We start from the raw sequence: 129,671 nt of genomic DNA on the forward strand, positions 1-129,671 counted from the left end.
CGGCTCGACTTGTTTCTTCCTTTGTATGTTGCGCCGTACCAGTTCTAGAATGTATATACAGTATAATTATTGTACAGGAGGCTAATCTTGAGTTAAGTGATTCGGTATTTTTCCGCTATGTTTTTCTTTCTGCTTCTTTTCTCTTTTATGTTTGGTGGTATTGTTCTGTGCCTACATTCCTTTGCCTCTACTGTTTATTTCTTATGATTTGGATTAGCCGGGCCTTCGGTGGCCTGTTTTTCGGACATCTCATTGTTTAATCAATAACAACGAGAACGACCACGAAGACAACAACGACGTCATCATCAACAACAACAACAACAACAACAACAACAACAGCCTGATTGTTTTTATTTATATTTGCAAGCACGGCAAGGTAGGCAACGTCAGAGCCGGTTATCCCAAAATTCCAAATTCGTTAGTGAGTGAGTGAAAACTTTATTCTAAATGTCCGGCGATTTGGGCGGGGTGGGGCCATAAGCACCCAAGCCTAGGTGACGGCCTCGAGTCTTTGGACACGGGCGGCTTCCTCGGCGTGCAGGACGGCCCAAAGATGATCAGTGAGGTCGAGGCTGAGCAGGGGCCGCTGTTACGCAAGAAAAAATAGAAAAATAAAAGAGAGAAAGGAATTAAAAAAAAAAAAACCCCGACACACGCGAACACGAGCACATAAAGGTTGTCTCATCTACGGACATCAGCAGGGATGATGTCCGTATGTTCTGACGCAACCCCCCCCCCCTTAAAATTTGTTTGTGCAGCCGCCAGCGTGCGGCACGTGACAGATTCATAAATGCAGTCTTCCCAGTTGTTACTGCTCATTGCTCTGGAAAGAAAATAAAGGTTTAATGATTATTGCAGAAGAGAACACGCCGGCACGTAAGAAAACTAATCATTATCATAATAATTAGCAATCACTATATCAAAATCAGATCGCCCCCACGAAAAAAAAAACTGTCTTCGCGCCTGTGCATAAGCGCCGAAAGCGCTCATTACCTACACATTCCAGTAAACAGTACACAGTCCACAGTACACAGCCCAGTAACTTCACGATGATCGTTCATTACGCAAGGGTGAAGGGGTCCACACAGGTATCATCATATACACATAAAGACAAGCACCACCGCAATATCAGCTCCCTAAAAAAGAACCATAATGTACGAGACAAAACAGTAATGTCACTTACAGGCTGTGCCCGGTGTGATGTCAGTTATTAACTTATTCATCCAGTCATAATGCGCGTTACGTTCCTTTTCTCTTTTCAATGTTGGCATGCCTAGCGAAACATAGTCCGGTGGTTGTTCTCGTCCGTTACAAAATTACACGCATCAAATGCAATGGCTTGACATTAACAAAGACAGAAGGAAGAGCGCATGTAACAGAGATAAGTTCCAAGGTCTAAAATTACAGACTTGATATCACTTTTATGGGGTCAAGTGACAAGTTATCCTTCCAGATGTTACGTATAGGCGAGGCAATCTAATGAGTTCGCACGATCGTTATCAAAAGCGCAAAGTACGCTAATCGTATTCTCTCTCAAGGTCTATGAGCGAATTGAGCAAGCGGTATAACGGTGATATGGGCCGCGTAGAGGACGGTGTGCCAAGATTAGCAGCGTACGCACGATGCGTCATAAGACTGTCTCTTATCACTGTATCTCGACTTATGTCAAGCTTCCCTGGAAGGGGACGTCAGTTTCTTGCTCGGAGGGATGCAATAGGTTTCACTCAGCTCGTAACACTAGCCCGCCAGAGCAACGACGTAAAATAGCCGGGCAATACTAATTTAGAAGCGATAATTGCTGGGCTAGTTGGTTCACGTTTTACACGTAAAAGGAACCTGCGAAAACCAAGACGTAGGACTAGAAGGAGGCACACACACAGAGAGGCCTGTTTTTTTTTTTTGTTTTTAAAGCACCACTTTTCCTGCGCAAGCGCACATCCAAAAAAAAAGAAACCAATCAAACAAGTGGAAGATGTCGATCAAATCCTGGCGAGAACCACCACTTTTTCTCTGTGATAAGCACAGATAGGTCACTTGTGCGAATCCGCTCGTTCTTTTCGATATGAAACGCTTCAAGCAACTCGCGCACGTGATTGGGCTTTCCTTGGCGACTGTGTGTGTGTGCCTGTTCCTGGTCACGCGTCTTGATTTACGCTGGTTCTTTTTTTTCGCTTAAGGCAACACTAAGGAGTTCAAGGTCACCCGTGTTTCCACTTCCCAATATTAATAATCGGCAACAAGTTACACTCCTGTAACACATGAAGGCGAAATCCTGCTGCACACGTGGTAATGGATTAAGTTATCCAATGGACGGGTCAGCCTTCTTGCAGGACATAACGAGCTGCAGTGTAAAGTCAACGTATTGCGCTGTAGCTCGACCTCCTCAACAGCACGTGCAAGCACCTAATGCACTATCTAAAGGTTCTGTCTTTCTTTCTTTCTTTATTTATTTATTTATTTATTTATTTATTTTAGGCCGTGGAGACATTGGGCTTTTCCACTGCGAGGACTGTTGCTTCATCTCAGGGTCATATCCATGCACCCTACTTTCGTCCCTACGCTCTTGAAAAGTTCGGACCCTTTGGGGCTCATTCTGTTCCACAACAATACTCGTCATCTGTCTTGCACGCATTTCCTTTCTTTAATGCTGCGAGCCCGGTACTTAGAAGTCACGAACGGCACGTGCGTTATCAGCGTGAAATGGCATTCTCAGAAGGAAAGTAGCGAACGCTGAGTTCAAGAAAGCAAACGCAAGCAAGGCAGATCACTATTATCGTTGTGGGATGTTTGGATCGCACCGCTGGTACGATCGGTTGTTGGGAACTCGGCGCTGACGCCCGTGGTTGTACCTGGGTCGCAAGCCCCAAGGGTAGCGTTGGCCTGGCGGCCTGGGGTACAACTGGAAGCATCCGAAGGTCCCGGCAAAGCATGAGTCGACTGGTAACAACAAAACAACTTGTTTATTTTAACATCGCAAAGAGTTGGCGGTCAGGTTGACCGAAGTAGAGAGACGGGAGAGCACTTTACTCAACAGAAGAAATCGGAGCCCTTCTTTTGGCGTCCGGGGGCAGCTGTTTTTATACTCTCGCAGTTGAGGGCAAGAAGGAACCCCTCAATAGACGAGCACGTGAATGTACAATGGGCTAATGGTGACGCACACTGTCGTAGCGCTGCCGGTCGGGCACAATGACTGGAATGAGAGGGTGATCCCTGCTGTCGCACCGCCTGGTTCGGGCACAATGACTGGAATGAGAGGGTGACCCCTGCTTTCGCATCGCCCGGTTTGGGCACAATGGCACATACACTCACACACGCACATGAAGACACGTGGCATCGGAACATGCCTGGAAACGCCTGGAAACACCTGGCGGGGAGCGTTGCGGCGACGACGATCGGGCCAAAATGTCTGCCGCCCCGCCGCAGTCGCGCCGGCAAAACCGCGTGTCGCAGGCGAAACGCAACAGGGACAAGGTAAGGCCCAAAGGGTGTACACTTTTTGAAGAGTGCAGTGGTTCTCCCCGTCGTAAAAAGGGGGTCATTCGTCAGGTTTCGTTCCCGCTTATATCGCTCTCTTACCGAAATTAGGAAACTAGCTTAAAGGCTGCTATTTTGTCGCGATCGCTGAATCGGAGCTCAAGCCACAAAAGAATGCTCGACTCGAACAGAAGAGAGACTTCCAGCACATATTCGCAAATTGGCAGGAACACTGGGAGCGCGGTACTGCTGCGCAAGGGGACTATTTCGAAGACGAGATTTTTCGAATGCGCGTTAAATAAATTACTTCCTTCAAAACAGAGCCAGTCTCGAAACTTTCTGATACCATCTCGCATATACCAGGGACCAACATGCGCCAGCTTTCTCCGCCTGACTGCGTCCATTGAATGTGTGACAAAAACCTTAACGAATCCGTCCGTCCGTTACGATGTGCCGGATATAGGGTACTTTACCGCGTGCGCCTGAAGTCACGAAATACTTTTTTTCCCATTAGATTCTTCACAATGTGTCGATATTGTGGCAGGGATAGTGTCCAGCCGGTTGAAATAGGGCCGCAATCCAGATAGTACATGGTTGGTGTCCCCCACCATTATATGCCCTCCACTTAGCGCCGTCCTTGCCGAAGTCCAAACGGGAAGCTGCGCGGCCTCCACGGGCGGGTGCAGATGGAAAGCCTCAGATTTTCTGATGCAACGTTCGCGTAGCTGGAAACGAGTAGCAGGACGTGCAGACGCTTTGTCGTGGCTCGGAAGATGACACAGGACATGCAGTGCGGCGCTTCCTGCCGGCGCACGTTATCGGGGACGCCGTTTATCTGCGAAGAAAAGAAGCGCTGCGCACCGCCGCTGGCGTGTGCAAAGCGAACACCTCTGGCTCACGTGGAATGCGATAACGGAAGCGAGATTGCCCAAGTCGTCGGAAACGGAACCGGGGTCGGATTCGCATCGCGGAAACCCCTCGGCCCGATAAACTGCGCAGCAGTTCGAGGCGTTTTCCTCTGGCTGCTGCAGCATGCGAGCGTCCGGAGCGGAGACTGCGTCACGCAGCACGCATGCGCACTCGTATTGGTCGCACTTCGTGTGAAGTCCCTCGTTTAGCAGGGCGACTTCTGGTAAGGCTCGGACATTGCGCTCATTTATTTTCAGTGCGTTTGAAGGTTGTGAAGTCCTGGCGAACGAAGAACCCTGAAACACTCAAATCTGCTCGCGCCAGAGGCTGTAGGACCTTTTTACGGAGACCATATTATACTGCGCAAGCGGTATGGTCTCAGTATGGATGGGTTCGTTTGAGAAAATTTATGACCGAATGGTTTTTGCGCATTCTATGAAGAACTTAAACTATGTTTTTTTTTATTTCTCTGATTCCTTTTTTATATATACATTTATCCTTGCCTATATTTTTTTTTATTTAAGGTAACTTATTTTTCGCTTATTTATTTGTGTCGACGCTTTCGAGTGCCCGATCTATTTATTTATCTATTTATTTATTTAAAGACAGCTTACAGGCCTCTAGAGGCATTGTGTAAGGTAGAAAGTGCACTAAGGATTATAACATACAGTAATTAGAATACTTATGTGAATACATATACAAAGAATACAGGGTATGAAATGCGCTAATATGCAGTAGTGTAGTAATATAATATGTACGAGGAACAAACCGAATACTTTTGAACGCGACCGGTCGTTCAACAAATTTTCGCGGGGGAAAATATAATCAATAGAATTACAGAGCGAGCTTACCTTATTAGCATAAGCACAGATTAGGAGGTTTTGTTACTAAAGGACGTCTATACTCTCCCGAGAAATTAATCATTTTACGTATCATGTTTCATTCGAGGGATACAGAGGTGACAGGTTTCAACAGAACGCTACATTCGCATTCTTCTACACGAATGGTTTCGTTTCTTGTTTTTTTTTTTTAATTAGCACGAGCTGAGCAAGTTATTCTGACCGTATCAGGCGGAAATAACATTTGTAAGCTTTTCTTTATTAAAGGCACTCGAACAGGCAGACTCCCAGAAGTACGTCTACATAGTCCAGTTGGGCCAATGCTCTCACAACCTTTTTTGTGTTAGTCTCGCAAGCAGGACGGTGAAACGTCGTCCCACGCACTACGGGACGGCGATTCTGGCGGCGGCTCCAGTCGCGTGGTGCGGCACGCGCAGCGAGCGTCGACGCCGGACGTTGCTCAAGGTCGCGCCGCTATGTCGCGTGGATTGCGCCGCGCGTCGCTCAGGCAGCGCGCGGGTCGCCGCAGACGTCAGCTTCTCGGAATGTTCCCGCGCTTGTCGCACCGGTCGGCGAGGGATACGCTCGATCTCTGTGCACTCTTCCCCTTCTCCACGCTGATCATTGTGCGGGGGGAGGGGGGGGAGAGCGCAGAGGAGAGGAGGAAGTGAAACGGACTTCCTTTGTCTTTGTGCGCAGCCCTGACAGTTACACTTGCAATGCGTCGCCGTTACACCGCAAAACCTGCGGTAGCGGGCGTAATTTGTGCCTCTATTGAACGAATGTTCTCTTCTTTCTTTCTTTTTATTTTTGGCATGCGTGGTTGTTTGGTGTACCTCATCAGTCTGTGGCGTCTGTCGCAATCGACTTCACCATCATCATCATCGACTTTATCATCGTGTTTGTTCTGTCTGTGGAGGAAGAAGTCCCCGGAAAATCAATTTTTTCGACAGCGTGAACTCGGGGCTTGACCGCTGGTTCGCGACCGATGAGCCACTGTGTTGACGTGGCCAATGTTGTCACGATCACCGTCGTTCGCCTTGCTGGAACCGATGTCACTACCTGGGCGATTATCACCGTTTTCATTTTAGTGGCCCACTCAATTTCTTTCCTTGCGTAGCTTGAACGTTTAGTTAAGAGTGCAAAGGCTTTGGCCCCTCCAATGTTTACTTCCCCCCCCCCCCCTTGACCCATCGATGAACAAGGTGATGAGCCGACGGAAAAGAAGTAATGCGGCGCAGATGGTTGCGTCGACGAAGGAGGGGTTCATTGAAGCTGGAAACTGGATGCTTAAATATGACTTACGGTGCTCTCCTAATATTGTCCGATCCCGGGCGTAGAGTGTGTTGCTGCCGCTACATGAGTGGTCGTGACGCGGTCAAGATGGTCGTCGTGTAGGCATTCCCTCCCTAGATTCCGTGTTAGCTAAAGAAAGTTCTCTAAAATTTGTCATTCAAAACGTTACAGCAACGATGCTCCTAATACTCAATTAGGTGACGCGGATATGCTTTCTTTCAAGCTTTCACTCCGGTCCAAACGTACATGAGACTGATATCTTTGGTATCCTCTCGCTTTTGTTTATTGGAGTAACAGGGAATAGGAAAACCCGAGCACAGATGAATGCTAGAAAAACAAAGCTCTCGCACATTCATGTAGCAGTGAAAAAACTACACAAAGGCAAAAAAAGAAGAAAGGGCAAGAACAGCACCACTTACGGTAGACGGAGAAAGAAAGAAGGCAGTGAGCATGAGTGTGTGCTATGTTTTGCGTTACCAAGGGAAAAGAGAAGGCACCGTCCCGCACGACACCAATGCCAACGTATCTGGCAATAAATATCACGAAAGAGAAATACCTCTAGCATATCTCGTGTTACAAAGGGAAGAAAAGATGAGGAACGACTGGAATTACAGGGACCGTGCCGTTCAGCGTCATTCCGTTTAAAGATGATGCCAAGCTTAGCTGTATATAATTTCGAAGTAGAAGCCTTCAAGAAAGGGCTCGGAACGTTTTCATTCGTTTACGAACGAAGCTTAGCTGGATAAGTTGATCTTCTAACCGCGAGACGGCACAAACAAGCATAGGCCACGCCGGAGTCGAAACTCATAGGAACAACGGTGCTGCAGCGCACTTCGGCTCACAACTAAATGCACAGTGGGAAGCAGGTGCTTATGGCGCAATGTCACGCTAACAACCACTTGGCAACGTCATTCTTTCCTTGCGCTTGTCAGCGAACGCTCAAGCGGTTCCGAAACACAGCTTGCCGAGCGCCCAGGCATGTTCTTTGGGAGTACGAAGGCGTCACAACTTCAGTCGAACGCCCTCAATTGGTGATTGCGCATATCTCCGTGTAACAGACCCGCCTTTGGAGGTTTACGCTGGAACAGCGGAGGAAGAAAAAGGATAAAGGTGATCCCGCGATGGAAGAAAAGTGCTAGCGGCACTTATCCAAACTGTGTTGTAAAGTGCGATTATTATTCTGTTCATCGCCGGACGTTTCACAGATCGCGTCCCTCCGTGTTTGACGTGACCTCTGCACTGCGCCTTACTTGCGTGTACCGGATCTCCCGTTCTGACTCGCTTCACTATATGGGATACAAGGTGAAGTAAAACAAAAATAAAGGCGCAAAGACGAGAACGCTACGCGGGCTCCCTTCAAACAGTGCCGCTACACATGTCAGACAGGCCGGGCGACTACACACAGTCCCCCGCTACCGAGGCTGGCTGCAGACAAAAGACCCGCGGTGCAGCTTACACCCCCACATTTGAAAAACACGGGCATCAATGTTTAATGCCAGAGCGCGAGACAGACACCGATCTTTTCGGTGGGCGGGCGGCCCCCGAGCTGACCGCTGGTACTGGACCGATAGATGCCGGCCCGTCGAGCGTTATTCATGCCTGCATCTCCCTCCACGAGCTCACTCACTCGCCCGCACACTCGATGGCTGGCCGCTGCATGCACAGACTAGCGCCGCGGTTTTCCGTTGCTGAGTAAGACTCGGGGGCACAAGCCGCTCTTTTTAAGCGGCCGCGCCAGCCTCTTTAGTCGTAATGAGGGGTCTTTTGTGCGCCCCTAATGGCCCTAAGTACCTCCGAATGCCGCGAGGTGGCGCTCGATACGATTTGCACGCGTGCGCGCCCCGCGCAACTTGCGGAAAGGCTTTTGTAATGACCCGTTGCGGTGGGGCCTTTCTCTTTTTCGCTCGAAATCCGGGACTGGCAAAAAGACCATGAATCAAAGTCAAACCGCGTCGCTTGTTCGGCTTTCGGGCTCGGCGCAGGACTTGTCGATGCGGCATGCGTTGTTCTGCATTGGCAGTCATGCTATACTGGAACTCCACTCCGCATAGTGGAAAAGGCGAGCACGCCGCCTATTGTATATTAGAAGAATAAGCATGTTGTGATTATGGCTGGGCGATGGCGTTTTAGTTGCGGGATGTGCATGTCGACAACAAACAATAACTTTGATAGCAAGGTATTGCGTAGCAAGGTAGCAAGGAATAACCTCTGCATCGCGAGCGCGCATTCAGCATTAAACCAATTAGTATCAGTGCGCATTCGTGCGTCTATCCATGTCTGACCAATGCAGTGCATCGGCCAGTTCCACCTTTTACTACCCGCTTACGAGAAAAATGGGCTTTCCCTCGGTTCTTATGCTATCTTACCTTTCAGTTCTAACAATCGTAGACGTTACAGAACGCCTACAATTTCAGATGAGACAATTGCAGACTATGATTACAGGTGAGACAGAAAATGTTAGAACGACAGGGGTCATAATGGGGTTATAAAAAGCTTGTTTTGTAGCAAGGCATCAATATTTAACATGTACTTAATCAGGGACACGGAAACCGTAGAACAAATGTTGATATTGCCCGATGCACACAAGTTCTTGACACAGCCCGCAATGATGCATTCCCGTGTTTCTCAGATTATTGGGCGTCTATTTAACCTCCTGCGATGGAAAACTCTAGACATGTGATCAAGCATTAAACCAGGCTACAATCACCCTTCTTAACTGTTTCGTCTTCTGTTCTGAGCGCTGGCTTTCGCAGCTAATGGGACTAGTCTGGCCTCCAAGTAAGGAAGGGGGAAAAACAAGGGTTTCTGATTTTGTCTCGTTTCACCCACGTGTCTTCGGACAAGGAGGGTCTGCATGCTCCTTGTACAAACGATCGTTCTTCTCAGTAGCAACAACAGTCGTCATTCAACCTGAGCAACGCGAATGGCATGCGCTCTGCAAGCCACGGAGCTATACTGTAACACTTGTGACATTGCTCGGTCGGTAAGGGGGCCAGTGCGATAAACAGCGGCTCACCGTTCGTTCTCATTGTAACGCAAGTGCCTCTGCATTGGGCACGTGGATAAAGAAAGAAAAAGAAAGAACGGAAAATATTAAGTGAGCGGAAACTGGCGGAAACGCCAGGCACGCTGCCTCTTGACGAGAGCAAATGACCCTCGAGATATAGGAACCGTTTTGTGAGGCGATTCCCCTATGAATAACGATAGCCCGTATATTCGCGGCTGTGAGGTTTAAGCGTGCGGGCCAGAATGCACCGATAGGTTCGGAGGGCTGCGCAATTGACCCGACCGCGGACGAGCGCTTAGGGAGTAAAGAAAACGAGAATAAATAAAAAAAAAAAAATGCGTGCGCGACGTGTATCCGAGACCTGTGGCGGACAGGTGAAACACGCGTGTGCCGGTATTTACAACGAGGGCTGTAATTTGTTACCTCTGGAGAAAGCGGTTGCGCAGTGTACGCGAATACCGGACGCTTCGAGCCGCGGACGAACGGACGGTGGAGACCGAGGCACCGTCTCGTGCTACACGACGTCTATACCGTGTTTTCTCCTTTACTCCCGTGTCGCTAAGCGTCGTTCTCTATTTTTTCTTTTTTCGAAGTACCCGACAAATGCTTTACGCAATCTATGGAGGACTACTATACAGTACGCGACGCAGTAGGACAGCGGAGAATGCGCGTTTGGCAATTAATGACGATGGCTATAGGTGTCGATACCATGTCTAGGGAAAATGAAATCTGAAAGCGGAAATTTATATCTGGGGCGCTGATTTGTAGCAGTTATTTCGCTTGATTCTCGTGCTTCTTTTCTTTCTTTTCTTTTATAAAATCATGCGACGCGCTTAGTTGCCGATATACCAGTGATAACAGACGCAACAGCGTTTCAGCCAAGGAGGAAGAGAAAATAATACAGGTGTAAAGAGAAAGTAGTCTTTACGAAATATCGGATCAGATCACAGAAGCCGAAACATTGTGCTTGGCCTAAACTTCTGCATATTAATGCGCTTGATTTAAGCTTGCCCTGTAGGCATGCAGTGGAATGCGCATTAACGATTGCTTTCGTACATATTTAATATCACACAGCCTATCGCTGGCCTTGACAATCATGTTCGATGATTCCTTGATAACCGTTCCCAATTTCTTGTATTTCGTGCGTGCTCTAACGATTCTTCTCGCTCCACACGGGCTTATGATGTCACTATTACATTGAGGTAGTGGAACGCGGACGCCTATTGACAAAACAATGGGTCCAGATAAGTCGAGCCATTCGCTCTGTCAATAGCGACATCGTACGGGTGGAGAGAGAGAGAGAGAGAGAAAGCAAGGACAGGAAAGGCAGAGAGGTCAACCAGAGGAGCATCCGGTTTGCTACCCTACACTAGGGTGGGGGAAAGGGGAATAGAAAGAGGAAAAAGGACACTGACTGAAGCGCGGAGCATGCGACGCTTAACACGTTCGTGCTTTCGCCTTTCCTCGTTTGACCACTATAGCTACTTGGTTCCCTGCGAATAGTTGCATGATGCTGCAGATCCAAGTGCTCTGAGCGCCTAGCGGTACCTTGGTTGTCTATTCTCGTTGGCAAACACGAACGATCTCTGCCCGAGCAGACTTTATAAAAAGTGCGTTAAACCGAACAGTCTAACACTGCCGCAGATGCCTGTATCTCGCGTTTCTATTCACTTATAGATGTGTGTGAGGCATTCATTAATTTGCGTATTCATAGTATCAACCTTTTCAAGGACTGCCACGTGCATGTCCTTCACGGTTAGCAGCAAGGGGCAGGGTTATATCTGCGATATCGGGTGCAAAGCTTCGAAACAATCAGCTTTGTCCTCTTCATTTCACTCCTGGGCGCAAGCAGAAGCGCAACACTAAGCTAGATGACTGCAATATACCCTAGCCACAAACGACACAACGTAGGCGTTAGCTCAGTCAAAAATGTAAGACAGGAAAACTTGGGAAGTTGAACATAAGACAAGCGCAGATGCGCGTTTTGTAAAATCTAGCGACTGTTGGTTGCGAATTCTTTATTTATGCTGTTCATTTTTTCATAAAAATTGGCAAAAATCACAAATCTTCTGACACGAAACTATCACGTTTAGAACTCTGTAATTAAGCAACGTAAAACGATATGACAATTCTGTGAACTGCACCTAACAGTACATCTAAAGCGGACAAAATTTATATATTATACATGGCTCTCAAATAAACCATTAATATGTGAGTAGAACTTTTGCAAAACCCTTGTAAACAATGTAACAAATTCAGATAAGATATAAATTGACATACCAAATTTGTCCGCTTTGGATGCTCTAGTGGAGGCAGTTGACAGAACTGGGATATCTATTCTTGGTGTGGAGCTACGGATTTGTAAACTTCGTGCTTCTATCTTTTTTTTTCAAACCTACCAATTTTAGAAAATTCACTTAAAAGTTCAGGCCTAAAGTCAAATGTTGCTTCCAGCAGTCATTGCAACTTAACTTTCTCTCTCAAATGCAGCAAATTTCGTTAAAATCAGCCTAGTGATTATATCAGGAAAGCGTTACTGCGTGTTAAATGTATTTGAATAGGCGGCATCCAACACAAACAGCACGTATTATCGACTTCACAGGAAAAAAAGGCTTGATGTGACACGTTAGATAGACCTCTAATGACAAATAAGTTTATTTCTGAAGCTTCCCTCTCGAAACCGAGTTGTAATCGGTTCCGAAATCCTAATTTGGTGTTCCCCTTATCGGTGGATCGCATTGTACGTTGACAAAGTCACTGCCTATTTCTGTCACATCGGAAACTCGAGTAAATACCGTGCGTGATGTCGATACCTGCGCCTGCATGTCGATACATATTAGAGCACATTTAGAACAAAGGGTGCGCTCTCTTTGTCCTCAGAACAGTTAGTACCTTTGCGGGTATCTATACCTTTGCGATAATCTATATTTGCGGGAATGTTGAAGAGTTCTCGACCTGCCCTGCGAAGCGTACGCTTACTCTGCTTGAGCATATAGGTGGCGCGAACGTACTATTTAGGAATGGTTGATGGACTCCGTTGGGGAGTAGAACTGTTGGAAAGGGGAGTTAAATGTGGCACGAGCAGAGCCCTTCCGCCTAAGTTACTCCCGGAGAGGAGCTGGTCCCACAAAACGGGCAGTCAGAACTCCTTTCGTTCTTGGACTGTCTCTTCTTGGACGAAGAGAAAGACGATTGAGCATTTATTTTTGCTCCTGACATATACGCGTCATTCCTAATTAAAGAAAAAAAATTCCCGTTTATGCCGTTAGGAGGGAACATGCAGTTTGTTTCTTGATCCAGCACAAAGAAGCACCGGTTTACCGAATAGTTATCACAAGCGCAAGTTTGCATAAAACTTTGTAATCAGACCGCGCCTTTTTGATTTCCTGGTTTCTTATGACTCGATATATTTACATACTAAAGAGCCTGTAGAATTTTGTCGCAAAATTTGTATAGCGGATAGAACTGCTAACGTGTATTGCACATGACACGGAAAATTGTCATTCACCCGACTATAGCACGAAGCTACAAAGGAAACGCGCGCATTTACTCTGTCGCTTCGTAACAGTCGGATGGATCAATATTCCACTTTCACGAACCTTCCTCCACCTTACGGGCTTCCACAGAACTTGTTTGTCATATTCAGGTGTGTATATCACAGTGTCCGGGTTCCTTAACTCGAGTTCGCGCAACCTGGGAAAGGCCGCTTCTTCAAACACATCTTTTTTTTTTAATTGCGCTTCTTGGAAACCAACTTTGGCTCGTCCAGTGGGCCGTGGAAGCCGCCAGAGCTCAAGGGCTCATGGCCGACTCCTATAGGCGGGGATGTTCGCCCAATCCCCGAATAACTCGCCGGACCTTTGATGATGATGATGATGGCCTCATGTTATGGCTCATACCCACACTGGGGGATTGGCCAAGAATTGGCCGGACCTTTGAATAAAGTTCTTCTTCTTCTTCTTCTTCTTCTTCTTCTTCTTCTTGCGCTTCCAATGTAGCAAGACGCGAAACGTACGCGTGCTGCTGTTTTTCGCTCGTTAATCACGCAAATCGAGTATAAACGTTTTCACAGGGTTTTCGCCCCATAGGAACGGCCATGCAGTCGTCTCACAAGTCCTGCCATAACACAAGCAGGCGGCGCGTGCACGCGGAGTTGTGCCAGTGGAAGCTACAGCGACCTTGCGGGTTATATGGCGACAAACACGGGTGAGTTGTGGCTGGTGCGGCAGCTTGCGTTTCCGATCGGTAATCAGCCCCATCTCCGCGAAGTAGTTTGTCATACGCGCCTCATTGACAGCTCTGCTGAAGATCGTCAGGCGCGGGCAGCACTCTCTCGGCACGCTTCATCACGCAGTGTATTATGTGTTTTTCGTGTATTGCGAGCGAGCCGGATCGTGGCGTCTTATCCAGGTGCGCGAAATTGTGCGCTTGTCGCTGAGGCTGTTTGTATCTGGTGCAGCTGCAGAAAGAGGCGTTCCTGTTTGTTTGTTTGTTTGTTTGTTTGTTTGTTTGTTTGTCTGGATGCCATGCTGCATGATTTTGTATGTACTGGAAACAAATAGTCGTACTACTGACGGCCTCTGTTTAAAGTTCAGTAAAATAAGTTAGATTGTCATTTTGATGGCGTACTGCGCATCTGGAATGCCTTAAAAACCACGGCACTTCTACAGAATCATTTATTAATAGATTCGTCATCTTTCTTTCCTTCTTTCTTTCTTTCTTTCTTTCTTTCTTTCTTTCTTTCTTTCTTTCTTTGTCATCATATTCCAAAGCTACGTCGGAGTGTGATGCTTGTCTAGCCCGAATTAGGAAAATGGTGTTACTATATATATTTAACAATATGTCACAATACTACCATTACTAATTATCATGAAGGCCGATGCAAGACTATTATTTATATAATTACAATATGTGTAAACAAATATAATAACTTATAATCACATGCCGAAGATTCGATTAGACAACTTTCATCCCTCTTCCTTCTCAGCATTACCGCTTAGCCGCTCGTGTCTGTTGTATGTAAACAACAATTGGTCTTGACCAAAAGTAAAATTCACGGGTTCTCTTATGCTATCTCTAGAACGACTTGAAGGCGAAAGCCCAAGTGCCGATGCATTAAAGACGGACACATGACGTACAAAACACCTTGAATTCGCTTAGTCATGCCTCTTATTTCGCTTACTCATCCTCTTAATTTGCTTAGTCATCCCTCTTAATTCCAATGGTCGGGGGTTCGACTCCCACCAAAGGTCGTAGGTTTGAGTGACTTAACTCTATTTTAATTACCTACGCCTTCATTAACACCAAAGATGGTGGGTTAGATTACACAAATCGTCGTAGTTCGACCCCCCCCCCCAAAGGTCGAGGGTTCGTAGCCTTAATTAACACCAAAGGTAGAGGGTTCGTAGCCTTTTTGTACCTTTCGGGTCGTCGACGCGTTTTCGCTCAAGGTCGACTGACTAATGAGACGTAAACGGCTTTCCGCTTAATAATTATTCGAGCTAAAATATTAATTAGTGTACTTGACATATTTCATTACAGCAAATTTCAAAGCTTAACAGGGGCCTTGAAAATGCAGCACTTATCGCGGTGGAGTAAACATGGCTCCACGTAGTAACGCGTGCTCAGTGTAACCATTCTGAGTAATCATCAAAAGTACTGTGAAACCAGAATCAAAACGCGACGCTACATTGTGACAAGACGAACGTCTTAAGATTGGCTGCAATGACACGACCGCCGGCAGAGTTCCAAGAAAAGCAACTTTCATTAACTCCCGCTGCTCGAAAGCAGGTGTGGCAACAGTTACACTTTGTGTCCCACAACCTAACATTCGAAGTGCGCAACGTGCGATCGCCGCACGTGGACACGGCGTTGCGCACACACCCGTGCGAGTACAGAAACGGACGCGTGGCGGCGACGTACATACGGCGCGGCAGCGTTGCGAATAGAGACGCCGCCGCCGCAAGCGGGTTGCAAGCGTCGCGCCGCCGTCCATCCGTCTTCATCGGATGGGCGAATCTGAAATGCAGATGAGGCGTACACGCGAGGCCATCCTCGATTCGGGACATTCTCGACAGCTCGGCCTCCTTCTCTCTCTTTTTCTCCGCAGGGCCACATTGTCCCAAAGAAAGCCCAAGGTGCGGGACTGCCCCCCCCCCCCCCAGTCCCCCCACTCCTCCGCCACAACTATATAGCAAGCGCGACGCAATGCGAGCCGGCGTTGTCTCGCTGTGCCGATGCGACCGCGTGCTGCGCTGTCGCTGCGACGTGCTTGTCCATTGGCGCGAGGCCAGCGGATTCACAGCTGCGGGAACGACTATACGTATATGTACCACACGGACGGTTCACTAGGCGGCAACGAGGCTGCCGGTAAAACCACCAAGACGAGAACGAAAAGTAAATTGCATCGTGTCTCACTCATTCAGTGTAGCATCACGCAGGAAATAAACGCGAACGACGAGAAACAAAGTACACAATCTCTTACGCTTGATCGTGCGAAATTGCAATGGTTGACGTGTATTTTTAGTTTTACACGCGAGACGCTTGCTTTCTACCAGTACTCGCTGCCACTCATATGCAAATGCTCCATTGAAGATTGACGTACGTTGCGTGTGCGTCATGTAATACCGATGTGCTACTCGCTTGACGTGCCAATTCACGCACTGTAGAGGCTCGCTGCATTGTAAGGAAAAAGGAGTTCTGCTGCTCCTGATGTTGCTCTCGTATAGCTTGTACCGTTAATTCGTTTTGGGATAAAGAAAGAGATAAATGATGGTGTAGAGGGAGACCAGGAATGCCTGTCGCACTGCCGACCCGATGCGCTCGGAATGGAGATTGTAGGTGAAGAAAGCATATATATGAAGAAAGTAGAAAGATGACTATGCGCATGCGTTCTCAGCAAAATTATATGGATTCGCGGGACTTAAAAGTCCTACACGTTACAGGAAATGCGGTTAACACCCACTCTCTCAGGTTTTTCCTTACAAGTGCCTCCGCGGCCAAGGTCCTGAGATCTTCTGCAAATTGTCTACTGCCCAAGAGACTTAAAGAAGCACAGAGAGAGGTGTACGTGATCCTCGCAGGAAAGAACGGTGTTCACCAGTAACGCGAGCACCAAACTATAGAATCGCACGGCGGCCTCCATTGGTGTTGTATCTATATATGTATAGGGCTATAACGACGCTGCCCGAAAGCATGTTGGTCGTTCATGCGGGTTCGCTTACACGAAGATAAGAAAGTGCACGAAACTATTTGCACATTACCTGCTTACGATGATAGGCAAAATAGAGGTCGTTTGAAGTCTCGGTTTATCGTCATTTTCACCGTGGTGGGCAGCGTTTTCGTCTTCGACGGCCGCCTACAGCAACGTGTTACTATATATGAATAGTCGTGAATAAACCATTCGCGTTCCGCGCCATGCATGACTCGTTCGGTGCTTACTCCCCATAAACGTCGCCGAACCAAAGAAAAGCGCGCGCCATACACTGAGGACAGAAATGTGTCACAACGCCACGAAACAACCCATAGTTGTCGTATACGCGTTTTCACGCGAGACGAAAAAAGAAAAGAAAACGTGACGACTGGCAGTGAGTAAGTTCTTTCACGTCGCCCGCGATCCATCCTCGGGTCGTCGTCATCGTCGTGAAAAAAATAACATTAAGAAAAGTGCGCGAGTATCGCGGTATGCTCGAGCGTAAAAAATCTTGTTGTGGCAGCAAGTAAGTGTAATGCCGAATACCGTACTTCCCCGCGAGGAAGTGATCCATCAGGCGGGGAAGTCGGCGGCGCGTCACCAAAAAACCTGTCGCGCGCACCACGGCGACAGTCCCGCGCCGCGGCGCATGCGTCTTCAACGCGGGCGATTGAAGCCCGCAGCGCGTCGTGCCGGTACAGGCCGCGGCCAAGACGCGACAGCCGCTCGCCGTCGCCGCATAAGTGGCGGCGGCGGCGGCGGCGGCTTCGTTTGCCGAGATGTGTGTGTACACTGCGTACGCGACGCGGTTGTTGCGGATGCCGAGGCGATCCGACTTACACGCGTTTTTCAGGAGAGCTTCCTTTGTACTCGGCGCCGCCCCTCCGCGAACGGTTCCAGGGCCCGCGCGTCGTACGCAGACACGAGGCGGTGGCTTCAGCCGGGGGCACATCTCCCATTGTGAGGGACGCGGCCGCTGTCAGGGCGCGTGATCGAACGGATTTAATGCGAGCCGATCTCGGATTGCTCTTCCGGTTCTTCCGCGGCGTCTCTGTCAGCCGCGTCGTCCCCGCCGCCTTCAGCCATCTATAGCGGCGCGCGTTGCGTTGCTATTCATTGGCCGACCCGTCTTTATGCAGAACTCAATGTTGCCAGACGGCCTTCGCGTTTGTTCACTCGGCCTGCGACAAAATAATAATAATCGCAACAAAAAGGAGGAGGGCAGAGAAACATTGCTTATAGAAACGCTTATAGAAACAGTGCTTTATCGCGCGCAGTGAGGGGCCGGACGGGGCTGGCGAGCTGTTCGAGCTCCCTGCAAGGCCCACACGGGTATACTGCTAATTGGAAGCTGATCGATCGGTTAATCGGCTTTGCTGAGGCGTACCTTCCTCTTTCACGGGAAGGTGCCTTTCGACGCCCAAACGTTGCACCGCGGCGAGGTCCCATCGCTCACTGGATGCGGGCCATTGGAGACGGTCCGAGCGCGTCTTCGAATACGGTATAAGACGGGGGGCACCCTCTCCGACACGCTGGTGCGGACGGATCGCTCACCCAGGCGTACCGCGTTCCCCACCGACCTACTCGCCGCCACTTCCCCTTGCTTTTATCATCGGCTGGCTCAATGTATCCTTGCAGCCTATTGCGTCTTCGCTGTCAGCGCTTTACAGATTTCGGTCGCGTAAGTGCACCCGGCGACGACCGCGACATGTGATACTGGTGCTGACGTGGGATTGGGGTCACCCAACTTTCGGACACACCGTTCAGCAACATGCACGTCGTAGACTTCTCCATCTTGTTACTTCCTCTCCGCTTTTCTTCTGTATCACTGCTTCTGCTGTGTTATTCGTCTTTATATAATTTTTTATTGATTTGCATGGTTGCGAGCAGTCTTCCTCACTCAAAATAAAAAGGGGGGATCAATAAAAAAAGAAAGAAAGTGTATACTGTGTATAATATCCAGAAACTGTGTATAATATCCAGAGAACAATGGAAGTTTATGCAGGTGTTAGGTGGATAAGCGGTAGCAGAGAGTGCCGGAAACGTTTCTTTGAAGTGACGAAATTGTGAAGATGCAGCGCACGCATTGGAATCTATTTGCCGCGAAGCCTTCGTGAAACGGGTAATAGAACGGTATAGATTTGTCCATTTCAGTCCGGCGTCTTTGGCGTAAAGGAAACTGGCCCGCGCGTATGAGCTCACACACACACACACACACACACACACACACACACACACACACACACACACACACACACACACACACACACACACACACACACACACGCACACGCACACGCGCACGCGCACGCGCACGCGCACGCACGCACGCACGCACAGTGGCACTGGCTAACACTCCTAGGGCTAGATCTAGTGAAACATAAATACCCAAGTTAGTGGACGAATTTGACGAATTGATAGCCGTCGCCGCAGCACCATTGGTAGTGCAACGCACGCGTATAATGCGGAAGTGGTGGGTTCGGCTCCCAACGGCGACAAGTTATCTTTTCGTCCACTTTGATTTCCCTTTTCACCATTGTTTTCTACATTCCAATTTAAAGCACAGTTCATTCCCCGATCATTTCCTTGACTTCTAGAGAAAGAGAGAGAAGGAAAGGCAGGGAGGTTAGCCAGACTGTGTCCAGTTTGCTACCCTACACGTGGGAAGGGGAATGGGGAGTGAAAGAGATAGAGAGAAAGCTTAGGTGTAGGATGTCTATAGTCGGGCACTCAAGTCTGTTGCCTTCAGGTAGTGAAAAAGCGCTGGAACTGCTTTCTGGGCTAATGAACTGTGAGGCCAGGCTCATAAGATCTTCGCTTCCGTAAATGGCCTGTCATCCAGTCTATTCAAGGCACACTGGAGAGTCTCACGTTGATTATCGAAGCGAGAACAGTGGCGCAGAAGATGAGTGACCGTCTCTTCACACTTGCACTTAGCGCGCATAGGTGAATCCGCCATTGCAATACGATAGCTGTAGGAGTTGGTGAATGCTACTCCTACCCACAGCCGACATTCGCAGTGTTGCGTGACGTCGTGAAAGGTTCGCTGGTAATTTAAGTTACAGTGATGGATCGAGGCTGTGTAAACGACACGAGTTCTGTGGTGTATGCCAGCAACTTAACGTGATGGTACGAACGAGACTGCGAAGCTCTCTTGCAGCGTCGACTCTCGATAAAGGTATAAGGAGTGTCGGTGCGCCAGCCTGGGCACGTCGGGCAGCGTCATCGGCGAGGTGATTACCAACGACGCCACAATGTCCCGGCAGCCACTGAAATATGACATCATGTCCTCGTTTAGAAGCGCAATGGTAGGTTTCGTTGTCCTTGGCTTCATTGTCTGTCGGCCTTATGGGGTTATGATTGTGGCGACGGTGTCGCATGAACAACAAAATCGAGCCCATCCGTCAGTTCCCCTTCTCCTATCGTTTATATATGTATACAAGAGTCGGCATGCGCAGAAAATGAAAAGGGTAAGAGGAAAGAAGAGGCGCCCTTACAGCAAGTATTTTGTACTAAGCACGTAGTACGCGTGTGAATGAGTGAGTGAGTGAGTGAGTGAGTGAGTGAGTGAGTGAGTGAGTGAGTGAGTGAGTGAGTGAGTGAGTGAGTGAGTGAGTGAGTGAGTGAGTGAGTGAGTGAGTGAGTGAGTGAGTGAGTGAGTGAGTGAGTGAGTGAGTGAGTGAGTGAGTGAGTGAGTGAGTGAGTGAGTGAGTGAGTGAGTGAGTGAGTGAGTGAGTGAGTGAGTGAAAAATCTTCATTGGAGGTCCGACGAGGAGAGAGGCGCATCAGGCTAGTCCCATGCACCTCGGGACTGGCAGATATCTAGCCCGCTGGCCCGGTCGTGGGCACGCCGGACAGCCAGGATATGCTTGTCTAGAGCGAGGCTACGCAGAAGCGAGTCCCACTCCTTCTTGCTGAACTTGGCGTATCTCGACCCGCACTCCCAGAGCATGTGTGCTGGAGTGGTGGTCTGCCCGCAGGAAGGGCAGGCGTCGTCGTGGAATACGTCGGGGTAAACTTCGTGTAGAACGGATATGTGGCGGTCTGTAATAGTCAAAGAGGAACAGCTTGCGCCCTATTCAGCTTGGGGTGAGGGTGTGGAAAGACCCTTCTAGACATATAGAAGAATTTCGTAACCTCGTTGTGAGTAGCGAGAATTTCGCTGTGGCCGTAGGGGGGAGACGAGTCGGCGTTCCTTAGAGAGGAAGCGCGGTCGGTGAGGTCGAGCGCAGCATCGTGGGCAGACTCACTGAGGTTTGGGGAAGCACCTTTTGACCAACCCTACGTGAGTGGGAAACCAGTGAATCGAATGGTGCTTGGGAGCATACGGACTCGAGACGCTAAGAAGACGAGCAGCTTGCTTGGCAATGCAGCCCTTCTGAAAAGACCTAATAGTCGTTTTGGAATCGCTATAGATCTCGGAGCGACGACCCGAAGTCGCCGAGCAAGCCGCCAATCCCCTCGCCCTACTAGTCACGTGTAAAAAAGCGCACATTACTACAACAATCTGTTGATATACGTGGCTTCCCTAGGTGTCAGTGTGATGGGAGGGGAACTAGCGCGTAAACTGCCCAGTTTTCTGACTAAACCAGCTTCTATGATATCGCCCGTGAACTGCAAGCTGCGTCTCGCCGAAACTTCAGCACGTTCAAAGAGAGGCGTGCAGCCGCAATCACGACAGTGGGTGCGTTATTAATCTGGTAGCCACGGCTTGTACAGGGGAATCTGGTGGTGAACCACGGCCGTGGCGCATGGCGCAGGGCGCCTTCTGTGTTTAATAGAGCAAAGGCTCCGATGCGATGTGGGCGCATTCACAAGTTTACAGAGTTTTGACAGCTTTTCCGGAGCTGATAAAACCGCAGTGACGCCCGCATGCACGCTGCCGGATGGGAAACATCAGGAACATGCGGGAGCACTGCAGACCGGCGCCTTTCATCAGGCTGGTGACTGAGCGGGCTCATCACGTTTGGTGCGCTTGAGAAGCTGTTCTGCCATGACCTAAATTATGGCCTATGGGTATTCAGCGTCAGAGAGGCGACCAAGCTGTGCTGCATAACTGCATCGCATCGCATGCGGGCGTGATTTCTTGAGGCTATTAATAAGGCATAAATTTATAATATCCCCCTTGACAAGCTTCGAGCGTGCCGAGTTAAAGGGCAAGCAGGGTTTCCTACTCCTCGGTTCGAAGAACCAGCGCACATGTTCGCTCGAAAGGCACAGCCTGAGATCCAGAAAACGTGAAGAATTATTGATGGGATGCTCGTGCGCCAGCTTAAGAGGCTGCAGCTCTTTCTTAGATGCCACTAAAAAAAGCAGAAATAGCGGGCTCGAAAGCGGGATGAGTACAACCAATAAACACTAAGAAGTCGTTCACAAACTCACACACTGACAACAGAGACACGTCCAGGTGACCTTGAATATTGCGGTCGTGACGATACATAAATACCACTTAGTACCGGCGCCAGGCATGAACCTACACAAACTCCATTCCTTTGACTATAAGTTCACTCATTCCACGAGGTAAACGTTGCTTTTAAACAGGCCAACAATTCAAGGAAACCGCCGACGGACACTCCTACAGCATTCTGAACGGCAACTGATCCAAAACTGTCTCTCCGCACACACTTCCTCAGTGTGCGTCCATGGTGTACACAGAGTGGGCGCGGAGACACTTGTTGGTGGCGAAAGAACCCTTCTCCTTCCTGACGTTCTTGCGAGAAAGCTCGAAAATGCATGCCAACAGGCATTCTTTTTTTTTTTTCACTTGTCCGCTGGCATTCATTCTTTTTGCCGCAGGCGACCGTGCACCCAAGCAGCCACTCACAACGCAGCCCGCCTTTTCCCGGCGTCTCGTGAGGCAGGACGTTTGATTAGGCGCGACCCTGCAGCTCACGCGCGTGGCCACTGGCGGTTACGGTCGGCGGGGTCTCGGCACGCAGTCAACCCCAAGGGGCAGCTGTTGCGGCCGTCGGCAGTCACGCCTTTCGCCCCTGGGAGGCGGGACCGACCCGGTAATGACCCGATTTGTGACGTGCACGCTGCGTGGGCAGCGGGCCGCCGATGTCACCGACGCCGCGGGTGCCTCGATTTAATTGAGTTGTCAGGGTGAGCGCCGGTGCGCGATGCCGTCTGTTGCGGGCCTCGGAATCGAAAGCGAATCACGGCTAAATAAAATACGTAGAGAGGGAGAGAGAGAGAGAGAGAGAGAGAGGGGGGTCAGAGCATCTGAGCGGCGTGCTCAGCGGACGTGAAGCGCGTGATCTTTCGAACCGTCGCGGCCTGACGGCGCGCGTCGCGCTGTTCGATCGCGTCACGAGACACAAAAACACGTAAGCTCCAACATGGTCGCTGTCACGTTTGCGGCGCCGCGCAACTCGTTCCTCGCCACGGGGCTTCCCTCCTTGTCCGCTTGTGACTTCACCGCTGCCTATGGACCGAGCGGTACGCGGACGGACCGCGTTCCTGCGCTTGCGACTGGAAAGGCAGTCGCACTGTCCGTGTGGGACGCGTGACGCTGAGCGTGATCGGTAGAGCCAGCGTGGAACGTCCCGGTCGCGACTCCTGTTACACAGGCCGTGGTTGATTTGGCAAAGACTTCGACCTTCAGGCCGCTGAGCCCGACTTGTCGGTTGGAGATCACCGGGTGGTCGAAATACATTGGGGGCCTCATTCTCTGCAGACCATCACATAACGCGTCACGTGTTTTTCCGAGAACGAGCACTCACAGCGCGATATCATGATGTGAGATGTCCTGCTGCGAGGACATGTAAACACAAGCTCGAGGTACACAAGCAAACCGGCCTCTTCTACTTTGTTTGTGTGCAACAGTTACAAGAGAAAATAGAATTCCAATGAATGAATGAATGAATGAATGAATGAATGAATGAATGAATCAATCAATCAATCAATCAATCAATCAATCAATCAATCAATCAATCAATCAATCAATCAATCAATCACATTTCTCGGATTTTTACAATACTAACGGTCGAGTAAACATTCGGAAACTTGCCATCTGTAGAATCAATAAATCAATCAATTGATCGATCAGCCAATTGATCAATACGTCGCCATTGTTCTATCCCTGATTGCTGCCCTGTGACAGTTCGTTCCCTGCTTGCCAAGCTGTGCAGACAGAGGCGTTCAACCAATTCCATGGCCCGCAATTACCACTTTTGTGACTGCACTAACTTCTGCGTGTTGTTTCCGAAGAGCCATCCGCTCCCGTGCTTCTAGGTCCGCACAATAAGCGGATAATCACTCCGGCTTACTCACCAATATTTTCAGGGTCATATAGACTCACTCATGTCTCTAGATGCTCACTCGCATCGGCAGTCGCTCATGCATCGTGCCCCTCCTCATTCGTGTCCATATTCGCTTTCATTCACGCTTATCGGCACCCACAAAATCTCCTATCTACCCACTTCCAGTCACTCTCGCCGGCACTCACGTTCCTTCTCCCGTCCACTCAAACTCACTCTCATTGATTTTCGTTGATACTCGCGTTTACCTCCAGTTCCTCTTTATACGACCACTCATAATCATCGACCCTCATTCCTGTTCGCATACCCACGCCCAGTCACATCTTTCAATATGCATTCCATTCTCGTCTGTGAAATCAGAGTGGAACAAGTCTGTGTCAGTGTACTCGTGAGTTAGCACGCCGATCTATGGGCCGAGGTTCCCGCCTCCCGTGCTGGAGGCTCTATTCTCCTTCGGCGACTGCGCATGGCTCTGCGCAGCTCGAGGCGTCCCCTCTTGGCTCGAATAGCGCGCCCTTGTTAACACGAGCATCGGCGTAGCGGATAATTGCTCCAATGGAAGAAGGAACGCCCATGCTCGGCCTGCATTTCTTAGATCGTGATAGCTGTTCACTGCATACATATACATTTGAGTCCCTTACTTTGCTTGTATTTACGTCTTCACCGCATATTGTGCTGTGATGCAGCGAAGACGCAGTGCAGCTATACGTTGGGGACGTGCAGCTATCAGCGAAGCGTCGCGAGCTTTAGGAATAGCCTGTAGGGTCGGAGGCACACGTGCTGATTGTTGCGAACTTACAATCCTAGGTCACAACTGCTGTTGGAAGTCATACGATAGTGTTGCGAGACTTATCCCAAAAGGTGTATAGAAGATGGCTAAAATGGTCAGAAGTAGAAATGAGGAATTGAAGCTGTCCAGATGATACCTCAGATCCTTCCTTGGTTATACTTTCCATCTGCCTCTACCTGCGATTTCATTGGAGGCCAACAATTTCGGAATCTGGATGACATGCGTTTTGCTATCCGTTGCAGTTGGCGGCCAATGTCGCTCTCTCTCAAATACATATCTCTTGTCTGTAGCGCTACAAAGCTGCACAGTTCTCTATCTCAAGGCGTCACGAAAAGCTTAGCCAAGTGAAAGCATATCAAGTGCTCAACGTATCAGGAGAATCGCCGTGCTTATTACAACGCAGCTAGTTTCCTAATAATATGTTTCCAAACTATCGAATTCAGCTACTCGTTGCTAAAGCATATGCTTATGCATACTTTCGGCATCTTGATGGGTCAAAAGAGGCTGGGTCTTGCTGGAAGATACCTAAACCGGTCTTCCTCGCCACGTACGTATAGCTGCAGCTGGCAGCGGCTACGTGAAAAAGAGCGTGCAACCTCTCCGCAGCAACACTGAGATCCGTTTTCCTATGACGAGAGCTGGCGTCACTGGACGACATGCGCACCATCGAGCGCTCGCGTGTAGTGTGATGAAGCAATACTTGGAGGAGGAGCTCGCGAGACGCCGCGGTATGTCTGGTTGTCTCTCAGAGCTGCAGATTGGGAACGCGCCGTTGAAGAAAAAAAAAGGGGGGGGGGAATGAATAAAAAGAAATCAAAATCGCCATTCGCGTTGCTGGCAGCATTGGACGCCGGCGGGGGTCTTGCACGTGGGCGTGCGGACCGAGGAACGATCACTGCCAGCCGTCCATTGTGCCAGCGGACTCGAAAGCGAAGCGTATGGTTCGAGCGTACGCGAGAATGAAATGTCAAGGTGAGGCTCGACCTGAAGCGAAAGAAATGAAAACGTAAGTTAAATAGTTGCCTGTCGCTGTGTTGGGTTGAGGAGAAACTGGGAAGCTGATGGTTGGGTTCGCTGGCAGATCAGATGCAGCGGCGTCTCAAGACGGGGGCGCATTTCTTAATTTTCGGCTGCCTGGGATGTAATGACCGCCCTCCGAACGGCTACGAAGTCGAGAAGGAGCTGCGGTGCGGGCGTTGAGACTTGCCGTACACGACCGCGCAAGAAGGGTTGTTGTTTATTAGGGGCGCCAAGCGTTGATGCACCTGGAAAGATTGAGTTAGTGCTTGGCCCAGAATAACAAGAAATAAAAGGTGAAGCGCGGATATGTGTAGAAGTATTTTGCACGAGATAACAGCTCAGTAGTGGATCGACTGGAACCAGTTGGTATGGTATGACTGTATAGTGTATCGTTGCGCTTCAAAGGTGACGCACACACGAACATTAACACGAAAAAAATAAGAAGAGAGACGAACGAGAGCCTTGCGGTAGGGCTCGTGTTCATTTCTTTTTTTATCCTTCCGTCAGTATGGTATGCTAACTTTGCATCGTCACGATACACCGTACAGACAACCGCAAGCATTATGCTTCGACGAGGAAAAAACAAGTTCGTTATTTTTATTTTTAGTATCTCAAAATTGCCATAAATATATATGTTCGCATGAAATTCTGCTGAACACTTATCAGCAGTTATCACTTATAGACCAATTTTCTCTTATGGGTGCACGGTGTGATGAAGCGATAGGTGTAGTATGTGCTTGTACACGCGCCCCTACGTGTATGCGTGAGTGCGCGCTTGCGTGCGTGCGTGTCACTTATGACACTCAAGACGGTTGCAGCTGAAGACTTCGAACAAAAGTCCCATTATTAGCCTCTTCTTGGGAACAAGAAGGCTGTAGGGTCGAGTGCACGTGCTCGTGAATTAAAAAGAACTTCTCCTTGGGCAAGTTGAATGCTTAGGATTGCTGCGCATTCTTGTTTTTGGGCGTGGTTTAGTACTGGCGGAAAGGACACATAGAGACAGTGAAGCGCCATTCACTGTCTCTCCTCGATTCTTTTTCCACTTACCAAACTACGCGCCAAAACAACAATATACAGCAAGATGATGACTACTTTGCTTTCTTAGGGGAACGGCTTGCACTTAGTAATTATGAAAAAGATTGTTAGGCTTCAACAAAAGAGAAACAAACGACCGGTGTGACCGCTTATCATGTAAGTAGTTCTTAAGCGATTTTGCTGTCACGAGACGGGCAACATGACTGTTTCGCAGGCTTTTCGGGGAACTAAAGCTTACCTCAGGGTTAATATCATACCTACGTTTTTTTCTTCTTCTGTCCTTGCAAGCGTACTATATATATTGTTTATGTACGCTATCCGCCCCTGTAATATCCCTTAAGAGCTGACAGTATGAATAAATGAAATGAATGAAATGAAAACATGGATCCGGGACCTCAAAGAGGTGCAACGTTAATGCTAAGGCATTTCTGTCGTATTTACCGCTAAATCACCACAGAATTTTTTATCTGGCACTAATGGTTCCTATATCGCTTGCGCACGGGGCATGTCGATGGTTGGCGTATGTCGTTGGCGAAGAGAAGACGAAAAAAATGTATCCGGGTATACGGTCAAGCGCTTGTGTTGGAATTTGCAATTCTTGCAGGCAAGCTTCGCTGGTGTCAAGTTCTTCTCCCCGGTAAAAAAAAAAAAAACAAATTTGGAGAAGTTTGTGCAAACTTCAGAAGGTATACACAGCGTAGAGAACAAACAGCTGCGATTACTGCAGAAATTTTTTCGCCTCTATGCCTGATACTGGTGGGCCACTCGAGTTACGTAATGGGTGCCAATAGAAGGGAAGCGCAGTGGAGGACGGCGGAAAATTAGGTGGGGTGATGAAATCGGGAAATTGGAAGGCTCGAGTTGGAATCATCTAGCACAAAATAGGGGTAATTGGAGATCGCTGGATATACAAGTCTTCGTCTTGTATATAGTGAACGAAGGCTGCTGATGCCACTGATGATGATGATGATGATGATGTCATTACATTATAAAAACAAAATTTCGAGCAAGTCGTCATCATCATCATCATTCAACGAGTTTTCGCTAAAAATCGTGACCTGGTGACTTTATAAAATATATCACAGTTTCACCATAAGGGCATAGCAACGAATGCGATAGCAATATGCTAGAACATTACACGTAGTGTAAGACTCGTACCTGTTGTGGCAATATGAATTGAAGTAAACGCAAGCTGACCAAGTAAAACGAGCTGTTAGGTTAGATGTCCCCTGTCTGAATCCTGCCATCGGAACATTTTATGTATGTTAATTAAAGCCAACGTCTATCTTAGTGACCTTGTGATGGGCTGTTAAGCACGAGGTCGCGGGATCAAACCCAGGCCACGGCGACTGCATTTCGATGGGAGCGAAATACGAAAACATCCGTGTATTTAGATTAAGGTGCACGTTAATAGAGCCCTGGATGGTCCAAATATTTCCGCAGTCCCTCAATACGACGTGGCTCGTAATCAGATGGTTGTTTTGGCACGTATAACCCCATCATTTTTTTTTTTGGTTTGATAGCGACATTACCATCGCTTTTCCGTATTGGGTGCCTATGTTTCAAACTTCTTTCCTGGGCTGGTGCCGGAGGTAGTGCACAGCCGCGCCAATAAAGTTACATAATTTTCAAGTTTGAGCTGTGTTGTTGTTTCGAACTTTTAATGTTTAAGTCTGAGAAGATTTAAGATAAAAGGCATGGCTGGCGCTGTTTTGTTTCATGACATTTGTTTGTGGGCTGCCATTCTCAAAATTCTGAGGAATCATTTTGTAAAGAATGTAAGGCCTGGTACGAGCGACTTTAGAAATAGAACGGTGTGACAATATAATCCGCATATACCGCATGTCATAAAGGATGGCATGGCGTATAGCAGTGTACATAGATATGTACGGAACGTCACGGCGACACCGACGGCGGCGACGACGGCAAAAATTCACTTGGAGTGTCCATACAGTTCCTGTCGCAATAACAAAAATTGTCAGCAGCTTAACACGGTTGTACATGTTCTGATGAACTTGAACGCTGCCATGTATTTCTGGCAGTTAGTAGACTTGAGTAGTTCCAAGCTTGAGATCGCAAGCCATGCACAGCGACAACAGACCAATGGGCGCGCGGGAGCTTAGTTTAAGACATTGCGATGCATGTCCCTGTTTCTGCTCACTGCAGCAATACTGCAAAAGTACTCGGGATATGCGGAGCAAGACAGAGATTGGTTATTCAGGCACCCTCCACACACTATGACTCGCCCGAATCTCAAATGAGTCCAAAGCAGTTAGCGAGACCCTGGGGATTTGCTATAAGCGATGAAGGGTTCTCTTACGCTTCTGAAGATCGTGCCGGCCTACAATTCACAATGCCACTTAACAGTGCACGCGCAGAAATGTGCTCCCGCTGTCGATGAATATTTCTATTACTATTATAATTCTGCCGCTCACCTTGCATGCCGTTCGAAAATCTTGCATCTCATTTTGCGTTGCTGTCACAGGCAGCTGTCACTTGTAAGCTCTGTGGTTCCGTAATGTAGTGACTTGGGCTTCTTGGTAAGACATCGTGAGGCTTATAGCGCGTGAAAAGACAAGGACAAAAGCAAGACGTGACACTCACAGGCGCTATGTGTGTGTGTGTAGCGTCTGTGTGTGTCCGGTCTTCCTTTTGTCCTTGTCTTTTCGCGCACTATAAGCCTCACAATGTCTGTGGTTCCAGTGTTGCTAAACAAGATGTTTTTAATAGTTGACCGAATTTATGACATAGAGCAAAATTGAAGGAAAGGGCAAGTGCTTGTTATTGGAGAAGTACGCTAACCTAGCCTGTTCTAGTATTTCTGTTTATTGTTTTCACAATCACTCTCCGAAGGAACCATTCCAGTCGACTGGAAAGTGGGGAAGGTCGTTCCCGTGCAATACTGATTCACCTCTTAATTATCAGCCCATTTCATTAACAAGTATTCCCTGCAAAATCATGGAACTCGTCACTTACTCCCAAATCATGCAATTCTTAGATTCCAATAACTTCTTCCATCCGTCACAGCATGGTTTTCGTAAGGGTTTTTCGTGCGAGACTCAACTAGCCATTTTTCTTCATGACATTCACGCCAACCTTGATATTAATCCACAAACTGACGCCATCTTCTTAGACTTCGCTAAGGCGTTCGATAAAGTACCTCACCAACACTGGCTTCTTAAACTTTCCCAGTTGCACCTACATCCAAACATCATCGCGTGGATTAACGAATTCTTCACGCATCGCTCTCAGTCTGTCTTCATTAATAACCAATCCTCCAACCCACTCCCAGTCACCTCCGGCGTCCCGCAGGGTTCCGTCCTCGGTCCCTTGTTATTCCTCATTTACATTAACGACTTACCCCAGCCCGTATCTTGTCATATCCGCTTGTTCGCTGATGATTGCGTTATTTGTCGTTCGGTAACTAACCCTTCTGACCAAGAATCCCTTCAGGCAAACCTAAACCACGTGCTAAACTGGTTTTAGCAGTGGATGATGATACTCAACCCTAACAAATGTAAGTACATGTCTTTTCACCGCCGTCGCAGCCCTTTTGTTTTTGAATATACCGTTTCTAACTCCCGTGTTGACCTCGTCCAGTCTTACAAATACTTAGATATCACCATTTCTGATGACTTATCTTGGCAACTGCACGTAGCTAACCTAATATCATCAGCTAATAAAACATTAAGTTTCTTAAAACGTCACCTGCGGGAAGCCCCTCAACACGTCAGACTTCAAGCATACATCTCACTTACCAGAACTAAACTGGAACACGCATCGCCCATCTGGAACCCTCATCAAGCATAATTAACAAACGCCATCGAAGCTGTACAAAACCGGGCTACCAGATTTATTCACTCTTTATACTCATACGATGTTAGCATATCATCTCTGAAATTGCAATAAGGTTTGTGTTATCTTTCTGCTCGCCGTCGCATTGCCAGTCTTATTTTGTATCACCAGTTCTTTTATTCGCCCCTAAGACAAGAACCATACATCTGCACACCCCCACCACGCAGATCCCATCGCATCGGTAACCCTCTTCAAGTTTTGCGTCCACGAGCCCGTACTACTACCTTCATGAACTCATCTTTTCACGAACGGCAACTGACTGGAAGGGCCTTCCCCACCATATCGCTGCCATAACCTGTCCATCCACATTTTCGACTTCTGTAAACGCCTGCATCTTATAAACCCCACCTCTTATGTTACACCCCAAAAGGGGTGTAACATAAGGGGTGGGGTTTACAAGGGGTGGGTTTACAAGGGTGGGTTTATAAGGGGTGGGTTAATATATATATATATATATATATATATATATATATATATATATATATATATATATATATATATATATATATATATATATATATATATATATATATATATATATATTTACCGTAAGGCAGAGAGGTTGGCCATGCTGATCTGAACTGAGGAAGGGGGATGTGGAAGAAAAGGAGTGATAACTCCTGAAAACTAGCCCAACAAGGACTACTCGGGTGTTAAGTGTTGATGACGAGAGGAGCAGGAAGTGCATATGCACAAGTTTACTACGTTTGTCTTGGGTCCTTAGCCTGACGCAAACTGCGCAGGCTTGATTATAAGAACAGCTCTGGCAGCTTTATTAGAGAGGTAATTTTATAGCAAACTGTTGAAACATGTGGTACAGAGTGATTTAATAGCCAACTTAAGCATACGTAATTTTGCGGCGTTCGTACTCCTAAATAGGAATGTTTTATCAGTAGTGTAGCTACCACCACGTTCGTACTTCCAGAACTTGTCAGTCAACTGCAAGTACGCATCTGCGCCCTTCTGAGTTCGAGCCAATGACTACCAATAAACGCGAAAGTCCCGTAATATCGTTGATGCGTTCGACCAACCAAATATCATATCGGGAGTAAACCCGAACACAAAGGTGGGGCGGGTGCACTCGAGAAAAGATCGCATTTAGAAATTGTGCCTGTTGCTAAACGTTAACTTTTTTTATTGGTTGGCTAAAAAATGTAATTATGTGGTTTTACGTGCCAAAACCACGATCTGATTATGAGGCACGCCGTGGTGGGTGACTCTGGATTAATTTTGGGCACCCGGGGTTCTCTAACTTGCACCTAAATCTAAGCACACTGGTGCTCTTTGCATTTCGCCCCCATCGAAATACGGCCGCTGTACCCGGGACTTGATCCCGCGATCTCGTGCTTAGCAGCGCAACACCATGCAAAGCCACTAAGGAACCACGGAGGGTATTGTTTCGTTGGGTTCAACGACATGGGGTAACACTCCGGCTATGAGACACACAGTGGGGAAGGACTTGGGAGTAATTTTGATCATCCGGCGTTTTTCTTGACATCCGCCCGAATCTAAGTACACGAGCGGTATTGCATTCCCATAACATCGGAATGCGGCCGGCCATCGAACCCACGACCTCATTCCTCAGCAGCAGAACGCCAAAGCCACCGAAACATTGCGGTGGAATCGTTTTTTCAATGAGTGAGCCTTAGAAGTGCCAATGTGGCAAAAAGTTAGTGTCCAAGAGAAAAGACGAGGAATGCGGGAGATGGCAATTCAAGACGATGAGCAAAACGTGAACAAGGTGAATGCAGGAGCCAACGTTTCGACAAATGGACTTGTCTTTTTCAAGGCGACATATGCTTTGAAATACATATGCCATACACACTCAGAAAAAGTGAGTGTGTATGGTATATATATATATATATATATATATATATATATATATATATATATATATATATATATATATATATATATATATATATATATATATATATATATATGGACTTCGCTCCTCGAAGCAGGACGTGTGTCGAGTACGCTCCTTAACAGCACTTTGCAATGGTGTGAACGCTGATTAAATCATGCAACCGAGACCTCAGAAAGGTTCGCACCTAAGGGGCATTTCTGTCATGTTTACCGCTAAATCAACACAAGTTTGTTTTCTTGCTCTGTGGTTTTCCTATTTCGTTGCTACTTTTACCGCACAAGAATTAGAACAGCAAAACAAACAAACAAAAAAGGCAGGAAGAATCATAACGACTACCAAGATGTTTGAAAAAAAGAATGGCACTTTTGGTTTATTTCACTCGCAGGGTAAAGCCATATTTTACAGCACTCGCGACAATATGCGCCTCGAGAGGCGAACAAATATTCGAACATGACACTTGTCGCCAAGAGCGGAGCTAGTTTGGCCAACGCAGTGGTGCCCACATTTTTCTTCGTGGTCGCGCATCACTGCCTTCGCTGACCGTCCCAGCCTTGTGCGCAATGGTCTCTGCTCTAATCTGCGAACCTATGTACAGTATAAGACGTATGGCACAAAAGAACAAATTGAGCATCAGGAGCAAATGCGAAGACCTTCCGACCACCGGTCGCCTTGAGCATTTTCGGGGAAACGGTCCGCGCCGCTTCCCAGCATGCCACGGGCGTGGACGGCGAGTCCAGGAACGACGTGCTCAGCGGAACAGACCAGTTGCGGAGTTCTCGTCGTTTACTCCTCTTTTAAGCGCATTTAACGAGAGATGAGAATTAAATTACAATGATAAAAGAACATTCAGGCACGATGGTGGATAACAGGAAAGTATAGCGTTAGTAATTTGCGTCACCGCATGACAAGTTTCGCAGGTCACTTCATAGGTCTACTGCGTGCTCCTTACTTCATGCCGAGCGCGGGGTGAGAAAGGCCACGGCTAAACGGGTACGTTTTTTTTTTTTTTGGTCTTTTTGTAAGGCAGCTTGTACCACGTTTAAAAAGGCACCAGTTTCGATAAAGGTTGAAAATGTATTCCCTGGCTCTATGTCTTTTTTTTTGTTCACAGCCGTAAAGACCACGCCAAATAGAATGAAGATTTCGCACTTGTCGACGAATACAAAGAAGAAAGGGTAGAGGGTAGATTTTGACGTCTCCATAGCATTACACAGGCAAAATTAAGGGCTGGCATTTCTTTGTTTCCTTCGCTAGCTTGGTTTCATTGCCCGAACACTCAGGTGCACATTGTACCTAGTTTCACGTCAGACCTGCTACATTGTTAATCGAATTCGAAGCTGTCGACGCTAAGTGGTCTACCTTGCTTGCATGTACGTGTGTGCCTTTATTTGTTCATTTACTCATGTTGATTCTTTGTATTCATTAGGCAACTGAATGCTCTCTAAAATTCGGCGACAAAAGTCGCTAACGCTTCCAATACCGGCAGATAAATCAGTCTCGATTGGTGGAAAGGGAGGACGACTGTTACCATGCTATGGAGACGTACGTCACAGGTAAAAACATGACTCTTCTTTCGATGACATTCGATTATCTTCGGTGACAGATGCAGACAAAAAAAAACTTTTTTTTTTTCGCACATTGCAATGTCAAGCAGAGAATAAATTAATATCAGGCTGGCAAACAACATTGCCCCTGTATGGCACGAATAAAAAAAATTCATAAATAGATCACTTGTTTGTAAAAGCGGGTAAGAGAGCCGCGGCTGTAAATTCATAGGAGTCAAAACATGCAACATTTACGGACACTTGCTCAACATCACCATCTATAGAATTATAGAAAAACACGCTATCAGGCACGCTCGGAACATTTTGGGGCCGTTCTTGTTTACTTTATTCCAATGTATTTCCTTCAGGCGAACTAGAAATTCGCCATCGTTAATGAACTCCTCAGATCTTGGTCCACTTTCTGCGAAAATTTTAGTGGAGGCTCATCACCAAAGCTGCAAGGATTCTGCACGCCAGAGATATTACAGATTCTCACAAGCAGTGTCTGAAGCTTGCTTCTTAATCTTCTTCCTTGAACATGTAATTAGCCTCGAACGACCATACGCACGCGAATGAGAAGAAAAAAAAAAAGGGGGGGGGGATGTGATTCGTATCGAACGCATTAAGCTACTTATTTCAACAACAAAAAAACCAACAATAAAGAGCAACATAGATTAAAAGGACGCGAAACACTGATTACAACCACGAAGGGGGTTTGGGGGTGGGGTAGGTTTAACGCACGTCCGTCATCTCGCGTGGTACAAACGCAACGCTGCGCTCTTCTCGAAACGCAACTCGCGCGGTGCGACGAAACAACCGACGTAATGGCACTTGATGAATTCTCAGGAAAGGCTGACGCCCAGGGCGCGGTGGGGGGTGGGGGGGGGGGCAACCACGGCAGGAACAACTTTTCTCCAACTGACGAGCTTCATACTGCGTTTCGTACATAGCAAGCAACGCTACGGCGCCTAGAGAGAGAGACTTCTTTTTCCATCCGCGACCAAAAAAAAAAAAAAAAGAAGAATAGTGCGTTGAGTAAGAAATAGAGATTAAAAAAGTTAAAAGCTAAGTCATACTTTTGCGGATCAAAATATGACGTATTTAATACATAATATGCCTCGGAGATCCGAACTGATTTAGAGCAAAATGAGCGGAGCGGCAGGATTGTGCGACCAGCAGCCAATCTTTCGAGCTCGCGACCGCAACATAGTACGCCACATATATTTTGAGGGGGGGGGGAGAATTCCGGGGTTCTAGGAGTCGAAACCGCGAATCGGTTGTTTGAGGCACGGCGTAGGGGGTGGAACACTGCGGATTGATTTTGATCACCTCGGGCTTTTTTAACGCTCCCTCGATACACGGTGCACGAGCGTTGAGCCATTCCGCCAGCAGGGAAATGCGGCCGTCAATCAATGCCGGGATTGAACCCGCGAACTGGAAATCTCAACAGCGCAACGCCATAGCCACTGGGTGACATGTACTGGAAGCGCGAAAGCGCACGAATAATACGCACTTTGACTTAAACTCTCCTCTGCAAGTTGTGGTCGTAATACTGTGTGAAGTGTTCTTTTTTGTCGTTTTTTTCTTCTTTTACGCCCCGTAAGAAGGAAGCACATCAAAGACAACTTCACTGCGAAATGCGCGGAGTAAGACTTCGATAACAGTTGCACAGCGTTGCTTGCTATGTACATAATGGAGTACAGTTGCTATTTTTCTTTGTCCGTTCCGCGAGGCGGCACAATCACCACCACCACCAGTGTCGTCCGAGAGGCAGGCGCTCGACCACATCCAAGCAAACGCAAAGTGTTCTGGTGTATCGAACGCAGCACTGATTGTCAACAGGTCCATCAGGAAAGGCACGTGTCAAGGGTTCACAAAAGTGCTCGTGGCGGCTTTGGCGCGCGACGCTGAACGTGAGGCTTCGCAAGAAGGCGCCGGGCACGCCGGACCAAACCGCCCGTCCGGGCGGCGTAGCACAGTTTCACTTGTTTTTCTGGCGGCTATGCAGTCGACACCAAGTTCTTGGGGGTGCGCGCGCGCACCGAGGTCATTTGACCCAGTTCAATTTCACTTGGCCTTGGGCTGGTGCCTCTTCATGTGCAGCGCCAAGTGGTCAGATCGGGCGAAGGTGCGCTCGCAGATGCGGCACTTGAACGGCTTGCAGCCCGTGTGCTTCCGGTAGTGGCGAGTCAGCTCGTCGGAGCGCGCGAAGCGCCAGTCGCAGCCGTGCCAGTGGCAGTGGTAGGGCTTCTCTCCTGCAATCGAGAAAGAACGACGAAAAAAAAGAGAGCGACACTTTTAGCTTTGTCCCGAGATGACCAAGTCAGGCTATCTATATACCCAAGTCAGTTCCCCCCCCCCCCTAAACTCTGGTGGGACCTCCTGTTGTAATATTTCCTAAACATGTAGTTCCAACATGAATTTTGAATTAAACTCGAAACTCGCGGACACCTTTCTGTGGCGATAAAGTGGCAAGTCGCCCCCCAGTAAGAGCGCTCCTGAAAAAAAAAGAAAGTCCCACATTTTCACCCACATTAGTATAAGGCTGTGAATAGAAAGCAGTAACGTCTTATTCGTAACAGCAAAATACAGAGGGGGGGGGGGGAGGATGCTCGCTGAGTGTTACATTTCGCTTTCTGCTTCTATATTGAGCGTACAGGATACGCGCTGGTTGAGTATCCATTACGGGAAACCAAAACTGTTGTCAAACGCTGAGGAATCCTTGGCGCAGCGACGCGTGCAGAAGCTCCGAACCTCCTTGCTTTCCCTTCGTTGCCGCAGAGAGTTGTCCGTTAGTACATAGTAGGTTTTGAATGACGGACGCGTTTGAACGTGAGTTGGACAGAAAGAAAGCTGTCTCTGGCATTGGATTTATTTATTACGACTTCGCAAAACTGTTAGCTCCATTTGCGCAACGTTAAATCGTTATCTGAGCGAAGGAATGGTGCAATATGGTAGTGAATTTTTTTTATATCTGTTAAATGGCTCGCAATATGAAGTGCACAGCACTCACTGGCGTACAAAAGAACGGCGCAGTGAAAGATAAAAAATATGGCACTTTCCGCATAGTCTGCGGTAGAGAATAGAAGAAAACAGCCTCAGGGTGTAGACGGTAACGCCACTGTTGAAGAACGAATGAGAAATAAGGGCGTTGCCATTAACGGGTTCGAGTTAATTGTTGATACGTGCTACACAAACACACGTATGCACACACTTGTAACGACGCCAAAATAACGAACGTATGCCCTACCAAGTAGTACATAGACTAGAATTTAAGAATTAGGAAAAGAAGCTAAAGAACAACAAAAAGAAAAAACGCGACTGAAGCTCGGTAGCTCATTGATTACACGTACTCCGTTCGGCCAGTTTGCTGGTTACGTCGTTCGGAACTTGCTGAACGTGTTGTGATCTCACACAATCTTGATTCGATCGATGAGCGTCCTTCTGCGACGCTGAAGCAAGCAAGCAAAACACAGATATGGCTTCTATAGCCTAAAAATTGTTGTCATTACTTAGAAAAGTCGCGACGCGCATTTCCAGCAGTGCCGGTGACTGAACAATACTGTATTGGACAGAAAAAAAAAACTGTTCTTTAGCGCACACGTAACACTACGTTCGTTCGCAGACAGATGTTACCGCCTCTGAACCAACTTCGGAGCAGACGAAGTTATTTCATTTCAAATGGAAAGTGTACGCCCGCATTGTCAATATTGATACTATTTTCAATAGAGAGAAAGAGGGCTGCCTGTACAAGGAGAAGCAGTTTTCGGCCGTTCGCGAAGCAGATGCCGCAGAGTAAGATGCGGCGAGATTTGAGACTCCGAACGAGGGATCGTGCATGGTCGAGCGAGCGGCTGGCCACCTGTCCGTACATTACAAGCCCGCGTTGCAGCCGGCTAATGCAGCGCTATCTCGCGCGCATTTCCTACAACTACGAAAGGACGAGGCGTATACCTTCCATTCTGAGCGCGCCTCAGGCCCGAGATTTCACTGGTCCATTCAATCGCTACCGTCTCGCACTTTCTACCTTTTTCCTCTCGCATTCCCTCCCATAGAACGAGGCGCATCGTATATCTTACTCCTGTGTCAACCGCAAAGTGATCCGGACGAAAAGTGCGCGCCTCTTTCACGCAGCGCGTATAAGAAAATAAAGCGAGAAGAGAACCTGGAGGTTTCTTTCAAAGAACGGACGGACGGACGAACGGACTCGCGCGATACCCTCGAAAGTTGGCGACGCAACCTCAGGAGGCACTGGACCCGACGACATCCACGCACAATAGAACCCTAATGGAATAATGTGGTTTCTATCGGGCATACATGCGGTGCGCTTAGGTCTGTATCTATCTCTACGTCACTCCCCCCCACCACGCGCACTTTCCTACGCCTCTCCCCGTTTTACGCCCGATTGGAGACTTTCTCTGGCGTGACGACTCGCCTCCGCGCGATTCCTTGGTGCTCGTGCGTTTTTTTTTCTTTAATTTGTGTCCGCGATTTCTCCCCGTTCCTTCTTTGATGCTGCTCCCTCAATGAACACCCAATCGCTATTTCCCTTCCCGATCTTTGTCGGCGAGATTGGGAGAAATAACAAGTTCCTCCCTCTTTCCTTTCTTCGAGTGCGACGCCGGCCGAGAGAAAGAGCCTGGCGAAGGCGTGCGCGAATTGCGCGTAACCGCGCGTAAAGCGAGGAAGAATTACGGCGCACGGACGGCAGAAAATCGAAAGGGAAGTGCACTCCCCCTTAGAACCGCTCATGGGGAACTCCCACGGCGTTCCCCGCCGACGCTGCCACAGCGTAACCGTCAAGGTCGCAGCATCTTTACGGTCTCCGGTCGCCTTTCTTACGTAAGCTAAGCTCCCCAAAAGAAAGAAGAAACCGAGAAATAGAAACGGCCCGGTCTCCCTTCTTAGATCGGTGGCTCGCAGCAGAGGCAGGAGGTCCACGCCAGTCAAATCCATCCGGTCATTACCAGCTTACCCAGAGGAACAGGAGAGAGCAGCGCTTTTCTCGAAGCACGAATTGAGGAAACGGTTAGTCACGCTGAGTCGAAGATTTTCACGAAGTCGATACGGTTGTAGCCGATGCACAGTTTCCTTTCTCATCCTCCCCGTTTTTTTCCCCTTTTGTCTTTTGCTTTCTCTTATATTAATGCTAGCTCACATTATCCGGGACAACTTCTTTATCGAGACTCACTAGTTTTCGAAAGGAAGAGTCCTCTAATTCCTATCCGCACCGGATGGTGCATGACGGATTACTGCTCCCGTGAGAAAGCGGGACTCGCAAGAAGACAAGAGAAGAGCTCATCTAAGTATCTTAGCGAACAGGACTTTCCGCAAGTGGTGCTAACAGTTAATGGCTATACGTTCGGCCAGCCCCACAAATAATACCGCAAACAAGGCTTGGGAGCGGGCTATAGCTGATAATGCATAATGAGTGTAGAGTCGAAGCGCGAAAGGAAGACCGGAAATACCAGGACCTGTCCCGGTGCGTCGTATCTCCTCTTTCTTTCGTGATTTGATTCTTCACACTATGAAAGATCTCCAACGAACTCGTCAAGATACTTTGAGCGCCGCGACGCAAGGCACTGCATGGTGTTAAGACTCATTGTTAAGAACATTGCCCGAAGTACGTCTGCGACTCACGAAAGTTGCCTGCTTTCTTTTTTTTTTTTTTTGGAAGCCAGGGGAGAGGCTTTTAACATAACATTGTGACTGCAAAATATGTCGCCCAAACTTGCCACTCCAGCCAAGCCACGGAGTAGTGGTGCTGAAAACGCGGAGGAAGCGTTTATTCTTGTCCATTGCATTTTGCGGAGTGTTAGCTATAGCTCACGCCGGGTCACCGGCTTAAGTAACAAGAGAGTAAGACTGCCTGCTTGGGCAAAGCACGCGTAATGCTTTGCTATAAGCGTGGCCGAAGGAAGCGTCAGAGAAAGAACGATAAAAGAAACTCCAAACGGGCGCCCTGCTGGAGATTAGGGCCACTTTCCGGCTGACCGGCCCGTGGTACGTCAACTCGGCGCGGATGATCATAAGCCGTAAGATTGTGAAATGGGGCGGCACACAGGAACAACAAGCTCCTCTCTCGCGCCTGCCACTGTGGCCGAGTTGGCCATTGGAGCCCACTGCACGCGCAATCTGGTCGTCTCAAAAGCAGCGAGAGAAAGAAGATGGACGCGATGACTTCCGGAGCGCCATCAATGGGGGCAACGTTTACGGCTGCCGGTCAAGGCGATCCGCCACTGGTATACACAGAGGGGTCGGCCAGCCATGGCTCGACTGTCCGCGCCGGGGATCGATCAACGAGAACAACGACCGCTGGACAAAAGGATCTCTTTAGGCCATTGTGAAGGATTTCATGGCGCCGTTTTGGCTGCCGGGGTATTACGTTACATATTACGCCTGTGAGCAGGCGGCTTAAATAAATATAGAGCAGAACCGGCTAGCCAGAGTCACGACGAGGAGGGCGAGCGGGGACGCAAAAAGCACCAGTATATACCACCGCGACGCTACTTTATAACTTCCGTCTTTCTTCAAGCGGGCCGGACGTCTAGATTAGCTCACGAAAGTGCTGAGCGTCACTTATATCTACCGTTATTGGTGTACTCACGTATGCCAATAATTGCGGGTCAGAATAGAAGTCCCGGTGAATACAGACTTGGCGGGGTTAGTACATACAATGGCGCCATGTTTTGAACACTTCTGTGGAATTCGCCGTGGCGTAATAAACTGCACTGATAACAAGAAAAAAGCAAAAGTTGCAGTGTATTCCTTACTCGATCAATGGGGCCAGATAATGCTGGTGCCATACTCTTGCATACAGTAAAATAAAGGAGCGCAAAAAAAAAGGACAGGGACAAGACTGAACAACACAAGCGCTTTTGTTCAGCCTTGTCCGTCTCCTTTATTACGCTCGTTTAATTTTACCATATGCCATGAACCAACTAGCTCAGCAGCAAGCTTTGGTACTCTCTTAAGTACACGACCCAACCAACGGCATGTATAGTGTTGGTTCGGTGTACCGGGACCAAGCTGCTGCAACCCCAACCCATGTGGCAGGAAAGGGCGCTTACCAGTGTGTATCCTTTGATGGGCCTTTAGGTGGGAGCTTTTGGTGTACACCTTGGAGCAACCTTAAAGGGGGCAAAAAGAGAAAGGAGAGAAGCAACAAAGTAAAATTAGTGAACCGTCTTTCAGTATGCAACCTCCTACGTGTCTCATTTTCTCCGCCGAAACGGCAGGCACTCTAACTTTCGCGACCGGTGCAAGCAAACACACAAAGTCACGTCCAAGAACATTGGCCCTTTCGTACATAAAACAAAATCAACGACGAAAGAGTGAGCGAGTGCTGCCGCGGTCACAGCCCCCGTGGGGCAATTTCATTTCATCGTCGGCTTCGCTGGCGCGTACACTCTCCAAGTAGAAGGTGAGGGGGGGAGAACAAGCCGCGGTGGGCAGAGAGAAAAATGTTCATTGAGAAAAACTGGTTGCTAAGAATGCGCGTGTAGACATCGCATCCTACCACCCCCCCCCCCCCCCGTAACCTCGCCCCCCCCCACCTTACGTGATCCCCCCCTCACCATCCCTGCCTGCTTCTCCAGCAGCCTGTCTTCGATGCAGTGCAGCTCAGGACCGTCGGTGCCGCAGCAGCCCGAATCGATCTCAGTCCCCGAGCCCTCTGGAATGCGAGGGCAGAGAATATTCTTTCGGGGGGCAATAGAGAGGGGGGTGTTACGCTGTCTTTGCATCGAGAAATAACGAAGGGGGCACCTCGCTTGTGCTGCTGATGTGTATAGTATACGTCTGGGAAAGTGGGGTTTCGGGGGGGGGGGGGGGGGGGGGGCGACGTGGCCCCTTGCGTAGTCGCTGCGCAACGCTTACACACGCATCGCGCTTTCCCTGCGCGCGGGTGCAAGGCAGGTAGTAAAAAGGTAAGCAGCCTCTCGAACGTATACGATCGGAGGGGTGGGGTGGGGGGGGGGGATGAGGGAGGCTTGGAGAGAGGCCTCTGACGGCGCAGATGTTTCACCCGAGGCCATGTTTTGGCTGTTTGCTTGTCGCGCGGGCTCGCCGCGCGGTCTGGGCGGACCGCGAACGAAGCGGGGGCCGGCCGTCGGCGGGGACGACGTTCCCCGCGACGCCTCCGGAAAGCCGCGGTGTCGGCTCGGCCGGCTAGTGCGCGCGCGTGTGTCCGCTTTGTCTCTGCATTGGGGGGGCCTGGAGGGCGAGAGAAGACGATGACGCTGATGCTTATCGGCGACCAGCTCAATTTGCGACGTTCAAATTGCAGTCCTGTCGCGGGGTGGGAGGGGGGTTCCGAGTCTAGCTCTACCCTCCCTCCATCCGTGCCATCGGCATTGCGTATAGCAGGTCCGAAAGCTGTCTTTGCTTTCTTCCTTCCCGCTCGTTCGCCTGCGTCCGCATCTTGCGTTCTCTTTGGTGCAGGCTGCGACGCTCTGGATTACGTCGCGCTCCCCGAGGTGGCCGGCTTGTCTTTATAGAGGCGGTTTTGTTTTTACCTGGGTGTAGGGAGCACGGTTGTGTTGGCGGCGGTTACTGGTGGCGCAAGATATGCGAGGAATGAACGGCGCGCGCGAGTATACGACCGATCGCTTCGGCCGCCGCCAACGAAGACGGGGCGGATGGCAACGGCTGGACCGCGACCGTCGGAATGCACTGTACTATCGTTTTTATTCTTCGTCGGCTTCGAACTGTCCCACCGGGCTACCGACCTGCTCTCTTCCCTCTCTCCTGTAATGGGGGCTTCGTGGGTGCCGTTTCGTGACCTTGTCGGAGGACGAGATCGTCAAAGAGACGGTTCGCGTGTTCGCGCCCTAAAATGTAGCCCAAGTTTACTACCGCAAGTTTGTCGTTTCATCGCCCCGTTCCTCCCAAGGTTTAGCATATATATCGGTCGGCCACAGAAGAAGCAAAATCATTTCAAGATGTCTCCCTTTTTCTGAGCGAAAGCTGGGGTGGCACGACCCTGTAGCCCGCCTTGCAACCTACTCGAGATAAACGTGATTACGTCCGTCTTCACGCACTTACACGCAAAGTACACTTTACTCCCACCCGAAAGATAATCAGAATTACGCAAAAATTTTGTACAAATATACAACAACATCAGAAACATACAGATGCATGCGCAATTCATATAACCGGAGGCCTGGGTTATAGGTTTGCTCCCGGACAACGAAGGTATAGTGTCAGGTACACATCAGCTGCGTTTCTTTCCATCTGCGTCATCCCTTCATTTTTTATTGTTTTTCTTAGTTAAACGAAAGCTGTTGCAAATAATTGGTGACAACATTTAACAGAGGTAACATTTTTCTTAATACATCAGAAAAGATAAAAGCCAGAATGAGCCCAGCGAATTGAATGTCGTGCAAATGAAATAGGCGTCACACGTTGCGCTAGGTTCCCATCTCGAAACCCTCATGGAAGCGCAGCTGCTGTTCTTTTTCGCTCACGTTACGTTGCCATAGGGGCGCGAATAGTGATTTTTGAGATCGGTTCGAATACGATCGAGTCGAATAGTACCAAAAGCTAATAAAATCGAACAACGAATACTTTTCGAATAACTTTAGAAAAGCTTTTTTTTCGCCATTATTATAAAACATCCTAACATCAATAACATTAACAAGTTTCTGTTATTACATTGCACGTTATGAAAATATCTAGTTCGTTTGCGTAGCCGGAACTATTCAGAGCGTGCGAATTATCGCGGTTTAGCCGGTAAACTCTGGCTCCCTGAAACGTAGCCTGCTACACTGCTCCTTGATACGTAGCCTGTTCCACTGCGGAACATGTCATATTTTATGCCTACTATGGCTATGGGGATTTAATTCACCGTATACTCGCTCCAATGTTAATGGTTCGATGAGCACAGTTGACGGTTGTGATACATCGAATTGAAGCGAATTCTGTGGCTTTACGTGTGCCAGAAACCACGATTAGATTACGAGGCGCGCCGTAGTGGGGACTCCGGGCTAATTTTGACCACCAGGGGATCCTTAACGTACTCCAAATTGGCACGGGACACGGGCGTCCTTGCATCGAAATGCGGCAGCCACGGCCAGGATTTGATCCCGCGACCTCGTGCTTGGCAGCGCAACACCATTGTCGCTAAGCCACCGCGGAGGGCCAAATGTAATACAGACACACATACAGACACAAAAAAGAAAAAAATAAAAAAATATATACTTTCGGCTCATTGGCAGTAGTAGCTATCATTTTACAGACGCTGCTACAGTAAATTGGGAAAATCCGCCAGCATTTTGCTCGTTTTCTGTAGTCCTGTGTCGTGAAACTGGCAGAGAAGCCCCAATGCTATCTCAACCCCGCGTCTGACCGCTCTCACGTTCGTCTCGCTGCCGTCAATGGCGCGCAGAATACCTCAGCACCTCGCGACGCCTAGCGTATAGTTTTCTTCTATCTGAGTCGGCCTCGTGTGTCTCTTCGACCGTTATCTTCAGTTCAGCGTTCGGCGCTGGCGTGTAGAGAGACCGAAAGGGCGTACGTGCGATACCGGGGCACTCTTGCGATTACGAGTGACGTCAATGCAAATAGGTTGCTGCTGCGCACCTTGGCACTGGAAACATATCGCGACGTTTTATCTCCCGTGGGGTCATATTCAACGAGAGATGGCTGACTGTACAGCGAAGCATATGCAAATGGCTCACGTTGTATCAGCAGCTGTCCCGGTAATGTACAGCTCTCAAGAGAAGCAAAAGGATTCGCTTATTCGCTTGCTCTCATAGGGAAGGGCTATGCCCCAATCACCAGAGTCTACATCACGGCCGTTTGTGTGTGTTTGTGACTTTGTTTACGAACTCATTGTGGTGCAACTCGCATTTGACTTTTATACTGTTATGTTCATGGGCGTATAGGACTGTGCTGTGAATTTTTGACTGTATGAAGCGATTTCTTTTCATTTTGCTACATATTTTTTTATATTGTTGTTTCCGCTATGAGAAAAGTAGCAGGCGTCACCATTATAAGGTGTCTACGTCTCTACGACATTTCCTGTTTTCGGGCTGAGCCAAGAAGATGACTTTTTCTTAACTCTTTACATTTTTCTTAGGTGATGAAGGTATATATGATTTTGTAAAAAACGAACGCTAAACTTTTCTTGATATATTTCATGGCCGATTTCTTATCGATGGCGTCAGTCTGTCACCACAGGTTACACAATATTGACACGTGTACTTGTTTATCTTTCTCGGGTGAGTGCTTTTCACCGGCTAACAAATGCTAAACATTATCGCTCAGTGAACACGCGACTGCATGCATCGGACATTTCACGAATGTTACTGGCGGTTTTATCCGTTCTTGTCACCGAACCTTGCGAAATCTGATTGTATGCGCGATGCGAATTGTGCAGTACTTTCTGGAAGACACGCGGGTTCCAGCGTCTACGACGGAATCAATTCGACGAGTCATGTATGATAGCTGACACGCCTGAACTCGCTGATCAGATTTTCTACGATCGCCGGTTTTGCTCGCCGCTATCGTTGTGCTTGGGCGTTATTTGTTTTACCGGGCACAAGTTCGCCCAATAAAGAGTTAAATTTGTAACTCAGTTTTCACCGTCACCGTCAGTATACAACGCGACAATATTTTCGTGTATGTAAGCTATTGCGCGGCAGAAGGCGTACGTGTTGAGCGACTGTTTTCAAAACGTCATGCAATACCCTTCTATTGTCCATAGCGAAGTCGGTGCTGACAAACATGTATGGTCTGACGTACAACTGGTGCGAGAATTTCAAGGCGGCGCACGTAAACATTTGTTTTTGCGACCTTTGTGGCATGCCAATTAGTCATAAAACTGACTCATTCACAATTATAGCCGAAAGAACAAAGGGAACCTAGTGGCAAAATTTTTTTTTATTTACAACCGATCAATGGTAACGGACAATGAAGCCAATGAAAGTACATGTGAAATAACCCATTCCTTTAATCAATATGTAGATGTAACAATTTCACTTTTTTCCTTTCCATGTAAATTAATATAACCGTCAGTTTCCTCAACGCTTTCCTTGGCATTGTTGCCTGTTAGTTAAACGTCGTTCAGCAATTACACACGAGTAATGCGCGCATCTCGGGTTATACGTCAATTAAAGCAATACATAAAAAGGAAACAAAAACCACCTTGCAAACTATCGACCAAATTCATTAACTTCAACATTTTGCAAAATAATGGAACATATAATACACAATCATATCCTTGAATTTCTTGATGAACACAACTTCCGTACTAGGAATCAGCATGGATTCAGAAAAGGTTTTTCAACCTGCACACAGCTTGTTGAAACCATACATGATTTTGCGAAATACATTAACCATGTCGAACAAATAGATGTGATATTTATGGATTTCTCCAAAGCCTTTGATAAGGTGTCGCAAAAAAAAAGTACTCTTCAAGTTAGGCAAGGTACTTAAAAACAAAATGTTGATGGTTTGGCTTTCTTCATACCTAACTAAAAGTGAGCAGTTTGTTGCTTTTCGCGATTGCTATTAAAAACATGTGAAGGTTGATTCTGGTGTCCCCCAGGGCTCAGTACTTGGTCCTTTGTTGTTTCTTTTATTTATTACTGATATCGTGACACAAATTCCTGCTAAGGTCAAGCTCTATGCAGATGATTGTATGTTTTACACTGAAGTTAATAGTACCTCCAATCAGTTGCTGTTGAATCGGCCATTTCATAAGGTAGCCTCCTGGTGCGAAGAATGGCAAATAGTTATGAACTTTGATAAAACTGGTCTTCATGAAGATTACTCACAAGAAAATTCCTTTGCATCTAAGTGCAACGTTAAAGATATATTTCTTTCTGAAGTAACCAATTACAAGTACCTGGATTGCTAGCTCAGAATGATCTGAGCTAGAACAAGTACATAACACATATACCAACAAATACAAATTATAAACTTTTTTTCTTCGGCGTGCTCTCAATCTTTGAACTTCTACTGTCCGCCTTTTAGCGTACAACTCAATTGTATTACCAGTCTTATATAGATTACGCCACGATCATATGGGACCCTTTTACTAAGTCGGATATTAAGAAACTAGAAAAAGTGCAAGGACGACCCGCACGTTTTCTATAGAATACTTCTTGGATGACTTCAGTTAGGGACCTTTTAAATAGAGCTCGACTTGCGCCCTTATCTTTAAGATACCTTTGTTCAAGGCATGAGTTCTTATATCAATTGATTAATAGGTATAATAAAATTAACATATATTCCTCTGATATTTTTCTTTTTTTCTTCTGGCGAGACAGAAGCACGACCTTACTATAACCTCTTTTCGCACGCGCAGTATTTGCTTTAAGTATTTCTTTTTTCCTCGCGCCATAGTCGACTGTAATAAGCTAACTAATGCAATTGTTTCAGCACCCGTTGTCTTCTTCACAGTTAGAATATGAACTTACTAATTGAATTGTGTTAAAGTGAGCTGTACCTACTTGTATCTTATTGTCGTTAGTTTCCTCTGAACAAACGTGTTAATTTCTCCCAAACGGAACCCCCCCCCCCCCCCCCATAGCGTAAACATTGCTGCTTTCATTGTATCGATATTTCTTATGCCCTTTATAGCTTGTATCTATCGTATCTATTGTATAACCCGTATCTACTATACGTTCATGTACGCGCCATTTTTTTTTCTTTTTGATAATATCGTTATGTGTCACCCTGTCAAAATCGCCGAAAAGTGATTGCAGTATATTGAAATAATAAATATAGTTACTGTTCCACTTCAGCGTGCCTTTTGACATTGCGCGACAAAATTCTCCGAGCATGGAAGTTGATCGAACCAGCTCAAACTGCGGCCCCTCGACTCACCTTCGTACTCGCAGTGGTGGATCCGTCGCTTCTCCAGCTCGGGGTTGTTTCGCTTGTTGTACCTGGTGCCGGAGGGCGTGGGTCTCTGGCCGGAGGGCATCGACGGTTGGCTCTCGGCCGGGTACGGCGGCGGCGGCGTCCTCCGCGTCGACGCCGACCCGCCCAGCGGACCCCCGTCGGTGGCCGGGCTTCCGGGCTCCGAGTTCGGAGGCGTCGGAGGCATGTACGACACTCGCGCCATCGAGAAGTGCGGTCCCCCGACCATGAACTTGAAGTTGGTCGGGGGTGCCGCGGCACCGGCCTGCGGCGAGTAGCCACCGCCGGGGTAACACGACGCCTCGAGCTCTTGCTTGATCACAGGTCCGTACTGGCAGGGCGCAAGCACGGGTCCCTCGCTCTTCACGACGGGCACCATGTCCACCGAGCTCGACTGAGGCGGCGGAGCCGTTGCCGAGGTGTCCGGCTCCCGGGCGTTCATGCTCGCCGTGATGTCTTCCCAGATTATGTTGAAGGAGTCGGCCATCGGCGGCGCGGAAGGCGGCTGGTGGTGAAGATGTTGTTGCTGTTGTTGCTGTTGTTGTTGCTGCTGCTGCTGCTGCCTCAGCGGTTGCTGCTGCTGTGGCTGCTGCTGCTGCGGCTGGGGAGGGTTGGGCTTAGCGAAAACGTTGTCCTCGGACTTGGACACGGCCATATGGTAGAGCCGGTACTCGGCCCGCATGTGAGGCGGCGCGTGAGTGTACCGGCCCATGTAGGGCGGGTACGGGGAAGCGCACATGGTGGCGAACGACGCCGTCATGCCGCCGTCTTCCGCGGGCTCGACCTGGTGGACCTCGAAGAACTCGTCCACTTGCGAGGCGCTCTCGCGGCGAGCCTTTTGCTGGGCACTTGCCGCGTCGGAGAGCCGCACCGGCGCCCAGTCGCGCTCCAGGTACGGGTCCAGGTCTGGCTTGACGGAACCCTGCGGCAAGGAACACGTACGGCGCACGTGTATTATGTCACGTTACAGCCTCGCACGACATGACTCTCGCTAAAATATTTTATAAAATATTCGCAGCAGTGCTTCCCTCGTTATCTCCTTGTAGCGGGTCGTTTTCATTCGTGGCCGTAGAGATCTCTGCCTTGTTTAATAAAGAACGTCGTTTCGCTAATTGGTGGTTTCTTGAAAGGAATTGCGGCGCATTAATAAGAACACGGACGACAGAAACCTGCGCCTGTCCGTGTTTTTTCTGTCGCCTGTGTTCGTATCGATGCGCCTCAATTCCGCCCAAGAAAACTCACCTGCAGGCTTTTTCTACGTTCAATGATCGTGCCTCCGAACTTCCTTACAGCTTCACAGAATTCGTGAAGGGGTATAACATAGATTTGCATGTGTACGTGCGTTTACGAAGCCATGCGCATAGTTGTATAGGTCGTCGCAGGCTATCGGTAGTATCATGTATCGCGCTACTGCTAACAACCGCTCTAGAATTTCTACAATTCAGGGAACTTTGCTTCCGGTTTCTTCACGATAATTCTGACGGCTTATATGAAACCGGGAGAGCATATGACACTGACCGCCATCCGTCTTCAGCCTCTTGATTATTGGTGAGATCACGTGAGGTGCATACCGAAGTGATCACACCGCAGCCGCCGTTGCATGTGGCGATGCAAACTATACCTACGAGCATGTGCAGTCCAGCGCCTGCAGTGTCTGAAAAGGACGCCTCAAGTGATGTATTAGGCAGCTAGCTACAACGCGCGGCTCTCAGCGCATCATATAAGGATGCAACGGAACTGCACGAGGGAGAGCGCTGCCGCGGATCACTTTGTAATTGCTTTTTCTTTCTCATTTTTTAACTTTCCCTTTCATATGGGCCGTTGTGGGAAGTGTGTGCAGCGTTCACCCCGTCGGGACCTGTGATAGTATTCGAGCGCTTTTCGTCAGGATACTAGTTTTTTCGATAAGTAAATGTTTAGCTTTGTGCGTACATGTTTCGGAGTTTACATTTAGCTTAATTAATTGTCATTAATTTATTTCGTTCGTGTTGTGCTATTCCCTGCTAGTGATTGGCTGCTAACAAACACTTCTATGAATCCGAGTCGTTTTAGTCTTTTTTTTTATCTTTCATCTGTCGTACCCACTTTTATCCTCTCCCAATACAAGTTAGCCAACTGGTTATATCCTCTGGTTAACCTCTCTCTCATTTACTGTTATCGCTCTCCCTCTTTTGAAATAGCCAAATTGAGAGCACTCTCTGAGAAGGCAGTGCAGTCGATAAGTCTGTACAGACAATGTGCACTATCTAGGATTATTGTTCTAAAAAAAGCCGAGTGGTGCGTGAGCAATCGTTACTCAGCCCGAACGGGAAAGGGCGCAAGTGGTGTAGCGCTTCTAGGTCAAAGCATTTCGCTGTTTCGCCGCAGTAACGACCAAGAGGTAACAAGGTCTTTCACCTTACTCGTAGGAATTACCAGTTTACGCTTAGAGCTTCCGTTGTTTATTTGCAAGGCCAATCAAGATTGTCCCACTAACCACACACTAACCTCAACAACTTTGTCATTTGCTGCATGCAACCGAATCACGAACAATTCTAAACGCGGGTCTTGAAATGGCAGAGCCACCTCAGCGAGAAGACGTTGTTATCTGACCGCGGCAAACACGGCAGACCTTCAAACTTCCTCCTCCTATCAGTGACTCACATACCACCGAGATAGCCTGAAGCCAAAGTGAGCTTCGAGCGACGAGACCGCGCCTTCTGCTGCGCCAATATATAAGTGCACCCTGACTCACGTCGACTGAGTCAAATAACACACCTGGCCGCTCGCGGCGCTTCTCCGAGGCAACGCCGGCGAAGACCGGAAGAAGAGAACGAGTTGATCGTTGAGAAAGCGGCAGGCAGGATTGCTAAGCGTGCGCGGGCGCACGCCAAACAAACGTTACGGTTCAGTCGCGTGGGCGGTCGTGCTTGTTCAACACGGCGGGGGACACGACCTCGAAGGGCTACTCATAACAGGCTTCGAGAGGGGAGCCCTGGGTGACCTGTACCGCATGGAACGCCGCTTCGCGACCGCGAGCTTCCAAGAAATGGCGACACGCGTGGGTACTCGGGCCCATCTGCCGTTTCCTGCATTGGACGACGCGTGGACGACCGCAAGATGGGCCGCCGCGTTTAGGCTAAACAAGAAAAGGCTGCGCACTATGTGGTCGCGCTTACGCGCGAGTCTGCGTGTTGTGGCGTTGCCACATCCTGCTTCGCCTTCTCGTACACAGCTCGGCCCGTTCGCTGTTTCCGTTTTCCAATCGGCCGTGTTTCGCTCAAACGCGCTCGAAGATGGCAAATGATTAGATGGAACGATGAGATTAGAAAATTTTGCAAGCTCAATGGAGACGACTGACGTAGGAAAGGGGTCAAATAGAGGTCACTGGAGGGCGTCTTCTTAATCCTATCCTGCAGTGGACTTAAGCCGGCGATGATTTATTATGACGACGATGACGACCATGGTTACTGCTTCGCTGTATTTCGTAGTACTCTATCAGCATTAACCTGTGGCATAACCTATAGACCAAAATTAGGAGGCTAACGAAGAAACTGAAGCTGAAGCTAAACTTTAGCATAACGATCGATGGTATGCAAGATAACAGGCGTAATGTTAAGGCATGTAGTATAGACTAGGAATCAAAAGTGGCAATCATAGCTGACATAAGAGGAAGCAATACACAGAACAGGTAACAGGTAGTTGATTGATTTAACGTGTGGATCGAAGGGAAGGGAAAAACCAGATGAGGGCGGCAGAAATGGCGGGATTGATGAGATGAAGAAATTTTCACTCTTATGATCTCGGCTTGCGTCGAACAAGCAATGGTAGCCCGAGACATTTGGGGAGATGCATTTGCCCTGCGGTTGGAGTTATAAGCTGACTACTGTGGTGACTGTTTTTGAGCGTGAAATACGAGGGTAGTTGTTATAGACCTTATGCAGACCAATCAGAACTGCGAAATTACATATTTTCTCTGATACCTAGGTCGTATGTGATACTTAACTTTCACTATTAGGTATGCTTACGGCCTCTGCCATGCTGTTTGACGTCAGTGTATTGTCACCAATGGCAGGGGCCCTGGAACCATCTTCGACTTAGGGGAGAGTGACAGAAGGAAGGAGAAAGGAAGGGAGGCTAACCATAACGGGAAATGCGGTTCGCTAGCCTACGCTGCGGAACGGACGGGGTCGCAAGTTAAAGTAGACAGCGAGAGAGAGAGAGAGACAAGGAACAGACACGCGATCATAGCCTATCAAATGCTACGACATTTAAACGTGTATGTGAAACGGCACTCCGCTTAGTCCTAGGTATATCAAGATGACCTGCAGAGCGCGTTTTCTTTGCATTCAACTTGTTAACCCACTAAACCCCCAAAACATCCACAAGGCTACAACGTAGATCGCAAAGGATAGATACAACAGCGTAACTATACTGGCCCTTCCGCATGTATGCCACGTGCATAGAGTAGCTTTAATAATATTGCGGCATATAAGGTATCATACAATTTTTTATGGGCTATGCGGAATTGTTTCTTTTGATTGTTTGTGGTAGATATCACAATAATATATTTCTTGAATTAGGCAGATCGAAGAGGCAGAGATCGTTTGAACAATGAACCAAAATGCATATTTGACTAATGAAATATATAATAATTTCTTATTCAGTCATTTTACGACACGTGTCGCGAGTAACAAATTGTAGCCGGGGAGTTAACAAGGCATATCCATTTGGAACGAAATTTGATAATTACACCTGTCTTAGAGGTATGAGCCACAAAACCTGCAGTGAGCCTGCACTGTTCCTCCAGCTACTTCCTTTTCTTTTCCTTTTTTTTTAAATGCCGGTGTATGTATTGAAGCACAAAAGCAACTGGAACGCCAATGTCCTCGGCCGCCCGCTTGGGGAATGAATATCTCGAAACTAGTGTCATCCTGAGATTTGTTCCAAGTGGAACGAATTCTCAGGTGAGCCCACTATAGCCCACTAACTCAAATTCATCTATTGCAATATGAGCAGCAAGGTAATCAGTTACTTCTTGATTAATTAACTTTTGTTAATTAAATGAATAGGAATTTACATTTCTCGTGTATGTAAATGTACATCTCAATTCGAGTAATACGGATCAATTTTCTATCTCACACAAGCGATACTTAAATGTTCTTCATAATCTGAAGGAAGAAAAAAATAATACCCGGCATATAACGCTTAGTGGGCCGACAGTGGGACCAGCTGCACGCTTCTATTCCCCAGATTTAAGCAATATGTGTTTTAAAAAATATGACCATGGCAACAGCTGAGGTTGTTCTTCGAGTGGCAAGCGCGAATATCGAATTCAGCAAGCGAAAGCTGGAGGCACACGTCCTTGACCTTCGTACATTCATAATTGGGAGCTATGAATCAGGGGCCGGTAATAAAACGTCGAGCAGCAGCAATGAGTGCCTGATCACGGCTAATGAGTCATTCAGTGCCCACGTCATACGTCGCTGTCCTGAAGAGGGACAAGTTTCTTTCTTGCACCGAGAGCGAAGGGGGGTTTCCTTTCCGGCGCTTCGTCAGTGGTCCGAGCACCGCCTACGGTACGATTAGGTTCGGCTTGTCGCCAGCGGTGGGCGGTCAATAAGCTTATAGCATAGAATGGAACGAAGTGAATGGCTAGGTTATATGGGCCCTGGCCTAGCATACCGCTTCCGATGATGAATGAATGATGACGCGATGTACAAGCTTAGCGCAGACGAGCACTGGCAGAAGCAGGTGCCACCGGTATGCACCTGAAACCAGAACTGTATTTTGGAGTCTCATGTGTCCACCTTGCGATTTGCGGGGCTGTACAGGCAACTTTCTCAGTCCCGAGCAGCCACACATGGAGTGCCAAGAACGTCCGGCAGCCTCACGGCATCCTCAGCACGTACACGTCACTGATAAGGTATTTAAATTCGAAGCTATGGTGCGAATATAAACGGAACAAAGGGAGCCGTAAAGGCTTCTACAATGTATATTTGTTCGGCTTTCGCCCCTCTTGCGCTATACGAAGTTAGAGCCGCAAATGGCATCGACTGGTGATATTATTTCAGCGCGGGCGCTCACGCCAATACATTATTAGGGGGCAGAAAGCTGCCTTTTGCGTTTTTTTTTGTTTGTTTTCCGTTTCCGCGTTTGATAGCCGCGCGGGCAAGTCCGCGGCGTGACAGTGTTTGGCACGCGTTCCACACTTCATCTCAGCGCCGGCACTTATTTCTCGCGCCTCCCGAGGGGCCTGCTTCCGAAGCCAAAGCCGCAGACATTAGCCGATGTCGCAACGCGGCTCCTTCTTGGATGACGCTTCCAAAGAGAGGAAGAAATGAACAGAAAAGACAGGCCACCGCAAAACAACCAAAAATGCCGAGCCATTAATTCGACGCAGCGGGAAACGTTGCCTCCGATACAAGTTCCCTGCACACTCGCTTCTGAGTTCGCTTTTGCTTTCCGTTTAGTTTCCAACTGCTCGCCAATTCGTTTGCAGCCTTCAGCACCACAAACCCGCCGCCACTAAACGCTGCCCTTGCAAGATGTTCTCTTCCATCCCGCGTAGCCCCCCCCCCCCTCCTTTCATTCCGTTTCCCCCCCTTCCATTGCCGAAACACCGGAAACGCGCCATCGCTTACGCGGCAGCTCAACGCAAAGCATTGGTGCAGAGCCCCCAAGCTCCCGACACGGTGCGTTGAGAGTGCTGATCGAGGAGGTGACACATCTTCGGAAAGCAATTCTTTCTTCTCTTACGCCGTGTTCATTCGAGCTCGTTTTCTTTTCTTTAATTCTTTTCTCGTACATCATCTCGTTGTTTCGGCGCCTAGCTAGCCACCGCCGCCGCGTTCCCTGAATCCAGAGCACCTCGGCTTGAGAAGAGGCACTTCGCATTCGAGACACGCAACCAGCGCTACATGGGGCCGGCCTCCTCGAGAGTGCGTGCTCGCGTGTGTTTGTCGGCTACGAGACAAGGTGGCTGCGCGCGCGGAGCTGACCCGTTCGTCCCACTCTGTAAGACTACCGCGAAAATAGCGAGAGAGCATTCATTCGTTCTTTCTATCTTTATCGTCCCTTTTCTTGCTCTGCTGCCACCGCAACCTTCCTCGGCTCATTATTATTCTCAGGGTTCTGAAGCGGTTTGTTCTCCGCGCTTCTGTCAAGGCCAGAGCACGGCCCCGCGTGAGTGCGTTGGGGGTTACGCGAGGAGAGCGGGACCCCCGGTGTGCGCGTTTCCGAAATGCGCGCGAGACGAGACGAGACAGATCGCTCGTTCTGCGTTCTTTTGTTGTTACTTGACGAAGCGCGCGTAACGTCAGATACGAAGTTTGAAGCGCGCTGCCCCGCGTATCTTCGCAAAACAACGACAGGTCGCAGTGCGCAGACAAACTGTCGCGCCGAGTTTAAGTAAGGAGGCGGGCTACACGGAGAACCAGTTCTGTAGCAGTCATTAGCTTTTACTGCGTAGGATGGAGGATAACACAGAAATCTAGGGGAAGACTCGGGCGGTAAACGTAATCGGCTACGGGTCGTGACATAGTTGTTTGAAAGATCCAGACGAAGACGAAAAGATTAGCTGTGTTTTTAGTTACCCAACTGATCGAAGAAACCATCTATATGTGACACAGCGGTGAACAGTCCAGTTGGTATGCTTTCTCAAAGCTCATGAACTCTTACGTTATGTCGCGTTATCCTTCTTGCCCGTGATTTCCTCGTAAAACAAGTGTAGGTTAGCGAATCTTCGTTACGGATGCTGGCTGACCTGCGGCCTTTCCTGGCGGCAACCTGCTTGTAGCCTTTCCTTACGCACTCCATCCTCTCGTTTTATTCTCGATGTTACCAACATGCCTGCGCATGATTAATGACCAAAGGTACGTCGTGATTCCGCCTGTACCAAGGGCGTGCACTGGTTCCTCTATGCGGAAGGTTTCAGCGCAGAGAGTTTGTCAAAACACTTCTGCGCCACAGAGCTTATGTAGTGAAATCATTCTGCGAAGGACGATTAAGCAGTGCGCATGATCCAGAATGTGTCTACCTTTCCCTCCTTCAACTGTATTATAGGCAGCAGATGCCCCAGTAAAAACAGCAGTGCGTCCACCTCCAGAAGCGTCTCCTGTGACTATCTGCCGCTAAAAACACTGTAGACGGATTCGCAAGGGTTCTTCCGCTGAATGCACGAAGCACCTCGTGCGCTACAGTGGTTCGCGCAAGATGGAGCCGACTAATCGCGATATTGAACGATATTACCTAAGGACGGCCGAGCAACCACAAGCAGCCCTTACCAACAAATCTTATTCGTATAAGGACCAATGGTAGTTGGATTGCTGGCCAGGCGCGCGATTTTGCAGCAATCGCATACACGCAGTTTTGCGAATTCTCGAATCACGGGAAGCAAATCGCGTCCCAACAGGAGGCGTTCATGCGATGGTAGTATACTGTGCCATTTAGAAGGGCGCGCAGTTCGGAATGTTCAGCGGTCTCTTTTGCGCACTCGTCCCTTCAAAATCACATCAATGATGCGTCAGTCGTTCTCAACTGAGCAGGCTCCACCGCGCGTTTCGCGCTTTATCACGCGTGGGTGAGAGTGGTGAGCTTCCTCTGGGGAAACGCCGCACGCCAGTGCCCCAAAAGGGTGATCTCGGTGAAACCAAAGGGACGCGGGACTTGGCTGAAAAACCTGGCGCTGCGGGCTCGGGGTCCGGTTTGGCCCAAAGATTCTGGGGCAGTTTCGCCGGGTGGCGGAACAAAGGGAGAACGCGCTGCCCAGCGGCCAGCTGGGGGCGGCCGAAGACCGAAAAGAAGAAAATAAAAGTATTTAGTTAAGAAAAAAAAGGGGGGGGGGGCACACTCGGCTGTCCGTCGTTCAAGGACGCGGCACGGGTACAAAGGGCGCTCTGCCGCTGCAGCGGCCGGCCACGGGGTCCGCACAGCGCGCAGCCCTTTCAGGCCCCGGCTGACCTTGCGCGTTGCTGCCAATGGCAACGCTGAGAGCGAAAGCAAAGACGAACCGGAAAGCGACAATGGATCTCCCAGTCCGTTCTGCCCGGACGGGCAGCGGGGGCATACCGCTGTGCGCGGAAGACGAAGAACGGAAAAGGGTCAGTGTGTTTGTGGGTTGCCCCGCTCAGAAAAAAAGAAAACATAAAACTGGAGGATGGCTTTCCAGGAAGCCATGCGGTTCTTTACGGTACGACAGAAGTTCACTAGCATGCCACAGCGAGGGGAGAAACGGGGCAGTATAGTAAAAGAAGGGACACGTAAACGAGCCGCGTTCTTCTGTTCGCCGTTTCGTGAATGGCAGCGAGAGTATTTGGTGGCGGAGAGGAAGCGAGAACGGTTCGGGCTGGACAACGCCGATGCCGTATGCCCCGCGTGCAAGCACGTTCGGTCAACAAGAGTGTACCGGGGCTGCACGAATAGCATCGCGTGTTGCCCACCCGGGGCTCCCCGGGCTGGAGACTTTCCTCTGTATAACGAAGCCTAAGCGCAAGCCCTTCCCACCCTTTTGTGCGTTCCTCTACTTTGCACGTACACACGCTATCGCTTTTTTTCCCCTTTCTTTATTACTCTACGCACGCACGTGGCCAAGCACGTCGGGAAATTGCAGGCCGCTGCGGAACCGCCAGGAAGAAGGAAGTGTGTATACGCGCGCGGCGCAGAAAAAAAAAAAAAAAGGCAGCAGGAGGTCGAGCCCCGTACAGTTTACCAGAGCCGCAACGAGTCTCCGAGCAGTGGTGGTGGTATAGTGGCACTTCGTCATCCTGACGCTTTCGCTCCGGGAGGGACTACGAGGGCCGTCGGTGGACCCAACGGCGCCATTCCGGTCTCCTGGGACATTTTCCTTTCCGCGACTCGCGTGCGTCCCTCGCTGCGCGGATTTTATCGCTTGCACGCATCGCCCTGTGCGTGTGTGTAGCCCGGCGAAGGCTTTTTTTTTTTTTACTTTTCTCTCTCCGCGCGAGCGCCGAGCCGCCCGCGGCTTCTTCATTCACAATCCTTTCAGCCGGAAGCGTCAGTGCAGTTCCGTTTTCCTCGTGCCTCCCGGTCCCCCCCCGGTCTCCTCTGGCTCGTTTTTCCACTTGCATAACGACGTTCCGTCTTTCACTTCGCGCCCGCGGCAGGCCGAGCAAACGGCGACGTTCTCCTCTCGGAATCGAAGCTCGCGGCGCCGGACGGGTGACGTCAGCTGCTCGCTCCATATGGCGAGTCGCTGAAGCGTGCATCTGGTAGCCGCCGACGTCTCTCGACTACGTCGGCGGGATGCGGCGGCAATCATCGCGCCGAGACAAGCGAGGCCGACACGCAAGCTCCGTGGCGGCGGCGGCGGTGGTCGACCGCGCGCAAGTGCTCAAGACGAAAGACCGCGCACATCATCGCCGCTTCCTTCTGCCGCGCATGCCTGCCTTCCGGCGAAAGGGTCGCACTCAAAAGACGCGGGGCCTGCATGGGTCGACGGGAGGAAATTAAGGCTCGTCGGCCGTCCCTGGAAGTTCGTTACAGGGCAGAAATGAAAACGTTCGACCTCATCTCGAGTGTCCTGTGACTGATTTCTCTACGTTTCTGGCGGCCATTTCGACGGAGTGGTCACCGCTGCGCGAGTAAAGTTGCATATCGATAGCATATGCTTGTGAAGGACGCATAAGTAATCTCCAGAAGGTTTTTATTGCCGATTTCGCCGCGGCCGAGATGGTTCGCACAAACAAGGTTGGCACCCGTCGGCCTCACGTGCTCCCGTGGTGCAGATATCGGCGAGTCGCGGTCGAAGAGACCTTATCACCGCGACGAAGATACGACCGCGCGGGACAAGAAGCACGTGGTTTTTGTTTACTCGTCACAGAGCCTTCGCACGTATACGACGTGAAGGGGAAAACCGGACGCGAATAAATACGGCTGATTTCCCTTGTGGGCGCAAGAGCTGCGCCGCAAGAAGCTAACTGTTCCTTCCTGCTTAGCCGGAATTCGCTCAATATGGACGCTGAACGGAAACACAGAATCAGTCTACAATATTTCCAGTTTCTCTCTCTCTCTCTCTCTCTCTCTCTCTCTAGTCTAGATTCTTTCAAAACTGTATCTGCTCGCCTGTGATGGAAGAATTTCCATTATTAGTGGAGGTAACGATGAACAAACTACTGCTTTTATTTCTGAACCACTCTTGTTGACGTCAGTATTACGCCACTGATTTCGAGCCGGATTTCTGCATTAGGGACATTTTTCTTTTTGACCGGAGGCAACATTCCTACCAATTTCTAGGTAGAATCTGTGCTTACGTTCGGTGGAAGGTATTGTCATCAGTTTTCACTGGCAAGCATTTTTAGCTCCGAGCGAACGTTGTCAAATCGGGGACACCACAAATAATGTCCGAATCTCGCTCCCAGGCATTCCCACTTAACTATCTCTCCTGTGTACGTCAGCTGGCTCCTACTGTAATGTTTGCAAAAGCTTTAATCTTAGCATTCCGTCTAATGCCCTGCCACCCACTACTGTGTTTCACTTCTGTTGGCGCTTGCATTGTTACTCTTACAGATCTCAGGTACATTAAATGTTCTACGCATTATATGACCTCCATCAATTCATTTCTATTAATATATTATAAGACCTCGACTTCCAGCTTTTTCTACTCTATATTCGCACAGTCCTCTTCGTATCTTTCGGAATTTGCCCCTGCCATTTTCTGTTCCTTGAGACGCTGCGCGTTTCGCTTCGCTTGGAACGGCTCTAACAGACCAGCGGCTATCTCTCTTTAACGCGCTACACTAAAACGAATGTTTGCTAAATGCTCAAGCCGCCAACTCGAACACACAGGAAGGCATACTAAGAAAGTTCAAGCCGCGTTTGAACTTTCTTTGTGCGTCTCCTTGCGGTGCTGTCGTTTCCCCGGCTTGCGAAATGACCAAAACATTCGTCAAAGTGAACCAACCAGTCCGCCAAGACGCTCGACGCCTCGCATTACGCCGTCAACTTCCTTTCTTCCTATTAACCTAAGCTGTATGTAATATATCAGCTTCCCGAGTTTCCTGTGCATCATCCCCCGCCGCCGCCTATTCCCATCTCTTTAAACATGCCGCTATCATCTTCCGTTTCGTCGTTCGGCTCCTAGCGTCGTTTCAAGTATCCCTCTTGTCCTTTTGCGTTATTCCAAAAATGCAGCTCACTAATCTAGCTAAACTTTAAAAAGCATGGCACCAGAGTGGAGGGCAGAGGAGGAGGGAGGGTAAGGGGGATGCCGAAAGAATAACGAAGAAGAGAGTTTGTACAGGCGCTAACAATGGGGAGCTCTCGGAAACCCAACACTCGCAGCTGTGTCTTCTCGTGTGTCAGCCTGGTATTATAGTTGTGCGCTCGGACGACGCATAGGGCAACTGAGGAGGGGGGGGGGGGGCGACGGGCGAGAAAGACCCAGCGGTTGGCCTCGTCTTAGCGAGAAAGACGAAACCGCGCGAAAATGTGACGCACGTGTTTCTTGGGAGACTTGCGCCCGCGTCCGCGAGAAGGATGCGTCCTCGTCGCCGGTGCGCATCGAGCGGTTCGCGACCATGGGAAACGCGGATCTCGCGAAGCCGCGCCGTTCGGCGCCGGGAAGCGGCGGAGACGGGAGGACAATGCTCCCTCTCTCTTATTTTATGGTCCTCGAGTGTGTCTGCCCACGCTTTACTTGTATATTTCCCGTATCCTGTTCCAGAGTAGGATGTGAAACCGATGACACTAAGGCATTTGATCTGATAGGAAGGAAATGATGAAGACATTTAAGGGAAGAAGGAATCAACATTACTTGGTTCATTCCTTTTGCTTTCTTTCTTACGGCGTGACTGTACAAATCAAGACTATTTTGGTAACGCTCGCTGTGACTGGACGATTGCATGTCGTAGCACAGGAAGCTACGCCGCGGAATTCAGGGATACTCTGTGGTACCGCTATTTCTATTTCCTTAATTTCGGTTTATTTATTTCTCTATTTTGTTTTGTTTATTCCACACATTCCTTAGTCACTGGAGTTAATTTTTGATTGAGACAGCCGACCCTTAGCTGCCTTTTTTTCCCGTTTGCTGATTCATTAATAAACAAACGAACTAGTCATTTCAGATACGTTTACTTTTTTTACCGTTCCCCCACCAACTCGCAGAGCGTGCGCCGTTAATCTAGGACTCCTAAATTCGATATAAGACGTGACGCCACAGACGGTGACGTAAATGAATGACTGTTTCTGGTGGTGGATTTCTGGTCAGTGCCATTGCAGGTCAGAAATTCAGTGTGTTACGCATGCGGTTACGGTGTTACAGTGTCTGCATGTGTGTGTTGCGTGCGTGTACGCTCATATGAATGGGCAATTGCGAGCCTTGTCGTCTGGAGAGCGTGCTAAGCCAGGCAGACATCTCTAGCATTCATTGAGAATGTCTCTCTTTCCCTCTCGAGTGTTGAATTTAACACCACAGAGCCCAACATATCATTTTTGATACCCTGAGTTTGATACCACAACATACTGATGTAAGAGCGGGAAACTGCTTTTGATACGCTGGAGCAAAGTGTCAGTTGTTGATAGTCCAGAAGCCCAATTACGAATTCATTACTACAGTAAATATTGCTAGATAGCACATCATTGTTTCTTTTATGTTAGTGCGAACGTACTTTCCATGGCGACAAATAAAGGCGAACAAGTCGTTTTAATCTTCCTTGATGCGGGCTGGCGCTCGGGCTTTGTGGGGTTAATAAAGCGAACGAACCTTATTCTTATCACAGAACTAGTCCTTTAGGCACGTGAGCCACCACGTGTGCCGCTGCTAGTTCTCGCAGACACGCATTAAAAAAAAAATTATGACGCGAATAATCGTACGGGTGCATGCGTGATGTGCCCGCATAATAAATCTCGTCGACTGTATACATTACAAATAGTTACTTCCGTAACTATAGACACCCGACAAACGCCGTTGCAGCGCGCGTTTCCAGCTATAGTGACCGCTGGAAGGGGTGATTAACGCTACGAATTTCTGTCAATTATCCATCAGCGTTGAGACCTGGGAGCCCAGTCCGGAGTGCCCGTAAACCCCGTCAGTCAATCAAAGAATCGATCGAGAAACTAATCAAGCAAGCACTCTTTACAAAGACCGTAAACCTACGTGTTTTTCGCAACGACGTCGCCATAATCTGTAGACTCAATGCACCAACGCTCGAATATTTATGCGCGACAGTGCAAACGGAGTTTTCAGCTTTTCAGAGCGAGGTATCGCATCATCTGCTGGTTTTATAGTGACTGATAAGACCTGTCTTACTTTGCGCTGTACTATAATGTTTGCCCGGCGTTCGCGGAAACCTCACTTGGAAGGCTACAAACTATTTGCTGACCGGAAGAAAAGTCTCCGTAAGCGCAACCCTCAGCGGCCGTAGCCTTCGTGCGGCTATCGTAGAGTCCGCACGGGCTTCCCAGCTCGGACTGCGCAAGTCGCGACCGGTGTAGGAGGTGGCGGAGGTACGTGTGTGCGTGTGTGTGTGTCGGGAGAAGGGGGGTTACGCGCAGCACGTTTCGGGTCCCCTTTGTCGCCGCCCTGGCTCCTGACCTAGGAGGTCAACTCGGGACTCTGACCCCGAGCAGCGCGGATCGCGGGGGAGGCCTTATAGTGCAACGTGTCAGGTGCACGTGCGGGGCGCGCGCTGCCTGCCATCTGACGCCGCGTACTCCGCGCCAACCCCGACACAACGAGCGAGGTGCACCGCCCGCTCTCGAAGCGACTCCTTTTCTTTTCATCTCCCGTTTCTCTCTTCTTTTATTTAGAAGCAGGACGAGACCCTGCATGCAGAACGTGCTCCCGCGACGCGATATCAAACGCGGGTAACCACCCCACTCCCCCCCCCCCCCCCCGCGCCTTTTTTATTCCTCGCTAGACATGTTGTGTTCCTCCGGGGTCACGGGGTCTCTCTCCCGCTTCACAGCAGCAGACCTGAACGTGCGGTCTCTGCTCCTAGGCCGGACGGCGTCTCAATGCACGGCAGCGAGCAACTCAGCGAGCTGTGTTTTGACTCGGTTCTGCTTCTTCTTCCCCCTTTTTTATTTTATACTACTATTACTCTCCTTCTGCAAGATTTTTGTTTTTCTATTACGGCCGCCAGGTACGGCGGCCGTATTGCGAGAGATAGGAAAAGAAAATGGAGATAAAAAAATAAAATAATAAAACCCACGCTGTGGTCTGTGACCCCTAAGACTGCTCTATGTTGAGGTAGCTTTCTTCAGCGAAGTCGTCGAGGTGGTGCTCAAGAGAGGAGGAAATTTGGAGGAAGAAAAAAAGTCGACTGAAGCAACATGCCGCTTGTTCAATGGAAAGTGAGAAGCACGAGGAAAAGAAGAAAAAGAACGCAAGCTGGCGGGGGATTGCTGAGGGTCGAGCGGATAAGAAAAAGTTACGACATAGCTTTAAAGGGCGCCCAGCGGAGAAGTGGAGGAGAGGAACATGAAGGCTAGAGTTCAAGAAAAAGAGAGAGAGCGAGAAGAGACCCCCCCAAGGCGCAGTTGAACAACGCAGCGTCGATCGCTAGCGCATGGGAGGTGAAAAGAAAAGAAAGAAATGGTGGTCGCAGCCTCTTTTTTATGAATGGGCAGAGAACGTAAGCAAGCGGGTCGAGGCACAAAAAAGCCAGAGGCCGTAAACAAACGGAGACTGAAGGCTGCGTGCGCTAAGCGGAAATTTTTCTGCGCGCGCAGCTTTTTTTATTGGTTCTCTTACCCAGACAAGAGAGAGAGAAAGAAAGAGAGAGGCGGGTGTGGAGAAAACGATGTTCCAAGAACCAAACGGGAGCACTATGCTATGTACGGTGTGTTCGATTTCTCTTCTAGTTTCTAGCGCGCTGCGATTCCACTGACTATACGCTGCAAGTAGAGTTTTTCTGTCCCCTTTCCTTATTTCTCTCTTTCTCTTTTCATCACACTGCCGCAACCTCCCCGCGGGATCCAAGCGAGAGAGAAAACGGGGCTTCGCAGCTGTTCGCGGGCGGCCGCCAACCTTCCACCGACCCCGCCGTACTGTACGTAAAAACACTCGGTTACGCAACAACGGGGACGTCGCCTTTCTTGGCCCCGTACGCCTATACACGCGTTCGACATATTACATCGCGGCGCGTTCCATTTCCACTGAAATCACGAACATTTCTATCGCATCCCTTTTCCCACCCATTGCTCGGCGCTCGTGTGGAGCGGTTGTCGCGCCTAAGTTATATAACGGGAACTCCGAATCGAGCGCTTGTTGCGCGTCCTCTTCGAACACAAGTGCCACGGTGATATAGGCCTTTTGTTCGCTTAGCCTTGCACGCAGTCGCGTCTCACATCGGGAGAGATTATAAACAACGCCATTGGTGTTGCCAAACGCGCTCTAATGGCGTAGGCTTTGTTTATCGCTTGCAATGACAATGAGACCAGGGGGGGGGGAGGGGTGTTATGCTGTAAGAGTCCACCTAGTGGACTGTCCATTTCGACCACTGCTGATTGGATGCAGCTGTACGAGCGAGGAGGAGACGAGCGGCCCCAGCCAATCAACCGCGGCTGAAATGGACAGTCCACTAGGTGGACTCCTAAAGAATACTACCCCTGATATAACGTGCCCTGCAAGGTGACGTATAGTACAAGCTGCATGCATATCGATAAGCGTCCTGTAAGAACCTCTCTGCCGCTCAGTGTAAGCTGCATTGCACCATCCCGGCAACCGAATAAATCTTCGATTATTCCAATGGCCTCTGAAAAAGATGTCGAAATATTTTTTCGAACCTATTATCTGAAGTAACGGTTACAGGACTGATAAACACTAAAGCAGTTCAGTGGAGCGGGCATCTAGTCTGAATCGAAGGTGTTATTACATGCCCAGTTATATAGTCTGACTCACCCGATATCTGCTCTGCCACGCAGGGTCCCGGTGCCTGGTAACTTGCCAGCCAATGTTGTTCGGTCCAGGCCGAAGGTTTTCCTGCGCAATAGGGACACATCAGCCGTCAATCAAGGGTTTTCGCTTTATCACTGCACACTGAAACGTCTTACCCAGCAGGCAAGCAAGAGTATACATTGGATGTCGCTCACGCGTGCAAAAGAATACCGACGAAAATACAGAAATGGCGGCGATAGCCATGCGTGAATATTCATTGGAACCCATTGATCATTTCAAATAAAAGTTAGTTTCAGTAGAGCGGTAAAATTCCAACTCTGATAATATACGGTTTCGATAAATCAAACGAGCCTCAGTGTATGTTTTTTTTTAATTGTCAATAGAGTTATTTCCTTTTCCTTCTCCGCTGTAGATGCCAGATCAGAACACTTTGGTGTGCTCACGGGGTCTTCAGGCGTTCACGGGGTCTTCCCCGCGCAAGGTGCAGGGAATGTGTAAGGTCCACCCCTGCCCATTCATTGTCTTTGGAGAGACTTCATCCACCAGCAAAAGTTTATGGAGCACAGAATTGACACACGAAGGGATTAAGGCGCCTGTGTTTCGACGGAGAAGCCACTTTTGGGCTATAAGGGCTTGAGCGGAGGCGTTTGGACGGTGAAGAGCAAGCAGTTACTGCAGCGTAGGCACACGATTGGCTCTCAGGCGTTCATGACACGACGTGCGTGGTTGACACAACCACTAACAATAGCGCGCGCAAGTAGCATCTAGTATCTCTTGACTGGTCACCTATAGTCACCTCGCTCGGCATACCTGCAGGCGTGGCACACATTTGCATTTCTCTCACCGGCGTTTTACAGCTCGTCGCAGTCTTGAAGAAGGCAGTCGTTCCAAGAAGTCGAATAGCTACGCAAGGGCAAAGAAAAATAAACTGACAGGTGTTCCACGTGACGTTTTCTCCTGGCGTTCGCGCCTTCCTGTCTCGAAAAAAAAAAAAAAAAGCCCGGAGCATTGCTCTTCGACCTTACTTTCACCTTCCACCGCTTCGCACGGTGCCCGAGTTCCAGTCTTCCCTTCTGTCTGGGTCGTAGCCGAACGCCCGGCCGCCGACTGTGTCTGCCCTCCCGCTTCCTTCGCCAGCGCCGAGACAACCACCTCACGACCCGGTCCCGACCTACGCCCGCCGAATCCGTTTCTATCGCTTTTACTTCGACGTTCGGAGCGCGAGGTGAGCTCGGTTTCCTCCGCTTCTTCCGGCGTCGGTGCGTTTCATCCGAGCCGTAAAACTTGCAGAAAAAGGATGGATAATAAAACCGCGGCGAGCGTGGTAAGCCGCCCATAGAGGGAGAAAGGAAGAAAAAAGAAAGTCAAAGAAGGAGAAAGAGACGACGCACGTCAACGGGCACCGCAGCAAGCCGGTAGGAACAGAGGCTATAGCTGAAGCAGCGGCGGGAAGAGTGGGGGGGGGGGGGCATTGTTCTTGGCGCAAACAGAGCCGCAAGCGGAGGAACGGCTCCTTCCATTCCACACGAGAGTGTGTGTACACACGCACGTACGGCACACAGCTCGTATACGCGTCGGGATTTAAATTTATGCACGGTCACTATCTCGCGCTTTCCCTCTCTCGTTTCCCTTTCCTTTTTGTATTCTTTTCTCTCGAGCTTCCCCTGCTCACGTGCTCCGGGCGAAGATGGCTCGGGGTAATGCAGGCGAGCGGCTCGAGACAGGCAACAGGTCTCCTTCTGAGGTTCCTATGTCCTCCTCCTCCTCCTTTTCGACTTCGCCCGGGCCTCGACAGCCCAGCCCGGCAGCAGCGTGAGAATCGGCGGACCGTTGCTCGAACTCCCCGCCGATGCAACGGTCTCGCGCCGAGGGTCTACGCGGTCTACTACGTCGGCTCCCCGGAAGTTGACAATATCTCGGCGGGCGCTGTTGGGAGCCCCGTGAGCTGTCTTGAAGAGGCCACGGCTCCCTTCTTGGGGCATTACTTGGGGTCTCGGCGCCTTTCTCTTCGAGCTCTTTCTTCTCCTCCTTCTCCTCTTTTCCGTTACAAGGCAAGATAAGACGTAGCTCAGGTACTGTTTTCTTTTCCATTTTTGTTTTCTATGTGTTTTTTTTTTACCTTCTACTATATAACTAGAGAAAGAAGGCCGCAATAAGAGGATGACTGCCTTTGTGGCATTTTCACATTTTTCGCGCGACAGAGAAAGTGAAAGTGTTGTGGTAGGGCGTTATATGGGCCCTAACGAGGCGTTGCAATTTGCTAAGGCCTCAGAGGTCGTCGTGAAAGGAGAGAAAATAAATTAGGCTTTAGTAGATACGCGTGACCTCTTCAGTGAAATGCCCTGAAACTTCACATACGGAATAAATATGGCTCACTGCAGGGGAGGCAACGAATGCCACATTATTCTCTCCGCCCCCCCCGCATTTTTTTGTTCTTTAAGGCAGCGGTGCCGAAGCGAATGCAAAATACGTGTCGTCGCCTCCTGGCATTAGCGTTTGATATGTTCGTTGTCGTATGATGGTGTGGACGTCGGCAGAATGCTGATATTTACTATCGCTTGAAAGCTGCGGAGAAGCTATAGAACAAAAATTTAACCTTGACGATCGTAATTTCACTGTACAAAAGCTGCTCAGGGCAAGGAGTAACTCGCTATTACAGCAATGTGTTCTTGAAGCCATAACAACCTTCTTTAATGCGATAGTGTATATGTGTATTAACACTTGGTGTGTTCTCGTGTGCATGTTTATGTTTATTTATCTAGTAATATTTATTTTTTTTGATTCACTGACTTATGTAATTGCAGAAACTGCAGGATGTGCCATTCTGGTGCTTATCTCTCTCTCTGTTATGTTGACTGTTAAAGCACGTTTGTCATGTATGCTTTATTGCCAGAACTTTTTTCATATTGCCTCTTGCTGTCATGCTTTGATCAAAGAACAATTTATTCTTTGTGGAGAAGCCAGCGATTTGATGAGCTCGCAACAATTCCAATTTCGACCAAATAAATTACAATAACAGAACAGCTTGAGTGCCTGTTTTGTCACGGGAGATACCCTTCAGCTGCCTAAGCCCACACTCTTTCATCTCTGGAGCGTAGCAAGTCAAGCAGGCCTGCGGCCAAGCTAACATTTCCAGCTTCATTTGAAAACGTATTTCTCAGTCCGCCTCTCTTTCTTTATCTCTCTCTCTCTCTCGCTAGCTACCGTATGACAAGTTATAAGCGGCAGCTGCAGTCTAGTGGAAATACTCTACGTGGCTATCAGTATGTAGCAAACATTGCCGGTGCCGAAAGGCATGCGCCTCCTTTGTTTCACATATAGACGTTGCGGGGCAGGTCGACGCGCTCGTCACGACGCGATCTGTCACAACGCGTGTCTTTCAATGCCAGATTTGTCTGGCGACACGGCGAGAACCGTGTGAACGGTCTGGAAATGACGAACCGCCGTAGCACGCGCAGGGCCCACATGCCGTGCGCGATGTCTCCCGTCGGCGTGCTCTGGCCCCGGAGGCCACTGCCTCCGCGAGTCTCTTCCAAGGACACCTTTCTTTCTCTCTCTTTTTTTTTTCTTCGCACGCTTGCCACACATGACTAATGCCTCCCGGCCATGAAATGTACTCCGCAGGATAGGGGATGACAGCGGGCAAGGGACGATTTTACAACTTGCGACAACGTGTAGGAAAAAGCTGCAATCTCAACATCTTAGCTCTCCCTCGTATATAGATCACGGGAAACGTTCCTTGCGCAAAAGCCTGTTGAGACCTTGTAGGACTGGGCTCAAATGCACCTCTACGAGTAAAGAAAAGAAAGTAGTTGGCCTATCGGAATTCTACCTTGAGCGAAGAGCATGCAAAGAGCCTATGGTTAACATTAGTGAGGCGGAAATCATGCTCTGCTTCAATTCTCGAAGAAAGTGTTGCACTAATGTGTGCACTATAGTCAAAATATGCACAGGAATTGTGCTCATTCCTCGTAAGTAACCGGGCACAATTTTGACCCAGTGCCCTTGCGGGGGGTTAGGTACTGTAGCGTCCAACCTCAGCTGCCTGAGCTAGCTGGGTCACTGTGACGAGAAAGGCTCCTGCTATTCTTCCCGCGCTCAGTTGTTGCCACTTCGGCGTCATTAATCAACCTGGTTGAATTCATTATCACAGTTAGCGTAAGCGCTTTGCGCGCTTAATGATCTGAACAAAACGAATGATGAAGAGGAGTTACTAATGTTACAGCATATTAACTATCTGATGGAATGCGTTTCCTTAACTCTTGAGCGTTGTATTCCCTCATAGATTTCGTACTACTGCTGTTTCCTTGTTCTTTTCCTCTAGTGTAACAGCTAGCGCAGATCACATTTATACTCTATATGTTGGTTCTCTTTAAAAAAAAAAAAACGCCCACACACGCACACACGTACGCACGTACACTTACCCGCACAAAGAGAAAGGTTTCGTTCAAAGAAAGGGGTTGAAAGAAGTGGTTTAGAGAGCAGCTTAGGTGAGGTCAGCCAAAATCGGTGCCCACGTCCCGTTCGGGCAAGTCCCGCGTAATCAGCGAATGATGGCAAAAATGTAACTTTATTCTGCTAAACGAGTTCTGTATATACCCTAGTTCGAACTTAATAATCTTGTCGTAATAAGCGCATACATGTGACAGTTGTGCTCAGTAACGTCAGGTGCCGGTTGTGCATAGCGAGGTCAAAGTAACATGACAGTAATTTGTTTTTATGCGGCGCTCAGTAGAAAACTACCATGTCGTGGGACACTCTAATGACGCCTGATGCTGTATATATATATTACAGTATCAGGTGCTGAAATTTCATTACAGCTTTGCTTAAAATATTGTTCATCTGAGTAGCTTCTGTTTGTAAGAGGCGTAGGATTACCTACTGAGTATATTGCGTGCGGTAAAGTGTCCTTCAACCGTTGCGATATTTGCTATGACATGACGCTTGAGGCTTTTAGATCCGTTCACTGAATGCGCCATGCGCATTGTGCACTTGGCATGTCGTCTATGGACACGATGACAAAATCAAGATTAATTTCTGACAGGGTGGTTTGCTTAGGGTGGCGCACGTTACGCAGTTATTTGCTCATCCGCAAAGTGCTAACGGAATCGAAACAGTTATTTACGATTGAAGTCGGTTCTTTAGCTGGACGATCCTCCACACGTAATCCATGCTGCTTTTTTCTCTTGCTCTCTTTGTGACTTGAACTTTGCTTCCTGCGCCGTTCTAACGAATTAACTGAGTGGGTTTCTTGTTTTCACGAGTCGATGGTAAATCGTAAAAGTTTCTCGATAGATTGTCGTAGCTTTGCGAGGTTTGTCGACGTCTACGTCTCTTTCGATTCCAAAGAGGTCAGAGGATGCATACTCTTTCTATTGAGTAAATTAACGGAGGCAGGTTGACTGGGCTGGCGCATTAATTTATGAAAAGCTATCGTATTATGGGTATCACCATAATGACTTAGCATAGGATAGTGCTGCAACCAATAGACAGCTTGTATAATAACAACTAATCTAGCTGTACGCACAGGGCGGGCGAGAGCAGGGTGCGTGTAGAAGGTTTGTGTCTGTGTGTGTGTGTTTGGTGAAGTTTCTACGCAGTACGTACTATTGGCAAAGTCCGGCATTAAGTCCACTATAGTACCTTAAGGGTACCTTCATCTCGCATGTACAAGCTATAGGAGTTAGTGTGGAGAAGGTCCGCCAAGAACGTCTCCAAAACAGAGCAATAGCGAACGAAGAGTGTGTTGCGTGCCCAAATGTCGCGACGGTTATCAGCGACGTTCAAACAAGACCCCATCTTAGAGAAACCGCTGGTGGCGGAGGGGGACCGTGGACCACTCTATGCATAGATAAGTGTTTCCGCCGCGACGCGCGATGCGCACATGAAATGCAGACAAGCTAGATTAAGTAAATAAACATCCTTATCAGCGACACAGATGAGAAATGGTGCGCACACACTCAGACGCCGGCAGACCCACATTCGAGGTGGGACCTTTTAGCGTCGTGGGCGTTCGCGAAAACGCAAGCGAGTGACCAACTTCTACGAGCAAAGGCGGCTACAAATTATTATACGCGACCAAAGGCGCTTATGCGCCAGGGCTCTCAAGCCAGCAGCTACATGCAACAATTGCAAGATATATTCCCCCCCCCCTTTCCTAAACTGCTAAAGCCTTATGCACGGCGATGCCGCTTTACAGCATTTTTTTTTTTGTATTTCCCAAGGACTTTCGCTTGACGTCATCGCCCGCGGCAGCCCAGTGACTATCACACTGCGCTCGAGGTCAGGGATTGGATCCCGGCCGCGGCTACCTCGTTTCGACTTGAGTGAAATGAAAAAAAAAAAAAAAAAAAAAAGACGCTCGTGCACTCAGATTTAGGCGCACGTCAAAGAATCCAAGTTGGTCAAATTAATCAGGAGTCCCCCACTATACGGCGTGTCTTATAATCATATCGTGGTTTTCGCACTAAGACCACCGAAGTTCACTTTAATTTGGTGGTTTAGGGGGGACAGAACTAAACCAATGTGTGCTACGTGAACGGAACAGAAGGATGCGCCTAATTACTACGAGTGCCCTGTAAACGTACTACCCTGGGCGAGAATGTGCGGATCGGGGATTCTTCTCCGCTTATGAATGTATCTTGAAATGTAGGAGTGCAGTTAAAAGTTCCTTACCAGTTTAAACTTTCTAATCTACTTGCCTTTCTGTTTGAGCGTCTGAATAAATTCGATTTATTTCGGCGAGTCTGTGATCCGGATGTGTAGTCATAAATTAAAAATGACATATATTCTTTCTCTCACTCAAAGCTTGTAATGAGTTCACTGTTAAATCTATGCGAGCTGGTCAGAGGAGGTTGTGGGAGTTCCAAGGTGGGACACTTGCGTAGGGTTAACGAGGTGAAGGGCAAAGAGACAGGGGAATGAATTAGTTTGTGGTTGTCGCCACGGGCTACAGCTTCTACTCGATTCAGAGAATGGTATGGTCGAAGAAAATGTTATGTCTGTAATGCTGCAGAGACAGCGAGAGATACAAGGAAGGCAAGAATGTTAACAAGACAAGAGTCCGGTTGGCTACCCTACGCTGGGGGAAGGATGCTGTAGGGCTTCAGTGAACTTAACGGGTTCTGTTGCTGTGTCGTCTAGGCTGGACAGCTTTCCCAACTGCGCCCGGTATAGTGACCTGCTGGACTACCGCGTTAGCCCGTTCATTAGCATGGAGAATCGCATGTCCAGGTGTCCAGAAGGCACGCACCCTGTGTAACGCTGTTAGGTGCAATGACGCGAAATGCGGCACTACTTGGACCTCACACTGAACATTAATACTTTTCGCGATAGAAAAAAAAATGCTTGCTTCCCTGGACCTTATGAATGCGTCGTAATATCAGCGTAAATTGATGTACAAGTAAGTCAAATCCAACACGAATATTAATCGCGTTTCCGAAGATACATACGAAAGATTTTTAGCAAATTGCTGCAATGAGGTCGATGGTTATTGCTACCTCCTCCTCCATTGGCTGGCTGCTCCGTGCGCGCTCACTTTCAACGTATACGTTTATTGCAGGAAATAAGTTCGAGACTTTCTAAATACTACTTATATGGCCATTAAGAATTCGTGCGCGTAGAGAAGATAATACGGAAAGAAAGGAACGAAAGAAAATTACTGAAAATATGCAGCGTTCATATTAGGAATGCGCTTTTGCTGTTCGAATTCGATGAGACATGTACAGAGAATAGTGCAATAGGGCACTGAATGTGTCCTAAATCCTTGTGCTGGGGGATTGTGGTCTGACGGGGGAGTAGGAGCTCCCGTAAATATAATTACACCCACTAAAGCGTTCTTCAGAATCTAAATCGTACACACATACCTTTTGAAAACGTTGTTCAATATAGAGAAGCATCACGGTTGGGAGAAGAATTCCCACTTGACCCTCGGCAATGTGAGGTTTTCATGAGTGTAATTACGACATTACACCTTTTTGACCGCTTTTGAATGCACAGTGAACGCTGTTGTGAGTATACGCGCGCATCACATTTTATTAATTTCTTTTTCTTCTCGCTTGCCTCTCCCCTATATGCATAGTGCAAGGGGCTAACTTGCCTGCGTTGCCTCCCCTTTCTCTCCGTCAAACAAAAATAAATTGCAGTTCGACGAAACATCATTACACTAGCAACGGTAATATTCCTCGTATCCGGTCGACTCCACAACTTTTCCTCGTATACATACAACCCCTATACTCCGTATCGTCTGAGTGAATATTTACAATGTAAACAAAATATACAACAAAAATACTTTTATCCTAAGTTTTCTGTGACACCAAGACGTGAAGATCGTCATTAGAGTGACCACTGTCACCAATATGTCGGGTGTTTTTACGAAGACTGCCAAAAATTCGCGAGAGTGCTCGAGATAGCAATGTGGGGTCGAATACACAAATGTTTTTATTCGTAAGTGCCCTTTTGCCATTGACCGGTCGCCTTCCCTAATGATATGACTAGCATAAGGATTGGTTGAAATTTCTCCTTACACCAACAATTCTAGTGCGAGTGATTTTTGTCTACGCGGGCCGGTATTTTTTAGAAACAGTATTATCGGGAACGGTGGGCATCAGAAAACAGGCTATGTCTTCTAATTTCATCGCACATTAGTTATATATAAAAACTAACATACTTCAATAGCGCTGTTATGCGGCTGCTGACAATGCAAAGTTTGTAGCTACTGACGAGGTGATCTCATAGAAGTTTGCAAATCGCACGGAAAGTCCCTGTCTCATAGGTCCTGCAGCACGAGAAAGTTCCTCACTTTTGTTCTTGCAAACTGAAACTCCGCGCTTGAGAAGCGCAGGAAACCACGTGCACAAGAAACGTCAGCTGGTGACGTCTCCCAGTCTGTCTCCACAACTCTACACAAGCCGAACCATCTTTCTTATTTCAACGCGATTACGGCTCCTGGCGGGCGTTTCCCTTACACGTAATCAATGCGCAAAAACGAAACTTAGCGCTCGAGCTGCTTGGTCACGCTTGTGTCGAGTTTTTCTTTTTTTCTTAGCTAAAACATTATAAGTCATTTGTTCTTTTCCATTTTATTCGAGTGTGCCTGTCGCTACTGAAAAAGTGATACTCGTTCCGTTTGTGACCGTTTTTGTTAGCACCTAGATTACAAATTATTCGTGATGGCTAATGTTCTGCTCTGCCGACGTCATAGTGCCAGCTATACTGCCAAGGCCACCCGCTAAGGCAACCTTGCATGGTGCTACATAAGCCCCTGGTTGGCTCCGATTTGTAAGATGATTTATTTGTCCTAAATCAAAAGAAAGTGCTTTTGGCTAGACTATGACATTTAGATCTGATACGTATGCAGTCCTATACCCAAGCAACCAGACCACCTCACACACAAATCTTATTGCCATAGCAAATGTATAATATACAATTAAATTATTGTAGCGTTCTACTCCGGAGCTGCTGCGTATGGCGTGGCCATGCGGGCTGTGATGGGGATCGAGTGCGCCAAGTGCTGATAGCTTCGTAAGCTCTGTGTTCTCGCCGCTTAGTTCGCATTGAAGCGAGAGGCAGCCCGAAGCCCAATTCGCTCACTGCTGCTGCCGCGCTTCCTCACTCTGCAACATTTTGACAGCGATTGTGTGTGTGGTCATCGAGGGAGATGCGTTCATGTTTGCTTGTGTGCGCGTGACACCACGCTTGTTAAATTATTTAGTGAACGAATGTTTACAAGTTTACACGGCCAATAAAACTAATATGCCGATGTTGTATAGCTTCCTACCAATTTGCTACCGTAATCGATGCTTCAGCTTTCGGGCGAAACTGCAACTTTCTCATGCCGCCATCAATCGCGTGTAAAGTTAAGCACGGAGTTCAATATTCTCTCGCCACCAAATCTCGGCGTGAGCTCCGTGCTACGGCTGAGTCCGTGTGGACAAAGAGAAGTCAGGTGGATAAAATAACATAGCACAATAACATAGGGCAACAATTTATCACCCAACAAGAGTGAAAGGCCCCATATTCATATCTACGATATAAGTTGCGTTTAAAACAGGTGCGTCCCGTATTTTTGAACCGCCGCGGTATCCCAAAGGTGCGGTATGACGAAGAGCAGTTTTTGGGCGTTGGTTTAAGATACCTGCACAATATAATGTACATACTTGAGCTGCGGAACTCGTATGGCGTGCGGTTCTAATTCACATCATTCGCTAGCGTAATTTCTCTCGCGCGAAACTGTCATCATCATAATCATCCTGGCTACACTACTGCAGGGCAAAGGCCTCTCCCATACTTCTCGAACTACCCCGGTCATGTGCTAATTGTAGCCATGTTGTCCCTGCAAACTTAATCTCATTCGCCCACGTAACTTTCTGCCGCCCCCTGCTACGCTTCCTTTCTCCTGGAAGCGTAGCACTGATATACTGACCCATTACTGCATACTGCAGTGACCGCACTATGTCGGCCGTATGTCGCCACGCAGCGTCACTGCAACCTAGCATTCCGGACGGCCCGTTCGAACATTAGAAAATGGTCTTGTTGTGTTCTTGGGCCCAGGCCACATGCCCAATTCTGTATGCCAACGTACATACATTGTCACCAAACGTGGTCCGCTTATTCCCGACACACGGCTGCCTGAGAAAACCACCACCCGACTCATTTGCACTTCCTCGCGAAACCTCGCCCCATCATGCAAATTCCGCTTGCGTACGTTGTCTAGTATGATTAGTAACGAGCGTAATCGTAAAGAGCCCACAACTGCTCGATGTCGTCCTCCGTGCAGTCGTTGCCAAGTGAACTAAACATGATTTTGTAGTTTAATTTTATTGTTCAGTGCGCACAAATAGGAACGTATAGGCTACATTAGGGCCAGCTGTCCCTAAGCGCAGTTAGAAAATCTTAATTACAAATTTGCCCTTAAGTACGCACATACGCGCCACAAACACACAAACGTATTAATCTACAAAAAAGTTGTACATGCAAACAATACGAAGAAATGAATGAAGAAAGAAAATGCACAAAAGCACGAGCATATTTTCTCTGTTCCAAGAAGCTCTTCACTTTTTAAGAGGCGTTCTCAGCGCCGGGATATATATATATATTTTTTACACGTCTTCCGAATTATACACTTTCGAAAATTACAGTGTTTTGCATGATTACGATCGGGTTCGCTTGCCGGCTGCGCTGTGGAAAAGCAGTAGCCGCGACGCAACTCGTTACCGATCGCGATTCCGCCATACCACGACCCCTCTCCCAATGCTCCGCCGACCGCATCGCCAATTTTCGCGACGATAATTAACGGTTTCGCCGCGACTAATTATCGCGCGATCCGCCGTCGACGTACCTGAACTTTCCAGCGATTCTCCGCTGCAGGCGGAGTAGGCACTAGGTCTTGGTTGAACATACAGACGGTCTTGACGGGCGAGCTGCAGTCGGGCACAATCTGGTCCTCCTCGAAGACAGCGTCATCGCACAGAATTTCCTCCGCACAGGGTCGGCAATCCGTTAACACCGCTGTCGCCGTCTCCATTGGCGGCCGGCATGCGAACGTCGTCGTGGCCGAAGGCGGGCCCTCCTCGTCGTCCTCTAGTCCCCGAGTCCTTTTTTTTTTTCTTACGCGCAGTTGTAGCGGTACTCCGTTCGGTCGCTCCGCCGTGATTTCACAGTTGTCAGCCGATTGACTCTCCGTCTCTCTTTCTTTACGAGTTCCGCGCCGAGTTCGAACCACGGTGCTCTTTCCTGCCCGGTGCGACCTCGAGATAGGAAATCATGGCACACACACACATGCGCACGCACACGCACGCGAACCGCTGCGCCGAAGATGTTTGCCGCGCGTCCCGCGACGCGTGAATGGCCCTTTCTTGTTTGCTTCGCGAGAGTCCCGAGACTTCTCCGGTCTCTCCCTCGCCTCCTCGCAGCGCGGGCGCTCTTTCCGCCTGCCTTCCTCTTTCTTTACAGCCGCTTCCTCCTCCTCTCTCCCGCCGCGAGCCCGTCGGATGACTGAGAACGTACCGCCTCCTCTTCCTCGCGCTTTCTCTCTCTCGCTTTTTCTCTCTCATTTACTAGTGTCGCAGGTTGCATCCGATTGGTGGAGGAGGTTGCGCCAGTGTCTCTCTCTCTCTCTCTCTCTTCTCTCTGCACAAGCTCTTCGTACGTTCTCCCGTGTGAGCGTCTCCCGAGTCACAGCAACCGGGTAGCAGCCGCGCGGTGGCAGCAGTGCGCGGCAAAGTGTATGCTACTGTATGCAGTGTCTCTCAGATAAGCGTTAGCCAAGCTGTTCAAAAAATGACTTGTGGGAGAAATCTTGTGGGAGATGCGAACAAATTAAAAAAAGAAGATTTAAAAAGCACAGTGCCAGATAAGCTTTCAAGACCTACGGTATTCGATCGTCAGACCTCTGACGACCCAGCAGCGTAGTTCTTATAATCGTATCTTGCACCGCGACTTTTTTAAACCTTTTCTTTTTAACAACAAATTTCCTTTAACAGCTTGGCAAACGTTAGATGGGACACGCTGTGTTGCGCCACCAGCACGAGCCGCCGGCAAAATCGATGCAGCAGTCGCCACGCGATTCGCGCGTCGCTTCCGTCGGATGTTCGCCCGTTGAGGTATCTTGACAAAGCGCGCGCGTGCGCACATGCGAGTGAAGGTGCCTCTCTCGCCTTCGAAGCGACGCTGCGATTTTTATTTTATTTCGTGGTTTGTGAAGAAAGTGGCGCCATATTTCGCCATTATCTATGTAGACCATGAAAGCGGGTCCTTCCGCAGACTGTTGTGCAGTACACGGTGCTTTTAAAGCTAGGTATGAATTGTTCGTGTGTTACTGTACGCTGACGAAGGCATGGTTCACCAGCCGAAAACGTTAAGTAAACACGTCTTACTTCCAAAACGTTCGTCGTCGTCTCTTTTCTACATATGTTACGTCGGGTCCAACGTGTTGAACTTTAAGGAAACCATATATATATATATATATATATATATATATATATATATATATATATATATATATATATATATAAGCAAGAGAGGGAGGGAGATCAATTATAAGCCATCTTCATTTACTACGCGGTTCTCTTATCCCTAGCACACACTCAACAAGCATTGCCATAAACCTGACTAGTCGTCATTATCGCCTGCCCCGGCAAGAATGAAAGAAATGAACTGCAAGAAAATCAGTTTTCAGGCTCGCGCATCAGCCCGTTATCGTGTGGGAGATGCGTCTGAAGAGAGCAGAACGCTGCGCGCGCTGTAAGCGTAGATGATAGCACGGATAGGAGCTACCGAGCGAAATGTTATGGTTCGTCTTGTTGTCTTGCACTGATTTCTCGAAGCAAACATGTTTCTGCGCGAAAATTATCTGTATACGTCTGAAGAACAAGTATTGAGTCATATACGTCGTTGGTGAGCCGAGCAGGAATGCAATCAGGTCTTAGTGCTGATTGCGCAATCGAAGTCGCTGCGCGAATGGAAGCTTCACTGGGATCGCGACCTGATACATCAGGTGCCCGCGATAAAACTAGTATCGCGAGTCTGAAGGTGTGCTTCTTATGACACCCGAAACGGCAATATCCTCTTTTACGCGACTATTAAAGGGGATATGACACACACGAGGCATATCACAAGGACAAATGAAAAACGAAAATAAAAACTACCTACTTATTTGTACCCCCTTTCAAGCCAAATCGAACCCTTCCAAACAGACCGCAGTAGTCGCGCTGGTTGATAACGTGAAATTTTCTTCTGCAATAAACTTTGCCTTCAGCTACCAATAAATTGCGACATTAATGAATGAACTTTTTATGCGACATGTTTAACTTTAGTTAAGAAAGTGGTAAAAGTAAGGGAGATTTAAATTTTGCGCACACAAAGTTTGCGGATGCAAATGGCTGGTTCTACAAAAGAATGCAAGAAGGTGTCCGAAAGAAAGCAAAATGGTTACGCAAGCAGGCAGTGGCCCTTTGGGTGCGCAAAGAAAGGGTAGGGTCCTTCTGGGTACCTTTGGGTCCCTCTGGATACCCAAAGCAATTTGCGTACCGACGTCATGGCTGAATGCACTTCACGTTCTTGACGTGAGATGGCGCCACCAGGCTCGTGCCCCCTCTGCTTTTGTATCTGTTTTCAGTTTTGCAAGTGACACAAAATTGCAAGAAAATAATTATGTGTTCCGTTAAAGAAAATGGCAATGGACCTCCCTGGCAGTGCATGCATAATTTTTGCACAAATTCCAATGAAGCGTATTGAAAGCAGTTTACTTAATCGCGTTTCGTTAATGGCAAATGTCGTTGGGTAACAAATCATTGAACCTATGCACAGCGCCTTTGCATCCGCGTTGTTCTGTCGTGCCCGCGACGTCTGACACCTGAACAACGCCCAGAATTAGGGCGCAACCAAGAAAGGAAAGCAAATTGTGAGAATAGAGTGAGATTTCACCAGCCAGTGTCGAGGCGTTTTCGAAGTGGGCACACAAGTTGCCGTAGCCTCCCCCACCCTCCCAAGTAAGCACGCCGATATCTGGCTGGTACAGATCTGGGCGCCACTCTCCGCTCTCGAAACGCGTGGGTTAATAGAGAGAGAAGAACTCTATTGCCCGAAGCGGCTCGGTTATTGGCCAAAAATTATAGTTGCCCTATGCACATGCAGACGCGAGCAGACCGCATTGAGCGAGTGTTCTGGCTTTTAAACATGTGACTTGTGTGTCACGACTTGTGGGCTACTCGTGGGAACTCGTCCTTTAGTGCTTTTTGTATTGTACGGTTTTATTCTTCTCAGGGGCGTAAGGCCTTACCGGAAAGCTAACTTAGCTTTTTACAAAACGGCCATTAACCGCAATTCAAGCTTGATTTGTGCATGCTCATGCATAGCCCAGCGTTTGCGCATATCAGAAATCAAGACTTTGGTTTCGATCGCCATCTTCAGAGAGGGTTACTTCAACTCTGCTACGTTTTTTACAGAACGCAGGAGTGAGCGACTGCCCCTGAATGCGCAGTTCAGATCATTTCATTTTCATTTCATTTTTTTTCTTTCTTCCAAGTTCCTTCTCTGCCATGCGAACGTTCATGTCCTGAAAGTTTGGACATTCACCCTTCGGCCATGTGTCGAACTTCACCGTAATGCACCAAAGTAATTGAATAGGCAGTCTTTTTAAAATGTCGCCCGAATTTCAACGACTTTCAGTCGCATGTATTTACGCCACTTGATATTAACTCCCTTGCTGTACTATAACCACATTTTCATCCTGACCAAAACGCTGCCCATCGAGTTACGCTGGCCGAAGAGGCAATGTCCAAAATAGTATGTATGAAGAGAGCAGGAGCAACCTGGTTCAACTCCCTGCAAATATTTCTTTCTTGCTTTCTTTCTTTCTTATTTTCTTTCTTTCTTTCTTTCTTTCTTTCTTTCTTTCTTTCTTTCTTTCTTTCTTTCTTTCTACTCAGAACGGAGATAACATACTCGCGCTATAGCTATCCTTATGAAGTTCGTGTCTTCAGAAGCGCATTGTGGAAGAGAAACTTACCATGTAAAAATTGAGCGCTATACAGAAAGCTTACTGCCACTACAGCCATGGCATTTGTTTCAGAAAGAATATGACCAGCGATATGCGTACGTTCTTACATGCAATCGACCTTGGGGCATGCTTAAAGGGAGCATTCATTAACCGGCAATACTTGCGCTGTGTTTATTTAGAGGCGGAGAACGGAGTTGCCCAAACCAACAGAGGAGCTTCGGAGCGGATGCAAGTGTTTAACTGAAGGTATACACCTGCACCTTACGCAGCCAGACAATAGCACAGGCCACACCCGCAATGGGGTGCGTACTTTGGGCAACGGCGGCACAACCAGGGAGGAAAAGCGTCAGAGGGTTGATGCGCATCCGCTCGATTCGCGTCCGTTTGATGCGACAGATACGCGTGCTTCCTCTGTGAAAGTGAATGGAAATGCGTTACGAGAGGAAGAACGCGAGGCGCACCGCGTGGTTGGCAGAGGAAATGCAATGTGCCCGTTCTGTTTCCTCCGGTTTTTTTTCCCCTCTCGTAGGCTTTTAATTTGTGCATTCTTTATTTTTTGGTTTCGATCATCCCAATAGGCGTCGCCCCTTTTTAAGACTACCAGAGCGAAATAATTACTAACTCGCGCAATTATTGCTTCTTACTTGTGGCAGTGATCCTAACATGAAAGAAATATGTTTATGCAATAAATTGCTATAGGAAATCATCCTCAGAAGTAGCACGGACATGCTATGATCTGAATGCTGGGCCCTCGTGAGGTCGATTGCAGTGGAGGCACGCGCTGACTCATTATATATATATATATATATATATATATATATATATATATATATATATATATATATATATATATATATATATATATATATATATATATATATATATATATACACTTTTCGTATGTATGCGCCTTTTTTCAGAACTATATGAATTCGTGTGTGGGAGAGGTCAGCATCACGCATGGGTGACGCCCCTACTGCCCCTCTCTTAGGCGAACAGTACATAAAGCAAAAATAAAGGCCGGCTTAAACTCACGATTAGATACAATAATATCATCGAATACGAACAAACTTCAGAACGCTCTAATACATAGTTCACATAAAGTTCCAATGAAGTTCCCACGTAAACTTTGTGAGTACTGCGCTAGGTATACTTTTGGAAGGACTGCTTAACACTTACTACCACTTCGACACGCCAAATTACTCAGTAATTCTCGTGTGTAGGAATCTAGGAGATGATTAGACAGCAACTGAAGATGTCATGTGATAATCAGGCATACAATGTTTCCCTTATTGAGAAAATCACTTATGTAGCAGTTGAATAGGTTTTTTTGTTTTATCTGAAAGAGACAAACTATGACCTCCGCTGCTGACAAACCATGGCAGTGCTGTGACCCATTACTCGCGGTCGTTTCTGAACAAGACGATCTGAATAAGTCACAACCGTTCGTTCAAGGTCCAGACACCTGCTTTTACGTAAAGCACAAGGAACACACGCGAAGGTGACATTCATGGTTGTGAGGCCGTTACGAGTGAGTGGGTGAGTTAATGAGTGAGTTAATGAAGGGGTTAATGAGTTAATGAGGGAGTTAATTAGTGAATTAATGAGTGAGTTAATGAGCGAGTGAAGGAGTGAGTGAAAGAGGTCTTCGCGTTATAGCGACCCGCAATAAGCGTATTATGAGTGGAGATTTATTTAAAACCCTGAACATTCTGAACATTTATGATTTGACAACATGCATCGCCTCCGTCATGCACCAGATAGTTAATAAAAAACAAGCCTTGACCACAGTCTCGCTTCGCCCCTCGCTTCGCATTGTTGGGAACACATCTCGCAATTGCTTTCTTATTGCCGAAGGCAACTACTAATTACTGTCGTCCTAGACTGCAGTTTACAGGCACCTCAGTTTGGAATAGGCTTGACAGTAACCTAACCACTCTAAGAACATAGTATGCATTTCTAAAAAAAAATAAAGCACTAACTCATTGACAATGCGTAGCACTGCGCATGCTTGCACACATGCTCACCTTTTCTTTTCCTTTGCAGATGTTTTTGATGATGTAAAAAAGAAAATTGTTAGAAAAGTTTATAACTTATGTGCGAAATGAAATCAGCGACGAAGAACTTCTGTCTTCAACAATGAAGGTCATCGATTGTCACCTCTTCGGTCGCTCGACGAACGTCAAGTTTCTTTTGGAGGGCGACACGCTATACCTGATCATGTCAAGGTGGGCTACGTGAGACACCCGGTGCGTCCTTATGTGCCCAGCCATTGCAATGTCACAAGTGCCTAAAGCTAGGCCACGTCAGCGCTGTCTGCACAGGCCAGACGGCACGCCTCCACTGTGCCGGCAGCCATGACGTATCTTCATGCACAGTGAAAGAAATGAAGGGCTCAAATTTCGATGGACCCCACGAAGCCAATTCCAAGGATTGTCCTAAACAGAAAAAGGAGATAAAAATACTGAAACAAATGAGCAGGACAAGTATGTCCCACAAGGAGGCGGCAGCGTTAGTGCAACACCGGAGGAGACGATCGCGTCGTCGGCGTAGACAAGTTGTAGGTCCAAACCAGAGCTCCCTGGCTCCGACTCCGCAGGTTGTTGAATCGGCATCAATAGATTTCTCCAAACCATTACTTCAAGCCAGCCGCGCAAACCTGGAATCGAGTGCATGGCCACGCTTGCCGCCACGCACACGGGCCTGTCAGCGCGAGCAAGGACTGTGCACTCAGACATCACCATCGGACTCTGTCATCAAAGCTATGCTGCGACTAATAATCGAGGCCCTGCAGCTGCTACTGTCTGGTTTAAATACGCCGGTCGCGCTAACAGCGACAAAAATTGTGAAAGTTATAGACACTCTCCTAGCTACACTGCAGTAACTTCCCCTTCTGACCGCGAGGGCGACTGTGCGGTGCTGTGAGGCTGCACATCCGCGTTGCAGAGAAACAGTATGTCGTACTATCCTCATCGTATTCACCACACCACCCCCCTCCTTCGTCTTCACATCCTATCTTTTTTATTCCCCCAAACCCCATCCCTAGCGTGGAGTAGCAAGCTAGAGGCACTTCACTCAGGCCGACCTCTCCACCTCTCTGCCATTAAATATTTTCTCTCTCTCTCTCTCTCTCTGATGCTCCTGCTCCTGTAGGCGCCCTTGCAGCGGTTGTAGCTGTGCCGTTCGGGACACGTCCTCTTCCTCACTTTCCTGAGTAGGGTAGCAAATCGGATTTTTGTTCTGGTTAGTCCCCCTGTTTTTTTTCTTTTGATTCTTTCGTCTCTTCTCTCACAAGGAACAGCGCTGGGCGCCACGTTCGACAAACTTGACGGCCGTCTCCTCACGGAAAGTAGAATCCGTAGACCTACGGTCTTAACCAATGTCAGCCCGAGTTGGTTCGAAAGCAACGGTGTGTGAGTGCTTTCATTACAAGCATTGGGGCTGCATGAAGACCGCAATCGTTACCCGTTGCCTTCATAGTGTTTGTGCGGACGGATTCTTTTCGTATCTTCTTTTTCTTCCTCATCTTTTCTAACCTGTCTACTTCCTCTAGTGTAAGGTAGCCAGTCGCAGGCTTACTCCGGTTAACCTCTCCCCCCTTTTTGTTCTCTCTCTCTATGTTTTCGCATTTTTACGCTGCACCTTGCCGGACACAGTACCAGCAACATTGATGCGACAGCGCTAAGGGCCCCGTTCCGCAGAAAATCCTGTGTCGGCGTCAGCGCCGGAGTTTGCGTCCTGCGAGCGCAAGTAGCCATATATATTTGGGTATATGCATGTGCCACTCCTTGCTGTATAACATGCAGTACATCCGGGTTATTAATGCAAAAGCATTATATGCCCCATTACGCGAAAACCCGCCGTCGTCGGCGGCTGCGTGAGTGAAAGATGTTACCAAGGATAGCCGACGGCACTAGGAGTAAAAACGCGTCAAAAATGCTACGATTGACGTCAAATTTGTCAGGTAGGTTTCTGTAAAGAACGTAAATTAATGCCGTCAGGGAGAAGGTTACGTAAATTTTGGTCGGGGTGGGAATCGAACCCGGGCCTCCGGGGCACGAGATGAGCACGCTTCCCCGACGCCGCGGTAGCTCCATAGTTACGGTCGACTAAAGTTGTGCCTAGCGCTTGCGTCATTACACACGTCATGTCACTGCCTCCGTCATTGCCTCCCACGTGTCACTGGCTCTTCGGATTTCATCGGTGATCTGTCTACTGCGATGCACTCCGAAGCGTCTACCTCAGCGGCAGCTATGAAATGTGGTCACCTACGGAAGCGCGCCTCAGAAGACGAAGCAAGGAAACACAAAAGAAGACATAGTCACGACAGAAACTACCATTAGGCATAAAACGTAATTCATCGTTCTCCAGCAAAATGGTTCGAGTGTTTCCAACCTGTGGCCAACGTATACGCGAACAAACACACTGATTCAGCAGAAAGAACTTTAATGCATGTCGAAAACATCAATCGAAAACATCTCACCTAAGCGATTATAATGCTTTCGCATTCCTGCACGTAAGCAGTTTCAAGTGTATCTGCTGAATTTTTGGATCACCCCTATTAATGCCCGTATGCCCCTTTATAGGGTACTCGAACAAAAAAGAAATTACCAAGAACAATTGATACGGCTATTTTGATAAGTATAATTGTGGCAATTTTCTTACCCAACCTGGGTAATGTTATGATAGAGGCCTGTTGAGCTGCTCAGCTGGAATTGAAACTGTCACTGTTAACAAGGGTCCCATAAATCATTCATCATCTTCTTGTACCACGAAATATAAACCTCTGGCGAAGCTAGCCTGTAGCTAGGTCAGCATCGACCACCACAATTTTCACTACGCTCACAGTGGTTTACACTAGACCCAGTATGATTTTCGAGCATTTCAGAGCTTTTTCGAGCACGAACAAATGTTCGTACTCAAAAAGCTCGCAATCAGTATCCAGCACGTTTATCATGGAGGCTTACTAAAAGGGTTCTACTCAAATTGAGGACGACACAACGAGCTATGGAAAGAAGAATGATAGGTGTAACGTTAAGGGATAAGAAAAGAGCAGATTGGGTGAGGGAACAAACGCGAGTTAATGACATCTTAGTTGAAATCAAGAAAAAGAAATGGGCATGGGCAGGACATGTAATGAGGAGGGAAGATAACCGATGGTCATTAAGGGTTACGGACTGGATCCCAAGGGAAGGGAAGTGTAGCAGGGGGCGGCAGAAAGTTAGGTGGGCGGATGAGATTAAGAAGTTTGCAGGGACGGCATGGCCACAATTAGTACATGACCGGGGTTGTTGGAGAAGTATGGGAGAGGCCTTTGCCCTGCAGTGGGCGTAACCAGGCTGATGATGATGATGATGATGATGATGATGATGATGATGATGATGATGATGACGTTTATCATTTAGATGTTTTTGCCAATTCGTGCAGAAATAAATCTACTGCGCCCACTACAAGTGCTATGGTCAAGAAGTCACGTACGTACATCAGCGGGCTGCCGCTATCGACCAAGCGCACTAAGAGGGAGACGGCGCCAAAGCCCACATAAATCTGGATTCACAAAATAAGGTGAGAATCCGCGGTCTGCAGCGTACTGAGATTCCACGTGATCCCTTATCTGCAGAATACTCCTGATGCTTCATGTCCTCGTTGAAGAAGAAAATACTTCCACGGGTACCACGCATCAGATATTTTTGCTACAGAGACATTTTCGGTTGAAATGTTCAAGTGTGACCCTTATACACCGAGAGCTGCTGTAATAATTGTTCAAAATACGCAATGAAATCAAGGGAAAACATGAGAGCGTGTGCTGGTCGTTTTGTACACTTAAAAACATGTCGATATGTGCACCAAAACTGTGAGCTAGTGATTGTCGGTGCCATTCGCGGATTTCAGTAGCAGCCCCTGCTGCAAACTGCACTTCAGTAGCCCTTACATAAGGTATCCCAAAGAACCTCATTCAGGTCTGAGCAGTGTAGTATAGCCTTGGCTGTACAGTTTCACAGCACTTCCTTGGGTGGCTTGTGCACTTAGCACTTTATACTTTATATACATCCCGCCCGCAAGGTGCTGGTGCGGGAAGAAAAGGAGCAAATGAGAAATCTTTGAACTTGAACTTTTTTAACGGAATTGAAAAAGAGAGACAGCACAGTGGTTGCTGGAAATTAAAACGTGTAGTGTAAACCATTGTGAGCGTAGGGAAAATTATGGTGTCATTATGGGGAAGCCATGGCCACTGTGGTGGCCATGCTGGTAAACACGCTGGCGATAGTCGTATATAAGGGTATGCAGCGTGTGGTATGATGGAAGGAAAGGAGGCAGCGTGGGAAGGATGAGCAATAATGCTTTGAATTACGGAATGCGTAATGCGACAAATTTGGATGAACGGGGGCTTGTCATCTTTGGCAGCCGCCTTTGGCAAGGATAGGTTCGCGTATATCGGCCAGCCTGCCTGAGGTATTTTTAACATCTGATCACGAAGCTTCATCCCACACTGTGTTTCTATCTGTCAGCCTCTATCTTAGCTTGGGATTTCCAAATAGCTTGTAGGACAGAAGTAGGAGTGGCTATTATGGTAAGAGTGATGATGATGGGCCACACTAGAATGATGAATACTGTAGCAGTAAGGGGCGTGAAACGGCGCGAGTTGGTTAATATTTATCGCCACACTGTCGCCAAAGTTCATCATACCTTGACTTATATTCTTGACAAAGTTATTCCTCGGAATTTTGAGAATGAGAGCCGACAAACAAATGTCGTGAAACAAAGCACCGACTGCGCGCGCCTTTTGTGTTAAATCTTCTCAGACTGAAATATGGATCGCCTTCGTGCATAGCGTTCGCCGCCAGCATTTACTGGTAAACATTGCGCTCACATAAGCTGCAGTTACCGAGAAGCGTGAGGAGGAGTCGGGAATTTTTGAATGCTATCGCGTTGCACTGTTAAAAGGCGAAGCTTAAGCGTCCTCCAAGTTTTTGAAAGTCGGTTGGCTTACGCTGATTCATACTATAGGGCGCGACAGGGTAGAGGGGAATAAAATGTTATTGTGTCAGAGCCATTAAAGAAAATCGAAACGAATAGAAAATGAAATGAAACCGTTACAGAATAAGGCACCTAGTCTTACCGAGCCGCTTAGTTATAGTGGGCGATTGTTGTGGCGAAATGTGATGAATTGGCGCAGATAAATGGGATGGTTACGGTCCGAGCGAAAGCATGTACGGATTTCGTTCAGTAAGTGCTGTCCCAGTATATAGTGCTAAACAACGCCAGAGGTTCCTCGTGCGTTGGCAGCAGGTGGCCATTACTTAGTCCGAAATGACTTCTGGACTTCTTTCGCGCTCTTTGTTTTGGGTAGTTGCCAGTAAACAAACACAAAGCAAGTATGAGGATAAGCGCGCACGGGGCAAACGCCGAAAGCGGCCACGGCCTCGCGCTCCATAAACACATGACTGACTGCGTGATCTTCGCGTGATACATTCGAGCGCCGCGCTCGACTTACCGCACGACAAGACCAACGCCCCGGGAAGTCTACAGCAGAGAGGGCGCGCGCGCGCACTCACGCACACGCACCGTGTGTTCGAAGTATATTCTTTCGAGTGCAAAGAGGTTACGGACTCGAGGAGATAAGCGCCGGAGATAAAAGGAAATCGACACGCGCACGCACCTAGCCGTCCGTGCTCAAAAAGGGGGAAAATGACCGCCCAGCCGTCGAGCCAGGGTCTTTTCTTCTCGGTCCCGAACGCCAACAGCAGCAACGGCGACAGCAGAAGCAGCAGCAGCGACCACAAGCGCAGCTTTATAAGCAGCTTCACACAAGACCGATCGCTAAGCCGCGAGCTGGGGCTTTCAATTTTCGTTCGAGACGCCCCGCTGCGAGAAGGAGAAGGTGGGGGGGGGGGTTGTAGCTCAAACAAAAAGACACCCCAAAAAGGACGGCAATTAGGGACAGCGCAAGAACCAGTTTGGCCGAGAAGCAGCAGAGGCAGGCAGCGGCAACAGGCGTAATGCCACCTCCTGCCTTCGGGAGTCCCGCAAAGTTTCCAGCGCTGCAGCCGACAAGAGTCAGCAGCAAGCAGCAGCAGCAGCAGCAGCAGCAGCAGCAGCGACTGTCCGATGGCAGCAGGCTAGCCAGACCCGGACGGCCGAACGAACGCAAGCCTCTCGCCGCCGGACTCGTTATGCTAATTGGGAAGGTCCTAAATGGATCCCATGTCGCCCTGACAAGGGAGATTACTCGCGCTCGGCTTGGTGCGTGCGTCTGTGCGTGCAGGTGTAAGAGAAGGAGAGAGAGAAGAGCTCTAGCTTCCTCGGACAGGAGGAGCCCCGTGTGCGTATGTACCTGCCGCGCATATATATACACGTGTGTGTATACATACGCACCGCTCTCGGCTCGGCTCTGGCTGCCCGCCGCAACGCGAACGATCGACCGACCGTCGGGCCTGGCGTAATAATGCGATGCGCATTTCTGAAATCCGCCGCCGACTGCGCGGTTCGCCATTGGTGCCGCCGATGCTTCGGCGGAGGTGGCTCACGGGGGCAACCGGCACGCAGCTCGCGTCGCTGCGTTCACCCAACCAACCAAACCGTCCACTCTACCGTCGCTCGCCACTACCGCTGCCTGCGTGGTGGCATCCCACGCTCCATGGCGAAACGGTGCCACGATCGATTTGACCAAACGCCGTGTGACAAGCGCCTGCGGGGGCCGGAATCCCGAGAGAGCCGCCGCTCTACGGGACGTCCCACTGCGGCGATTGTTTCGCGCACGAGTTGGCCTCCGTTGCCGCGCTCATCGCGGCAGTTGTTCCGTATAGTAGTGTTCTGTTTCTAAATTTGTTGTCGTTTGGGTGTATGTATGAGTTCTGAGAAAAGATCTCTGGAATCACACCATACCCTTTGCTTTCACTTTGTTCGCTTGCGACATGTCTGCTCTCGTGTCGTTTTAGTTTTGGATGGTGATCCGAAGTGCCGTTCGGGATGCTTACCAAGGTCATCTAGAATACTGGTTCTGCTGCCTGGAACAAAATTTCTGAGTCAGGTGAGCGGCTTAGTGGTCTAAGGTTTAAAATCCAGTTGTGTAAGGTAAAAACGATCAAGTAGCTATATGTATAAGGACAAAGTTTAGATGCCAAGAAACTTATACGCACCTCGGCGATGTACGCTAGTAGGGAACGAGATATACAAAAAACCTTATAGCACATGAGACGCTGCGAATGTCTTTAATACAAAATTCGCTCGTCTTACGTCGTGTCTTGCGGGACAGCACAGAAACGGGTTTTCCCATCAGAACTGTTCGCTAGTTTTATTCTTACCATGTACAGTAAAGCTTCTAAAGCGTGTTACGACAATTCGCACTAAGGGGTGCGCTTATTATTTTTTTTTTTTGTTATACGAAGAGTATATGACTTCAATATGTGGCGGTTCCGACGCATGCGAAACGATGACGTTGCCGAAACGATCGGCTACTAGTGCAATGTTCTCAGCGGTAAAGCACACACGCTCGTAAATTTATATCTCGATGCGCTTCCGAAATTAATATTTTTTTAGCCGCCACCCTGTTGCTTCTTAACATACGCATATACATATGCCGAGAAGCAACATATATGCTCGAGGAACCGATACGTTAGTGTCTGAGCACAGAGGACGCGCATTGTCGACGTCCTCGCGTTTATCTCTCGGTTGCACACACACACTTCTCGGTCAGGCGGCTCTAATTGAGACGGCGGATGAACAAAACAGCGCAGCGCGTCGGCCTGAGCTCGTGGCCCACCCACGACGGCGATGAGCGCCCCATGGCATGCGCGCATTCAACACGCAACGACGCCTTCGCGGCACGTCGTATATACACGGCTTCGACTTCTGGAACGGCCGGAGACGTTCATCTTGCGCGCAGCGTGAGGCCCAAAATGAAATACGTGCTGACCGCGTCATGCTCGCACTCTTCCCCGCACTGTTATAGTTTTGCTTCAGAGGGAAGCCGAGAAAGACCCTTCAGGGGGCTGAGAACACTTTGCGTTTGAGCTTTCGGTCTACACATCTCCTTACCCACTGCTTACACTTTCCATGTGCTAACAAGAATCTGTATATGTAAAGAAAAGAAATAATAAAAAATTTCTGAACGGAAGTCTGCCGTTTGTATTGCCGACAAAAATCGTATGCGTACTGATTAATTCGGGATGTTGCGTAACGTTATACTGTAGTGGCTTCTCCTCTCACTGAGGCATAGTGGGCAATGTCTGCGCTGAATGCACTGGCTGGTTAAGCATCCAGCAACTGTTTCTGAAGGAGCCACATTTTTCTCTATGATTGGCGAGTAAGATTGTGTTTGTTCTGTCGTGATACAATCCGGACCGGCTCGAAGCAGCAGTACGGCGCCCTTTCCGCACTTTCGACCCAATGTGCGAGTTCCGCAGGTCGGGGTCCTGAGTGACTAGAGTGATTGTGTGCGTTGTCCAAACGTTGCAAGCACGAAGTGCTTCTTATATAAAACATCACTGGTCACAGTCGCCACTGTTCTCTTCGTGCAACACGACTGCATTGCACATTGGATCGACTAATTCGCTTTCGCAGCCGCTTCAGATTCCACAGGTCCTCCGTATAATAACTACACGACGGATATGCTATGGATCATGCTTTGAGTTGTGCGAAAAACTTTGATCATCGACCGTCGCCTCCAGAACGTCTCACCCTTTATTATGAAGACACTTTCCAGTTGCCTGGACATTACTATAACGTCAAAGACACTGTATGGCCTTAGATGTACCAGGCTGCGTATATTGTGTGGTGTGTTCAGCATGTTATTTTATACGTCATGGCTTTCAACCTGAGTTGTGCGCTAGGTGAGACACCAGGCAAATCCCTCCAGCTCTATATCCCACTCCCACTCTATATCTTTCTCTCTCTCACTGCAGGCCCTACACCTCCTTACCCAGAGAATAATGATAATATAAACAAACAAACAAACAAACAAACAAACAAACAAACAAACAAACAGATATATTAAACCCCACACAAAAAGTAAGAGTGAATCCTCAGACTCCAGTTGCTTCGATTATCATCAAAATTGTGTTTCCTTTTCATGTCGTTTCTCATCCATCGTTGCTCTCACATATGCTGATTAAAGTATAGTCTCATGCTTCTTGCCTTTAGCCTACTGAACGTTACGCTACTATGCGAATGGCCAGGACTCCCAGGGGAAGCGCTTGTTTATTCGGTCGTCAATTTGCGGAAGCGACGAAACGCAGTCGCCTTGAGGGAGCGCAAGTGTATACGCACGTCGGAGTTCGCGAGTGCCCGTCGAACAGATGGAGTCCGCGCACAGCCGACGTTTATACGCGCGCTCTTTAGGAGCGCAATTGACCGTCGCTAAGCGTGAGTTACCGTCTCCCTAAACGTGCGCGCAGATGCCCCGTCACGGGACCAACACGCGCTCCGCTCGCAACGAATGGGTCTCGCCAAACCGCGAAAACACGCGAGCCTGTGTCTCCACAGGGGTGACTCCAGGAAGGAGTTCCCATATACCTGTCATCTCCTTCGGTGTATACCATCTCACGCGCGCAGAGGAACCGCTGCGGCAAACACTCGCGGGTCTTGCGGCTTTAAACATTATTTCCCGCACAAAGTGCCCTGTTTGAAGAGGGACGCCGTGCGTGCGGCGGCGACGAAGGTGGTTCCGCCGTCGTAAACCCAGATCCGTCCGGTCCATTGGCGCTGACAAATTGTTCGCCGTGCCGGCGGGGTGCTACGCATCCAGTCAACAGTACGCGCCAGAACCGTCTACCACCGGCGCTCAGGATTTTTGGTTCATCTCGCAGGGTGGAAGGCAGGCGCCGTGGGGAGGAACGCGCTTAACGCGCCGAAAGCAAACGAAAGCTTCCGTTTCGGGGGCATGGCTTGAAAGAAAACCGCATCGGCTCGCTTGAAGGCTGATCGTCGCCCGGCTCGGGCTTCATGCGGCAGTCATAAATTTCGAAACGCAATGCGCTGATCGGGACCTTGCTCCGTCTCGGCCTTCTGCGTGCTGCTGTGCTATAGTTGTGTTGTCGGGCCAATATTTGAGTTTCACTTTTCGCGCTCCTCGCACGCGCGTGCTTTTCCACTGGCGGCGAAGACGGTGGAGGAAACGGTGCCATCTTCTCTCCCGCCAGCCATTCTGAGAGCGACTGCGGGAGTGAGAAGGAAGGTGCTCTTCTTCTTTTTCTCGCTGCCCTAATCTCCCGACAAAGAAATCGTCTGCTTCTTGGGCGCAGACGTCGTCGAGAAGATGAGCCGGTCTACGTGGTCCTCCACGTCCCTAGATAGAGTTTAGTAGAAGGAACGAAAAGAAATGATGAGAACTGAACGGTCGCGGGCCTCTATACGAAGATGGCCCGCTGGATTTATCGCCGGAAGAGAGGACGCCGACGATGCAAGTCTCTCTTTCTCGACCTTTATCTCCCAAAAGAGGAGTTGGAAGCTGCCCACACGTTCTTCCCTGCATTTCGCTGTTTGTTTATTTTTATTTCCATCGTTCTCGGTTTGTGCTTTTGATCTCTCTACTCTCCTTTCGGCCTGTACGGCCCCACATTTCTCCCGGCCCCCTTTCTTTCTTTAGTCCCTTCTTTCTTCCCTCTTTTCAGAGCCGCGTCACCGTTTCCCAGGGACCCATATAGCCGCGCATTGTTTGGCCAGCTAGCCATTGTGTGCCCGCGTGCTGTCGGCCCGGTCTTCCCTAATAACCGTTCCACACGCAAGCCTCGCCCGAGGTTGCGCTTGCCGCCGAGGCGCGGGACGGACCCCCGGCTCTGGAAGGAAATCTAAATCTTGTTTCTCCCTTCCTCTTTCTCCTCTCCTTTTCCTCGCCGTCATACCTGCCGCTGTACGCGACACTCTTCGCTACGCATAGGAGAACCCCGAAGGGAGTCCGGCAGTGGCTTGCGGACCCTTCGCGACGGTCTCTGCAAGCGAAGCAGCAGGCCATGCGCTGCCAGTCTAAGGCTCTGGCGGCTGATGCTTTGTTGTTTACTGAGGAAGATGCGCACACACACACACTCTCTCTTTCTCTCTCCATGAGCTGCTCGCACTCCTTGCCGGGCAGGAGGAGTATAGTCGATTTGTTTTGGAGCCGACGCCCGTTGTTCCCGGCGTATAAACGTTTCAACGCTTCTTTCTTTCCCTCGGCCGCCACGGGTCCGCGTCCTTCCTTGCTCGCTCCTCGGACCGGAGTCTTTTTCAACGCTCTCTTTCTGGGCCTCACACACGGTCGGCCTACTGCCATCTATAGTGCCTCCTCGAGAACTGGCCCGTCTCTTGATTTATTATTTTTTGCTTGCGAAGAATTTCTGTAGCGCGTTCATTCTGGCGCGCGCGTGGAAGAATTCCTAGTGGGATTCACAGAGGCAACCGACGGTTGCTCCTAGCTTGTTGCCGGTTGGGTATAGAGAATGAGAGAAGAAAAAGAAATGGAAAGGTATAGCTTGCGCATACGTGCGCATCCTTGCGGAGCGTGGAAATGTAAGCGAAAGAAATTGGGGAAGAATGCGAGGATTCATTGTGTGCGGGCCTCGCCCATGTCTCTGACTTAAAGCTTTCTGTACTCAAGTTTTAGTAAAGGAGAGCGAGAGAAAGAAAAGGGAGTCAGCCCACGTTCTCACTGACATATAACGTCCGGAAGGGTGCAACGCGAACACATTTGAAATGAAACAGCAGCTTCGCACTTTTGATTCTTTTATTTCTGGTGTTTGACAAGACAGCGGAAGGTAAAATATGTGATCGCCCGCAGGAACATCAGTGAAACGAACCATACTGACAACAAAACCGGAAAAACAATGCGTTGCTTAGCTCGAACCTGCAGCACCAACTCTGGGCAGTCCAGCGAGTCGAGGAAGCCGCCGAGGGCCAACAACGCTTGACCGAAACCTAGTTGGGGTCCAGGCCCACCCAACCAAATCCTAGGGCACTCAATGAAGTTATTTGAATGAATGAACGAATGAAGAACTGGATAGCAACCTCACTATTGGCTACATCTATAGGCTTCCAAAAAACGTAACGCAGTTGGCTGAGACAATAATCATGCGTAATATTACGCGAAAGGGTAATGTTGTAAATTTTTCTCAATGAAGTTCAAACGGCTTTCACTTCTTACACTTTCGCGAAACCTATGGCAAAGAAAGAGTTCATTTCTATTAATTTCATCGCTTAGTTGCGTTCAATGTGGGGACAACTCTTAACAGTATACTTCGACGAGCAAACTGCTCGACGAAAGCAGTCATTGTATGCAACGCATCAGGCGAATGGCGTAGTAGCGTTCTTGAAGACGACGCCAAATGGAGAGAAAACTTCAAAAGCCCTTAAGAAGCAGTGCATTATTCCGAACGTCTTTCAATCCGCAGCTGGTTTTGCATCAATTCAGCGGGACACAATGTGAGCAGCCTGTTACGACGGCGTTCGATTTGCGTCGAGTGCGAATAGGTATTTCCAGAAGCACTCACGAAGTCTCCAGACTTCAGCGTCTCTTTGTGACCAGCATCGATAACATCGCAAGGCGCGTGCTTCGGGCGACAGCGGTACGTCTTTTGAAATGAACGGCTGCTGCGGCGACCGCTTCACTCGTGTTGCGTTACCGGACCCGATGACCAATGGTCCTGTCCACTCCCACCTTCTCAAATCTCAAGATCTTCTCAAAGGCAGAACAGATACCAGCGCTCGCATTAGGTATGGATAATCTGATTTTTCTGTCGCGCGGTATGTCATGCAGTCAACTAACATCCTTCTGACTCTGAGAGATGAAGGCGATGGATGGCCTCCATGTGAACGGACTCGTCTTAGAAGGTTGCATAAGGGCTCGAGCAGTATAAGATCACTGAAAGAAAGATTTTAAAAAAATGCGTGTCTTTGACGCTCGCTGTCCATTACGCAATATTGCGCAGTGCCTCTCGTCGCCGGAGGTGTGACTGAATAGACGCGCGATGACAGTGATTTTTGGGTTGCTGTCATACTGGCGGACAGGCGGAGAAAGAAAAGTAGAGGGGACTGTAGAGGTGGGAAACGGACACGCTCCCATTTCTGGTTGCTGCCCTCGTGACCGCTTTTTATATTTGTCGTATTTTGGTTTCTCCCAATTCACGCATGAACACAGTACTCAAGGAGTAATCTTGACCACTTCTCGATGCAATAATATTTACGTAAGTATTCATAATTTAGACCAACTGCATGTGCTCTGTAGCCTTTTAATGGTAGGCTGGCTCATGATTGTTCTGTCAACTTTATGCCTCATTCTGCTGTCATTGCGCTAACCACAGCAAGTCAATAACCACGAAAGCTAGGAAGGCTGGGTTGCTAAGTGGCAATGAAACCTCACTTGCGTGAAACCACTCCTGACCATATCCTCATCGCCTGGCTCTCGGGAGACCGCCGCTCATGATAAGGATAGGCATGACATTGAGACGGACGCCACAGTGATGGCCAAGGGCGGATTGCTCTTAGGTTAGAAAAATATTTTTTGTGTTAGTGGATAGGGGCATTGGTGCTTAATATCAATTCTTTAATAGTTAAATTTTCACGAGACGTCGTCAGTCGAGCACCGGAACGTCAGGAAGACCGTGACTCTTCTGTACATGTAGATAAACCTACGTGACTGTAAATCGATTGCGACAACCTGGGCCCATTACCCTAAAAATTTTCTTATGCTAGAGCTATTGTTAAGAAATAGCACATACCGAGCGAATTTCGATGTAGGTCATTTTATCAACAAAGGCAGACGGCCAATAAACGATCACTTTCGAAGAAAAACCTTTGTTTAAATTTGGATTAAGCGACGTGGGAACATGGGAACACGAGCGTTGTTTACACTGCAGACCGTTGCGATATAGACAAATTTCCGAGCCTAACTCCGGGTCTATCGAAAAAAATTTCTTTTCCTCGTCCTAAATAATGATTGCCGGCTAAGACTTTAATCATGGAGGTCGGGTAAGCCTTATTGGGTTTCCGCTGCCTTCCTTCCTTCCTTTTTTTTTCAGGAATACAGCAGACCGAATGTGAAAGCTGCTCACTGAATGGTGTACTATTCTTGCGGACATTACTCTTCCTTCCACGTTCATTGTGACATTCTGCGCGAGCAACCAGCCGGGTAATAAAACTGACCAAATCACAAAAGACCGCTAATGCTTCTTTTGTGACGTGGACACGAGACCGGCGAAGTTCGGGAAGTGTAAGTCGATTTAGAACGAAAAGAAATAGGGAAGAAAGCGACCGGAAAAAAACGAAAATTGATCAAAGCCCATTGTCGAAGCAGGCAAAGTCGGGAAACTTGACCGACCGGGCGAAGTCTATTGGCGATACAATTCTCCTAACACACCGCCCCTTGCTCGTTGAAAGGGCTGCCTATATGTATAGCGTTGCGTCTGACAACCACTCTGTGGCGTACAGGTCTGTCGCCGCGCCCGATTGTTTCCTCCCTCCAGGCGAAAAATGGGGAAATGGGGATAGCATTTCCCTCGGTCGGTAGATCGAAGGGCTAGGCGAGAATGGGCACAAAATAAAAGAAATTCGACCAGCGCCTGCGTGTCGATTGATTGAGAAAATGTAAAGAAAAAAGACGAACAAGAGGGGGAGAGAGAGAAAGAGACGAGAAAAAAAATAGGAGCAAGGAAGGAAGAGAATAATGCCTTAGGATATTCAGAATACGCGCTATATACACTTGTGTTTGCGTGTATGCTAGTCTAAACCTAGTAGTAGAAAGTTTTGTCTCTTCTGACGCTGGCTGCTCCTTTGGCGGCCAGCATTGTATACCGGGAACGCTTGCAGGGTGGCTAGTGTAGGCAGGCTTGCATGGTGGCACGGGTGGTGTCGAGAGGCGTGCGTTTTTTCACGCTTCATTTGGTTCGAACAGAGGCGGTGCAGTTTCACGCTTGGCGGGTCTTTGTGTCGATCGCGCGCGCGAGGCATTGGTGGCCCGCCTGCGTTCTTTTCTTGTCTTTCTTTTTCAAATATAAAATTAAACCCCGTTCATGCGCGCGCATGCCATGTTGCGGCTGGGTGGGAACAAAAGGTGTGACGCCAACAACGGCCTCCAGGGAGGGCGCCGTGCCTCCCTATTGGGATGCTCACTTTGACGCTTCGGGGCTTCCATCGAATCAAGCCCACTTCGATATCAGGTGACGAACAGTGCATGAACGGGAACAATGGGAAAGAAACTCCCCTTATTGTGGCTGCAGCCCTCACGTGGGCTCCTCGCTCTTTTGTGCGTAGTTCTCGTCGGAGAAGCGCTGTCACCTGCGAAATTCCTCGCGGAAAACAAGCTATATATATAACACTGAAGAAACTTGCTCTGGGATTTACCTGACAGCGTTTTATGTAACTGATCTGCGATTTGGTGGCCTGAGAGGTGTGTTTATGACCTGTGCTCAGGCAGTGAGATCTCCGGAAAAAGAAAACAGAGAATACCCATATACTTACTGTATGCAGGCTGCTCTAACGATTGCTTCGTATGCCCTTCGAACAGCGAATTCTGTGCTACAACTTTCGTGGTATATCTGTGACAGGCATCATGGCGACCATCATCAGTTTTACCATGAAATATTAAGTACGTTTCCGCGCCCTGTGTTTGATCCTCAAGCTGATGACTCGCGAGACGTCGTGCCGGCGTCGTGGTTGTTCGTCGTTGAACTTGTCCTCACAATCGCCGTCGTCGTGCGTTGTCATTCATCTTGTCATCGTTGTGGCCGGGGCAGCTACGTGCTGCTTTAGATGGCATTTACAGAAACACCAAAGAGAAAGCTAGGTCGAGCTTCGTTACAGTGACATTTCTACAACTACATAAAATAGGCCCGATGAATATCGATTTTAAGGACGAGTATCGACTTTAATGCGATTAGTACCGAAACAATGTACCCATGTATACATCGTATCGCCAAATTCTTCGTGTTCACCGACATCGTGTTCACCCGCCCGACGCTTCTCATTCAATGCACGCTCTGGTCCCATTCTGTTCACTTTCCTTCCTTCTCCACATTCGGATGCGTTTCATGCCGACTCCTTCGCTCATTACCTCTTGCTGCGTTTCTCTATCTGGGCGTCCACTGCAGTGGCACATGCCCATTCTGGAGGATTGGCCGAGAGTGTTCACACACCTATAGTGTCACATGCCTATAGGTGCACGTACCGAATGACCCAAGTTATCTATTCGGGAACATACCCAGTGGCACGTATAGCCAGCTTCACAAGTTGGCGTGAAAGTGGCTACAAACGGACAACATATCGAAAAGTGCGCCGCGTTACTTGTGAGTACGCGTCCGCTTTGCAGAGGCCCAAACGAGCGCGATAACCTGCAAAATGCTTCGCATAACGTCGATTCCCACAGTGCGTGGGATGTGCAACATTTTTTTAGGCTGTACAGGAACCGTTTCGTAAGCTTCAGTTGGACCGCGATTAACGGCGCAGCGTGGCTACCAGCGATCACGTGGCCAAGAACCGTGTGCCCAACCAAGCGTGGCGAATTACGCGCGTTCGCGAAAGGCTGCCACGCGTCGACAGCGCAAAATGAAAAAAAAAAATGCAGAGCTTCTGTTTTAAGAAATCGTCAACAAGGAGATGCGACTGCCAGGTGGTATAGGCGTCATCCTGTATTTGGCGATAAGGTGCCGACCGTGTGCGGGACTTCGAAAAGAGGATATCATATAACCGACGTCTTCTCCCTTGAGCGGCAGGCCTGCGTTGGGGTGATTTCTTTGTTTTCACCAGTTTTTTTCTGTTGTCTCGCATCCTCAGTACCGCACATACAATCAGTTTTCCTTTCGGAAGGTTCGCATCCTGTCTGCGTGCAACACGCGCTGTACCTAGCAAAAAAGTAAAAGAAAGAAAGCGACAGACACAGGAACTTTCGTGTAGGTGCTCAGACCACTGCGGACTTGTGAAATTTCAGGCTTTATCAGAAAGTATAAGTTCTGAGGAAACCTAGTGTCTGGAGATGCGCTGCAATGACAATGACTTTATAGAAAGGCAAGCACATGACAAATTTCGAATCCTGCACTGAATACACAGTCGACTCCGTTAATTAAACCTTGGTTAATCCGACCTTTTGCTTAATGCGAACGAACTTAACTTTTGCTTAATTCGTCCGGAAAAAATTCATACGCTGCCATAGGAAACTCGTTTAGTTCGAACTCAAAAGTGTGCCACTTCGGTTAATTCGACCATCACAGGTGCCCCGTCATTCACAGAAGCGGTGACCGAAAGCTTGAGAGCACAAGAATTTCTGCATACGATACTACTACTTCCTTAGGCATGAAGCTGTTTTCTTTCCTTATTTATTTTTATCCTTTAGTGGCCGGTGCTCGTTACGCCCATGAAGTCATTCGTACCCGCTTGTTTCATGTGTCACGCTGAAGCAGGTTTAAAACATATTGGCTCTTTTGGACTCATGCTTGTTGAGTCGCTGCTTCGAGAGAAAGAAACAAAAATAGATCACGGATTACTTCAAGCAATAAAGAATATTTGCATGCCTCCATTTTGTTGCCGTTCGCTAATTGGACTTTCTGATAAATAGACTGAATGTTTCAGGCCCGCCGCAAGAGTCAAATTAATGGTAGTCGACTGCACTGGGTATATTGATAAAGTGGCCGGGATCCCAAAATTGTCGTGGGGTGTGTGAAAGGGATCCCTAAACTAATGTTGTTATGGAGCATAATTTCATGCATTTTATTTTATTTATTTATTTACAGCATACCTACATTGCCATAAAGGTGTTAGGTAGGGGGAACAAAACATAGCCAATAAGGACAAGCATTTCGCACAGATATGCTTGTCCACCTATATAGAAAACAGAGCAATGTTATTTAAAGCAATATACATAAATAAGGTAAACAAACTATAATGCTATCAGAAGGCCGAATTCGTTAAAGAAAGACATTCTGTGTGTAAGGAGTGAACCACCTCCTCTGAATGTCCTTGATTCCTTTGTATCCACTGAGGAAGCTTTATTGTTTTTAAGTACATGCACAGCGCTTCTACCTCTGTGTTCCCTATTTGTTTTCTTCTGTTGCATCTTTCTCCATGAACATGTGGAAAAACATGCCAGCAATATGGCTAGTCCTGATTTCCCTGTTCCTCTTTCCCTGTCTCTCTCTCTCTCTCTCGCCCTCTACCTGAAAATTGCAACGCGCGGCAGACACTTCACCGCAGTGCGTTACAACGCATTATTTGGGACGTAATTGAAAAGCCCTGAGCGCCCTCAGTGGTAAAACGCCTTTTCAGTTGTCTTCTCTGGCAAGCATCGACCCGGTGTCATTCTCGGAGGACTTCATTTTGGGACCTTGTCCCAAACGAACTCACCGGAATGAAGTCCGAGATCTATTACATTAACTGTACATGGGTCATGCTACAATTTTTTTACACGACACAAGGACTATATAGCTTCAAGTCGTTAAGTATGCTGCTTCGTTGACAACTAGTATTACCGCATCCGTATTCTTGTCACTGTCACCATCTTCCTCCATTTCTATTTTGTTCCCCTTTTCCCGTGTGCAGAGTAGCACGCTAGAACGCACAGGCTTGGTACGACCCTTCTGCCTTTATATAAACAAATTCTCATATTATTCTACACTAAAGCGTCATTGCAACAGCGATAAAGACAATTAGGGCTAGTGTTGTACAGAAAAATTCGGCGTAAAACATTTATTTCGAAGAACACAGCAGTACGTTTGAAAGGAGGAAGCAATTAAAGATAGTGAGGTATGGTCCAGCCTGCCTATGAGCGCGTGCGTAACGCGGGCTGCCGCTTACCTTTCGAACAATTTACAGCCGATATTGTCACAAGCAGCTACTCGTCGAAACATATCCTAGTAATTTCTAGCCGTGCGACATATTTTCCAGGGATCACGATCAATCAATCAATCAATCAATCAATCAATCAATCAATCAATCAATCAATCAATCAATCAATCAATCAATCAATCAATCAATCAATCAATCAATCAATCAATCGAGTTTATTCACGAGATAGTACTGGCTGGCCAACTGGGGGGGCTAAAAGCTGTGTAGACAGCTTGACAGAGGCCCAGGTGGCGGTTACAAGGCAGGTACAGTGAAACGGCAAAAAGAAGATACTTGACAAGAATACATGAAGTGGAAATTTGTTTAAGCATATATGCTGATAAACAAAGACAACAAATAAAAAAATATAGAATGAAAATATGAAAATAAGAATAATGCGTCATCGATACACAAGAAACAGAGATACGAAGATTATATATATATATATATATATATATATATATATATATATATATATATATATATATATATATATATATATATATATATAATGTTCAGAAGTAAAGGAACATTGTGTTGTAGCATTTGTAGTTTGTAATCAGTGCGATAACTTGGGAGAAATCACATATCTGTGCTGCGTGTATTTAACACAGGCCTGTGTACACAAAGCTCGCCGCTGTTTCTAAGAGCTGCCTAAATGTTTTATTGGAATGATAAAAAGTCGCCAGAACACAATCGTCGCACATGATTTTTACGCGAATTATGCTGAAGTGTTGAAAAGCGCTCACACTAGATTCACAATATTCTAGGTTTGAAATCTGTCGTATAATTTTTTCGCAATATTTGAACTATTTTTTATGTCCGTTTTAGTTGTTGTTAGCCAGGCCATACCACAATAATTAATTCCAGAAGCAAACAGTGCATAATATATTTTTATTTTAATATTTAAAGGAAGCGCACGACAACGCGAGATCACACCGCTGACGGACGCAAGATTTTTACATAGGTTTTAACTGTGTGAATCCCATGTAAGATTCGAAGGTAGTGTTACGCCAAGTAAAGTGAGTTCCTAAACTATTTCAATGTCATCATTTCCGCATCTAATGACATGCTCCAACCTCAAAGCCTTGTTTCTGGCTCAAAAAGCATAACTTTTGTTTTTGAAGGATTAATTTTAACCGAGTTTAATGAAGACCAGCTGACAAGCTTGTTACGTATGTGATTACAGTCAACTGCCAGTTTGGTCGCGTCAGGATCAGAAAGAAGCACGGTACAATAATCTGCATATATAATGAACTTTACTGCCGAATCAATATTAATGTTTATGTAAACGTTAAACAGAAGCAGTCCCAATACGCTTCCTTATGGTACACCTGTCGTTATTGTTAGCAAGGATGCGTTGTGCGTGCCGATAGATACATAGTGGCTTCTGTTGGAAAGCTATAAGATATAATTAAAGGTTTACCATGTATTCCAAAGATCGATAACTTATGTGCTAAAATTTTATGGTCAAGTGAATGGAACGCCTTGCTAAACTCTATGACTAAGGCTATTTAGTTTCTTTTGGATGTCTATAAGTACGTGTTCTTTCAATTCTAATATCGCTCATTCCGTTGATCATCCCTTACAAAAACCATGTTGTGGTTCTTAAAAAAAAAACTGTATCCTCTGAAAAAAGTTATTGAGCCGATAATGCAAGGTTTTTTTCAAAGGCTTTAGCAAAGATAGGTATGATCGACATCAGTCGGTGATCTTTAGGCACGTTTTTGTCTCCGCCTTTACATGCAACAGACAATCTTGATAATTTCATTGCATCTGGGAATTCACCCAATTCTATCGACAAATTATATATGTATGCAAGTACGGGTACTATGTATTCAATTATTGCTTTGACTGGCTTAATTTAGAGGTTGTAGAAATCTAGTGCGCTTGTAGTCTTCAGAGACATGGAAGTCCTATAAATTTCAACTTCGTCTGCGGAATGAAGGAACATATTTTCGGTGCAGATATTGGCTAAGTCATCGCCGAGAAGGGGGTTTGTAGCAGGAGCGTTATTGCCAATGAAATGCTTTTTAAAAATTCTGCCAGAGCATCACCAGTATACGCTCTTGTTTCTGTGCGTTATTTCTTCTAGAGACGCATTTTTCCTTTCATGGCTTAAAATTCATTTACTGCATTTCATTCTGCAGAGGAGCCTTTGTTCGAAATGTTAGCAAAAATATTTTCGTAATAAGTCGCCTTAGCTCACCGTAGTTCAGAATTGAGCTTATTTCTAACTTCTTTAAACTTTTTCAGCGCAGTAGGATATCTTGTCTTTAAGAAAGTGTGAAAAAGGTTACTTTTGCGATTTATTTCCCTTTTGAGTGAAGACGTTACCCACGGTTTTCTTATTCTTCTTGGTGGTCTGAAAGTTTTAAAAGAAGAATGCGTCGTGTAAATGTTCGTAAATGTCTCCAGAAGTTTCGAATATGCGTCATTCATATTTCTTTCTTCATATACGCAAGACGAATCTTGCCAAGAGATATTAGATTTGAAAGCCTCTAAAGCATCATCTGAGATACACTGAACAGTAACTGACTCGCACTGCCTTTTTCCAGTTTTCCCTGGAGCATTATAACGCATAAAAATTGGACAATGGTCGCTAATTTCCCATGCTAATGTATCAGCGTCACGAATTGTAGTTTTGCAGTTTGTAATTAGCAAGTCTAGAGCAGACGAAGTGGACACCGTTACTCGAGTAGGTGTTTTGATTATATTAACTAAGCCTGATGAAAGTAGCCGCGTAGTAAGATCATATTTATTGATCAACATAAACAAAAGCCCAATTGCAACTATGTTTTAACTTGACAAATTTGTTTATAAATCACTTGTATGCAGGGTCTCCACCAGAAAACCACATGCGACAGCTTTCTGCTCTACCTGTTGTGGAGCGAAACAATTCACCTAATCTAGGCACCTCACCAAAAACGCCACAGTAGTTGTGTTCAATTAGTTCTTTTAATTTTCTTTCTTTATTGTTTGTTAGTAAACTGAACTGAAGATAATATTTTTCTTTTAGATAAAATTCGTTTTCGTTACAGCGAAAATGGGATAAGGAAAAAAAATGCGCAGTTTCGCCCTAAAGGAGAAGCATTGATAGCGATAGCAAATCATTGAACAATTACACGAAGTAAGCTTTGGACTTTTTATCGGCCGTATAGATTGCACTAGACATTCGCTTAGCATTAAATCAACAAGCCTGGCGTCACGCGCACACAGGAGCGAATGAATAGATCTCGTTCGATGACCGCGAACATTCGCTATCCCAACGCCGGCATGATGAGCACAAACAGAGGGTGGATGCCTCGTGCGGCCTCTTTCTAGAACGCATATCCGAAACTTGAGATTACGCGACCTCCAACGCAAGGCCCGCGGAAAGACAACGCACGTGAAGCGGCGAGCCATCTCGGCTCGCCCAAACTTTGCATCCGCCGCAGATTACCGCCACGACACGGTGAGCGGGTCGCCTGCACGATCGGCCACTCGGACAGCCATGCGCAGCCACGGCGGCGTTAGAGAAGGAGACGCGCGCTCATGTAGGCTGGAAACACAGGAAACTCATTGGGCTGCGTAGCGACTACTCCGATATACTTAACTCGAGTTACGTATACGCCCGCCAACGGAGTACGCTATACCGTGTGCCCAGGTGCACTCGTTTTCGGCTGGCGGAGAAGAACACTCGAGTTAACTTCCGCAGAAGTAAATGTATGTAATTTATGTAAGGCTGAACCCTGAACGACGGCCAGCTGAGGGAGGTGGGGGAGTAGGAGTGCGAAACACGGAGATCGAGGATCGGGGAGAGCATAGAAAGCAGATAGTCAGTAGATAAGTAATGAGGATACTTTCACTTGCTTACACTTAGCAGATGGATAAAGTGTTCCAACCTTGTTCGCGTGTCACGCGCGTCGCAGTGTTTGTAGCTATGCCTCGCGCGCCGTCACCACATATACGCAGTTTGTAGAGCAGAACCGCTTCAGAGCACCGTGCGCGAACGACACCGCAACGTTATGCGACGAATGCACCCCTATACACTGGCCGCGTGTACGCCGTGTAGGAATTCAGCGGGATTGCACCGGAGGCGCGGAAGGCGCGTGCTGCGCATTGGCTCACGCGAACGGCACAGTAATCGGGGAAATCTTAATTGCGCAAGAAAAAAAAAAACGGAGGACAAGAAACGTCCCATCCACCGCAATCTGACGCATTGCGGCGCGGTGCGTCAACGATACCGCAAACTGACGAACGCGCCCCGACTCCCGGATCCGCAAAGTTGGAGGCTGCGATCGGGAGCATGCGGACCGCCAATTATATACGCGAAGCAGCGAAGAGAAGGACACTCGGGGCGTGGTTTGCCCCGGAGCTCTCGCGTGCGGTGAACCCATGAGGATTTCTCGCGCGGTCTTGCCCTGCGGTCACAGTGCGCATTCGCGGGATCATTAGGTACGCGGCGCCGCGCCGAGATGGATGGATGGATGTCATTTCGAGTCAGGCAGCGCCCCCACTCGAAACGCCCCCTTGTGCGGCGAGAAACTCCCCTCGCTAAGCATGATTCCGCTGTCTTATCGTTCACTGGCACGTCAATGTATCGGCTTGTGCTAAAAAAAGAAAAGGGGAGGAAGCGCGTGGCTTCGCTGTTGCCCGATAGATGGGTCCTATAATGAGGGCCGCTAGTGCAACGAGAGCGTGCGTGATGCTATAAGCCGTCTTGACCCGACACCGTGTCCGGTCTTGATCTCTCACTCTTTCGCGGCGCGCAACGCGAAGCAACTGTTTTCCAGGGATTCGTCGTCACATCGCGGACGATCTGGTTCCGAATCCGTGTTCACAAACAAGTTCGTATCCGCAAGAACAGTTTGTCGAAAGAGGCGCTGGCCGACCCTGATAACGGATGTGCTATTAGTAAAGCTTGTAAACGATCAATGACAAAAGGTTCCCTCGAGAAAAAAGAGTCAGGATTTGAAACGTAGCTGTCCGTTCTTGAACAAAGCACTGGATACACTTCACCAAAGGCACTGCGCATGCCTGACATTTGCGCCCGCTTCGCAATTATTAAATTTTTCCACTATTAGCGAGGCTTAAATGCAATGGTTTCTTTATTTGCTGTCATTTACGGTCTATGAGTGATGTTTTTGGCGCTGATTTCATTTATAAATCATAACTCATAAAGACAAGGATCCGACTGGGAGATATATGTGCAGAAGACGCATAAAACAAGATGTAGGTACTGATGTGGAATTGCGAAATTGCGTGCGGTCAAAATGGTTAAACTTTATCTCCCTTTCTTTATTTTAGTGCTGTTTGAACCCTCACGTAAGATAATCTTCTGGTGATCATTCCACATTAGCAACGTACGTATACAAAGCTGCACTGAGTTTGCTGTAGAAGGGACCAGCATGAAGCGCAGGTCCCTTCATTATCAAAGTTGGCGCGACCACGTAAGAACGACACTGACTTTGAGTGTACCATACACTGCGAGAAGGATGAGCGGTGAAAAGAAAGTCGACCGTGATAACGGCTGCTTATGCCTTCTCGCCGGCTACAAGGGCCTGTGCACGCAATGTGTCTGTTACCGTATACCGTTAATCGCTGTCACAGCCACGGTCAGAATGCATGCTGCGTTCAACCTCTTCTGTTAGACATTATTCGTTAACCTTATCTATGGGAAACCGCGGACTATTCAATATAATGAAACGGGCGGGATCCGCGGATTAGTATAACGCGAACAGGAAGGCGTGTAGTTGTTTCCTCACTGTGTCTTTGTCCATGTTCTCGCTAGCTGACGTGCACATCAACTAGCGATCAAGCAAGTCATCTCCGTGCTTCTCGCACACGCTTTCGCGCCGTAAACCATGCTGAAATTGTATTTTAGGAGTAAAGGATAAAAAATTGAATTATGGGGTTTTACGTGCCAAAACAACTTTCTGATTATAAGGCACGCCGTATAGTGGGGGACTCCGGAATTTTTGACCACCTGGGGTTCTTTAACGTGCACCTAAATCTAAGTACACGGGTGTTTTCGCACTTCGCCGGAGTAAAGGTTAGAAGACTTCACCACAGTTCAATAATTACTTGCGGTCCTTACTGCCAACTCGGCTCAGATATGCGGCGTTACTTCGGGATAAACCAAAGTCTATCTTTGTCGCCAGTGTGGATGCTATTCAGCGACGTCTGCAAGTGTGTGCGACAACGGTTAGTGTTCAAAAATAGCGCACAGTTGCATCAGGTATAGATCATTATAATGAGAGCTCGGAAAATAATTTCTGTGGGGCACAGAAATACTTCCAGGAAACAGATTTGTTTTTAATCACAGGGAGGCGTCGTCTGTAGCGCGTTTTGCACTGGACGCCCGGCGTGTGATTGTATAACTGCTATTGCTGGACAGGGTAACACTGCCAGCCCTAAAAACCAAAACCCGAGAACAAAACAAAGCAAAACAAAATTTGTGGAAGCCCAAAGCCCAAGTCGGAATCTGTGTTTAACCGAATCGTTCGTGAAACGGCACGCAATTAATTGTCGCTGTGCTAGCAGATGTGATTGTCGTTTCACTGGAGATTTCTGATATGGTCTTGTATTTCTCGTTATGAGTGCCTCTTTAAGTGTTTTATAAATGTGTTGTGATTATGGTATGCGTGTCTTAAGAATGTCGTTTGATTGTAGATTGTATTGCGAATGTGTTATGGTTGTCGCGATAACTGTATTTTCGAGTGTTTCACATTGTCGCCATGATTCTGTATGCAAATGTCGTACAGTTTTCACTGTAATCTGGCTCTTTCTAGTCACTTTTCGTCAAGGTCAAAGGGATTTTGGGTTGAACTTGAGATATGGTGTTCTTGAAGATCAAATAGAGTATCAATTCGAAGGTCACAAACACTATCGCCATACAGCGACCTTTTATCGGAACCGCGTTCTCAATTTTATTTTATATGTACTTTGCGTATGTTTGCACCACACATAGAACTTAAAGTTGCGTTGCGCTCCTGGATGTCGTATTTACTACTTGTATATATACATACAACTACGTGCAAACGATTTTTTTTTGCACTGTCTATAAATGTCTGTACCCGCCGTGGTTGCTCAGTGGCTATGGTGTTAGGCTGCTGAGCACGAGGTCGCGGGATCGAATCCCGGCCACGGCGGCCGCATTTAGATGGGGGAGAAATGCGAAAACACCCGTGTACTTAGATTTAGGTGCACGTTAAAGAACCCCAGGTGGTCGAAATTTCCGGAGTCCTCCACTACGGCGTGCCTCATAATCAGAAAGGGGTTTTGGCACGTAAAACCACATAATTTTTTATAAATGTCTGTCAACATTTTTACTAAGGTATGTGGGGCATGAAACGTAGTCGTCGTTGCTGTTTCTCGTTTTATTTTTGTTGTTATTTTTAATCTTTATTTTCGTCTTATTAGCTTGTTGGTGAACTGGTGTAGCCGGAATGTGTACAAGCTGCGTGTGTGTGGTAAACTATTTAGAAGGATTTGTGCATGTTGCTGGTTTCGAGATGTTTGACAACCCCATGATCTTGATGGCATATGAGAGTCTCAAAGTTGCCAAGGGGCATTTGTACTTTGTTTCACGCATATTTGCAAGTACATGCTCGCATACAACACTTTGTAAAAAGAAAAATCGTTGGCTTTGAAAGAAACTTGGAAAAGCGGCCCTCAGTCTTTGAGTGCTACGCAGAGCGCCATGAGGGCCGAAGAAGGTTCGCTACATGATCCAGAATCTTTTCCCAACAGAGGTCATGGCGGACGGTGACAAACTCAGTGCAGCTTTGTATACGTACGTTGCTAATGTGGAATGATCACTAGACGATTATCTTACGTGAGGGTTCAAACATTTGTCCTTCTCTACCCTCTGCGGTCCCTTTGCCGAGTGTCACGAGAGTGGATACGCCGGGAAAACTCTCTGCATTCAAATAAGGAGCACACCTGTCTATTTCTATTCATACGTTCCCCCACGTCGCCACGTGTTTCAACGCCAAGCCATTGCTTCTGCAAAACCACAGAAGCTTGAGTGAGTTTGTAAGACATGATGGAATAACTACAGTGCGCCGAAGAACGAGGACAGACGAAAAGAACAGACAGGACAAGCGTTGACTTCAAACTGAAATTCATAATGAAACCGCCAAAAAGAAGTATAGCCACCGTTACTTTAGCAGACATGTGCGCGCACTTGTGCAAACACTTGAAATTCGTCGGGTTACGACACCAGATTTTTGCAGCGGGCTGTATTCACCATTTATCAGACCAAGCGACGGTTGGCTGACACATGTGTAGCCTTTTTTCTTTAAGAAGGCTAGGTTCCATAATCTCTCTTTACGAGTTCAAAACATCGACAACAGGAAAGATCACGTAGAATGACGTAAACGGTTCGTTATGGCCTCCACATCCGATAACCGCTCACTGCAAGACACACTACCATCTTATTATTATTGTCATCATTATTGACATTCTCATTATTAAAGGACGTGCGGCAAAGGTGAGTCGCAATAAGACGGCTCAGTGTGTTGCGTTTAGTGTGTGTGTTTCGCAAAATAAATTTTGCGCATTAATGCCTGCTCCATTCACTGCCTCGACTAAATCTGAGGTCAACGAACCTTAGAATACGCATTGCCACTGCACACACCATGTTATTCTCTCTCTCTCTCGTTCATAGAAAAAGAAAAAAAAATGTAGTGTAAAGACCGCAGAGTGAGCGAGAACGCGCTCGGCATTTGCATCGTCATGTTCTTGTTTTCGAAGCCCACAGGGAGGATGCGCCATTGTGGGGGCTCCTGACCCTCTGCGCTTATGATGCGCTGTTCCCTGGCGAGCTCAACTGCGCAACCAGAAGCCAAACGTCATCTGCTGTCGACGGCAGCGCCAGATGTCGAAATGTCTTTCCTTCAGACTCCGGGGAAACCACATAGGGTGTTCGCGCTGTTTGGTTTCGGGCACAGCAGACCGGGCGGCCTTATCGCGTTGCACGCGAGGTGAGCAGAAAGGAAATGAAAAGGTCACCGCCTGTTGCCCGGAGGCACACTTCTTTTTGCGGTTGTACGTGGGAACAACGGAACAGACAGCGTGTAAAGGTGCGGGACCTCTTCTTTTTCAAACAATAGGCCGTGTCCGCCTTTTTGAACGCGCACGGCGTCAAAAGTGAAAAAGAAAGAATGGGAAGCGAAGCTACGCGTAGCTGCAAAAAGGATACTATGGAAGCCGTATTCCTTGTATATCAAAATTTTGCTGGTTGTGTTGAAGTGGTACTGCGATTAGCGTGTGTAATCTGGCGTACCAAACTTAGCAGCTTACAGCTGCTTTATTTAATAAGGGGGGGGGGGGGAAGTAGGCGGAGAAGGGTCCAAGAGGAGGAGGGGAGAAGGCGGAGAAGGGTTGTTGGTGGGTGCTTGTGATATGTCTGCAGGCGAGTATAAACCGGTATTATGCACCGCTAATTATACTACTCTACCAGACGTGTCATTTTCAGACGCAAAGTCATGTAGCCGTTGAGTCACTGCAGCACTTTCGGGTAACTAGCACAGGAGGCGCTTTGACGCCTTTTAAGACAGGTGTCGATCACACATTGAGACAGTGAAGCGGGGGTATTGAACTTGAGCGCTTATACGAAATCGTAATAAAAGCTTCAAGTATCAAGTGATGGTTTATGCAACGTAACCACAAGTAGAGCCCATTATGATGGCAACATACGCAAGCTCACATGTCAAAGGGAGTCACATCGTACCAAGTTATATATGCCTGCTCGTACAGAGTGCAATTGTTATTTACTCAGGCTTTCATTTGGGAAAGCATACGAACGTACAGCTGCATCGTGAACATGTATGCAAACATAGACCTTCCACGACAAAGTAATTGCAGTGCTATTTCAGATGAGAAAAAGAAAAAAAGTTGAGAAGTCTTAGATGGACAGCTGGTCGAGTTAATTTACGACACCAGCGACGTTAATATGTAAACGAAGCAAATAGATAATCTACATACGATCTATTTCTTGCTTGTTATAGACCGTTGATTTCTTCTTTGCTTGGAATTCATAATAACGAGAAACGGCGTCGCTTACATTAACTAACGCCCCTGCATATACACGTGTCCGCTGACCAGGAGGAGCACACATGATGATCTTAGAATGACAACTCTATACCAGTGGCATGATTTAGTAGCCAAATCGTATCAAGTTCTCAACTGTGCGAGCATGGGCACATCATTGTGAAAACTTTCGTATTTTACGGGCCTGGGCCTTCTACGCTAGACCTGCTCTTTATGCGTTTTACCTCTATAGCTTCGCTGTGCCGTCATCGCCAATCATTTTCTTCCTCTTTTTCTTTAATGTTTACCCAGAGTAGAGTAACTGGCTGCAGGAACGTACCTCAGGGCGACCGCTCTGCCTTTCATTATATATATATATAATGTACGTATATATACGGATTGTCCTTTTTTTTTCGTAGTTCACTGAATTCAAAAGAAAATCGTCTGTGGCAGATAGCAACGTTCTGATTCTCGAGCTGGAATGCTTGAAGAGGCGAACATTACTTGACCCAGGAAATTGAAAGGCATAATAAACTAAGTTCCAATATTTGACTAATAAAATATTTTGCTAAATAATTTACGCCAAATATTTAAATTTGCGGAATTAAGCCAGTAAGTTCTCAAGGTACGCCCACTTGGAACGACTTTCGAAATAAGCGCTAGTTTTGAGCTGCGTGCCAACGAAGTTGACTTCAAAGCGACTTCACAGTTCTATTACCTTTTACGCAGAATGCCCTGTTGTGCATCTAGGACAAAAAGAAATTTAAAAAAAGAAGAGCAGCGATAGCAAGGTTTAGCGTTACGCTTGCGATTTCCAGACGGCGTTCATACTAGACGTGGATGCGACACAAGTGGGCGCGCCAAAATTTCTGACGTGAACACGTCGTGTAGGGCATGTAATGACATCGCACAGGCGCCACTGCTCTGCCCATAAAGAAATGTGTCAGTGAAAATACTTGGCTTTACGATTGTGAGCACTAATATTGTATTGCGCGCTTTAATAATTTGAGAATATTGAAGATAACAGGCGCGTGTCGCCAATGAAATGTTTTATTACTTTTTGCGCGCGCTCAAATTCTAAAAAATTCTCAGGAATAACTCAGTCAAGAATTTAAGGCCTGGTTCGAGCAACTTTGGCGGTTTAGTAGCATAACATCAATCTTGCATATGCGGCATAGACAAACGTATCATACATATACATAGATACGTGCGGAAAATCACGGCGACGGCCGAATTTCGTCTGGAGATCCCGTATAATTGCTATCGCATTAAGGAGCAATGCATTTAGTCGTACACTTTGAGAACGCATATACTAAAACTGCCGTGTGACACTCTGAATTCGTTCCAAGTGGGTAGGCCTTGTGGACTCACCGGCTACAAGTCGTAAATTACGATACTTTCGCTAACGTAAATAATTAGAAAGCTAATTAGTGAAAATTTGCACATTAGCTCGTTATGCCTTACTACTTCTTCTCGAACAAATAATTTCTGCCTCTCCAGTTAACTGAACTCCAGGAGAAATGTGCTATCTGCCACAGGCGATTAAAAAATAAAGAAATGTTAATTGAGAAATCCTTCTGACAGATATCGATAAATACGACACCTTCTTTCTTCAGGCGGTGCGCTTTATCGAGGTAGCAGCTGGAATAGCTTACGGCTTCTGAAGGACGCACGTGGTAGCATCAGCAGTTTCACCAGCGTTGACTTTTGCAATCGGGAGTATGGAGAAACTGCGAACGCGATATGCATACGCGACACAGTATGCATATGCATGCCTTGTCATCGACACCCCGCTGTGAATAATCGTTTGCCTGTGCTTGGGTAAGTCTTCGAGGTGCCAAATGTGCATTGCAACACCGCGAACTTATTTACTGCGAAAGAGCACAACGACTATGCGTTTAGCATAAACGCGCAGTACGTCGTCCTGAAGATGCATTATACGTATGTCACGTACTTTTTTCTTTCCTATACTCTATATTTTGCTTTTTTGTTGCAAGTGCGCAGCAGGGGCAGATTGTAGATGCTATAAACTTGAAGAGAAGTTGATTAGTTTTGGCGCTATAGAGAAACGGGGTAAGCGAATATTAGCCTTGAATCGCCGTTTTCCTCGATAATAAATCGCTCGAGCGCGCAAAAAGATGAAAGAAAGAAAGAAGGAAAGAAGGAAAGAAAGAAAGAAAGAAAGAAAAAGAAATGAATTAAAGCAGCAGTATACTATAAACTCTTCTAGAGCCAACTGCAGCTGACGTTTACGACCAGAAATCTCGTGATACTCAGTAGATAAGAACTTGCGCTCTATCTATAGCGCTCTGTGAAAAGGAAGGCAGAGCGAAATTTGGGGTCTTGCAGTGTTTGAGGCCGAAAACTCCGGCAGGTGCACATTAAACAAAATTCATGACGTAATGCACACATTTAGATAGATAGATAGATAGATAGATAGATAGATAGATAGATAGATAGATAGATAGATAGATAGATAGAGAGATAGATAGAGAGATAGATAGAGAGAGAGAGAGAGAGAGAGAGAGAGAGAGAGAGAGAGAGAGAGAGAGAGAGAGGCACTCTTTTTAGTGAGTGACGGAGTTGCTCGCGCAGCCTTACGTCTGGCATGCGAAAGGAGCAATGCAATTTGGTGATGCATCAAATACCACACAACATGCATAAGTAACATATGTAAGTAACAAGCACAAGCATCCAGAGCGTCCGCACTGGCGGCGTAGGAATTACAGCACGTACACCTGTTGTAACAGATGATCTAGAAACGTTAATGCACAGAGGGAAATTAGGCAGTTATTCAATAAGGTGTTTATCCCACGACAAAATGATGAGATTGGAGTCCACGGAAGCGTCCCTTAGAAAATTCGCAGCATTGTGGTTTAAGAGGGCTGCTCGCTGCGGGTTAATCGCCTTAATTTTAACCTTGTTGTAATGTGTATCGTTGCGGGTTCCGTCTCAAGTGTGTATATATAGTTATCGTTTTGTGCACAACAAGCAGCATCAAGATTAAACAGCGAGCACATTTGTTGATACGTGTGAGGTGACGGACGCGCGGTTCAGAGCATTAATTTATTTAGTGTGGTTTTCCGATCGAGATTTGGTGTAGTGTTTCGTAACCCGGACCTCGTTATAAACTTTTACCGAACCTCTATAGCGCTGAAGTCTTATTTCACTGATCGCCTTGTTGACATGTTCAATGTGATGGTCTCTCTTCAACACTGCTTCAACATGAAAGCAATTAGCACGAGATGGCATTAGAAAACTTCACGTTAAGTGATTACAGCCGATAAAAATCGTTATAGGACTATGAGGTGCACATATTGAAATATTTTCGCGGCCTATTTTTTTTTCTTTTTGTAAATTCTGCACTGCAACAAGGTTACCGACCATCTGGTAACTTGTTTGTTTCTCCCGTCGTACTTGCCAATGAAGGGGTACCAAATAGCATGCTGAGCTATATCGTGTGACACTGAAAATGTCAGTGAATAAACACATAAAAAAACTAACAAGCAGATAGATACGTTGTACTGCTAGTGTTTGTATGTTGAATTTCCATGGTTGGCGCTCCGGTATGCAATCAGTGTCCCGAGGTATGCTTTACGTAGATACTCAAAATACATCATTCTTCATATTTATGCTGGGAAATTAGTGCGTAATCATTCTATTTGCTGTAGTTAGACGCGACTGGCGTAATACATCGTTAACTTAACCAGCAAACTTTAGGTATATATACTGCTTAGTACATTTTAGTGTCGCGCACTTGCTTTTTACCAGAGCAGACGTACAAGAAGAGCAACGGTTACGAGTAACGATTCCACCCTTCCGTTCGCATGCCATCCCCACGTTATGTTGCCACTGCTCCCAGTAAGCGCCGTCGGTAAACGATAGCATAAACACGCTTGTATGCGGCAAATCTCTTTCTGTTCGAGCTCTTTTTGTCTACATCCTTTGCCTCAGAAACGGGGAATCCCGGTCTTCGACGCCAGAACGGATGGCGCGCACCTGCAAAGGCGTCGAATGATGAGGGAGAAGTGTGCGGTAGCGGCGCAGGAGTAACACGGTGGCTGGCATGCCGGTCATTCCTTACGCCCAGAAGCCCCAGACGTCTCTCTTGTTGGTTCTTTTAGTGCCCGCACAAAGTAATCCTCGAAGCGACCGCTGAAACACTCGCAGCTTGGCGATCGACCGCTGGGCGCGCGTTCCAAGCACCAAGGTGAACCAGGAGGCGCACCTGCATCGCTCACAGTGGGCGGCGCTTGCTTGCTTCTGTGCGCCACTTTCCGGCACATTTTAGGTGGCGGAAAGCTCATTGGTCGTATAAGTGTTCGCTCCCTGTTTTCTTTCTTTTTTCTTTTCGTATTTATGAGACTAAAATTTTTAGTCCCGCCGTTTTTGATGCCTTATTTTTTTGTCGGAGCTGGTGGGGTCCCGCATTGGTTGCAGAAAATAACGCTACGTATATACCTTCACGATGGTGCTTAGCCGAACCGAAACGATGTATTTCGTTCTGAGTGCGCTTGGGAAAAATTTCGATTCACGGAGACGGTATTTGGAACATGGAGAGTATCGCAAAACCGCTCGGTAGCGTTTCCACCATAGGTATCCCAAAAACTGGACACCTTCACAAATCTATGCTGGGTATATACGAATGCTAAAACCCTCAACTCACCGCAGACCTTTCAATATGGATGCCGCATACAGAGGGGAGAGGGTCGCTTGAAGATACATTAGATAGGTTGCTCTGAAGTCCTTGAAAGTAACTCTTCAGCACATTCTACGGATGTGTCCAAACAAGGAATTCGCGATGCTCACGCGAAGCATGCAGCCAAGCGATGCCAGAGTCGTCGCTCCTCAAAGTTTGTCGCAGTTAAGCGACCACTCTTTTCAAAGGTCAGAAGGAACAAGCTTCGGATGAATTGTCTGCATAGGAAGGAGGAGGGAAGAGGAAATAAAGAGAGAAGGCAGGGATGTTAACCAGAAATGCGTCTGTTTGGCTACCCTACTCTGGGGGAGCGGAAAGCGGGTATAGAAAGAAAAGATAGAGAGATGAAAGGGAGGGGGAGGAAAGCCGCGGTGAGCTCGCGCACGCACGCGGAGGGCCTGAGCGAGTCAAAGGCGTTGACATAGGCCAGTCGCCCTCAAGAAAGATAAAAGTGCCTTCATATAGCTTTGTGGGTTGACGAGCGATGGGGACGGTCTTCAAGTAGCACTGGCACAGACAGCGGTCGATCGTCCAGTCGTCGCAATGTGATAGATAATATTTGTCTTTCCGACTGAACTCGATGACAATGGCACAATAAACGTTCGATGTTCTCTTCCACTCTGCAGACGTCGTATGCAACACAGTCGGTCATTCCTATCAAAGTAGTGTACGCCTTCGTGAAAGCCACTCCCAACCACAGCCGGTATAGAAGCGATGCCTCACCTCGGTGAAGCCCGGGTGGAGGTCGGAGTTGTAGCGAAGGGTTCAGTTCGTACAACCTGGTGTGCTGCGTAAGCATCGCTGTCAGCTAGCGTCTGATTGTAGGAAAGGCGACTGTTAGTGTTTTAGAATAGGGTGCCAAAACTACACACAACCATTGGGGGGGGGGGGGGGCGGCAACACCACTGCGGGCTATTTGCACTCTTTTGTGCTCGCTTTACGTTCTTTTCCGCTCCCAATGGTTTGAGTCCCTCAACGCTTGGGCACCCTAGCCTAAAGCTCTCTATCATTTCAGGGCAAGAAAGCTTCAGCAGCTTAGCACCTGGCACAATAAAGATTTTTCTCTCTCTTCTGCTGATCTGTATGCCTACATGGAGGCTATCTCTAGATATCGGCGTATACTCGCCTGGGAGACTGGTGGAGGCGAAGGCAAGTGGTTTGTCCACATCCAAAACGCCTCCACACTTGACCGTCAACGAAAGTGGGGAGCCTGCAAATTTCTGGAATCTCACTTCTAGCCATTGTTCCGAGATTATTCAGAGAGGAAGAGGCGCTATTTTCTGCTTCTCTTCATCTCTACAATCGCTCCCCCCCCCTCTTTCCAGATTCGCCCCCTTCTTTCCAAATTCCAGAAATTTGCAGGCTCCCAACTTTCGTTGACCACCAACTGTCTTTCACGTACCGGTGCGGCCGGTATATTCTCCCTTTCCTTTCCTTCTTCCAACAACCACCAGAACGCTCGCTTTTTCTACAACTACATATATAAACGCCGGCGCTGCGGCCTCCAGTGTCGCATTGTTCTTGACGGCGCCGGCGACGCCGAAAAGCGGTCGGAAGCTTGTTCCTTGTGATTGCATGGAGCTTTAAGCCCTTTAAGCCAAACACAAGGGGGTGGGACTTAAACCTGCTTAAACATATTTTAAGCCAAGAAAGGACGAGTATGTCTCTGCAAGTTTGCTTTCCAATCAAGGCCATCCTATGCACCCTGCAGAAATTCGCTTAGTCCAAGGCGTTCGCGTTTCAGAGGAAGTATCAGCGACTCGCAGTGAATTGGGAAAAGCGTTCACGTGTTTCTTGATACAACATGCGTGAAGGAATCGCTCGAGTGGCGGAACTGGTGCAGTAAATTATTTTACCTACGTGCAGATTTAGCGACTTTGGTATGCGTATAAGGCCGAGACCTGCTGACAAATTTTACGTAATGTAACGACATTAGAATTCGGTGGCACATTGAAGACAGCTGGCAGAGTGAGTCAGTCAGCAGAGGGACAAGCACCGAGTTCACGCCCGGAGAATAAGCATACAGTGCAACTTAAGACCAACGAAATAAGACGTAAAAGACAGCTGGTATTTCAGCAAGCTGCATAAAGACGTCACGTCATTTGTTTACATTCGTTCAGGCCTTATTCAGGAAACCCATACATATTAACGGAAATATGTTGTGTTAGAGAACTCAGTTATTATTTCAAGAGTTTCTAAAATTGAAGACTGAGTAAGCTGGCATATGAATTTCCAATTTATATTTTAGGTATCTGCGCCAGCTTTTAATTCATATAGATCGGTGCTCGTTCTCGCGATGTATTTTTCGGACGTGCAAGTAGTATATTCATGAGGCTGATGCCCTATCCTCCAAATTCTTAAGATAGCTTTTCAGTGAGTGTATCGCACAATAGCGCAGCAGATAGTGCGCGCTCTGCATTATTACGCACAAGGCCATGATAACATAGAGCATGGCCGTTAACTTGGCCGCATGTGAAAAGTATTTGTACAGGCGCTAAGCAAGTAGAATTGTATACTGGATTGCAAGACTGCGTCAGTGAAATGTTGAATTTCAATAAGCATCAATGCGAAGCAATTGGTTACATTGGAAAATTAAAAAAAAAAGAATACTCGTTTTTGTTATATTTAAAGGAAGCATTCATCTCCAAAGTGCGCTTGACATGATGGTATCCAATCGAAAGTTGCTGAGTTCATTTCTGTTCACATGACTAAATTCTTGACAGTGCGGTGTGAGCTTCAGTGTATCTTCAACAATATCATTCGGAGACGAGTGTCCAACGTTAGTATCGCAAAGGAGAGCTCATTTTTCTTCGGTAGCTTGTGCTGCTGTTCTCGAGCATAACAGCGAGAAAATAGCGACAACATATTAAGTGGCAATCTGAATGGCCATCTTTAGCTTCTCTCACTGATGACCAACGCAGAGAACGAAGAAGATATTGGGAAGCAGTCGCACGTGCCTGATCTTACGGTGATCGATGCCGGGAAACAGCTAGCGTATTTTGGTTGCAAAACGTGCCTTGAACTTTTAGTTACTTCTGAGATTACAAGTAAAGTGACAGGATATTACTGTGCAAAGAGATTTGAGTTACCTGTACACCGTCACTCACTGCGGGAAACGTTCTAAACGTTTTGTTAGCGGTCAGTTCAATACCAAGTTTTAATATTCTGGGGTTCTCCGAGACGCATGTATGACGCTGGAGCTCGCAGCTACCAATGAATGACGTTGGTATTTTGTTGATTATAAGTCTCCATCAGTGTTGTTGTTGTTGTTGTTTGCTAATTGTATACCATGTTTGGATAAGTTCTTTATTCCTTTAACGTCGGGGGAAAGCGTTGTTTTGAAGTCGAATCTTTATCGTTAGATACATACTGATGAATCGCATATAAGTGAAATCACATATTGACAATTGCTAAAACCTTAAGTACGAAAGCAAGACATTGAGTATTAGGCATTAAGTACGGCATCGCCGGAGAGAATTTGGAGGCACTCACCCTTGGAAGCACGGGAGCAACAAAGTTATTCATCCCTGGTGCAAGCTGAAATCCACAGCGGTCCAGCATAGCTGGTGGACGTCCTTGAAAGGCGGCGCGCACAGTCCTTCACGTTCGCCACACGAAATCCAACGTCACGTCACTGTGGTGATCGCTGCACTTGAGCAGAGCACCGCAGCCGCAAACGGACAGGGCAACCAGTTTCCCAAGCACGAAACGGTGCCACCTGTGTGACAAGCAGAAGCAGCACTATTCGCAAGGTGCGTTCTTACTCAACGACAACAACGGCAGTTCCGCAGCACAAATGGTAGCAGGTCTTTCACTGTTCAACAGGCTAGAAGGCACAGCAGCCTTTTGTCAACAGGAAAGGTCGTGACGGTAGTGAGGTTCTTTGCAGTGCTGGTTGAGAAGGTGACGAAAATGTCGGCGTCACAATCACAAGAGGAGGAAGGAGAGGGGGAATCGGCCGATCACGCGGAGCACGTGCGCAAAAAAGTCCACCGCGATCGTCGCGCGGCGAGTGTCGTTGGTGCTCATGGACGCGCGGCGGCCATCCCGCAGCGACGGGGGCGGCAGCAGCAGACGGCGTTTCAGCCGCTGACCGACGCCTCGGAGACGTTACGCTCGGGGACGGTAACGTTGCGCGCCTGCGCGCGCTCTTTCCTGTTGAATGGGGGGGAAAGTGCCGGTGGTCGTCGTTGCCGACGCGACGCTGCTGGCTTTGGAGAGGCAAGGCGGCAGCGGCGGTCGCGCTCCTGGGGGCGAGGAGCAAGCAGCGCGTGCACTGGGCGCGGTCCGGCAACACACCAGCCGCGAGGCGTCTAAGTTGCAGCAGCGGCTTCTTTGGCAGCCAATGGGAGCGCCAGTATGGGCGTGCACTCTTCTATCAGGCCGATCCGGCCACCCCCCCTACCGCTGTGCCCCCCTCCCTGAATGCCGCCGCAAGACGGGCGCGCGCGCGCGCGATCCTGATTTCCTTCTCGACACAGCGGGCGAGGGCAGCGAACCGCCGCCATTACTGCTACCTGCCTGCCTGTAGCAGCATGGCCGCGATGACCGCCTACTTGGGTACTGCTCTTCTTGCCACCGCAACTGCAGCTTGCACGTCCTCCCGGCGACCGCGCCACGCACTTACCCCGACGGACGTGCTGCACGCCATATGGTTTCTCTATTGCAGCGCTGTTGCCATCGCTGCTGATAGGCGCCTTTGCATTCGGCTCTGCCGCGCTGCATCACTTTGCTAAAGTGGGCTTCACAGCAATCTTTAACGCGTGCAGGGTAAGGAAACTATACATTCGTGGATGGTGTTCAGTGCCCGCTGTTTCGTCTCCTGGTTCCGTAAAAGTTACCTTCTTTTCACAGTTGTTTGGCCTTCGAAACTTTATTTAGCTTTTGCAAAACGTTTCTTCGAAAATCTGCAGGAATAAATAAATGACGAACACAGTTGACGAATGAGATGCAATACAAGTGGGGACGACGATGTCATTCGCGGCAAAGCATCGTATAGCACGCGGTCGCTCTCAGTATATGCGTAGTCTCCAGCGGGCGTCGCGTAAAGTGTGCATATGCTTTGCGTAAACGCGCTGCTTGAACAAAGCGTTTTTGCCGCTAAAGCTGCACTGAAGAAGGTTCTCAGAAAGATGATGTGCTATGTTGTGTATGCTAGTGCTAAGGCCTACAAGAGACAGTAATGTAGCTTAGCGCAAGCTTCGAAGAAATTTGACTGTTAGTATCTGCACAAAAGAACTGCCAGTTAAGGGCCGGTTCATTTTGCAAGCTGCTTGATGGTTTTTCTCTTTTGATGTGTTCAAAACAAACGGGTTCGCACAACTGTTACTTCTAATCCTTGCTGCTATTGCACATGAGAAATGTCGCTCTTGATGAGGGGAAAGGGGCGCTTTTACGCTCCTTTTACGAACCCATAACAAAAGCACATAAGAAACCGCTTCATTCTCGCGACTTCGAGCTATGGCGGCGAGGAAGACACAACATGCGCTGATCACGGCCTGAACAAATGAGAAAGGGTTACGCGGGATGGCGATATCTACAGATAAAAATGGAAGGCGCATAAATTGGTCGCCAATGTAAATTTATAAATTTATATATATATATATATATATATATATATGGTCGTTCCTAACAATAATAGACACACTATGTTCTCGCTCTCTCGCTCTCTCTCTCTCTCTCTCTCTATATATATATATATATATATATATATATATATATATATATATATATATATATATATGTGTGTGTGTGTGTGTGTGTGTGTGTGTGTGTGTGTGTGTGTGTGTTGGGGGGAAATGCACGTTGACACACACAACACATTCTGTTGAAAGGGGATGAAAAAACAACTGGCCGTGGGTGGCGGATACGAACCCAACATTCATTTCCATTTTATTTATCATTTAGTTCAATAAAGAACTGCAGATAATTTCTCCTATGCTGTCCTTGGTGTCATTGTTTGTGGGCTTCTTATGATATGACTTTATGTATCTATATATACATAGTGCTGGCATATATATATATATATATATATATATATATATATATATATATATATATATATATATATATATCCGAGCACTTATACGGAAAGTCCTCTTCGTTTCTATACACTAGGGTTTCGTGGTTCTGGGCCAGGGTCATAGTTCCCCTCAGTAATGAGGAGACCAGGCCAAGCTGGGGAAACAGGAGAGCTAAGCGCTGTGTATGTGTCTTCTCCGTTCGTCCTTTGTTTGCTACGCGCTTCCTTTTGACGGTTATATATGAATCGCCAACTAACCGGAATTTCAGCGTTATAGCAGAGGAGAGATAAAAAAAAGGGTATATTTCCAGTATGTGCATCGTAGCATGGAGACTCTGAGCTTCTTTCAGGTTAGACGCCGTGCAAAGTTCTCCCTAACAATAAGGTTCATGGCTTGAAATTCCCTTCGTGAGGTGCGTCCACCCGCCATTGACATATCGCATCAATAGGGGGGGGGGGGGTGAGACCGACCCTTTTCCCTTAGGACGCCGTACTCTACCTTCAGGGTGTCTATACTCCCACATGTCTTCTACGAGCTCGACGGCCGGCACGACATAATGGCGGGCTCATGGAATGTGGGAGCGCTTCGAGCCCGGCAAGGAGTTAGCCGCAGACAATCCCGCCAGGACCACAAAAGGTTCCTCCACAGTTCTCCGTTGCTTCGGCTGCGCTAATCATCTTCTAAATGCTGAGCAATCTGGAGGACCCGGAGAAGCACCGCATGCTGGAGTTTATGAACTCGGTTTGGGAGACCAGTTTTCAGAATCCTGACTCACGGCAATGGCCGTCACGATGCTGAAACCTGGGGACCCTGCAGCAGTTCTCTCACCGTAAAGCCCGATCTCCCTAACATCTGCTGCCTTCAAGGTAATGGAGGCCGTCGTGCTGACCTACCTTGAGTTGACTTCTGCTGCCTTGACTTCCATACGAATGGACAGACCAGAACCCGATGGCGGCATTGCACGGCTGATTCGATTGCTGACGTCCGTTTCCATCCTGGAGTAAGCTGGAAACAACGGTGAGGTGGCTGTCTTCACTCTGCTGGACGTTCTGGGAATTTTTGGCAGCCTGCCCAACCCCATTATTAAGGCAGCCTCGGACCGCCTCGCTGTGTCCGGCAGCCTATGCAAGTTTTTTGTCCAGCTTCCTGAACGACCGCAAACTCTGAGTACGAATCGGAAGATCCCTGACCTCTCCATGCCTTGTTACAGTCGGCGTACCTTAAGGTTCGGCATTGAGCCCATTCTTATTTAATCTGGCGCTGACTCAGATCTCGATGGCCACCCCTTACGCCAAAGGATTTCTCGTACAGTGCTCTGTGTATGCTGACAATGTTGCACTGAGCGCTGAGAAGCTTCCCTGGTGTCAGAAAATTGCTGCAGAACGCACTAAACTCAGTGGTGGTTTTGTTCAGCTCCATCAGCCCCGAGGGCGGCAGCACGTAGGACCACCCTCCAGCTATCCCTTAGCCACTAGAGACTTCCATGGAAGCAGACGGCCACGTAGCTTGGTCTTCGGATTCACCATCGCCTCACATTGATTCCCGCCTATCCTCTTCCAGATGAACAAAGTCACTAGAGCGATGTGCAAGCTTCTTCTGTGAGGCCAAAGATGTGCAACGAGGTGTTCCCGCCGACTATACAACGCGGTGGTCATGTCAGATCCGTTACATCCTTCCACTAATGGGTCTGTCACGAACGAGGCTTCACCAGCTAGAGCTGCAACATCGGAAAGTAAAGGATGATCCTTGGTATACCCACGTCCTTCTTTCCTTCCTCGTACAGAGGGGGCTCAACCACAGACTGCGAACGACTAGGGAGAGGCCCTAGTCGTTCACCTACGAAGTTGTCTGTCCTTGCGGATGGACAGTCTGAGCAAGCTGTATGCGTACATAATCAGAGATGAGCCATCTCGTTCCGTCCTACAACCAACACCACACGAGAAGCCGCTGAATGTGATTATTTCTCTCGAAGGACTGATTAAGGAGTGGTTTCCGGCCTGTGACCTCCAGCTAGCCACAACCTGCAAACACCAGAAGCAGCTTCGGGTGCATGTCCACATCTATTAAGATGGCACAGTTCTACCTGAATCCATATCAAAGGCTGCAGAATCTGTAGTCCCATCCCTACACAGCTCCTTGCAATGTCAACTCCCATTCCCGAATACCTCCGCAGTTGCCGAGTTTGCGGGCCTTCATCTCGTGGCGGATGTCCTTGGAAAAGACCTTCCTTAATGCCCCGTAGCGGTCATGTTTCTCACTCGTAGCCCGTTTCTAACTCCTCCGACAGGGCAAAACTTTCCTCAGCCAGGAGCGTAGGAAGCACCTGGCTCTTCGGGCCAGTGGGTTGTCTGTGTACCTCTACTGGCTGCCTTCACAAGCAGGAATTGCCGGCAACGAGGATGCATACACACCGGCGAAGGCGGCGCGCAGTGCAGCGACGCCCTTTTACCAGCTATGGTAGCATCAGACTACACCAAACATACCCTGCTGAAGCTTATCATGGTTTAAATTCACCCAGACCCATCAGTAGCCATCGCTAAACCCCCTGCCTGCTGCCGGAAAAGCCACTCTCAAGTCAAGAGTGGACCATTCTGCTAAATCTGCGTACCGGCAGCGTGTGGACTGCTGCTTGCCTCTTCTGCAAGGAACGGGCCTCGATCCTCTCCACCTTATGGCAGGCGCGATGACGATTACATTCTCGACCACCTACTCTGCACCTGTCAAGCCTTCAATGCTGAGCGTTCCCGCCTTTGCAAAACGCGTCGCCACCTCGGCCTCCCATCAGACTCCGCACAGAGCCGTCTATTCGCAGCACACCATGAGTCTCGTGCCTTCTGGTGCTTGATAGAGCACCTTGAAGAGACCGGACTATAGTGTCGCTCTGACACGCTTGCTCGCGCCCTTGTGCAGCCTGCCTTTACGTCCACAACCATCTCTCTTCCTCTCTTTTCTTCCCCTATGGCCTTCTCCCAGAGGTGCTAAACCGTGCTCTCTGTAGGGAAGCATAAAAATAGTACCCTTTCCCATCATATCTCTCTCTATATATAATGATGAACCGGTCCGTGATACTCAATGGGTCGTGACGCTCGACCTGTTGGTCGACACGCCCTTGGCATGGCACGCAACTCAAGCATGCAGAAAAGCAGTTTTGCAGCACATTCCAAGAAATGCACGAAGCTGTAGACCATTTTCAGAGACTAACATTCTCGGACCATGGCCGCACGCGTTGCAGGCTTACAAAGCGAGACGGGTATTGCTAGGGTTCATGAAATCAACTGGGCTCATGCAGTGACTGATTGTGGGCCTGAAGTGATGGCCAGCCGGACGTACTCGCACAGATAATACCTTCTTCCCTTCTCCTTTCTTTCTTTTCGTCCTTTAAACACCTTTCCCCGTGTAGGGTTGCAAACCAGAACTCCCTACCTTTCCTTCCTTTCCTTTTCTCCTCCTCCTAGCTGAGTTCTGTGGATACCTTGTAAGAAAAGGCTACGCTACACGTCTGGACGACAGGTTTATTTTGAATCTGATTACTTGTGCTTTGACGCAATCAACCTGTTTTCTTCCCTTGTAGATAAACATGACGGTGTCTTGTTTGCTATTAAGTATGCCGCGTTTCACTTCGCCATTACAGTCTCTGCTAAACTTCTTTTACACTGGTGCCACATCCAGACTACGTGGAGCACTACTTAGCACCACCTTGACTACCGTCTGGTGTTGCGTTTCTGCTCTCAGCGCTCTTAATTCATCGATATCCTGTTGGCGCGGAGTTGGTTCGATCGCGAATTTATATACGTATCAGGATCGATCGTCTGTATGCTACAACAACCTCTGCAACTATTGCGACTGTTCTTTGAGCGTGTTCTAAGAGAATCTCGACTTATACATACGATGTGCAAAACGACAGCGGAAGCGCTGCAAGGGCTAAAATTCTGCCACTTACGAACGTACTTCAGCGGTCGTTAATAGGATGATGATGATCGGACGAAACCTAGCTGTGTCACACACATAAAAACACACACACACACGCACGCACGCGCCCGCTGCCACGATGTGGATATGGTTTTTTGCTGCTGAGCGAGACGTCTCGGGTTCGGTCTGAGTTTGCGCAAGTTGCATTCCAGTGCGTACGAACCCAGCATAACGCAAGAACGATCGTGTACTGAGCTGAGCTGTGTGTGCGAGTCAGGCTCAGATACGGCACTTACTATTGCCCAGGTGTTGCTTTGATACCAATACGAACACAATGCAATGCTCTAAGAATGCATTAAATCAACACGCACGCACGCTTGCATACAAACGCGTCCCGTTGCATTACATGCGCGATACACCGGAGGACTCAAATTTCAGCAGATGCGCAGGCCTGGCTGTTGTAAACGGGGCCTGTGTGAAACAAATGGAGCTCTTCAATTATTTCATTTCTTATACGTAATTTGAATATTAAAAGTGACTTTTAACAGTCTCAATGTTTCAAGTATGGATTCACTTCGATTCATTGAGCGCACCGTTCAAGATCCTGATGAAACTGCAGCGCCACATCTCGCTGAAATAAAGAAACCATGGTTGTGCATTGCCATGGTGTCGCCATCCTTCGGAGTATAAAGAACTTAATTGCGCCTCGGAGATTCGCAGTGGCGAATTCTAGAGAGAGTCGTTTCTCGGCAAATAGGAGATGGTGAACTGAAAAAAATGTTGTAGTGAAACTATTATTATTATTATTATTATTATTATTATTATTATTATTATTGTTGTTGTTGTTGTCGTTGTTGTTGTTGTTGTTGTGGTTGTTGTTGTTGTTCATTCCGGCTTTTTTTATAAGCGGGATCGCTCCACATATATTCCATTCTCGGAAAAGAGCGCCTTCGACCAGTCGGCGGAATATTAGTAGTGTATCCACAAGCGCTCTAGTAAACGTGGTGTTTTCGGCTGCTTGACTCTTGAGTGCTAGAAGTCTAAGTATTCGCGGACTTTTTTGCTGCTCATTTCTCATCCTATTATAAGGCTTCAGGTTTCAGCGCTCGTGTCAGTAGTCAGCAGCACACGAAGGTTCCGACATCTAGTGCTGTGTTGCTTGACGAAAAGCTCATCAGCGATCGAATGCCTTAAGTTCTTGAAGTCTTCCCTATCATGCAGCTCTGATGGCACCTCCTCCGCAATACTAAAGAACTTACGGCAGCTAATTTTCCCCAGTATTGACATCTATACTTGATAATTCTTTCAATACTTCCACTTTTCCTCGCATGTGGAAAACTGCTCGTGTTTTCGCTGTATTTTAATCTGGCTGTAAAACCGATGTCGGCTGTTATAAACCCATTTCAATTGTCTATGCCACGTCTGAGATTCTTGAGCTTGCTGTTCACAACATATCTTTTACTGCGAAGAACTCCTCGATTCTGAATCAGCATGGATTTCTCACTGGCCGCTCACTATCTCAAATCTCGCAAGTTTCATGACACAAATCTCCGCCCCGGTGCTTCAAAGGGGCAAGTTGACATCATTTACTGTGACTTCAGCAGAGCTTTTTATGTAGTCAGCCACTCTCTGCTTCTGATCAAGCTTACGCACTTTGGTGTTGACTCTTCAACTGTCAATCTCTTACGCAGTTATTTTCTTGATAGATCACGTTATGTTAACGCCAATGGCCCAACGTCTTCTTTTTACATGGCAACTAGCGGCGTTCCTCAAGGATCAGTATGAGGACCACTCTTTGAAATTTTTTTTTTATTATTGACGTTCTTTCCGCTATTCGGAATTCTTCATTACTTGTATATGCCGATGGCATCAAGATTTTAAAGGAAATTCATACTGTTGATGATTGTCGCACCCTGCATTCGGACCTATTTTCTTTTTCTAAATGGCGCAGACATAATAATCTCGCCTTGAATGCTGCTAAAACCAAAATCATGACTTCCACAGGAAAAACAGCAAGCATGGCTTTTTTCTTGTTTTGTAGATTCTGTACCATTGTTTAACGTCTGCGCGATCAAGGATCGCATTGTACTTTTTTGATACAACTTTGCACTTTTCAGCTCACACTAAATGCCTTGCAATGCGGGGTATGCGCTCTTCTGGCTCTGTTTGCAGACTATCGAGGGAATTCAATTCTCTTACATCGCTCCGCAAGTTGTGCACAACAATCTGACTTCCTCAACTCCAATACGCGTCGGTCGACAGTGACATTATAGATCGGGTCCCGAAAAAGTTTCTAAGTATATGCCATCACCGCTTTGCTATGGACGATGGAGCTTGTTCTAGCACTGTTGGATTATTGTCAGTGCTGTTGCGGCTTAGGGTGGCGTTAGGACAAGGAATCTACCATGCCCATTGACGAGTATGTCCAGCCTAGGAATGAAGGAAAAAGGGTTTATTTGTTTATTTACACGGCTGCATAAGCCCACTCCATGCGGGAGCAAGTTTAACATACGAGTTCACATCAGGACCCTCTGTCCTGCTGCACGAGAAGTATCCGCTAGGCGAGTCGGCTAGGGAATCTGAAGACTGTCTAGCAGCAAATCACAATCGTCGAATCCGTTGCGATACCACGCCCATGCTATCGCAACGCTCCGCAGTAACCCTGTCTCCGAAACCCGATGGTATGAATATGTGGAAGGATAGCAACCTGCGAAACCAGGGTCGCCGTCGTTCTTCGGTAGCATTTTACGTTGGCACCCTTCAGCATTAGTTCAGGCTGTCAAGTGGTAGTGGGGGTGGTGGCCTTTTGTGGACCCGTCAGTAGTCCGTGTTCACGCTGCGTCGACGTGTGGATAGGCGCTGATGGATGGGTGGGGGTTTGCCTCGTGGCAAACGTCCAATTAACGCCTTTGTGGTGTCGAGACGTAACATTGCCTTACTTCGCTACCTACGTAATCGCGCTGACCTTCTGTTTCTTTTCCCCCTCCTTCACGGTATTCTCAGCTGCCCGGAATTCCTCAGTAGTATCATGTTTCGTATTCCGCCCAAGAACATAAGAGAACATAGACATTTTCATGTTCCTGTCTGTCATTTCCAACACTCAACCATCCACCGAACACAGAGTCTTTATAACGCTTATTTTTATGTTCCTAATATTTTTCATTAACTTGCTGTCATTGATCTTTCCCGAGCTTTGCGTTGCTGTGTCATAGTTTCACATATCTTTCAATTGCCCTTCTTCTCTTTGTTCGTCTGCAGTCACCTTGCGCCATGTTGTATATGTACACTCTTTTGTTCAAGTTTGTTATTTTTATTCATTGTTATTTTCTTGCTTATTTTCCCCTGCCGTTTCTTCTAAATGTATGTATGCGCCAACATTTAGAGGTCATGGTTGCTCCTGGGCACGGTAAATAATTTATTATTTACACCTTTGATTATTTATTTATTTATTTATTTATTTATTTATTTATTTATTCGTTTACTTACTTTTTGGAGGATTGCACTTCATCATGGATGTGCTGTCGAGCCGGTGGAATTGCTTGCGATGTTGAGGTTATTTCAATGCGTAAAGTGGGCTTGAATAGGTTGTATTGATTGTGTGTTTACTTTGTCACATCGTGGCTCAGTAAGTTCATTCACTGTGCCTTTTGTGTGCGTATTTGTCTTCGGGTAAAGTCGACGCACTCTAAATTGCTCTGTATTAAAGTGCTCATGACAACCAGCTAGCATGAGAGAGAAAGGTATTTCACTCTGCCTTTAGCGCTAAGTAATAAGCGCTGAGATATCACAGGTATGGAATTCACTTTATTCTTAATATTTACAGAATAGGTCCCCAATAAGGTTTCGTAACAAATGAACATAGGCTTGTTAGGTATCGCTTAGGACACACACACACACACACGCGCGCACGCGCACGCACACGTACGCGCACACACACGCACGCA

General features: G+C 47.8%; 1 protein-coding gene across 2 annotated transcripts; it reads right to left on the reverse strand.

The window, feature by feature from the left end:
- Positions 1 to 32,898: 32,898 nt before the first annotated feature.
- Positions 32,899 to 120,015, reverse strand: LOC142579168 (uncharacterized). Of its 2 annotated transcripts, none has more exons than XM_075689115.1 (5): positions 119,288 to 120,015; positions 64,803 to 64,883; positions 47,927 to 48,884; positions 41,164 to 41,223; positions 32,899 to 36,348 (listed from the first exon to the last, which is right to left on the reverse strand). In XM_075689115.1, exons 1-5 carry the CDS (start codon positions 119,354 to 119,356, stop codon positions 36,161 to 36,163), a joined length of 1,356 nt encoding a protein of 451 aa, XP_075545230.1. In that variant the 5' UTR covers positions 119,357 to 120,015; the 3' UTR covers positions 32,899 to 36,160. The 2 variants fall into 2 exon arrangements, with proteins under 2 accessions (XP_075545230.1, XP_075545229.1); XM_075689114.1 differs by lacking the exon at positions 119,288 to 120,015 and adding an exon at positions 76,138 to 76,720.
- Between the last annotated feature and the right edge of the window lie 9,656 nt (positions 120,016 to 129,671).

This window comes from Dermacentor variabilis, chromosome 4, assembly GCF_050947875.1.
Source record: "Dermacentor variabilis isolate Ectoservices chromosome 4, ASM5094787v1, whole genome shotgun sequence".
Classification (NCBI taxonomy): domain Eukaryota; kingdom Metazoa; phylum Arthropoda; class Arachnida; order Ixodida; family Ixodidae; genus Dermacentor; species Dermacentor variabilis.

Bases quoted from the DNA above. Each gene is read 5' to 3' on its own strand.
- LOC142579168 (XM_075689114.1), bottom strand. From the start codon at position 76,323: ATGGAGACGGCGACAGCGGTGTTAACGGATTGCCGACCCTGTGCGGAG. The intron at 48,885-64,802 runs GTGAGTCAGACT...TCCTTGCCGCAG, and splicing joins CGTGGCAGAGCAGATATCGG to GGTTCCGTCAAGCCAGACCT. The intron at 36,349-41,163 runs GTAAGCGCCCTT...TCTCGATTGCAG, and splicing joins CCATCAAAGGATACACACTG to GAGAGAAGCCCTACCACTGC.